Here is a 105,992-nt window from a genome sequence, read left to right on the forward strand (position 1 = left end):
AAGTGTCGAGCTGTCAATTGGCGTCATGGCGACATCTGCTGTGTCAAGTAAATCGTCGTCATCTGACGCCTCAGGTTAAAAAATGTAGGGATTAATTGCAGATCATCTTTCCTGGGACCCTTTGCCCACGATAGCGTCACGAAAGAGCGATCCTGAACGGTTACCTTTGGCGGAAATATCACTGATAGTTGTTGCGGCTATGCTAGCTGTGGATACTAGTCTTCTGTTGCGTCGGGGAATTTACGTCACACTTCCGGGTTTGGGAAGGGACATTTAACGGAGTGCAAAAAAAAAAAAAAAAAAAAACCGCAAATTATCCTTGCAATTATGTGTTGATAATGTCATGGTTGTTTTGACGAACTCGTCCAAAGTTTATATTCGTAAAATTACACCAAAATCCGGAAAGCTCTTCAGTTGCCCTTTAAGTAAAAGTACAAATGTACTTGCTTTAAAATTTACTAAGTAAAAAGTAAATCTAAATCTAAAAAGTATCTCCCGATGAAAAATGTAATGCAGGTAGTCCCCGGGTTACGAATGAGTTCCAATCCTACGCTGGTGACGTAACCTGAACTTCCGCGTAAATCGGAATTAACCTTTTAAGCATACTGTACCTAAATATCCCCTAAACCTCAAAATAACTTTCCAAAAACATGTATTATACATCATTGTACCAGCCTCGACAAGACGTTGGAGCTAGAGTCCAAGCTAGACGACGAACTTCAGCTCTGAAATGACGATGACAGACGTCTGTGTGGTTTGTTGACTTTGTTCAACTGCCCATGACATCAACACTTGCAGAATTTAACTCAAATATAAATGAAAAGAAATCAGTTTCACAGAAGTTTAACGAGCTTAAGATCTCCAAAATTTAGCTTAATGGCAGATTGCAAGCAACTATCAGGTGCATACCGCCTACTACTGTACAAGAGTGTGTTGGTTTTTATTTGTCAATGTCTTGTTCACCTGTCTATTCTAGCTTGTACTTGTATTGCTTCTCCGAGTGCTCCATTAAGGTATAGTTGCATGGGGCTTATCGATTGCGCCAGAGGCATGAAAGGGAAACTATCAATTCATAATGGGGAAATAAAAAGCAAATGTCTTGTTCACCTGCCTATTGTAGCTTGTACTCATGTTGCTGCCTCGAGTTCTCAATTAAGGTGTAGTTGCACGGGGCTTATCGATTGCGCCAGAGACATGAAAACGAAACTATCAATTCACAAATGAGGGGGGAAAAAGCAAACAAATTAATGTTTGACGCATAATTTGAAAAGTTGTGCAGTAAAAAGTACAGATATGTGCTGTAGAATGCAGTGAAGTAAAAATAAAAAGTACCACTTCACATTTGAACTCAGGTAAAGTACAGATACACAAAAAATGTACTTATAAGTACAATAACAAAGTAATTTTTCTTTGCTACTCTCTTTATGATGTCATATTGCTTTTCCTTTGAGCCAACAGACCCTCTGCTCCAGTTTACTAAGCATCAGAGGCATCAGTGGCACCAAGGATCAGATGTCGAGAAACAAAAAAGGAAGAAAATAAACAAGGCGACGAGGCTCATAACCCTCTCACGCACAAGAGCGCCGTTGAGCTGCATGTTTCCTGTAAACCAAGCGAGCGATGGAGCGAAACAGCCCCACAACATGATGCTGCTACCTACATATTTCAAAGTTGGTAGGGTAATAATAATCATATGATAATAATAATAATGGCCAAACAGCTCAACTTTTGTTTCATCAGACCACAGGAGCTGTCACAGAAGTTAAATTTTTTGTCCCCATGTATTTTTGCAAACTGTAATCTTATCTTTTTTTTTTTTTTTTTTTTTTACATTTCTTTAGGAGTAATTTATTCCTTGTGATTGGCCTTTCAGCTCATGTGCAGTACTTGTTTCACTGTGGGCAATGACACTTTCTTGCCATCTTCATATTGACAAGGTCTTTAGCTTGCGTTCTCGGGTTGATTCGCACATTTTGAACTAAAACATGTTAACCTCTAGAACACAGAGTGTGTCTGCTTCCTCAGCAATGTGATGGCTGGAATTTCCCATTATTTTTACACTGGCGTATATTTGTTTGAAGAGATGAAAGTGGCACCTTCAAGCATCTGGAAATTGCAACCAAGGATGAGCCAGATCTTTGTTGCTCCATGATTTTCTCTCTGCTTTCCTGGCCGATAACTTTTGATTTTTCCCCTCATTTGATTGAATGACTGATTTATTCCGAGCAGTAATAAAGAAATACAACAACAAGAGGGGGTAAAAAAATAATAACAGTAATTAGATTCAGATTCAGAATATTTATTGTCATTGTTGCAAAAAGCACAACGAAACTTTGTTTGGAGCATCCGTACAACTAAGTTGTTAAAGTGCAAAACCCATATAATAAATACCCTTAAGTACCAAGTGTAAACATTGACACAGTATTAGACATAAGTACAAAAAGATTCCACAGCAGCATAAAGTCATGTCAGTGCTAAAGTGCAGAGCAAAAATATACCTGATAAGAATAGTTATAAGTCAGTGCAAAACCAGATGAATTAATCAAGTATACTGGTTGTCAACCAATAGGCAAGGGTAAGGGTAAGGGAGGAGGAAGTAGTGGGTAGTGACATACTGCAACAATGCAAACCAGTTCAGAGTTATTGTTGTTGGTGGATGTGGGTTATTGACCGTAAAAGGGGGGGGCAGAGAGGGGAGAGGGGCAGAATTCAGTAGCCTCACAGCCTGTGGATACAGACTGTTGGCCAGTCTCGATGTGTATGGACCTGTACCTTCTCCCTGAGGGCGGCAGGTGGAAAAGGTGGTGAGCCGGATGGTGCTGGTCCCTCAGTATGTTGTGCACATACTTGCACATCATGATTATAACAAAATAATCACTAAATACATATGTAGTTTGAAAAGGGGTGGAAAGAGGCTGAACTTTTTTTTGGTCCCACCCCCAATTAACTCCTTGAAATATCCATGAGAACACAGTCACTTCTTAATATTGTCATCATCATCGCCATCATTACCATCACTACCGCGCCATCATCATCGTCATCACCACTGTCCCCATATGCTGACTGTACATTCGAGAGTCAAAATATATATACTATTAACCCTACTGCTGCTCATGATGACAACCATTGTTTTTGAGGCGTGTATTATTCATTATCCGATGTTAGAGTGGCCAATTTTTTTACACAAGTAAGAGTAGCTTTACTTCAAAATAATATTACAAAAGTAAAAGTAGCCATCCAAAAATGCACTTAAGTACAAGCATAGACTTCATAACTATTGACCTGACACTTTGTCATTCTACCTTACCATAGAGGGCCGAGCTTCATTTAGTAATAGTCAGCCGAAGACAGCACACGCTCATGTCCAAGCCCAATTTAAGCTTGGACTTTTGAAGAACTACGAAAGCTGTACTGCATACAAACAGGAAGGATTGTCTCAGGAGTGATTTGTTCGAGGATTCAAGGTAAATATTATATTTTTCGTACCATACATGCATTTTGAAACGTTGTGAAGAAAATCTATGGGAGAATGGGAACTGCTATGGCATTGGCGTCATTCTTCGACATATACAGTATACGTACGTTGCTCTTTTAACAAAGAATTGAGACGGTTTTACGTCCATGTCTATTAATAATTCAGGGATTTAAGCATTTATTTACAAGAATCTTCACCAGAAAATCTTACGTCAGATGGCCGCTAGCCTCATTCGCTAACAGAGTAGCATTGTACTTAGACATATTTAGGTAAAATGCACGTTTTTTTCTGCTTTTAACCAAGAATCGAGACCGTTTTACATCCATATCTATGAAGAATTCGGGGATTTAAGCATTTATTCACAAGAAGTTTCGCCTGAAAAGCTCTGTCAGGCGGCCGCTAGCCTCATATATAATATAATATAATATAATATAATATAATATAATATAATATAATATAATATAATATAATATAATATAATATAATATAATATAATATAATATATCATATCACACAGCAACAGTGCTCACTAGTGGAGAGAATAGTTCCTAGTTTGAATAGTTGAATAGTAAATACAGTGGTCCCTCGCTACTTCGCGCTTCAAACTTCGCGCTCTCAGTCAATCGAGGATTTTTTTTTGGGATCAAAAAATAAATAAATAAATAAAATAAATAAATAAATACAGTATTTTATTGAGCTGTCCTGATCCGATCACGTCTCTCAATCTCGCTCCTGTCGCTTTTCTTGGTCAGGCAGTGCACTGGAGTTGCTTATTAAAGTTAACAATGATTGACAGATGGTTAAGGTTTGATCTTGCCAGAGATGCTTACTTCAAAGAGATGCATGTGTCAATCATCGTTTAACTTGTTTAACAGTTGCTGTGGCAACTCATTGTGTGTAAGTGAGCAGCTTGAGAAGATTTGAGTGGACTCACTCAATGAAGTATTTAATAAAGACAAGCATATTTCTACTTTATTCTTGTTTAAAAATAATTCAACGGGACAGTAACATTGTTTAAAACATAATTATTACATTTATAGTGATTAAAAAAACATTTATTGAAAAATATATATCAATAAATTGTTTTTTTTTTTTTTAATTATACTTTGGGGGGAAAAAAAGTAAAAGAGCATGTCTCTTTCCAATGCTAAATCTGATTAAATACATTGAACACACACACACACGCAAAAGAAAAATTGTATTTTTGGGGTGGGGGGCGCTACTACACGTAATTAACTTATCGCGGCGGGTTCTGGTCCCCATTAACTACGAAAAACGAGGGATCACTGCAGTTCCTTTACAGTTCCTCTTATGAAATTAAACGGGTCATCTCTCCGGTTTTCCGTGGTCAGTCGGTGCCAATTAAAAACTGGGAAGGGAGGTTAAAATCCGCGCTTTTCATACATTTTGAGAGCAGCGCTCTGTGTCAAATACTTAATTTAGCGCTCTGTGTCAAATACTTAATTTTCTGCGGTGCTTTAAAGACGACACGTAATTGAACAGGCGAGCGTAATCGTTGAACGGCAAGCTTGAGTCTGATTGGTATAATGGAGTGATGTGATTAGTGTTGCGATGTCTCATTAGTAAAACTGGTAGAGCGACTGTTGGCATCGCTGGCAAAACAAAAAAAAGGTAATTCTGATATGTAGAATAAAGAGGAAAAATGGAACAACTAGTGTAGCCAAAAGTAGCGGAGAAAGAGTAGCGTTTCTTCTTCGCAATCTACTCAAGTAAAAGTAAAAAGCATACAAAACTACTCTTAGAAGTACCGTATTTTTCGGACTATAAGTCGCACCTGAGTATAAGTCGCACCAGCCCAAAAATGTGCAATGAAGAGGAAAAATATATAAGTCGCACCGAGTCGCATTTTTGGGGGAAATTCACTTGATAAAATCCAATACATAGGACAGATATGTTATCTTGAAAGGAAATTTAAAATAAAAATACAATAGAGAACAACATGCTGAATAAGCGTACAGTATGATAATGTTAATGATGCATGAACAACGAAATGCGAACATGTTCACGTAACATCGCTATTAAGAGTTATTCAGATAACTACAGCATAAAGAACATGCTAACAAGTTTACCAAACCATCAGTGTCACTCCAAAACACCAAAATAACATGTGAAATGATATGATAATGTATTAATAATTTCACACATAAGTCGCACCATAGTATAACTCGCTCCCCCCAGCCAAACTTGGAAAAAAACTGCGACTTACGGTCCGAAAAATGCGGTACATTTTTCTCAAAAAGTTAGTCAAGTGAATGTAACAGATTAAATGTAACGCGTAACTACCCACCTCTGTCAGGCAGTGAAACAAAAATGGAATATTGAAGAAAAATGTCATCCTGCATAAGCGGATTTTAAAGGGAGGTGGGGGGTAGGGGTTGCAGGCCCCCTCTGGTGGCCAAAAAGTGTCATTGCATGTAATTGACTTTCCTATATATATATATATAAGTTGTAAAGCAGGGGTCCCCAAACTTTTTCCTGTGAGGGCCACATAACTTTTCCCTTCTCTGATGAGGGGCCGGGGTCAGTTTGTAACAGAAAAGATGCAGGAGTGCCTAAATGTAAAAATGTATTGTTTTTCAGAAAGCCACAATCAAATAACCCTTTCTGGATTCTTCACGGAATAACCCTTTCTGGATTCTTCACGGAACAAAAGTGAATAATATAATATAATATAATATAATATAATATAATATAATATAATATAATATAATATAATATAATATAATATAATATAATATAATATAATATAACACTATTAATTAAATAGATAATAACCAAATAACCCTCTCTGGGTTCTTCACAGAAAAAAAGCCAGGAAATGAATAACACTATTGAGAAAAAAAAAAAAAAAAAAAAAAGATTGTTCAGGGGGCCAGACCAAATGTGGAGGCGGGCCGTATCCGGCCCACGGGCCGTAGTTTGAGGACCCCTGTTGTAAAGCAATACTGTAGGACTGAAAGAGAGAGAGAGATAGAGAGCGAGAGAGAGAGAGAGAGGGTTGGGAGGGAGGGGGGGGGGGCAGACTATATATAATTGAGCAGAAAAAAGTTTATTTTGTATAATCAGTTCAATTGTGGCAGTGGTTGAAAAAAGAGTGGTCAGTAAATAAGATGTAGTTTCACAGCTGCTTCATAGTAAATACTGGAACAAAGACCAAACCTAAAAGTAGTTTACTTCATCAAACTAGACATTTTTTTTTTAAAATAGAAACTTGCAAATAATAGAAGGGTGAATTAAAAAAAATAAAAATAAAATAATAAAACTTGCCCCAGTCCTTCTGGTGGTTTGTCACCTTTATTTTGAAAGTCATGACAAAAGGCACTAATTATAAAGAAAATTTAGGCAACCTCAGTGTTTTCCCAATACAGTATATACAGTACTAAATACAGTATAGCGCAAATGTGAATTAGAGGAAAATATCAACCATTGTAAGCAGTTACTCATTCCTTGAGTATTAATTTCACTGAATAATTTAGACTTGTACCGTATTTTCCGCACTATAAGGTGCACCTAAAAGCCTTAGATTTTCTCAAAAGCTGACAGTGCGCCTTATAATCCGGTGCGCCTTATATATGAATCAATATTGAGCCGCAACATTTTTTTTTTGGTTTTTTTTTTGGGACAAATTATTTATACAAATTTGCAAACAAAAACAGGCTTACAAAATTGCACCATTGTGATAAGAAAACCACAAATAACACTCTCCGTCATAATATACAAAATCTTACTTGCTTGCCATGTTTGTATTCGTACACGCGCACGCACACAAAGCCGCCAAATCCATTTTCTCCCAAAGAAGAAGTATGCGGTGCATGCTGGGATATTTAAAACGGCGTTTCCATTTGTGTGTTTGTGTAAAGAACCTGAAATGGCTCCTATGTAGGGACACGCTTACAACGCAGAGTTTAAACTTAACGCAATCAGGCACGCAGTAGAATAGAGCATGGGAATAGAGCAGAGAGTTTTATATTTGATAATTCAACATAAGCAGCAGGTACAGTATAGTCATAGGTGTTTTTGGCCTTTATAAATGCTCTGGTCAAATACCGTGCATACATTGCAAAACAGTGGAAAAATTCTAACCCATCTAACACAAAAAGGGTGACTGTGGAAAAGAAAAAAGTTCCCCTTCACTATGTGATATAAATGTTGCACTACATGTTTTACCTTGCTGTTGTGTTGCTTTTTTGTTGACATTCCCTTCAGCGCAGCACCGTCTAATAGATGCATAAAATAACCCCAGCCTCTACTGTAGCGTTTATTCTATGCGCCTTATAATGCGGTGCGCCTTAAACAGTGGGGCACATAAGTATTTAGTCAACCATCAATTGTGCAAGTTCTCCTACTTGAAAAGATTAGAGAGGCCTGTAATTGTCAACATGGGTAAACCTCAACCATGAGAGACAGAATGTGGGAAAAAAAAACTGAAAATCACATTGTTTGATTTTTTAAAAGAATTTATTTCCAAATTACAGTGGAAAATAAGTATTTGGTCACCTACAAACAAGCAAGATTTCTGGCTGTCAAGGAGGTCTAACTTCTTCTAATGAGGTCTAACGAGGCTCCACTCGTTACCTGTATTAATGGCACCTGTTTTAACTCATTATTGGTAAAAAAGACACCTGTCCACCTCCTCAGTCAGTCACACTCCAAACTCCACTATGGCCAAGACCAAAGAGCTGTCGAAGGACACCAGAGACAAAATTGTAGACCTGCACCAGGCTGGGAAGACTGAATCTGCAATAGGTAAAACGCTTGGTGTAAAGAAATCAACTGTGGGAGCAATTATTAGAAAATGGAAGACATACAAGACCAGTGATAATCTCCCTCGACCTGGGGCTCCATGCAAGATCTCACCCTGTGGCGTCGAAATGATAACAAGAACGGTGAGCAAAAATCCCAGAACCACACGGGGGGACCTAGTAAATGACCTACAGAGAGCTGGGACCACAGTAACAAAGGCTACTATCAGTAACACAATGCGCCGCCAGGGACTCAAATCCTGCACTGCCAGACGTGTCCCCCTGTTGAAGCCAGTACACGTCCAGGCCCGTCTGCGGTTTGCTAGAGAGCATTTGGATGATCCAGAAGAGGACTGGGAAAATGTGTTATGATCAGATGAAACCAAAATTTCAGAACTTTTTGGTAGAAACACAGGTTCTGTCTCTCATGGTTGAGGGTTACCCTTGTTGACAATTACAGGCCTCTCTAATTTTTTCAAGTGGGAGAACTTGCACAATTAGTTAGTGGTTGACTATATACTTATTTGCCCCATTGTATATGGAAAATTTTTTAAAATATGTCATTCATTGAAGGTGCGCCTTATAGTGCGGAAAATACGGTACTTGAGTAAATTTTTCCAATGACCACCTTTACTTTTCTAATATTGTTTTGAAGTAAAGCTACTCTTCCTTGAGTGAAATTTTTGGCTTCTCTATACACCTCTGATTGGTTTGGCTTGTTAAACGTTATGTTGATTGAGGAAATCCTGTCACGAAATTTCGACGACGTTAAATGTTTTTCTCTTCATTGGTCTGTCAGAATGGTGAGCTGAGGATGACTTTCTTTGCTATTTAAACTGGAGCAATGATAGCCAGGTGATAGCCTGCAGGGCAGTAAGTTGAAAGAGAAGGAGGCATGGCTGTAGCCTCAGGGTGAATACATTTGCTGAGGAAACAAGCTTCTGAACATTTACCTTGCATCATTTTGTGGTTGTAAATGCTGTTGCTGAAATAAAAAGAGCATTATCAGTGTTCATTCACTGTCACATTTATTGTGAGATGAAGATAAAATAATAGTGTTGATGCGGAACTGGTTAAAGTATTCACAGAGAGTTACTGTGTGATTATAACTTTGTGGCAGATGTTAATTTTGAGTCAGTGTCTGACTAAACTTTTATTTCCTCCGGTAGGGAGGCGGTGGAAAACTTCAAGTGACATTCTTACAGATGCTTGTTATTAATTTGGCCACCAAACACTCCTCTTTCCAGAAAACCGCACCTCTTTAAAGGAATCTCTTTGATCGAGTGTGCCCCAGCAGAAAGAATCTTGTTTAAGAATTTGAAAAAAAAAAAAAAAAATCATTTTTCTGCTGTTTAATAATGGAGAAAAATGTCAATAAAGGCCAATATTGCCAGTAAGTAGGTGAGATTGCTGCGAGCAGCCATTTTTAAATGCCAGAAGTATTTTAGCCAATCAGATGGCAGTATTTCAGACAGCCCGGCATCACTCGTGATGTCAGATTCACCCAAAACTTCCAAGCTTGCGATGGCATTGTTGTTTATATGCAAGTTGACACTTCTTTTGTTGCGTAAACACTGATTCACCAAACAAAAACGATATATGAAAAAGCGAAAGTTTTCTTACCTACTCTTGTTGCTCTAGGTACTGTGTGTCAGAACGGCAAAGAAGGCTGCAGGCTAAGAGAATTAAGGTATTTGTATTTGTCCCGTACCGTCACGGTCAGAAGGCGAATACGTTTGAGTTAAAGAAAAAGAAATCCATGTTGGAGTTAGTCCTCCTCCATTCCAGGGGGTGATAGAGGTAATGCGCCTAAACCAAAAACCGACATTAAGGGAAAAAGAAGACTCCATTATACCAGTCAGACGTAACATTACAGTCACATGACCACACACAAGCTTGCAGTCGAAGTCCTATGATCATGCCGGCCTGTTCAATCACGTGGTGTCATTAAAGTGCCTGTGACAGCATTTAAATTTTTTTTTTTTTAAATAGCATTATTACGTGAATTAGAATCATATTTTGAGACGACTCGACTACATACAACAATTTGGCAAAGCGCAGATGAAGAAAAATTAGTCTTTTAATATATATATATATATATATATATATATATATATATATATATATATATATATATATATATGTTTTAAATAGCATTATTATGTAAATTACAATCATATTTTGAGATGACTCGACTATATACAACAATTTGGCAAAGCGCAGATGACGAGAAATTAGTCTTTTGATCTGCCGTTTCGACCCGCCTGTCATTTTAGCGCTCTAGCGTCCCCAGCTGGATGATGATGTCGGCAGGGTCACGATTTCATCTGATTTAGAATTCAGCCCATTGAGGGGGAAGATTCAGAAATACGACACAGTGCAGCAAAAAGTCATCATTGTTTCTATCTTTCTACTCCATTTTTTTACAGGATATTCTTTGTATCTAAGTATTTTCACCAAGTGCTAAATAAATGGTATGGTCATGACAAATAACAGTCTTGTGCTAAATGGAATATGAAATATTAAAAAATCATTTATTCAGTACGACAGGGCAAAATTACTGCATAATGGTCAAAACTGCTGACTTCTTTCTCTCCCGAGCAGTATCTTATGCCACCGGAGTTAGTCCCGCTTTTGTCATATCCCTGCTTGGAGACGGTGGAAAGAGCATAAACAAAACAGGAGGCGTGACAGCTAGCCGACATGCTAACCCGAACCGAGCAGCTTATTCTCGCCTTTTGGACTCAGGTCACACACGGCGGCAGGGTTGATTGTCTTCACCTAAGGCCACCCAGGTGGTGAGCAAGTTTCGGCTCGTCGTTCTCCTGCTGTGGGCAGTTGAGTGCTCGTTGCCGGGGACGCGGCTGGAAAATGACCGCCGGACAAACCGGCCAACATTGGACCGAGGTCTGCTTGTAGCCAAGCTGAGGAAAGCGTATTCTCGGCGGGCACGTCTTTATCGGCCGGCGACCATGGTGTGGACAGGGAGTATTTTCACCCACATAATGCAGGCCACTTCCTTATTAAAACGTGTGTCATGATCCCAGTATTTGACATACAGTGTACAAAAAAAGAGATTTCTGCCACATTTCTGCAGTTTTTTAAGTATATCTTTTCATGCGACAATGCTGACAAAATGACACTTTGACACAATGAAAAGTAGTCTGTGTGCAGCTTATACAGTATTTGCTGATTGTCCGTAAATTACTTACAGCACAAAAAAAACTTGATCCTGACATTCGTTCCAAAATTTCAGCACCGAGGAGTGAGTGTGTCATTTTCTTTTTTTAAACAACATTTTTTCCCGTTATCCATAGATTTCATAATGATGTTGATGGGACATGGGGTGCGGCACTGCGGGGCCAATTAATAGGGGGCCTGCATTGTTGGCGTGGCCGTCAAAGTTGACCGATTGTAAACACTGACAAAGAGCTTTTTTCGTTGAAAATTCCTGTGAACATGGACATAAAACAGTCTTGATTTTTGGTTAAAAGCAAAAAAAAAAAGTGCAGTTACCATTTTACTAACCCTTTTACGTAAATATGTCGAAATACGATGCTCGTCTGATGGTCAATCTGGCAGCCGCCTTATGTAAGCAGAGCTTTTCCGGTGAAAATTCTTGTGAATAAATGGTTAAATTCCTGAATTCTTTATAGATATGGACGTAAAACAGTCTCAATTCATGGTTAAAAGCAAAAACATAAAAAACAACAACAAAAAACGTGCAGCTAGCATTCATTCTACGTAAATATGTCGAAGAATGATGTTAGACTGTTAGACAATTTGGCGGCAGCCCTACAACAAAGTTAGTTTTTTACGTTGAAAATTCTTGTGAAAAAAACGAAAAATATAATAATGACCTTGAATCCTCGAACAAATCACTCCTACTCTTTCAACATAAATCCGGCATTGGATCGCTGCATGTGTCGCTGCGACCGACTTCGAACAACTGAAGCGGATTGTGAGATGGCCCCTTACTGGAAGGCATGGCGCAGTGAAGGTTGAATCTGCCCCGTCAATATCATTATGAAGTCTATGCACTATCATAGTTCTAAAAAAAAAAATATTTATCTGCATATTTACATTCTTTGACCAAATATCTTTCACATGAGGGTCTTTTATACTAAAAGGTTACTTTTGTTTTGAACACTTGAGGCAGAGAACAGGTTTGTGGCATTGTCCTCTGTATGTGTCTGTTTTTATATTAACATTAACTATTTTACAAGTGATAAACTGCAACCAAAAGACATAAAAACTTTAGAAGTATAATCAGTAAATAAGTCAGCATTGCTAACATAAATCCATTCAAGTCAAGGAGCTCTTTCACGTCATTGCACAGATGAGGAATCGTTCCAGATAAACCTGAGCCAGCCCTAACTACAAGTTCTATCACAAGGAAGCTTTCAATCTTTTTCTAAAAATAAAACTTCCTGACCAAGAGTTGAAGATGACTCCAAAGGAGGAGAGCCAAACAGCTAAAGGCTCTTCCTCCCATTCTGTCTTTGCAGAAGCTTTTAACCAAAAATAGTGACCTGACCTCTTGGAGTGCAGTGTTATCGTGGGGCAAAGGACCCATGGCTGAAATTTAAAAGGAAGCCAGTAACTGAGAAAATGCAAATAAAAGATGTTTGGAAAGTTAAACGAATCAGTTATTGTAATTTTTGGACTTTTGAGTGTACCTGCACTTTCACAAACTCTACAATGAAAAATAATGGTGACTTATACAATTTATAAGCCGCCAGAGGTATGTAGAATTGCCAAAAATTTGACTCAATTAAAGATAGCATTACTAAAAATATTATTCCTGAGGTAAAAGTATAAGTAGTCATCCAAAAAATGTATCATGTACAAGAAAAAAAGTATTCAATTCAATTATTCAATTTTATTTGTTATAGCCCTATATCACAACAAGGTTGTCTCTAAGGGCTTTGCAGAGGCAATATGATACACAGTCAGAAACAGATGAATTAAATAAAGTTTAAGTCCAAGTCCTGGGCATCCCTCATCCTTAGACCCTCCATGTCGGCAAGGAAAAACTCCAAAAACCCTTCGGAAAAGGTGAGAAACCTTGGGGAGAACCACAGTCAGGAGAGATCAACTCCCAGGACGGACAGGCTATAGATGCACCAGGACTGATGGTGGGTATTAGCAGCAGGAGGTCCAGTTTGTAGAGATGCAATGGAATGAAGAAACAAGAGGAGGTCCATCTAGCCAGATGAGACGGGGGGGCAACGAGGACGTCCATCCAGCCAGGGGTCCGGATAGTCAGGAGGATGCGGCTGAGACTAATCAACTAGATATTAAAAGTAGAAAAGAGAAAGTAAGACAAGTGGTAGGTAGAGTGAGAAAAAGGAGATAGGACTCAGTGGCTGTCCTTCCCCCAGCATTATAGCTTCTAGTGCAGCTTAGACTGAACTGTGAGTCTAGTCCGATTTCAACTAGCCTGACCATAAGCTTTGTTGAATAGGAACGTTTGTAGTCTAATCTTAAATGTACAGACTGTGTCGGCTTCTTTAATACTAGGTGGAAGCTGATTCCATAAGATAGGAGCTTGGTAGCTAAAGGCTCTAGCTCCTACTGTACTTTTAGAAACCCTGGGAACTACCAGTAGACCTGCATTCTGAGAACGGAGTGTTCTGTTGGGGCGGTATTGAACCAGAGCATTGGTGAAATAAGATGGCCCCAAACCATTAATGGTCTTAAATGTAAGAAGGACGATTTTAAATTTAATTCTAAACTTGACTGGAAGCCAGTGAAGGGCCTGAAGCACAGGGGTGATGTGCTCTCTTCTATTAGTTCGTGTTAAAAGTCTTGCTGCTGCATTCTGGACTAGCTGAAGACCTTTTAGAAAACTTTTAGGACAAGCTGCAAGTAGGGAGTTACAGTAATCCAATCTAGATGTAACGAACGCGTGAATTAATTTTTCTGCATCGTTTTTAGACAAAATATTTCTAATTTTGGCTATGTTGCGCAGGTGAAGGAAGGCTGTTCTACAGGTTTGTTTAATATGAGCTTGAAATGATAAGTCTGGGTCAAATAGAACTCCTAGTTTTGTATGAGTATGAGTATATGTATATATGTATGTGTGTATATTAATATATATATATATATATATATATATATATATATATATATATATATATATATATATATATATATATATATATATATACTGTATATATATATATATATATATATATATATATATATATATATATATATATATATATATATATATATACATATATACTGTATATATATATATAGAGTGCCTTGCAAAAGTATTCGGCCCCTTTGAACCTAGCAACCTTTCGCCACATTTCAGGCTTCAAACATAAAGATATAAAATTTTAATTTTTTTGTCAAGAATCAACAACAAGTGGGACACAATCGTGAAGTGGAACAAAATTTATTGGATAATTTAAACTTTTTTAACAAATAAAAAACTGAAAAGTGGGGCGTGCAATATTATTCGGCCCCCTTGCGTTAATACTTTGTAGCGCCACCTTTTGCTCCAATTACAGCTGCAAGTCGCTTGGGGTATGTTTCTATCAGTTTTGCACATCGAGAGACTGACATTCTTGCCCATTTTTCCTTGCAAAACAGCTCGAGCTCAGTGAGGTTGGATGGAGAGTGTTTGTGAACAGCAGTCTTCAGCTCTTTCCACAGATTCTCGATTGGATTCAGGTCTGGACTTTGACTTGGCCATTCTAACTCCTGGATACGTTCATTTTTTAACCATTCCATTGTAGATTTGGCTTTATGTTTTGGATCATTGTCCTGTTGGAAGATGAATCTCCGTCCCAGTCTCAGGTCTTGTGCAGATACCACCAGATTTTCTTCCAGAATGTTCCTGTATTTGGCTGCATCCATCTTCCCGTCAATTTTAACCATCTTCCCTGTCCCTGCTGAAGAAAAGCAGGCCGAAACCATGATGCCGCCACCACCATGTTTGACAGTGGGGATGGTGTGTTCAGGGTGATGAGCTGTGTTGCTTTTACGCCAAACATATCGTTTTGCATTGTGGCCAAAAGTTCAATTTTGGTTTCATCTGACCAGCGCACCTTCTTCCACATGTTTGGTGTGTCTCCCAGGTGGCTTGTGGCAAACTTTAAACGAGACTTTTTATGGATATCTTTGAGAAATGGCTTTCTTCTTGCCATTCTTCCATAAAGGCCAGATTTGTGCAGTGTATGACTGATTGTTGTCCTATGGACAGACTCTCCCACCTCAGCTGTAGATCTCTGCAGTTCATCCAGAGTGATCATGGGCCTCTTGGCTGCATCTCTGATCAGTTTTCTCCTTGTTTGAGAAGAAAGTTTGGAAGGACGGCCGGGTCTTGGTAGATTTGCAGTGGTCTGATGCTCCTTCCATTTCAATATGATGGCTTGCACAGTGCTCCTTGAGATGTTTAAAGCTTGGGAAATCTTTTTGTATCCAAATCCGGCTTTAAACTTCTCCACAACAGTATCTCGGACCTGCCTGGTGTGTTTCTTGGTTTTCATAATGCTCTCTGCACTTTAAACAGAACCCTGAGACTATCACAGAGCAGGTGCATTTATACGGAGACTTGATTACACACAGGTGGATTCTATTTATCATCATCGGTCATTTAGGACATCAGTGGATCATTCAGAGATCCTCACTGAACTTCTGGAGTGAGTTTGCTGCACTGAAAGTAAAGGGGCCGAATAATATTGCACGCCCCACTTTTCAGTTTTTTATTTGTTAAAAATGTTTAAATTATCCAATAAATGTTATTCCACTTCACGATTGTGTCCCACTTGTTGTTGATTCTTGACAAAAAAATTTAATTTCATATCTTTATGTTTGAAGCCTGAAATGTGGCGAAAGGTTGCAAGATTCAAGGGGGCCGAATACTTTTGCAAGGCACTGTATATATATATATATGCATATATATATACACACATATATATACTGTATATACACACACACATATATATATATATATATATATATATATATATATATATATATATATATATATATATATATATATATATATATATATATACATATATATAAGTGCTGTTAAATGATTAAAAAATTTAATCGAGTTAATCATATGTCAACTGTGTGATTAATCATGATTAATCACATTTCCCTCGGGATGAATAAAGTTGCTCTTCAGGAAAAAAAAATCTAGGAATATACTATAATTGTCTTAAAATTTGTTTTAAGATTAAATGTATGATGTGTGAATGAATTAATACTTAACCAAATAGAGTTTTAAAATTTTATTTAACAACTCAGCACGTATAAAATAAAATAAATTGTCTGTATTATACAGCAAAGAGCTTTAACAGATTGAAATGCCTCAAACTAACAATGTAGTGTGGTGACCCTTCATTATATGACATAATTCACCCAAGGAACTTGTGTGTATAGTTGGCCGAGCGCGTTACCGGCTACGTCACAGTCACGTGACAGACACTTAAGAGCCGTGCATGTTACGGCTGAATTCAGAGTTCACAGAGAGTCCCAAGCGGCCAACAGGTGTTGTGCCGAAAAATAGCCGCCCCGTGTGAAATGTTCCCCCTGACGGGAACCCTTATTTATAACGCTTTATTGAGGTGAAAATATCAAATGTTTTCATTGACGCATTACAGTAATAGATCTACAACTGTAAAATCAGTTTTAAATAAATAAATTACACAAAATACCAATGACCCAATGACAATCACACATGTATGACATTTATTAGTTCAAGCAGAGTAAAATAATACATATTCACGGTACAAGAGAATCATTTCCATTTCCATCGATTGGTAAGAAAAAGCTGTTTGTACGAGTGACGTGTGGGTGCTCAATAATAAAATAAACAAATAAATATCAATAAATAAATAAAATAAACGCTCAATAAAGCGTTATAAATAAGCTTTCCCGTCAGGGGGGACATTTCACGCAGGGCGGCTATTTTTCGGCACAACACCGGACACAGCAACTTGTCTGCTCAATGGGCCAACAAGACTCACTCAAGCATCGCATCCACCACAGTAACTAAATTACCGTTTGGCATATTACCCAAAATGAACTGCCAACTTACAGAGCAGACAAGCACAATACAGTAACAATAGCTAGTGTTTCAAAAAATGTGTAAACAACTTGTCTGTTAAATTGAACATTTCACACAAATAAATTCAGCTGTATCATGTGCGCAGCACAAGGCAAATGCTCGAATGGCAGACTCCTGCCTGCTGCCATCATATTTCGAGCGCTATCTGTTCCAATAGTAGTAACTTTGTCTGTTATCCCCCCCCCCTTTAGCAACATCCAGAAACTGACAAACACATGCTTCAGCGAAATGTCTTTCTTCTGTTTTCACAACACATAACGCCAGCTAATGCAGCCGCCAGCCATCATCGATCAAGTGTGCCGTTATTCCGAGATAATTATGGTTGCTTACCGATGTCCAGTGGTCTCCTGTCATTGCAACAAACGTAGCTCTGGCTAGTTGCTCCACCTTCGTTGCCTTCTCATTTTCAAAAAGTTGATGAATTTCTGTGCTTCGATGGAAGGACAGTTCATCACAGCAGTATGTGCACACAACTCTGGTTTTATCCAGATTTCCATTAGGCAGCTTTTTAAAACGAAATTTGCCATGAAGCAATCCTGGGTCATCATCCTCACTCATAGTGGCTGGCTGCATTTTGTCCTGCATTGCCGCGCGGAGAATGTAAACATCAGCGTGTGGGACTACGGGGGGCAGTTGTGGCCAAACTTAGTGTGGGCGGTAAATTGCGTTATTTTTTTTTTTTTAATGGTTTAATATTTCCAGATTAATCATGGTCGTTAACGCGTTATTTTTGACAGGCCTAATATATATATACTGTATATAAACATATATACGCAAAGGTATATTAAATATTTGCATGGAGAGAAAGTACTTTTACTTTTCGCTTTTAAAGTGAATTTTAAAGCAAGTACTGATTAACTTTTTCTTAGATACTTGAAAAAAAGTGATGACTTCATCAACCACTGTTGTTACGTCTGATTGTTATAATGAAGTCGTGATTACTGATTATTGTTGCAAGGTCTCATTGGGAAATCTGATCGAGGCACTGTGCTGGCAAAAATCAATAAAATATATAATGTAGTAATATTAATTTTAATAGTTCAAGTGTCGCCCAAAGTAGTGGAATAAGAGTACATAGCGTTTCTTCATCACAAATCTATTCATGTAAAGGTAAAAACTGGAGTGGTAAATTACTCTTAGAAGTCATTTTTTCTCAAAACGTTACTCAAGTAAATATAGCGGAGTAATAGTAACGTGTTACTACATACCTCTGAAAGCCACACCCAGAGGAAAAAATTGAACCATTTTTCTAATAGGGTGCCATTTGGACATTTTGTGCTCAAGTTATCCCTCAGTCTAGTTTTGCTAGCATAGTAACTAACATGACTTTGGATACTTGTTGAGTAATCTAATAATTTCACAAATATCTTATTTCTTTTTTTTTTTTTTTTTTTTTAAACCTGTCCTGTTCAGCTGTTTGACACAGAGAATGGAAGTCTAAGTGCCCGGATTCTGAACAGTTTTAATGTTTCACATTGAGAGTCTGACATACTCCCATTGTGATCATTCAAAATACCTTTTTATTATGACAAAGCAGCGAACAGGAAGGGATTATGGGGGGACAGAAGAAAAGAAATACAAGAGAAGAAAGAAAAGAAACACATACACAAACAACAACAAGAAATACATTGAACATCTAAACTAGTTACTAATATGCTGGTGCTATCGTCAGCGAGATGTATTTCCTGTTTACACCATGTGGGGGCCTATTGGCCAGTGAAAGAGGAGAATGGGGGTGGGGGTGTCTCTAAGACTATAAGCTAAGTGATTGAAAAGGGTAGAGTGTATCAGTTCTGTGATCTAGAACCCAGTAATCGTGTGAATCTCTTATGAGTGTAAGCCCGTTGGCGACCAACCCTACGCCGCCGCATCGCCAATCCCGGCACCGGAACCCCCAACCCGAGCATGCCCTACCACATCCAGCAGCACGCAAGCCCCACCGGGCGCGCGACAGCCACGCAGACGGGCGGAGAAACCGCGCGGGCGCCAACCCAGGGCCACGGCCCCCACCCAGCCAGCCCGGGGAGGGAGGGCGGGCGTGGGGTTGGGGGGGCCATGCGCAGCCCATCCCTCCTCCCGCCGCCCAGCAAAGGAGCCATCGTCCCCCCCCCCGGGACCCAGGGTGGTCCCCCGGGCCACCCGCGCGCCCATCAACCGGCCTTCAGGGATGGCAGGAGGGGACGCATCACCAACCCCACGCCTACGCCGGCCGAGAATCCCGGGGGCCAAGACCGGCGGCGGGACGGCCCAGGGCAGGACGCCAACAAACTCCACCTGTAAAGCTGACAGAAGAAGAGGTTTATCAAACACCATTAGATGTATGCCAATAGATTAGATGTATGTATTATTTACGCATAGTTCCTTAATTGTTCCAAGTCTGATAAGTAATATATAGGGTGTTCCAAAAAAAGTTGCATAATTTCCCCAGTAGCTGGAAACCAAATTGTCTATGAGTATCCTTGTAAAATAAGCCCATTGACTGACTAAACTGTGAAGGAAGAAAAATTATTTATTACATGCTGTTGGGAGTGTATCTAAATATATGTAATATCTAATTTCTTTGATATAGACCTTTAACAGAGTGGAGACGTTGTGATCAACCACATCAAACATACTTCATTAAACTGCAGTCTGTAGTTTAGTATTTATTTTATTAAAAAATAAAATTGCTTACCACAGTTGATTTTTTCGTTCACTGGTGTGATGTTATTGCAGAAGAGTGATATAATTAAAACATGGGGAATTTTCTTAGAGGGACACTAACACATCATATTACTATGTTTAAGTATTTTCTTAAGGCATCTTTAGTGTATTCTGTCTGTCTGCATCTAAACCGGAAAAAAAACCAGGACCCACAGGGGTCCTTGAGGACCAGCTTGGGAACCACTGATCTAAACAAAACAAGCTGAAAGCGCAGAGTAGTACTTTATACTTTTTTACTCTAGTAGGACGTTTCGCCAGTGGAGCACACTTTGGCAGAACACCGTTTTTTTTTTCCCGTCTCTTGTCTTGTTTCATCCCGTCTTTCCTTTTTATTTTGCGTTTGCTGCTCTTTTTGTGAAATATCAACAGTGCTGGGAGACAAATGGTACGCTATGAAACAAATCACCCAAATACATTGATTACATTTTTGATTAGCACATTAGGTAAGATATTTAACATGAATGTGTTCTTCTCTTGAAATAGAACGATAAATCTCGGGGGTCAGTTCAAACTATGACTTGCAGAGCGTTAAAAAACGATTGCACGTGTGAGGATGTACACTGGACAAACTTTACTGTCTGAATTATGAGCCCTTTAAATAGGAGAAAAAACACACGAATCTGGCCGCACGTTACAATATGTTCAACACACCTATGGACATGCAGATACTCTTTTAAACAAAGTGAGGCCTGAGTGAGAGAGCACGTCGACTCAATGCAATGATTCATATTTTCATTTGCTTATATGACTATAGGTTTATGATTTCAAATTACATACTCTGCTTCAAGGTGATTAACTGAGGTGACTGCACTGTTAACCATGGTTGGGCGTGTTTAATACAAAGTCTACGTTTGAAAGTAGTCACATGAAAGGAAATTCACCGTGCGACCAGGAAAATGCTTGCCTGGGTGGTCCTGCTTGTCTGCCAAGAGAGGGTGGTCTGATGGGGGTCAGATCTGTAAGATTAGGTCAAAAATATTTCCATAGAGATTTGTTGCGCTGCTGCTGTCTCTGTTCTTATTAGGCGGGTTGATACAAATTTTAATTTAGTGCCGATTCTTCACTACACTCCATATTTATGCTGATAGTTAGAAGTGGAGTCATCATCCAAGTTATCAAACCTTTGGAAAATCATTCATTTTCTTTGAAAGACATAAACAAATATACGCTCCTAAAAATTGAGGTGTGCACTTAAAAATGACAATACTTTGCCTCTCGATTTGTCATTCAATTTTTGTCAGTAAAATAAGCTGTAACTTTTAAAACAAACTTTCCAAATTCCATAGCCTTCAAAGTTTTTTTTTCCTCTTGATCCTTACATGCAAAGCCATGTAAATCGGCGAACTATACACTCCTTTTCAAAACGTATTAGATATAGTGTCGCCAATTCATTTATATTTCTGGTTGACTGGAATATTAACATTATTTTATTAGCATTTATCACCACTTTAAGTTGAATGTGATGTGAGAAAAAACCAGAGTACCCGGATAAAACCTGTATAGAACATGCAAACTCCACAGAGTAAGGCCAGAGCCGAGGTGTGAACCCTCGTTCTCAGAACAAGCCCCGTTTTGCTGGCCAACAGCAAAATGGGTTTAAAATTGTGTTTTGCGCTTTTTTGGTTCATTTTAGACAAGGCAAGGGCAGGGCAATTGTACACTGGTATGAAAATGTATCTGAACCTTTTGGAATTTCTCACATTTCTGCATAAAATCACCATTAAATGTGATCTGATCTTTGTCAAAATCACACAGATGAAAAAACTGTCTGCTTTCACTAAAACCACCCAAACATTTATAGGTTTTCATATTTTAATGAGTATACAGTGCTGACCAAAAGTGTTGGCACCCCTGCAATTCTGCCAGATAATGTTCAATTTCTCCCAGAAAATGATTGCAAATACAAATGATTTGGTCTTAATATCTTCATGTATTTGGCTTCCAATGAAAAAACACAAAAGAGAATGGGGGAAAAAATCATTATAATTTTACACAAAACTCCCAAAATGGGCAAAAGTATAGCAATCTTTGAAAAATGTGATGTTTCTCTAGTTTGTGTAATTATCAGTACCTGTTACTTACCTGTGGCACATAACAGGTGGTGGAAACAACTAAATCAAACTTACAGTAAGTTAAAATGGATTAAAGTTGACTCAATCTGTCCTGTGTCATTGTGTGTACCTTATTGAGCATGGAGAAAAGAAAGAAGGCCAAAGAACTGTCTGAGGACTTGATAAGCAAACTTGTGAGATAGCATGGGTAATCTCAAGGCTACAAGTCCATCTCCAAAGACCTGAATGTTCCTGGGTCTACCGTGCGCGGTGTCATCAATAAGTGTAAAGCCCATGGCACTGTGGCTAACCTCCCTAGATGTGGACGGAAAAGAAAAATTGACGAGAGATTTCAACGAAAGATTGTGCGCATGGTGGATAAAGAGCCTCGACTAACATCCAAACAAGTTCAAGCTGTCCCGCAGTCCGAGGGTACAACAGTGTCAACCCGTACTATCCGTCGGCGTCTAAATGAAGGGACTCAATGGTAGGATACCCAGACATAAAGAAGCCAGGCTGGAGTTTACCAGAACTTACCTGGGAAATACAAATATGTTTTGGAAGAATGTTCTCTGGTCATATGAGACAAAAGTAGAGCTTTTTGGCATCAACAAAGAGTTTACAGGAAAAAAAAAAAACGAGGCCTTCAAAGAAAAGAACACGGTCCCCACAATCCAACATAGCGGAGGTTCCCCAATGTTTTGGGGTTGCTTTGCTTCCTCTGGCACTGGACTGCTTCATTGTGTGGAAGGCATTATGAATTCTGAAGACTACCAAGAAATTTTGCAGCATAATGTAGAGCTTGGTATGAGAAAGCTAGGTCTCCCTCAGAGGTCATGGGTCTTCAAATCTCAGAGACCTGGAGCAGTTGGCCAAAGAAGAATGGTCTAAAATTCCAGCAGAGCATTGTAAGAAACTCATTGATGGATACCGGAAGCAGTTGTTCGCAGTTATTTTATCTAAAGGTTGTGCTACCAAGTATTAGGCTGAGGGTGCCAATACTTTTGTCAGGCCCATTTTTGGAGTTTTGTGTAAAATTATAATGATTGAATTTTTTTTCCATTCTCTTTTTTTTTCATTGCAAGCAAAATAAATGAAGATTTTAACACCAAAGCATTTGGAATTGTAATCATTTTCGGGGAGAAATTGAACATTATCTGACAGAATTACAGGGGTGCCAATACTTTTGGCCAGCATTGTAGTATGCAAACAATACTACACTAGAGGTCCCTTTAGCCAATTTGACACCAGGAATACTAGGCCAATGACAGAGCAGCTATGTGTATGTTACGTTCAGTAAACTCTGGGAGCTGCGATTAACAGCCATTCAGTATTTTTGCCTTTCGTATCCTGAAATTTCTTTCATAACAAGAGGCAATATTTTCCCTTTGAGGCTTGTCTTAAGCTGAAAATTCTGTATGTAGAGACGTTCGTAAGTAGAGGTGCCACTGTATGGGGAAAATATAATACAAAGCTGACTTAACATTTATATTCCGTACGATTAATATTTTTCACAGATTCATTTTCCAAATACAGCTCTCTCCGTGAAGTTACAAGTAAGATTATTGAATGCCAGATAGGGGCGATACCAATATTGAGCATCTTACTGGATTTTCAAAGGGCGGAGGTTTTAGGCATCCATTCAGTAAATGACGTTATGCATTGTGTTGAAAATACAACACACCCCGCCAAAATCAGTGGGAACAGACAGTTTGACTAGTGTGTGTGCGTGAGTGTGTGTGTGGGAGGTGCGGGTGTGTGTGTGTTTCTGTGCTTGCCTGTATTCCCCGCAACCTACAACTGCATGGATGGATTTTTTATTCATTTTGTTATGACTAATATGACATTTCCTTGTGCTGCAGGAAATTTGCAAGGTTGTTTTCATCCCAGGATAAATGCAAGACAAGCCTGTCTCCCATGTCGGGGTGCAAGGTCGGGGTACCGGATGATGCAGTGGCGTGAGGGAGGGGGGATGATAATCACGTGCCGGTCTCAGATGGCCTTCTGTATGGGTGGGTGAGGCCTTTTTACTCAACGCACTCTGTACTTTTTTCCCACTGTGAATATTGAGCACACCGGCCACGTTACACATTCATTCAGGGTTTTCATAAGGGATGCAGAGTGGCTGCCTGATCTTGGGTAACTAGGTGCACAAGCCAAAACTGTAGTTCAGAGTCCTCCAAAAATGACAATATGTATGTTTTGTAACTAACTCCCACATTATCGTGGTAAAGTAAATGTACTCATAGGTATCTGGACCATGTATGTTTCTAATTACAAAACCAATGAGCTTTGCCCCACTCTATTGCGCTGCTTGCGCAGTTGCATAGATGTTGAAGTGGGAGAGTCCACAGGCTACAAGCTACTGTACTTACGAGGCTAATGCTATTTTCATGTCCCATGCCATCATCTTCCGCTTGCTCCGAGGTCGGGTCATGGGGGCAGCAGCTTTAGCAGGGAAGCCCAGACTTCCCTCTCCCCAGCCACTTAAACCAGCTCCTCTGGCGGGACCCCAAGGCGTTCGCAGGCCAGCCGAGAAAAATAGTCTCTCCAGCGTGTCCTGGGTCATCCCCGGGGCATCCCGCCGGTGGGACATGCCCAGAACACCTCGCCTGGATGGCATCCAGGAGGCATCCGAACCAGATGCGCGAGCCACCTCAGCCGGCTCCTCTCAAAGCGGAGGAGTAGCGGCTCGACGGCGAGTCCCTCCCGGATGATAGAGCTTCTCACCCTATCTCTAAGGGAGAGTCCGGACACCCTGCATAGAAAACTCATTTCGGCCGCTTGTATCTGGGATCTTGTTCTTTCGGTCATGACCCACAGCTCGTGACTATAGGTGAGGGTAGGAACGTAGATCGACTGGTAAATCAAGGGCTTCGCCTTTCAGCTGAGATCCTTCTTCACCACTAAGGACCGGTGCAGAGTCCGCATTACTGCAGACGCTGCACCGATCCACCTGTCGATCTCCCGCTCCCTCTTACCCTCACTTGTAAACAAGACCCCAAGATACTTGAATTCCTCCACTTGGGGCAGGATCTCATCCCCGACCCGGAGAAGGCACTCCACCCTCTTCGATTGAGGACCATGGTCTCAGGTTTGGAGGTGCTGATCTTCATCCCAACCGCTTCACATTCAGCAAGTACGACAACTTCTACAATGTCTCATCAAGACATGATAAAGATGTACATATGTTTGCTGTGAGTCTGTGACTTATTTACATTTCACACTTCAAGTATATGAGGAATAAAACACAGATTTGGTGTCCAAAGAGTTGTTTTGATGTTTAATTTTCAACAACAGACAGTTGACACACTTGATACATCATCACTGATTGAGAGTGCTTTGGTGCTTTTATGATAACGTGTTTACCATCAGTTCCATAGCCACCGGAATCTGCTATGGCTTCCCACTGGCTGGTTGTAGGATACGGCAAATAAATCGGGCTGGAGGGCTGTCCACAATGCTTTGCAGCCCTTGGACCAAACGCTGGACACAGTGCTCGACGCCAGTTCGAAGCTAGCCGCCACAGCTTACTGACTTCCACCCGAGGCCATGTGCGGCATCAAAAGTCAGACCGACCACCTCCTTCTGCGTTGCCTGTGCCTCAACAGTTGTATGATCAACATTTGTTCAATGTTGATAGCTGAAGATCCACATTCAAGCGTTCCATCTCCGTTGGCATTTTGTATTCTCTTTTTTCTCCATTGGCATTGTGTAACCAGAAGAAAACTAGAAGTCGACAAGCGTCCCCCAAAACCGTACAAACACAGTGCCACACACCTCTAGTGGCTTGGCGGTGCATTATAGAGCAACACGTTCCCCTGCCGCAGAACTATCGAATGCTCATTGTCGAATGCTCGTAGTCGCCGTTACTGCAACGGAGGAGCATAACTCAGGCTTAAAGGTGCAAAGACGGCCGCACCGTGTTCACAGCTGCGGGACTGCCCAGGTCTGCTGTGCTGTTAATACAGTTGCAAAAGTCAAAAGAAAACATGAAACAAAAAAGTTTTATGTGGACACATTACATTTTTAGTAAATAGTTTCCAAACGCTCAATGATAACCACAATCTTATAATTTATTTTCAAACGTTGCAAGTTACTGTAGCTAATACATTTTATGCTAATGCTGTTTTGGCATTAGTTGCTTAAAATTATCATCTTCGACAGTCAAAAGGTTTTGCATTGTGGCTGAGAAGTCACACAACACCTACAAGTTTGTTCACGTTTTTACCAACACTCGCAGCTTCTTACGCTCAGATTTTTTAGTCTAAGGTCTCTGTAACAGAAAACTTGATCTTCCTATCTACCAGGGTAACCAGTGGCAGCAAAGCCCCACCCCTTCTCGTTTGATATTCCATCATCAGCTCCATCAAAGACGAACCGGTTACATTAAGAATTGCATACATGAAAAATATTCCAGAATACAACAATTATAGCAGAATCATACACAGTCAAGTGTACCATTGTATAAAAATGTCGAATGGTCTCCAACAAATCCATGGACAAAATGGTGGCGTCTGATCAGCGATTTTAAGTGTAGTGCAGGGTCTTGGCGTGCTGTCTCCGAAGAGGCTGGGCATCAGTCCTGTTGACTCACATGGCTCAACCATGAGACCATGAAGAAGCTCAGTATCAAAGACAAACAACTTACTTCTACTTTTTACAGACTTGAAAATCATCATCAGTGTCAGACCAAATATTGTCCCAATTCACAGGGTGTATTCATACCTACCCTGTTTGGTCTAGACCAAACCAAAAAAGTTATTGGAGCACACCTTTTGGTTTAGTGTGAATGCAAACCAGAGAACTCTGGTGCGGACCACCTCGCTGGAGAGGTGGCCTCGGTTTGCTTCCAAGCTGACCGAGGTGCGGTTCGCTATTGGTGGTAAAGCGGATGATAGCTGAAATCACAAGCCTTTTTGGACATAAAAGGTTTCCGGAACAAGGAAATGTCATTTGGTTAGCATCACAGTCTGTGGTTAGCAGTACGTCGGCTAATATGATACGGGGTTCAACGTGGCCCAATAAGGAATGGAATGTCTACTGTCCTTGTAAAATGAATGTGGCATCAAAGTTCTCTGACGCTCCAAATTTGCCGCAATCATTATGAACAAGTTTGCAGTACTCTGGAGCTCCGTGATTGTTTACTCCCTTATTTTACCTTGTTACCCCGCCCAGATAGTTTTGTCCAATGATTGAACGATTTTGGCACATGGTTAGTTTTGGTGTTCAAATCTTGGGTTGCTTGCTCAAATTGCAATGTGATAAGGAACCGCATCAAAAAAGTCCAGAACAAATGTATTTTGGTGCAGACCAAAGAAAGCGAACTATGGACTTTGCTGGTGTGAATATGCCCTAATTTCATCTCAGCCCAAGTCTTGTCAAATACAAAGTACATGATATAAAAATATATAGATTTTTTTCTTCTATAGCATATATCAATCTGGAAAAGATCTTATGGCGTATCGCACGCAACACGTCACTTTTGCTCATTAATATTCATGACGTTAGCAATTGTTGCTGAGCGGGTCAAGCTCGAGTTTGTCCCTAATGCTAAATGCATGGAAATAGTGTACGAATGAGATGTTTACAGAGCTAAACCTACCAATTCTGTCCGAAAATGATGTCCCTTGTGCCATATTCACTGGTAAAGATGTGAAAGAAAATACAAATGTTCAGTTAAAAAGATGGCTCCAGTAGGGAGCGCTGAAAAAGAGCTGACCTGATCCAGTGGTTGCTTTTTATCGACACCTTTTTCTTGTGTGCATTGCCCTACGCCACTGAAAATGACATTCTCCTGTTCCAACAATATATCCTTTACCACCATATGCCCTGTCTTTCTTATATATTATATCCTCTGGTTGTTTTACATCTCTAACTATTCTTGGGTGTAATTTACATTGCTATTTTTGTTTAGCGATCGCAAATGCTACTCAGTGACAGTCAACAAACACTTTTAATTTTTTAATCAATAACAAATCTTAATTCTATAGTTTTTTTTTTACACTTCCCCTTTACCAAAGTTTTTTTTTTTTTTTTTTTTACAACAGAAAAGGTAACAACAGCAGCAGTCAGATACCATTTTAATTTTTTTTAAGGTCATTCATTGTCAGACAGAAGCAGCAAGGCAAAACACCACGCTAAAAAATAAGTAAAAATATCAAAATGGCTTACCTCTTCATCCTCTGTAGGACCATGGCCCCCAACAGAATGCTTACTGCATACTTCAGTTATTCGCAGTCGGTCACAGCGACACATGCAGCGATCCAACGCCGGATTTTGTTTTACCGCATACAAACATGAAGGATTGTCTTAGGAGTGAATTGTTCGATGATTCAAAGTAGTTATTATATTTTTCGTTTTTTCATAAGAATTTTCAACGTAAAAAGCTCTTTGTTGTAAGGCTGCCGCCACATTGTCTAACAGAGTAGCATCATTCTTTGACATATTTATGTAAAATAAATGCTAACTGCATGGTTCTTTTTGCTTTTAACCAAGAATCGAGACTGTTTTACGTCCATATCTATATAGAATTCAGGGATTGAAGCATTTATTCTCAAGACTTTTCACCAGAAAAGCTCTGTTTACATACATACATTGACTAACAGACTAGAATCGTACTTCAACATATTTACGTTAAATAAATGCTAACTGCACGTTTTTTTGTTTGTTTTTTTTTGCTTTTTACCAAGAATCGAGACTGTTATACATCCATATCTATGAAAAATTTAGGAATTTAAGCATACATTCACAAGAATTTTCACCGGAAAAACATATCGCGGCATCCACATTGACTGACAGACTGGCATCGTACTTCGACATATTTATGCAAAATAAATGCTAGCTGCACATTTTCTTTGCTTTTAACCAACATCGAGACTGTTTTACATCCATATCTATACAGAATTCAGGGATTAAAGCATTTATTCACATGAATTTCAATCGGAAAAGCTCTATTTACATATGGCGGCCGCCACATTGACTGACAGACTAGCATCGTACTTCGACATATTTACATTTTTTTTGCTTTCAACCAAGAATCAATACTGTTTTATGTCCATATTTATAAAGAATTCAGGGATTTAAGCAATTATTCACAATAATTTTCAACAAAAAAAGCTCTTTGTCTGTGATTCCACTCAGTCAGCTTTGATGGCCACGCCATCAATGCAGGCCCCCGATTAATCGACCCAGCGCCCCGTGTCCCATTAATATCATTATGAGGTCTATGGGCTTACAACATACAGTATCTGTCTTTCAATGTTGGTCATGATTTTTTTTGGGTGGGGGTATGAAATTAATTGAGAACCTCTGAGGCAGAATAACTGAAGACAAGGGCTTTAACAGGGAATCACTGTGTGTGTCAGAACTTTGCCATGCTGTTGTAATTATTGTTTTGCTCTTCTAATACTAAATGTCTCTGAGTCATCGATGAAGCTTTTTAAAACTGTCTTCACACTGATAGTTAGTACTCATCTGCACCAAAGAAGTACTTTTTTCATCAGTCATAAAGTAAATATGATTAAGCTGCTTCAGTAGAAAGTGCTAGAAGCTGCACGGATGCGCCCACGCACGCACAATAGCAATGTGCTGCAAGGCTCACAGTGCTGAATTGAACTCAAGTACTTAAAACGGTTTGCAAATGTACCAAGACCAGCACTCCAAGTAATTTGGTGGAGGTCAACACGCGAGCACACCAGAGAAAAGTTCAAGTATGAACACGTAAAAGTTCCATTTGAAACAGGTACACTTTTTTTTTTTTTTCATTTGTGGTGCATTAAGCGTTTGTTTTTGGATTCTTCATTAAGGCAAACTAAAATGAAAAAAAAAAAAGGCAAACAAAAATGAGTCACTCAAAACCATATGAGACTCCACTCTTATTATTGATTGGTTATGTAGATCCAGTGTTTTGAAGTTCTCTTGAAATGTTCCCTTTTAACCTAGAATTCCACAATAAACATATATTAATGTTTCATTTTCTTTACCCTTGTTTTATTTATTTATTTATTTTTTATTACAATTGTTAAGCTTTGCAATTCAGAATTTCCAAAGGGCCAAAACCCCTAAAGGATTGTGACACCCAACAACCCAACCCATTGCCCCCTATTTGGCTGTTAAAGTCACGAACCTAAAGATTTATGGACCCTCCTTTGACAAACACCTGAGGACAAAGCTGGGTAGAGTAGCCAAACATTTTACTCAGGTAAGCAAGAGCGTAGGTTTGCATAGGGACGGTAGGGATATAACACTACCAACTTTTCAGGATGGTCAAATTGTCCCCACCAACTTTTAAGTAACCTAATTTGCATTTTATAATGAGTTCAGTTATATGGGTAATTTAGATTTCCTTCCCATATGTTGTAAGGATACAATTGACCCTACCATTATTAAGTGAATTATTTCCATTATGTTCAGACTTATATGTATCCCTTTTTCACTTGCTGAATGTGCTAGACCATTTTTCCCCCCTCAAACTCACGTTTGATTCGCTGATGACTTAACCCACCCCCACCCCCACACACACACACACACGCACTGACCTCAAAATACAACATGTCACCAACATGCCGCCTCATCCGCCGCCTTCAAAGAGGAGGACTATCAGAATTTTTTTTTTCAGTCAGCAGCAGCCACTGTGAGTAATGTAAAAAGACGTCAATGTTATGGAGGTGGGGAACACACCATTAATTTTGCTACTGAAATTTTACTACAACCTGCATCAGAGTTTGCATAACATTAAACTGTGTGAATTTGCAAACCTGCAAAACATGAGTTACAATCTGCTTAGAGAGAAGTGTCTGTTTTCTGCTGTTAACGTTAATTAAACTATGAGAAATTTAGTGAAACGAGGTTTAGCCCTTCTACCTAATTTTGATTTTTGTTTTGTTTATGTGGTCTTAAAGCAACACTTGGTATCTTTTCAGTTTTGGTCGATTTTAGCGATGCTGGAGGACAAAAGCGGTAGTTTTTTGAAGACCGTTTCCCATGAACACCAGCGCATGAGTGCATAGTGTCTTCCTATAAGGGGCGTGACAGAAAATAATTGAGAAGCATTACACAATACAGATTTATTTTGCAATGATAAGTTAGCCTATCAATTAATTCGGTTCCTATTCATGATAAATGTAGCCCTGACCCCCGTTTACCCAATCTGTTTGGTCTTATTAATGTCCTGTCCCCAGCAAAAAGTGTAAATGCATGTTATGCTGTTATATCGTCCCTACCAATGTCGAGCCCAAACCTACACCCTTGCAGGTAAGACTAGTGTTACTTTTAGAAGTGGGTAGTTATGTGTTAGATTTACTTGAGTAACGTTTTGAGAAAAAATTACTTCTAAGAGCAGTGTTAGGAATAACGCCGCTATAAATAACGCCGTTATATAACGGCTTTATTTTTTCAGTAACGGGGTAATCTAACAAAATATTTTTTCTGCCGTTACAACGCCGTTACCGTTACTAACGGTCAAAACCGGTGCGTTACTTACTTTGAATAAATTGAAGAAACTACCAACCATAGCGAGTCCACTCTGCTCTGTTTATTTGTCATCCAAGACTTGGGGTGCGTTCAGGTAATGAAAATATTAAATACACATAGCCTACCTTTGCAAGAACGATGGAGTTGCCATTTGATACGGTCATAATGTGCAGGTCCTGCACCATCCGCAGCAAAACTGTTCGTAGCTTTGTAGCGATTTGTAATTTTGGAATCGCTGATGAGTTTAGAAACATAGACCAAACAATAAATACAGCAGAATGTCCATTTCGCGTAATTGTGGAAGCCCGTGGACATCTTTACTCCATTTGTCTTCAGCTTGCTCGTAAGGGTCAACATTGTTCACATCCTTCAGTTTGATCACATATCTGTTCTTCGCCTTAGTAACGAGTTTGTTTCTTTATCGAACTGGCAAGTTAAAGTTTAATGTCCCGCGAGCCAGACTTGCTTCCAATATGGCTGCGTTGTTGTCAAATCTCACGTGTTCCCAAATTCTGTGACGTAAACGCTCGAGCCTAATAGCGCACGTACTTCAGAGCCGGTGTTTTCACACATAAACCAGAACAGCGCGTGCGGCAAACACACACACGCAAAACAGATGCAGAGGGATGTGATGGCAGAGCTTTCAGAGGAAAATTTGTCCTTTACGAGGTGGAGATATGAACACTATTTCAAGTTGGTCAAAATTAAAGGAAAGAACGTGCATGTAAAGTGTGATTTATGTCCTGGGGCAAAGCTTTTGTCGACATCTGTGGTATGCAATTCAAATCTGTTTATTTTTGTTGCACTTCAAGTGTAGGATAAATCTGTTGCTGGTGAGATGCAATAAATATTACAAGATTCTATAACACAACTACCTGTCTTTTCTTCTCTATTCAACTGACTCGAATACTGCTGAGAAAATTTCAAAAATTCTTTGACATACAACAACTTTTTTAAAGTAACGGAAATAGTTACTTTCCCTGGTAACTAGTTACTTTTACTATAGAGTAATTCAGTAATTCAGAGTAACTATAACTAATTACTTTTTTAAAGTAACGTGCCCAACACTGTCTAAGAGTAATTTTACTAAGCCATACTTTTTACTTTTATTCGAGTAGATTTGTGAAGAAGAAACTGCACTCTTAGTCCGCTACTTTACACTACAAATGTAACACTCGTTGTTACGTTTTTCCTCTTTATTCTACATATTTGATTTTTTTAAAAAAAATTCTGCCAGAGATGCCAACAGTGGCACTACCAGTTTCAACAATGAGACTATGCAACAATGATCAAATGACTCCGTTATACCAGTCAGACCCAAGCTTGCTTTTCACGGCTCACCGTGACCTGTATAATTATGTGGCGTCTTTAACGCACCGTAAAAAATGAAGTATTTGACTATTTGATTTTTTTGCCATGTGACATTTTTGCCATGTGACATTTTTTGCCATGTGGCAAAATTGATTTTGACATGGCATTTTTTATTTTTTGGGGGTTTTGGCAAAATGGATTTCGGTTTGTGGCATTTTTTTTGTTTTGGTATGTGGCATTTTGGGGGGGGGGGGTGTATGGCATTTTTGCAGGCCATGCACGTCTATGCCATTGACAGCGATGCACTTCCAATTTACCATTCATCTTAAATGGCAGAAAAACGTGTGAATGTGAAAAATGACCAGTCAAACACGACTATGATAATGTGACAAGTTGTGGTGGTGTGGTGCCGCTCCATGGATGTGTCTGGTTTCTCCTCCAGGGAGGGGCGGGGGCTCTTCTGGGGGCGGTGATGTAGAGGAGGAGCAGCTGGACTTGCTTCAGTCTGCAGCAACTGTGTCGCAACCTTTTCTTCTTTTCTTTGTTTCATGTGAGGCATGAGAAGTTCTGATGGGGAAAATCCGTTGCCTCACATCGGAGTAAACGTGGACAAAAGGCGTGACTCAGAGCAGATCAGATGAGTTGAAACTGTGCGTCAAGTGTTAACTTTTGGATCAGGATTATGGATCAGGGTGGATAGGGCGGTGTTTTTTTTTTTTTTTTTGGTTTTGTTTTTTTAAAATACATATATATACTTATAATAACTATGACCGTCTTGTTTTTTTGTCACTCTATTGTGCTCGGCTGTTCATCCCCCGCTGCGGTTGCCATCTCGCTCTGACTTGTCTCGGAATCCTGAATTGATCGCGTATTGATCAACGGGATGGCACTTTTGCTCCTGCTGGCTTTCTTGACCTGCGTGGACGCCAAAAGCGCGTTCCCGCTCAGAACCTCTTATAACCTATACGCCGGCGGGAATGCGCTCGGGCAAGGTGCTCGAGTTGCCAGCAGACACAGGTAAAACAGCACATGCATTCACGTACGTTGGATTGGAAACTCCTTTCTGTTCTCCTTTGTCATCACTAAAGGTGTTTCTATTTTTAGACGAAAACATTGTAAAGCATTACAAATGAATCAACATAAGAAGTACAGGAGCGGTTTTGAAACTCATTATATGCGCGTACCTAATAGAGAGAGATAAATAATGCTATCCTCTGGGACCACCTGTTGATGCTTCCTTTCACCTGGGCTCAGAAATGGTCTGACCCGCGCTTTTTTTTAGCAGATTCTCAATTTATGATTATTGGTTGGGCTTAAAAGCAGGGCCGTTCTTGACCAATTTGGTACCCTAGGGAACATATTTAAACACGCACACTGAAAAAGCACATTATTTCTTTGCAATCTACCATATAAAAACAAAAACAACAACAAGCAAGTGCAGAAATTAAAAGAAAAATGCTCCAATAACTATCCAAAAACACCAATCAAAAACACACATAAATAAATAAAATAAATTGCAATTATCATTACAATATTATTAACAACCACCCACACAGACCTATATAAACACACACAGAACACTTTAAAATGCAACTTTTTTTTCCACCTTGACCGACTGTATAACCTTACTCGCCTTGTCTTCACTGATGCAAAAGCATGTATTGCACATATGACAGCTGTTAAGGTGCACTTCTTTCTCCACTGGCAATTTGTGTGTGGGAAGATACCGGACTTGGTGGGCTTGGACTTGGTGCTTACGTGGATAAGTAGGCTGTAAAAGATGGCCCGGGATGTACAGGTGGAAGGAAAATGTTTCAGAAGAGCATCTACAAAGAGAAGAAAGTGGAATGTTACATTATATGAGTCAAACAGCTGTTGATTGTGAAACCAGCATGACACAGTCATAATAGCACATAAATTCTTGCAGCCTACTGTACCTGACTAGATCAGGTTTTAGGATCCGGCCACTATCTTTGACGAGCGAAGTTGAAAAATAAAATCATGAAGCACTGCAACTACACAGGACCATCCAATAATAATGAATTAAATGATATATGATAACAAACAAAATGAATTGTATAGTTTTTGGTTTTTTTTACATGAATGGAATTGCCATTTTAATGAATCAATGACATATTTAATAACAAATAACAAAACTTTCTCTAAAATGGGAGGGGGAGTAAATTTAACTGAAACGAATCCACAGCCGGTTGAATACTGAAAACATTTCTAAAAAAAAACAGACCTGGCTAATCATCGTACAATTACAGTATAATTTAGCTTTAGCAGTATGTCATATAAACTCTATGTAAACTGCTTCCTTGCAATTGCGCTAAGTATACGTGTTTATGCAGTTGAAAAAAGTTTTTTTCATCACAACAATCCCTGTATTTCACGTTTATGCTCCTCTTCTTTCTTACGACCGGAGGGCTTTTGTCTTTCATGACGTCGACTCGTCACCGTAACGTCGCCCAATTGCAGAGTCTAAAAATAGCACCTTCAGGTAGCTCTCTGGTCTTCGGGGGGTTAGTGAGACTAGAGTCTGTGGTGAAATTACCGCATCACAGGAAACAGTGAAACGTGCAGAAGGCGCACTAGGAAAATTATTCCATTATTATTTAAAGACTTAATACTATATGTTTTGTTGTTCGTTTATTTTATCGTCTTGTATAATTTTTTTGACTACTGCTATCATCAAATATTATTTGAACATTTTTCTTGATGCCCTTTTAGATGCTGCGACGCCCCTAGGCATTTGCCTAGCTCGCCTTATGGACCGCACCGGTCTGCTTAAAAGTAGATCGACAAATCTAACACCAGCATGAATGCACACAAAACGTTCAAAACGTTTCTCAGTGATGTCATATTTTGGCAATCTACCAAGAAACCTTACAATGTAAAAACACAAGACAGGTCAGGCATGTACAATTTTCCAATCGCCCAAGGTGAATTCAGTTTAAATGTGCCATAATTTTTGGATCATAAGGCTCACCTGACTATAAGCCGCCACACACCAAATTTGAAAAATTCGTTCATAGGTAAGCCACATTGGACTATAAACCACAGCTGTCCTCACTGTATTATGGGATATTTATTAGTGTTGCACCGATACCATTTTTTGGCCCCGATACCGATACCTGGCTGTGCAGTATCGGCCGATACCGATACCATACCGATACCACCCCGTTTATATATATGTATTTACATATATATATATATATATATATATATATATATATATATATATATATATATATATATATATATATATATATATATGTGTGTGTGTGTGTGTATGTATGTATGTATGTATATATATATATATATATATATATATATATATATATATATATATATATATACGTATATATATGTTTATATATTTTTTTTCCTAAAGAGCTACATAATTGGATGTGAAATCATTGCTATCAAGGCTTTGTCAGGCTGTTGCTTACCTTTGCAAAATAAGAAAAATACTAGTACAAAGTATAATACTAGCCCAACAGTAAGAAAAAAAAAATTCATAATAATAAACTCTGAATGAACTGAGTAAACTTTATTAAACCTCTCAAAGGCCAAACCGTGCAACTTTCATGAAATTATTGTCACATTCTGCTGCTGGTTAGATTGTGTTTTGTTGCTGGGCTGTTAGTGGGGGCGTTCCTGACGTTGCACCTGAATCCAATGCGGGCTCATCAACGCAGCATTTAAGCACGGGTGATCTCAGAGAAGGCTGCCGAGATATTTGCTTTGCTGATCGCCATTTGACATCTCGCACTATAGTCTCGCTACATTTGCTTGTTACGCCCCTGCATTGGTTTTTTTCTGATAGTGTGCTGCACTCGTTTGTAACCTCTACCCTGTGCAGGTATTAAAGTGTTTTTATTTTGGCTTTTTGGGTCGCTGCCTATGGTCTTAGTTAACCTTCGAGTTTGTAGTATTGAGCTCCGTCGACCTGCTGTCATGGACTCCTTTTGTTATTTCTACTATTCCGCGATCGCGTGTTATTTTTTGTTTGCAATCATTAAACCCTTGTACGTATCCCCCGCTTGTTGTCCGCTTCGAGGTCCAACCTTGTTTCCACATTAGCGGACGCTAACAATTATAAGTAATAATAATTGACCACAGCATCCCGTCCCGGGGGGGGGGGGTGTCCCTTATTTCTATTTTCTGAAAGGTGGCAACCCTACTTTGGAAACAGTTCCCAAATTACTGCAGCATTTCTTTAAGTAAAAGACAAAGTAAAGTTGACGTAGTGAACTGACCAGAGATTGTTGCACCGGTCCAGCGCCCTTCCTCTGGATAGCAGTCCTGCTCTTGCAGGCTAAAACTCATTGTGTTCATTCACATTTCGTCTTCAAATGTTTTATCAGGTTCGAGGTATTGAAACTGGCCGATTTAACTCCACATCTCGAAGCCATTTATTTTAATCGACGGGATTTGTATTTTGAAATATTTCCCGACCGCCGCCATGTCGGCGCCGCCAAGCGGCCTTGTCATTGGTCAGGAGTGGCTATTGGCCCGTTCTCATTGGTCTGGAGCAGGCCAATAGCGATAGCTGCTTGGTGTTCACGTGTCATCACACAACACAGAGACAGAGTGTAGTGAGCGCCAGGAGGAAAAAAAAAGGCTGCGGTCAAATGTTATAATAATGGACCGGTAAATGGTATCGGCGCCGTCTTTGTTGGTACTCGCTGATACCGATACTACCATTTCGGGCCGGATCGGCGCCCCCTGCCGATACTAGTATCGGTGCATCTTTAATATATTTCTTTTAATAAAATGTCTAAAATTTTCAATCAAAAAAAAAAAAACTGATAGCACGCCATTTTTGACGTCGCCGAGCAGGACGTCACATGGGCGCCACACAGTGTCACAGTGTCTTTAACTATGTAAGGTAGTGAGTGAAATACGACACAAGGTGCCAATGGCCAGTTTTAAATTAATTAGAGATCTAGCCAAGGCAAAGTCTGAGTAAGGTTTATGTCTATTTTGCATAGCTATTTTAAATGGGAATGCCAGTTCTCTTTGCATTGAGCGCTTTTCTTTTTGTGAACAGTATTTTTTTGACAGATAAGAATATTTTTTTGTTGTGCTTTCACTAAATGATACTGTAGTGACTTAACTGTTCCGCCCAAATGCATGATGGGAAGTTGTGCAACCATGACTGTCAGTGGTGGCTGCAAATGGTATATGTTCTGCATTGTATTTAGTCAAGCGTGTTAAGAAAAAGATCGTTTCTTATCATTCTTCCCCACGTCACTCGCTCCCATAGTTGCGTTTGATGTGAAACAGATGTCAAAGCGTATGGCAATAAAAGGCGTGGTCCAATGAACACCTGTGCCCACTCGCATTTCTCTGCCTTTTCGCTCTCAATGTGCTAAAACAGCGTCATTGTAAACTGTTTGAGGCAATGTATGAGCGGTTCAGTCCATGCATGCATTAATTGCGTCAAATACTTTAACATGACTAATTAAAAAAATTAATTACTGCCTGTTAACGCAATAAATTTGACAGCACTGAAGAAAACACAATGGTTACAACTATGAAAGGGAAATACATGCAAGAAGTATTTTTGAGGCAATGAAAAGGTCATTAGAAAAAACTCAATTAAAACAAAAATAGTGAGTACTCGCTCCTTTTAACCGATACGCACATGGGTGCGGATGCTTGTGTAGCAGGTCTCGCCATGTAGGAAGGAATTGCATAACACCGGTAACACTTAATTTAACAGAGGCTTCATAAGCCTTGCATAAGATGGTCATAATTATGACCGGGCACTGTCCTGAGATTTAATTAATACTTATGACAGATGTTATTTAGTGTCATCCGGCAAATGATCTCACTTTTGAATGGATGTAAAAGATCCGAGCTGGACATAAATGGATTTAGTGACAAAATTTGCCGGATGACACTTAATGACGTCTAATGACACCGCTGTCAAATAAAGTGTTACCTATTAAACCAAATAAATACAACAAATAAGCCGCACTAGACTGTAAGTCATAGGATCCAAAATGAGGGGGAAAAGTAGCGGCTTATATTCCAAAAATTATGGAACAAAATACCACAAATTAATGGAAACTTACCTTATAAGTGCAGCAGAATGACCTAAAAAGCAACTGTTATCTGACTCTTAAAGTAAGACAGGCTAAAAGGGAGAGTGTTTAGATGTGAGGTTGAGGGTGGCTCAGTGGAGTGGTTTTCAAATACTATTCTTATAACCTATGGTAGTCAAGCAGACTAAATAGACAATATAAGCCGCAGCTGTCCTCACTGTGTTATAGGATATCTACACCAGAAGATATTAACCAATAACACTTTTTTTGAGTGTGGCATCATAAGACTGTCATAGGACCAAATGAATCACCATGAAGCTTTGAACCAAATGACTGCTAAGCTTCATTGCTTGAAAAAGCTTCATTTGGCCATCACTGCTCCCTTGGGAGAGACAGTCAACCTCTGCTGCCCCCACTGTTGTGGTCTAACATGCCTCCTAGCATGCAGTGTAGCACTGCAGATGTAAATAACAATCAAAATTCATGTTCTGCGCTAATCATTTCTTCAGTTACTGTTCCAGTTGTTTTATTAATTGCTAATTATGTTATTTGGTAACACTTTATTTGACAGTAGCGCCATAAGACTGTCAGAAAACCATCAGAATTATGACATGACACTCTTATGAGCATTAATGAATGCTTACCACAGATGTAGTTTTGTGTCGGCAAATGATCCCACTTTTGAATGGATGTAAAAGATCCGATCTGGACATAAATGGAGTTAGTGACAAAATTTGCCGGATGACGCATAATGACATCAGTCATAAGCATTCATAAATGCCCATGACAATGTCATGTCATAATTATGACGGTCTTATGACAGTCTTATGACGCCATTATCAAATAAAGTGTTACCTATTAACCCAAATAAATACAACAAATAAGCCGCACTGGACTATAAGCCGTAGGATCCAAAATGGGGGGGGCGGAGTAGCAGCTTATAGTCCGAAAATCACAGTACAAAATACAAATTAATGGAAACTTACCTCGTAAGTGCAGCAATGTGACCCATAAAGCAACTTTTATTTGAGCTCTTAAAATAAGACAGGCTAAAAGGGAGAGTGTTTAGATGCGAGGCTTAGGCTGTCCCAATGTTCCAGTGTCCCATACAAAGATCTGTAGCATTTGTGTCTGTCTTACTGTGAGAGAAACTGAAGTAGCAAATCAAGTAAGATTGCTATAACAATGCAAACAATAGGTAGTTATTGGTATAAGATTTTGCATTTCACTCAATGTTCCATTCAATGAAAATAGAGGCGAATTGAATTACACAACACAAAGATTCAATTCATACACTTGCAAAGAAGGGAGAGCGTGATGGTGCAGTCCGATGTTGGCATGCTGTTATAATGTTTGGTGCCTTTCTCAAGGGCATCTGAAAAGTGCCCAGAAGGATACCACTATCTATCTTTCCAACCAAATGCTACTCTCTGGTACACAATCAAGATGAAATTAAGCTTCTCCCCTTTTGGAGCATTTTTCTATTTCCAAAGGCCTTTTGTTTGTTGGTCTACTATTCTGTATTTTCTAAGGGCCGTTCTTTATTCAAATACATTTCATATATAAAAGGAATAAGAGCCATTTGACTGAGTCAGTCAACAAGCGTTATTGTTTATTTTGGACAGGTATTCAGTGACCACATTGGCTTATGGTAATCTTTACTTCACACTTATGGCTGGATCCTCATATAAATGATTCCCCTAATCAAAGGTGTAAGTAGGAAGCCCTAAATGACAATCCAGTATATGGCGGAAAACACTCAGGTGACTTGAAGTTCCGCTCTGAGACCCCCAATTTGGCCCCATTTCAAAATTGTGATATATGCATGTGTGCATGTGCACACTAACCCTACACAAATGGAAAGATTGAAATCTCCATTTTCTGGGGGAAGAAAATTTTTAAACAGGAGGGCATTTAAAAAAAAAAAAAAAAAAAAAACTCAACTCTCAGTGAGAGCACGCGAGTGCATAATTAAAGACACCATGATTTTAACGAGATAGTATTGCGTACTTACCTATTTTCGATCCAAAAACTCCATGTAGCATGTATCACCTCGTGTCAAGACACAGCTGTGAATGGCCACAGCCGGATTTTGGGGGGATTTCATGGGTGAAACATTGGAATATAACAAGGGTCGTGATGCAGAAATTGCAGACATCAAGGAGTGGACATGATTTTCTTTTTCATATATTTACCCTTTTAAATGTTTTTTTTGTTGTTTTTTTTTTCAAATTTAGTTTGTTTGGATCGTTTATTTATCATATGACAAATCGGGGAAAATGCAACGGTAACAAAAAAAAAATACAGTTAAGCGATAGTTATGAGGTAGATATCTGTGACTTATTTAGTTATGAGGTAGATATCTGTGACTTATTTACAGACACCAGTTTTTTTCATTGGAATGTAATTTGTTTAAAAGTTTAAAATATACAAGTGAATGATTTTTTTAAAGTGTTTTTTTTTTTAAACAAACTTTTAGACATTGATTAATTATTGGAAGCTAAAAATGACCGACATTTTGAATAATAAATATGATTACTTACCTTCTTTTCATGCCTGGGTGGAAACAAAAGCGGTTGCCCTAAGCAAGGGTTTCCAGGGTAAAACGGACCAATTAAAAACAGTTCGGGGGCTTAATGCGCCATGAATATGCTATTGCAGCATATAGACATATTGTTCCATGAAACACAACAGTTCTTTTGGCTTAAATACAGCAGTTTATTTTAAAGAGGGCTGCAAGAGCAGAAGCTGCTTTTTCAGTCTTGTCTGTTTTTCGCCTTATATGTTTTTGAATATTGTATATTTTGTAAACATTGTATATTCATAACTTAAAGGGAGTACATCAGTCACTGTCTATAATTCCCCTGAAAGTGATTAAAAGTTCTGCCCCATATAAAGTGCACTTTACTTGATATTACCGCTGAATGATGTTTATTTTTAAGCTAGATTGCGCGCTAGCTAGAGCCTGTGTGGAAAAAAAAAACACACTTAAACAAGTACTGTAGGAGGAGATGTGGGGGATAAACACCACATTTATAGTTTGAGCAAAGATTGCCATACTGCGCTTCCTCAGTGGCTCTATTGCGCCTCCCATGGGAAGCGTGCCTCACACTCTGTTCTACATAAATGCTACACATATTATTTTTTAGTGTTTACATGGATAAATAACAGTACACTAGAGTACAGGGCAATTATTTTGTGCAAACTGAAAGTGTAGCATGAGTTTTTATTCCCCTCCAAAGCAATTTGAAGCCCCCTCTACTAGATGGCGCCCTAAGCAACCGCTCAACTCTGGGTGTTTCTCACAATTTTAGCAGGTGGTGGTGGGGTCTTGCCAAGGAGGCGGTGTTCAAGTTTCCTCGCTCTATTCTAAGGGGCTGATCAGGGCATCTTGGTGGGACTGGGCAACCATCCTTGGTCTTCAAATGGTATCCTTTCGACTGGTTGCTCCACTGAGTGTGTGCGCTGGCTGTAATTGATGCCTGCACAGCATTTTCGTACGCCACATGACGATCATACATGTAAGACTGTGTACATATACAGTGATGTAAAAAAAAATTAGGACACCCCATGAACTATTCAGTTCTTTACTCAGAAATGTTCACATATCAATGCCTGATCTTGCTTTTCTTCATCTCTGGAAAAGAAAGTGATTTAATTGATGGTAAACAACAAAAATTAATATTGCTTTACTCGTTAAACCAAATATATAAACAACAATGCACATTCTAACTGAGGAAAAAGTTAGGAAACCCTACCACCTAATAGCTAGCGTTACCCCCTTTTGCCGAAATAACTTCAGTGAGACACTTTGTATAGCCATCTACCAGTATCTGACTTCGGCCCGAAGGAAGTTTGCCCCACTCCTCAAAGCAGAATACTTTTAACAGTGAGATGTTTGAGGGGTTTCATGCATGTACAGGCCATTTCAAATCACCCCACAGCATCTCAATGGGACTCAGATCTGGGCTTTGACTCGGCCATTCCTGGACTCTCCATTTCTTCCTTTACTGGGAAGAAATGATTTACTGATATGTTTGGGTCATTGTCATGTTGGAGGGCCCAATTTCGCTTCAGCTTTAATTTTTTCAAAGATGATCTCACATGTTCCTCAAGCACCCTCTGATACACAATCATTTTCATGGTGTATTCTATGATGGTGTGCTGGCCAGGTCCTGCTGTAGCAAGGCATCCCCAAATCATGACACTGCCACCTCCATGCTTCACAGTTGGTATGAGGTGCTTTTCCTGGATTGCTGTATTGGGTTTACGCCAAATATGTCCTCTGTTCTGGTGTACGAATAATTTAATGTTAGATTAATCCGTCCAAAGAACATGATTCCAGAAGTCCTGAACTTTGTCTACAATCACTCTGGCAAACTTCAGCCTGGGTTTCATGTTCTTCTTGGAGAGCAAAGATTTCCTCCTTGCACACCTCCCATGAATGTTGAATTTGTGAAGTCTCTCTGATTGTAGAGGCATGCACTTTCACATCAACAGTAGCAAGAGCCTGCTGTCGTTCCCGTGATGACATTTTAGGGTTTTTGGATATTTCTTTTAGCATCCTGAGGTCTGCTCTCGGCATGAACTTTCTTGGATGGCCAGACGTGGGCATGTTGGCAGTTGCTTTAAATGTCCTCTACTTGTACACTATTTTCCGGACAGTGGAATGGCTGATTTTATATTCTTAGGAGATCTTTTGAAATCCCTTACCATACTCATAAGTGTCCACAATCTTCTTTCTGAAGCCCTCAGACAGCTTCTTTGATTTCACCGTGCTGTTTTCTCTCACTTCAACAGTCAGTCACTGTTGAAAGTTTTCAGCAGTGAGGAGTGGGGCAAACTTCCTTCAGACCGATGTCAAAGACTGGCAGATGACTAAAAAAACAACACACTCTTTATGTATGAATCGAATGAAGTCACAGTTAAAGTCAGGTAGCACTCACCAGCTGGCAACTTTTGTAACTTTTTTATAAAAATAAGTTACTAGCATTTTCATTGTTAGATTACATACAGTGGGGCAAACAAGTATTTAGCCAACCACCAATTGTGCAAGTTCTCCTACTTGAAAAGATTAGAGAGGCCGAAATTGTCAACATGGGTAAACCTCAACCACGAGAGACAGAATGTAAAGAAAAAAAACAGAAAATCACATTGTTTGATTTTTAAAGAATTTTTTTCCAAATTAGAGTGGAAAATAAGAATTTGGTCACCTACAAACAAGCAAGATTTCTGGCTGTCAAGGAGTTCTAACTTTTTCTAACGAGGTCTAACGAGGCTCCACTCGTTACCTGTATTAATGGCACCTGTTTTAACTCATTGTCGGAATAAAAGACACCTGTCCACAAACTCAGTCAGTCACACTCCAAACTCCACTATGGCCAAGACCAAAACGCTGTCGAAGGACACCAGAGACAAAATTGTAGACCTGCACCAGGCTGGGAAGACTGGATCTGCAATAGGTAAAACGCTTGGTGTAAAGAAATTAACTGTGGGAGCAATTATTAGAAAAATGGAAGACATACAAGACCACTGATAATCTCCCTCGATCTGGGGCCCCATGCAAGATCTCACCCCATGGCGTCAAAATGATAACAAGAACTGTGAGCAAAAATCTCAGACGCACACGGGAGGATCTAGTGAATGACCTACAGGGAGCTGGGACCACAGTAACAAAGGCTACTATCAGTAACACAATGTGCCGCCAGGGACTCAAATCCTGCACCGCCAGACGTGTCCCCCTGTTGAAGCCAGTACACGTCCAGGCCCATCTGCGGTTTGCTAGAGAGCATTTGGATGATCCAGAAGAGGACTGGGAAAATGTGTTATGGTCAGATGAAACCAAAATTTCAGAACTTTTTGGTAGAAACACAGGTTCTCGTGTTTGGAGGAGAAAGAATACTGAATTGCATCTGAAGAACACCATACCCACTGTGAAGCATGGGGGTGGAAACATCATGCTTTGGGGCTATTTTTCTGCAAAGGGACCAGGACGACTGATCTGTGCAAAGGAAAGAATGAATGGGGCGATGTATCAAGAGATTTTGAGTAAAAATCTCCTTCCATCAGCAAGGACATTGAAGATGAGATGTGGCATGGTCCTTCAGCATGACAGTGATCCCAAACACACAGCCAGGGCAACAAAGTAGTGGCTTCATAAGAAGGATTTCAAGGTCCTGGAGTGGCCTAGCCAGTCTCCAGATCTCAACCCCAAAGAAAATCTGTGGAGGGAGTTGAAAGTCCGTGTTTCCCAATGACAGCCCCAAAACATCAATGCTCTAGAGGAGATCTGCATGGAGGAATGGGCCAAAATACCAGCAACAGTGTGTGAAAAGCTTGCGAAGAGTTACAGAAAACGTTTGGCCTCTGTTATTGCCAACATAGGGTACATAACAAAGTATTGAGATACTTTCGGTATTGACCAAATACTTTTTTCCACCATGATTTTCAAATAAATTCTTTAAAAATCAAACAATGTGATTTTCTGTTTTTTTTTTTACACATTCTGTCTCTCATGGTTGAGGTTTACCCATGTTGACAATTACAGGCCTCTCTAATATTTTCAAGTGGGAGAACCTGCACAATTAGTGGTTGACTAAATACTTATTTGCCCCACTGTACGGTTACTGTAAACAGTTACCAGTGAACATACACTCCCACATTAACTATATTTTAATATTGGCTAAAGTGCAAATAGTTCACAAATCTTAAAAAGCATTTCTTATTTTATTTTTTGAACATCTAAACTTTTATTTTGCTCCATAGAAGCAGCAAGTGTGCAGAGACATGGTCTCCTGAATCCCTTTAAAATATAGCGATTGTCATTATTTACAGATGTACCTCATTTAATTTATGAATACAATGTGGTCATGGTGAGTCAACCAAGTCTTGCCAAACAGAACAAGTCATCTGGTGAAAATTATTCTAGATCTAACATTGCAATATATACCGCAATATATCACAAACTCCCCAAAAGTCGCAATGTGATTTTTTTTTCAAATATCATTCACCCCTAGTGCCCACTCTGTACATTTGCCTTTCCTAGTAGTGAGTTTGTCTTCAATTTCCTGTAATTTTGTTGCTTAGGTTTATTACCTCCGGAGGTGGATAGTACCATGCTACATTTATTCCATTACATTTACTTGAGTTACTTTATGAGAAAAAAGAACTTCAAAGAGTCGTTTTACCACACCATACTTTTTACTTTTACTTGAGTAGATATGTTAAGAAGAAACGCTACTCTTACGCCGCTACTTTGTGCAACACTAGAGTCGTTACTTTTTTTTCTCTCTTGATTTTTACCAGCATGGAATCACCAGTCTTGGATGAGCACTCACTCAAACACTTTATTATGTAGAACAAACTCAGATAAAAAGATTGAAAAAATAATGAATTAGTTCAAAAGTGCAACACCTTGGCATTCAGAAACACCAAAAGAAATGAATTTAAAAAAAAACATTATGGTGGTCAGTAAATGTTACTTTTATAGAGCAAGTGCAGGGAAATAAATAATAGAATCACTCCATTCTGAGGAAAAACATATGGAATCATGAGAAACAAACAAAGAAATAACAATCAAAACACATCTGTAGTATTTAGTTGCACCACCTCTGGCTTTTTTGACAGTTTGCAGTCTCTGAGGCATAGACTTGATGAGTGACAAACAGTATTCTTCATCAATTTGGAGCCAACTCCCTGTGATTGCAGTTGCCAGTTCACCCTTGCAGGTCTGAGCCTTGCTGTGGACCATTTTTGTTCAATTTCCACCACAGGTTTTCAATAGGGTTGAGATCTGGGCTATTTGCAAGCCATGACATTGACTGGATGAGTCTTTCTCCAAGGAATGCTTTAACAGTTTTTGATCTGTGGCATGATGGATTGTCATCTTGGAAAATGATTTCATTATCCCCAAACATATTTTTAATTGAAGGGATAAGAAAGCTGTCTAAAATTTCAATGCAAACTTGTGTATTTTTGAAGATTTACTTGCTCTATAAAAGTAACATTTACTGACCACCACAATCTTTTTAAATGATTTCTTTTAGTGTTTCTGAATGCCAAGGAGTTGCACTCCGAAGGAATTCGCCCCCCACGGCCAAGCGACAGCCGAACGGAAATGGCGCTCCGCTGCTTACCGCTTCCGTGCGCCAACCAGGAGGACGGATATTCCGCGCGTCCACCTCTTGTGTTAACCTTTTGTACTGACTCCATGTTCCAAAAGTTTAAAGAAGGCTCACCGAAAACAGGTTGACAATTTATTCGTCGACAATGGTCAAAAACAAGGTAAAAACAGATGACGGAGGTACAATGCTAGATACAAAACAAGGCTACATAGAAAAGTTTCCGAGCAGCGAATTCATTTGTTATCTTAGTGTCCAGTCTTTTTGAAGGCTACGGTGGAGTGGGCTGGGCCAATGGTGTGGCTGGGTGTTGTCTTGGCATAATCCCTCTGTGGCCGGTTTTGGGCGGTTAGGTTCGTGCGTGGATGGGACGTGGTTGCCACAGCAACCGACGCTGGTCTTGACGACCCAAGCGCCCGCTATCAACTTTGTTATCCTGGCTGGGCGAGACACTACTTGTTTTAGGACAGAGCGCCCTGCTCTTTGTCCTTGGAGTGGCCAAGAGAACTGATTGCGAAAGTTGGTGCGTCAATCTTGCTCGTGACGCACACGTTGGGCTTCTGTGATAAGATGGCGTTGTGTAACTATTCTGCTTCTTTTCATTAAACTATGGTGTGCTATTTATTTTATATTAGGTGTGTTAGAGTAGTACAATCCTACGGTAAATATGAAAAATGATACTATTCCCTGATTAATTACATTTCGTGTGTTAGAGTAATGAAAACAGTTATATGGTGTGTGCGAGAAAGGTAACTATTCCCTTCAACTTTTGAACCAATTCATTTTTTTTCAAGCTTTTTATCTGAGTTTGTTCTACATAATAAAATGTCTGAGTGAGTGCTCGTCTGAGACTGGCCATTCCATTTTTTGAGTCACGGCACAAAAAATGTTCAAAAATTACTTTCTTTACAGTATATTTAATAATAAAATCTTTTTTTTTTTTTTTTTTTTTTTTTTTTTTTTCAACTTTCTCAATGTGAAACTGGATCCTGTTTAGATGAACACAAAGCCGATATCCTGACAGGAATCTTCTTCAACAGCTCTCAGTCTCTCTCTGTGTTTATTTTTGAAAATCTCAGAGTTATCAGACGGGGACTTAAGCAATGTCTTTAATCGCATTAGGGCTGAGCATCTCGCTGACAATTGCTTTGCAAGAAGGTAGTATTAATGTCTCTGCCACCGTGTGGGACTTTTTGGATTTAGCAACAAGTTCAGCAACAAGGTAAATGGCTTTGAGGGCTTTCTCATTTACCTTTGTAGTTTAAAAAAAAAAAAAAGTTGCCTGTTTTTCTGTGTTTTCATGAAGGCAAACAAAAATAGCCCATCAACTTGTATTGAAGCGACGTGTGTTTCGTTTAGAGATGATATTTAAGTTTGCTTGGCACCATGGCGCTGTTGGATAGCTGCTCGTGTCACGTTCAAGAACTACTCGGATTTCTAGCCATCAGCTGCCTTGCTATCCTTGACAATGTGTTGGAATAAAACATAGGGGGGGATTGACATTCGTCACTTATGGATAAAATGGAAAGGAAACATTTATTTACACCGACACTTGACAAGTCTAATCAAATGATGTACAGTAGACTGGGGTCCACATTGTCGCGGACAGCAAGGTGGCTAATGGCTAGAAATTTGAGCAGTTCTTGAATGTGACACGGGTAATAACCCACTCATCTGCACATGACCGCAACCTTCTACCTACTCCTTCCTTCCTACTGCAACTCTGGCCAACGACGAAAAAAAAAAAAAATCGATATTGGATAATTTCTTGTGGTACACCTGATGATCTCTCACGCCACACTAATGTGCTGCGGCACACCGGTTGAAAAACACTGATTAGATGACCTTTTGCTGAGACAATAAAATTATGTTGTCGTTTTAAAAATAAAGACTTTATAAGGAATTACTTCGTACTTGAGTAGTAATTTTTTTTTTCGGGGGGATGACTATTTTTACTTGTACTTAAATAATATTATTTTGAAGTAACACTTCTCTTACTTGAGTGCAATTTTTGGATACTCTACCCATTTCTGATTACCTCAGCCGTTAGCGTCCTTACATGAAGGAATCGGAAGGGAGGTTTCCACGCTTCACAATGGACCTGCGTGCACCCGTTACATATATATACATAAATACAGTCGAACTGACACAATCGTTCCAAATGTCAATATGTAAGTACGGCTCCCAGTGTTGTCTTTTTTTGTGGAGATTAACTTAAAATGGCTCTTTGAGTTATAAAGGTTGCCGACCTCTGGGTGAGTAGGTGTATCCCTTCCACATAGGACATGGGTGTCCAAACCTGTCCTCAAGGGCCGCTGTGGGTCCTACTAATTGAGCACAGACAGTTTAACCAATGAAGTTTGTGCTAAAACAAGTAGCACCAGACTGCAATCAACTGATTACACTTGTGAGACACCAGATTGGTGAAAAGATGTCGTCTTGTTTTGTAGGAATGAAATCCAGCACCCACTGCGGCCCTATGTGGAATAGTTTGGACACCACTGACATAGGATGTCCTTTAGGTAAATAAGGTCGTAAATATCAGCTAGGGGAATATTTCAAACCCCCCTGCGGCACAGTGGAATTCTTCCTGCGTTAAAAGGCATTCACATCTACCATCTCGCGTGTTGATGCAGGTGAACAGCATAGGTTTTGACTTTAAAACAGAAAACATAATTGAATAATTGTTTAGAGCAATTGTTTAGCTTGAAATAGTCCAACAGTAAATGTCAAGTCCTCAATGAAAGCACACTGAATATCAAAAAAAGACCTATGGAAATATCTCTTTTGAAAACAACGATCAACATTTTTTTATATTTTTGACCAAACGAAGAAATCTATCATTCTCACTAATAGAAAACAATAATAGCTGAATCTATGATGAAAATAACTAACACAGCAGTACTATGAATACCCTATTATTGAAATGTATTTGAACCTGAAGCAACCTAAGAAGTGTGTAACAAACTAAAAGCCTTTTGCAATAATCACTGCACCACATCACTTCCTCTCTTGTGATATTGGTTAACTATTGTTTAATTGGTTGTATTTAATTATGTACTGCAGAAGCATTAAGTTCATAGAAAAGTAAAGATTTTGCAAACAATTTATATGCAAATTAAATTCCGATCCGATTATTCATTAAACCATTGGAATGGGCGGGAAAATAGGCGATTCTAAAAATATTTGATAGCAACTCCTCTGCTGTTCACTCTTTTAGTCCCTCATATCGGTGATGACTGGTTTTGTGAATAGAAATGCAAACTTAAAAATAATCTTAATGATGAAGATGTGAACATGTGCAAGTGTGTATTGTTATGTGTAGAGGTGGGTAGAGAAGTCAAAAATTTACTACTCAAGTAAGAGTAGTGTTACTTTAAAAAAATATTACTCAAGTAAGAGTAAAAGTAGTCATCAAGTACAAATTAAAAAGTATTAGGTGAAAAGAGTACTCAAGTGATGAGTAACATTGTCAGTAACTGATTAAGATGTTTGATTTTTTTGTTAAACAAAGATTTTTTTTCTCAGCACAAAGTCATCTGTATGAACGGTTGTTATTATTACACTGTACAATAACTCATTAGATAACCATATTGAATAGTGAGTAGTTCCTTCATCGTTCCTGTTATGAAATTAAAAGGATCATATCTCCGGTTTTCCGAGGTCAATCAGTGCCAAATAAAAAACTGGGAAGCGGTTCAAATCTGCATTTTTTAAGTGATGTTGAGGGCAGCGCTCTATGTCAAATATTAAATTTTTTAGAGTGCTTTATAGACACCATGTGATTGAACAGGCCGACATGATCATAGAACGGCAAGCTTCAGTCTGATTGGTATAATGGAGTTATGGGATTATTGTTGTGACATCTCATTGGTGAAACCTGTAGAGCGACGGTTGGTATCGCTTGAAAAAAAAAAGTAAGTTAAGTAAACTCTAATATGAAGAATAAAGAGGAAAAATGTTACGACTAGTGTAGCCCAAAGTAGCGGAATAAGAGTAGTGTTTCTTCTCCACAAATCTACTCAAGTAAAAGTAAAAACTGGTAAAACTTAGTAAAACTAATCTTAGAAGGGACTGTCCAACTGGGCCCTTGCTAAAAGCTTTAAAGAGCTTCTTTGGAGTGTCCTTTTCGCGCATCTTATCATATGAACTGCTTGCGTATGACCATGTACTGTATCTTGATGTATGAATAAACTGAACTGAACTGAAGTACATTTTCCTCAAAAAGTTACTCAAGTACCGTAATTCTCAGACTATAAGGCGCACCTGGCTATAATCCGCCACCCACCAGATTTGACAAGAAAACCACATTTTTTCATAGACAAGCCGCACTGGACTATAAGCGGCAGCTGTTTTTACTATATTATGGGATATTTACACCAAAAGATATTAACCGGTAACACTTTATTTGACAGCGGTATAAGACTGACATAAGACCAAATGAACCACCATGAAGCTTTGAACCAATTGGCTGCAAAGGTTCAGTGCTTCAAGAAGCTTCATTTGGCCGTCACTGCTCCCTTGGAGGAAACAGTCAAACTGCTGCCACCTGCTGTAAACACTGTTGTCGTTCGACATGCCTCCTAGCATGCATTGCAGCGCTACTAAAATCCATCAGTAGCGCTACAATGCATGCAATCAAAATTCATGTTCCGCGCCAATTATTTCTTCAGTTACTGTTCCAGTTGTTTCATTAATTGCTAGTTATGTTATTTGGTAACACTTTATTTGACAGTGGCCCCATAATACTGTCATGAGACCATTATAATTATAACATGACACTGCCATGAGCATTAATGGATGCTTATGACAGCTGTCATTTTGTGTCATCCGGGAAATTATCTCACTTTTGAATGGATGTTGAGTTGTTGAGTTGAACATAAATGGAGTTAGTGACATAATTTGCCGGATGACACTTCATGACATCTTCATCTTCACTTCTTCTTTTCCTTTCGGCTTGTCATGTCATATTTATTATGGTCTTATGGCAGTCCTATGACGCCGCGGTCAAATAAAGTGTTACCTATTAACCCAGTAAATCAACAAATAAGCTGTATTGTACTACAAGCCGCAGGATTCAAAATCAGGGAAAAAAGTAGCGGTTTATAGTCCAAAAATTACGGTAAATGTAATGGAGTAAATGAAGCGCGTTACTACCTACCTCTGGTTATGTGCTGCTTCAGAAAAAAGGTTTTTTCATCCATGCGTACATTCTGTGACCCGCAGAGACACATCACCTCCATAACCGAAATTCTGCACCCAAATATACACCGTTTTTCTTTATTTTAGGTGGGAGGGAAAAACATTTAAGTTATCCTTCAACATTCTTACATACTTTGTGTTAAGGATAAGCCAATTTCTTGTTTGTTGTGTCATAAGGGAAGCATGGGAACTTTGACAATTAGTGAAAGCTCCTTCTCCAATCTTGTGACCACTGTTTAAATGTCTCAAGACCACAACATACCAATCACATTAAGTCCTTCCTTTTGCCATTGAGTGTCAGAGGATAGAAATAAACTATGATGTCATGCTGCTGCGCCTCGTGCTTACATACTCACAATATTGCTCTTTATGACGAGACAAGCAAACACTCAGTGTATATTTGGTCATTCTTTTAGCCCACTGTACACAAAGGTGTCGTCTGTCCTGGTTTTGCACAGTAACTATTGTGTCACATGCATTGGATAGCTTTAAAACTTGTACTCTGTACAATGAAAATAAAGGATTTCTACTCCATTCTAGAGATGTGACAATCATAGGCGGACTTTTGGGGGAGGGCGGGCACAATATGATGACCCTGAAACGCAGTGTCAGCAATAAAATTAACTGACGAGAATATTTATAGTAATAAGTTGACATTTAACATTTGTTGTTTCCCATCATTCTTGAGGGAAATTCTAAATCAGGCTGCTTAGGCAATACGTTTCGCCACTGAATATGGTACGCCCGCCGGTGTCATGCCAGTGTAGTTACCCCAGTCAAAAATTGTATCCCCTGGGCAGAGCCATATGGAGATAGATTTGTGTCTTTATTATTCAATCAAAAATAAGTTGCTTCAATCAAAATATATATTTTCAACCCAAAAAAAGTGGCTTCAATCAAAAAAATATGCAAAAATGCATTTAAAAATAAAAATAAATTTGAAACTCAAATAACTAAAAAAAAAAAAAAAATTCATTTGAAAACTTCTTTGATTGATTTTTTTTTTTTTTTTTTTTTTTTTTTTTTCCTTTTTGATTGAAGCAACTTTTTTGATTGAAGTAATGTTGATTTATGTTTGGGCCACATTTTGGCTAAGACAATTTTGTCTTTATTATTCATTCATTCATTCATTTTCCATGCCGCTTTTCCTCACGAGGGTCGCGGAGGTGCTGGAGCCTATCCCAGCTAACTCGGGGCATTAGGCAGGGGACACCCTGAACTGGTTGCCAGCCAATTGCAGGGCACAAGGAGACATACAACCATTCACGCGCACACTCATACCTACGGACAATTTAGAGTGTTCAATCAGCCTACCATGCATGTTTTTGGGATGTGGGAGGAAACCGGAGTTCCCGGAGGAAACCCACGCAGGCACGGGGAGAACATGCAAACTCCACACAGGAAGGCCGAAGCCCGGGATTGAACCCTTGATCTTAGAACTGTGAGGCAGACGTGCTAACCACTCAGCCACCGTGCCGCATTTTGTCTTTATTATTCAATCAAAAAATAAGTTGCTTCAAAAAAAAAAAATTTATATATAAGAAAAATCACTTCAAAAAAAAAGGAAAAATTTCAATGATAGAAAAAGTATTTGAATGCGAAAAAATATTGAAGATTGAAAAATTTGCATTTGAACACTTAATTTTTCGTTGAAAATGTTTTTTTTATTTTTTATTGAAGCAATCCTTTTTGTGTTTGGGCCATATTATGGGTAGGACATTTGTGTCCAAATATTTTCAATCCCCAAACAAATAATAATTTCAAAAATAAAATTGCCCTGCCCTAATTTTTTTGTGTGTGTGTGTGAAAATTATAATCAAAGCAAATGACCTTCTAAGGTCAAGGTCACGGGATTTGTTCGAAAATTAATTTTGACCCATTATAAAAATATATTTTTTTGTTCATTTCATTCATTTTTGTTGCAGTTTTTTTGCTTTACAACTTTTATATATATAGGAAAATCAATTACATGCAATGTTATTTTTTGGCCACCAGTGGGGCCTGGCCTCCCCTTAAAATCCGCTTATGGTGACAATATATCGATATGATATATTGTGATATACCCTATCCCATAAGGTAATCGATATGCTCTTGCCAAGATCGATATATCGTTTTAAAAAGGTGTCTCTGGTTAAAAATAAAGGAACAAAGATATCTTCCACTAGAATGGTATCTCTGATAACTCAATGTCTGCCATTGATGACTCTTGACGCCCAATCCATTTAGACTAGGAGGGGCGAATGAGCATTTCATTCGAAACTAGAGGATTCGCAACCAATCATTCTGATTTTCGGGGCATTTATAAGTCACTTTCTGTTCATTTTGCGGCATTTACAGGTCACCTCCTGTTGAATTTGAGCCACTACCTATTCATTCCTGGGTCACTTCTTGTTCCATAACCCAAAATCAACAAGATGTACACTGCTGGCCAAAAGTATTGGCACCCCTGCAATTCTGTCAGATAATGCTCAATTTCTCCCAGAAAATGATTGCAATTACAAATGCTGTGCTAGTAAAATCTTCATTGATTTTGCTTGCAATGAAAAAACATTTAAAAAATACAATAAATAAATAATTAAATCATTATCATTTTACACAAAACTCAAAAAAATGGGCCGGACAAAAGTGGCACCCTTTGAAAAATCATGTGATGCTTCTTTGATTTGTGTAATTAACAGCACCTGTTACTTACCTGTGGCACATAACAGGTGGTGGCAATAACTAAATCACACTTGCAGCCAGTTAAAATGGATTAAAGTTGACTCAACCTCTGTCCTGTGTCCTTGTGTGTACCACATTGAGCATGGAGGAAAGAAAAGACCAAAGAACTGTCTGAGGACATGAGGAGCAAATTTGTGAGGAAGCATGGGCAATCTTAAGGCTACAAGTCCATCTCCAAAGACCTGAATGTTCCTGTGTCTACCGTGCGCAGTGTCATCAATAAGTGTGAAGCCCATGGCACTGTCGCTGACCTCCCTAGATGTGGACGGAAAAGAAAAATTGCTGAGAGATTTTAACAAAAGATTGTGCACATGGTGGATAAAGAACTTCGACTAACAGCCAAACAAGTTCAAGCTGTCCAGCAGTCCGAGGGTAGAACAGTGTCTACCCGTACTATCCGTCGGCGTCTGAATGAAAAGGGACTCTACGGTAGGATACCCTGGAAGACCGTACTTCTGACCCAGAGACATAAAAATGCCCGACTGGAGTTTGCCAAAACATACCTGGGAAAGCCAAAAACGTTTTGGAAGAATTTTCTCTGGTCAGATGAGACAAAAGTAGAGCTCTTTGGGAAAAGGCATCAACATAGAATTTACAAGAAAAAAACAAGGCCTTTAAAGAAAAGAACACCCCTCCCCACACTCAAACATGGTGGAGGTTCCCTGATGTTTTGGGTTTGCTTTGCTACCTCTGGCATTGGACTGTCTGAAGACTATCAACAATTTTTGCTGCATAATGTAGGGCCCAGTGGGAGAAAGCTGGATCTCCCTCAGAGGTCATGGATCTTCCAGCAGGACAATGACCCAAACCACACTTCAAAAAGCACTAGAAAATGGTTTGAGAGAAAGTACTGGAGACTTCTAAAGTGGCCAGATCTGAATCCCATAGAACACCTGTGGAGGGATCTGAAAATGGCAGTTTGGAGAAGGCACCCTTCAAATCTCAGAGACCTGGAGCAGTTGGCCAAAGAAGAATGGTCTAAAATTCCAGCAGAGCATTGTAAAAAACTCATTGATGGATTCCCGAAGCAGTTGTTTGCAGTTATTTTGTCTAAAGGTTGTGCTACCAAGTATTAGGCTGAGGATGCCAATACTTTTGTCCGGCCAAGTTTTGGAGTTTTGTGTAAAATGATAAAGATTTAGTTTTTTTTTTCATTCTCTTTTGTGTTTTTTCATTGCAAGCAAAATAAATGAAGCTATTACTACCAAAGCATTTGTAATTGAAATCATTTTCTTGGAGAAATTGAGCATTATCTAACAGAATTGCAGGGCTGCCAATACTTTTGGCCAGCAGTGTAAGTAGTGACCCATAAATGTCCCAAAATAAGCAAGAACTGACTGAAAATCAACAACCAATGACCCAAAGTTAAACTCATCGGTTGGCATTGACCCCCATAGATGTCCAATCTGTTAGAGATGGGAGATCTGAAAGAGAGGGCAGCGACCTTCCCAGTTCAAATGAATTGGACATCTACTAGTAATTATTCAATTCACAGCAGAAAGATGAAAAAAGCTTGTTTGTGTAGTAAAGTATTGCAGGATTATTTCCTTACCCATGTATCGATAATTGTTATACTGCCATATTGTGAGAGAATCGTTATCGTGAGCCTTGTATCGCAGATTGTATCATATCATGGGGTACCCAGAGGTTCTTACCCCTATTCTATTCTATTCTATTCTATTCTATTCTATTCTATTCTATTCTATTCTATTCTATTCTGAAGACGTAATCATTTGTAATTCAAAACAGCCTCATGTTGGCACAGTGCTTGACACTTGAAATTCTTATGGCGCATAAGTAAAGTGATGTCATAGCTAGAAGGCAGCAGTGGATAATTTTGCCAATTAGAATGTTGGTAATTATCAACAGCAGGATGCCTATGCTGTGAGCAACAGCACAAACCATTATCTCTTCATGAAGGGATTTCTTTTTCTTCATTCAGACCATTTATAGAACTCGGGAAACCTTCAAATAGTTACATACTGTTCACCGTTTTTTGTTCTATCAGGTTCCAATTTATCTGTTCATAGTTGTCATTAATGGTGCACCGGTTCTGATACCAGTATTGGCGGGGCGGCCGATTCGGCATTAAAATGGTGGTATTGGTATCGGCAAGTACCAACAAATAGAGCAGCGTGTACCAACAAATAGGGCGCCGATACCATTTACTGGTATCACTTGAACGCAGCCTTCTTTCTCCTGACACTCACTCCACTCTGTGTTGTGTGATGACACGTGATCACTTTTCATGCCAAGCAGCTATAGCTATTGGCCTGCTCCAGACTAATGACAGCGGGCCAATAACTGCTCTTAACCAATGCCCAGGCAGCTTTTTCATATTGAGGAAAAACAAACCAGGAGAAGAAATGTCAGCGGTAAATTGGCTGATTTTTAAACGAATTATTTGTGTGGCTGCAAATTATTTATTTATTTTTTAAACCTGTCCTGTTCAGCTGTTTGACACGGAAAATGTAAGTCCAAGTGCCCGGATGGTCTGAACAGTTTTAATGTTTCAGATTGAGAGTCTGTCATACTACCGTTGTGATCATTCAACATACCTCGTTTATTATGACAAAGCAGCGAACAGGAAGGGGTTATGGGGGAATAGAAGAAAAGAAACACAAGAGAAGAAAGAAAAGAAACACAAACTACAACAACAAATACATTGAACGTCTAGACTAACTACTAATATTTGGTGCTATCGTCAACTAGATGTATTTCCAGTTGACCCCATGTGGGGAGCCTGTTGACCAGGGAAAGGTGTGGCGGAGTCTATAAGCTAAATGATTGAAAGGGGTAGAGTGTACACAAATCAGCTCTGTGATCTAGAACCCAGTAATCATGTGAATCCCTTGTGAGTGTAAGCCCGTTGGCGACCAACCCTACGCCGCCCCACCGCCAATCCCAGCACCGGGACCCCACACCCGAGCACACCCTATCACATCCAGTCGTACGCGAGCCCCACCAGGCGTGCGACAGCCACGCAGACGAGCGGAGACGCCATGTGGGCGCCAACCCAGGGCCATGGCCCCCACCCAGCCAGCCCGGGGAGGAAGGGCGGGCGGGGAGGGGGTTCCGCGCAGCCCAACCCTCCTCCCGCAGCCCAGCAAAGGAGCCATCGTCCCCCCCCCGGGATCCAGGGTGGTCCCCCGGGCCACCCGCGCACCCATCAACTGGCCTTCAGGGATGGCAAGAGGGGACGCACCACAAACCCCACCCCCGTCCGCCCACCCAGACCACGAGCCACAGCTGCAGGCCCCCAACCGGCATGGCACGCCACTGGACTAACAAGTATTTGAACACTTTGTTTGCAATTACAGAGGTCAGACGTTTCATGTAGTTTTTCACCAGGTTTGTACACACTGCAGGAGGGAACTTGAGCCATTCCTCCACACAGATCTTCTCTAGATCACTCAGGTTTCTGGGCTGTTGCTGAGAAACACAGAGTTCGAGCTCCCTCCAAAGGTTTTCTATTGGGTTTAGGTCTGGAGACTGGCTAAGCCATGCTAGAACCTTGATATGCTTCTTACGGAGCCGCTCCTTGGTTTTCCTGGCTGTGTGCTTTGGGTCATTGTTATGTTGGAAGACCCAGCCATCTTCAATGCTCTGACTGAGGGAAGGAGGTTGTTCCCTAAAATCTCACAATACAGGGCCCTTGTCATCCTATTTTAATACACTGCATTCGTCCTATCCCATGTGCAGAAAAACACCCTCAAAGCATTATGCTACCACCCTCATGCTTCACAGTAGGGATGGTGTTCTTGGGATAGTATCATCATTCTTCTTCCTCCTAACACAGTTAGTGGAATTATGACTATAAAGTTGTATTATACTCTCATCTGACCACAAAACTTGCTCCCATGACTCCTCTGCGTCATCCAAATGGTCATAGGCAAACTTAAGCCTTGACATGTGCTGGTTTAAGCAGGGCAACCTTCCGTGTAGGGGTTTGCCATCTTTTACTATTTTGCAAGTTTGTAGTGTTACAGCTGTACTTAATCCTGGTTTTAAATGTTCTGCATCTGGAGTAACTTTTGTACACAACCAAACAACACACAACTTGACATGGAAATACATGTTAGCGAAGTCGCTAATTAGTATAGTGCTCTGCGCTAATTAGTAACATCTAAAAAACAACAACAATAAAATCTAAACAGTACAAAAAGGTTCGTGTATTCACCTCTGATCGACGGACACAGGACTTAAAATATTAAAATACTAGGGACTTTTTCCAATTAACATAACTTGAACCTACTGCTGGACAACTGAAAGACATGGAGCAAAGGACTATATCTCTCTTCCCCTTTTGCTCTAAAAAATAACTTGCGCGCAGAAGCATGTCCGCCGGGTCCCTGCCTGTCTCATACACAAATTTATTTTCGAGTCTTTTGAAAAGGAGTAAATCCCTGGCTCAGTAACCAACAGCATCAATCATAATGTTGTGCATGCGTCCGTTAAAGGTGTCCGGGCGGCAGACGTGTCTTGAATTTCGTTACTGGCAGCTGTCGTAGAGTTATTAGGGAAAATCATCTTTTTTGAACATTTATGAATCGTCACGTGTCGAATCACGATGCATCTAATAATAGATATTTTTTGCACACCCTTACTTCCGTGCCATGCATGATTTCAAACCATAACATCTTAGTGTATTACCAACAGTAACCTAAGAAACAGTGGTCTCAGCTCTTTTTAGGTCATTGACCAACTCCTCTTGTGTAGTTCTGCCTGATTCTTCACCTTTCTTAGGATCATTGAGACCCCACAAGGTGGTATCTTACATGGGGCTCCAGACCAATTGAGAAATGACCGTCATGTAATGATTACAATAATGCAATAATGATTGCTCGAACAATGGACTTTTGGTCACCAAGCTGTTTGGCAATTGCTCCAAACCCCTTTCCAGCCTTGCAGAAGTGTACAATTTTGCCTCTGGTGTCTTTGGACAGTACTTTGGTCTTGGCCATGTTACAAGTTTGAGTCTTACTGATTTTATATGGCGGACAGGTGTCTTTGTGCAGCTATCCACCTCAAACAAGTGCATCTGATTCAGGATAATACTGTACATGTAGTGGAGATGGACTTTTAATAAGCGGACTAATAGGTCTTTCAGGGTCAGAATTCTAGCTGATAGACAGGTGTTCAAATACTTATTTGCAGCTGTATCACACAAATACATTGTTAAAAAAATCATGCATTGTGAGTTCTGGATTTTTCTTTTTAGATTATCTCTCTCACATAGGCACCTACGATGAAAATTTCAGACTCCTCCATGATTTCTAAGTGGGAGAACTTGCAAAATAGCAGGGTGTTTAAATACTTATTTTCTTCACTGTATGTAGGTTTTTGTTTCACTTAGATAGGTCCCTGGTTACACTAAGCAATGGTCATCAGTCCTAAGTAGGGATGGGAACCTTTGGGTTGAAAGCTAACAATAACGATAATCTCACGATATGGCAATATAACACACTGTTTATCGATGCATGGGACTGGAAATAGAATTTAGTATATTCTAAAAAACAACTGATAAACAGGCTATTGTCATCCTTCTGCTGTGAATTGCAATGAGTTTATCACTCACAGACGTCCAATCTATTTGAACTGGGAGGGTGGCAGTGAATGAACGTTCACATCCCACTTCAAATGAATTGGACGCCTATGTCAGTGGCAGCCAATGCCAGGCAATGAGTTATTTTTGGGGCATTTCACTTCATTTGATTTTTTTTTTTTTTTTTCTTGGTCACTTCATTTTCCTTTTAGGGCATTTACAGGTCAAGTCCTGTTGATTTTGGTTTACTGAAAAGCAGAGGTGGGTAGTAACGCATTACATTTACTCCTTTACATTTACTTGAGTAACTTTTTTAGAAAAATGTGCGTCTGAGAGTAGTTGTACTAAGCCATACTTTTTACTTTTATTTGAGTAGATTTGTGGTTAATGTGGTTATGTAAATGGATATTGTACATTGTAATTATAACAGTTCATATGGATAACTTTTTGCTGAGAAAATAATACCATTGTTTAAAAAGAAAAAAGAATCAAACATTCTAAGCAGTTCCGCACAACATTACTATTACTCGAGAATTCTTTTCACAAAATACTTTTTTACATGTACTTGAGTACATTTTTTGGATGACTTTTACTCTTACCTGAGTAATATTATTTTGAAGTAATGCTACTCTTACTTGAGTAAAATGTTTGGCTACTCTACCCAGCCCTGCTGAAAAGGAAGTGACTCAAGAATGTCCCCACAGGAATAGGAAGTGACTCTAAATGGCTGTGAATGATCTGGTTTCACTGCCATTGACGGCGCTAGACTTCCAATCCAGTCAAAATGAATTGGATGTCTAGTGCTGTCAATGTCAATGTAAAACGCCACTTTGCCTAGATTTAGTCAGCATCCAAAAATAGGGCCCTGTTTGTCTTAATCTTCACTGAACCCCTGGGGTTCGAGCGAACCCAGGTTAAGAATCACTGTTGTAGTGTTATGTGAATGCGAATTCAACCAACCAGTCAACCAGTATTTTTCTTTATCCACTGCAGTGCATTTATCAAGTACAGTTCAATTGTATTCAACGTAATCTACAAAAGACTCCCTATTAATGTTTTAGTACAATATCTTTGCAAATATTTCGGAAAAACTTCTAAGTTTAACACCATTCAACTCACTCATTACTGTAAGTAGAATAGAATAAAATAGAAATAGAATAGAATAGCGTATATTGTCCTTGTACAGTTGTACAATGAAATTGTGGAGCATCTCCCTTTACAGTGCAGGACAATTAAAAATCTTAAAGGTGACTTGCAAGAATAAAAGTATAACATCTAAATGAATATAATATGTGTATGAGGTAGTCCCATGTTTAGGCAGTGCAAATAATTTTAGGGAAGTAGTAGCAGTTGACAGTGAAGGCATGTAATATTGCACATTAATATTGCATGTAAATAAGTATTGCACATATAATATGTGTGAATAGAAGTTCAGTAGCAGCAGTTGACAGTGAAACATTGAATATTGCACATAGTAAGTATTGCACATAGTATATTGCATGTAAATGAATTTTGGACATTTGGTGATATAATGTTACATATGGTTGTCCAGGGTGGAGATGGCTTTAGCAAAGAAAGTGTTCCTCAGTCTGTTTGTTCTTGCTTTTAAACACCTATTGCGTCTCCCAGAAGGGAGCAGTTCAAACAGCTGGAAACCAGGATGTGAGCTGTCCTTGAGGATGTTAAGAGCTCTGCTGAGGCACCGGGCGAAGTAGATGTCCATCAGGGAAGGGAGAGGACAGTCATTGATCTTCTGCGCTGCCTTGACTGTCCTCTGAAGCCTCTCCCTGTCTGCAGCAGTGCAGCTCCCGTACCAGGTGGAAATGCACTATGTTAGCAGGCTCTCAATGGATGAGTGGTAGAAGGCTATCAGCAGCTTCCTATCCAGCTTGTTCTTCCTGAGGACTCGCAGGAAGTGCAGACGCTGATCCAGCTTGTTCTTCCTGAGGACTCGCAGGAAGTGCAGACGCTGCTGAGCTTTCTTTATGATAGCTGTTATGTTTGCTGTCCATGAGAGGCCATCTGAGATCTGGACTTCCAGGAACCTGAAGGTGTGGACCCTCTCCACACACTCGCCGTTGATGTACAGGGGCGGCGGGTCGGTACTGTTCGTCCTAAAGTCCATGATGACCTCTTTGGTTTTGGTGGTGTTCACGGCCAGGTTGTTGTCTGAGCACCAGGCTGAGAGTTTGTTTATTTCCATTCTGTAGGGTCCCTGTGAGGTTAGTCCAACCACTGTGGTGTCATTAGCAAACTTGACGATGGTGTTGCTCCTGTGGATTGGATTGCAGTCGTAGGTGAAGAGGCAGTACACGAGGGGGCTACAGTACATTATCAGCAGTCAGTGCTACACATTTTGGGGTATTACACTATAATACAACAGTAGACTAGTAAACAAGTATTCTTTGAGGTGATGCTTGCTGTAAAATATTTGAGAACCACTGCCCTTATAGACAAACACCAACATGCAAGCGTGCACACACGTGCTCGGGAAATTACCTAATAACACCTGGTAAATCAAAAGGGAAGATTTAAGGATTTTTGTTATCTTGCGTACGGGATGAAATGAGAATTATTTTTTAAACCAGCAGTAGGACGCGAGTTAGCATCTTGGGGCAGTTGTGGTATAAACACCCTCAAGACATTAGTGTTGACAAACGATTTCAGGAGCGCATACACTACATTCCATTCAATTCCCCTCGCACAAATGTCTCTTTGTCACAAGTCACATCTTGCAAAATCATTTACAATTACATAATGTTTAGGGGTTGCCCTGTGCTAACCTGAATTTTTCCCAGGTACATCCACATCCCTAAAACATGGTAGGCCTAAAATGAACAGAAAGTGACATGTAAATGCCCCCAACACCAGTAAGACTGGCTGCGTCTGCTCTGATTTCAGTGCCATTAACGGCGCTAGACGTCCAATCCATTTTGAGATAACATACCTGTCAAGTTGTACGGTTTCGGCGTAATTTGTACACGTGAGCTCTGATTTTCAAATGTGTATGCCGTACGTTCAAAATCTGTACGTTTTTCGTACATTACGTTTTTTTTTTCTCCGTTGGGATTTTGTCACCGTTACGGCAACGAGACAATGTGCGTTACTATACGTTACTACGTTGGTTGAATGATGCGAGAAAAGTCAGAGACACTGAGAGAGAAGAGCGGGAGTGGGAAGGAGGGAAGAGTGTTGTGACGCTGTAGCAAACACGATGTTAGGCTAGGTGGCTCCAATATTTCCTGACTGTAGCCGACAGCCTACAATCTATGCCCACTTCATGCTACACTAGATATCACATGCATATAGAACTACATGCAAAATGACGGACTCGGCGGCGTTAGTAAACAGCCGCCATTTTAAAGCAGTAGACTTCTCAGAAAGGCTCTGTTGTAGTGAACCTTCCTAGCGAACCTAAGTAACTTTTTATGTAAAATACTCCTAAATTGGCAAAATCTTGACTTGAATCTATCTTTAAATGATGACACAGTTTTAACATTTTCACATGTTGAAATTAGACAGAAGGGAACTAAGGCAAAAACAGTTTTAACAACTTTAACAGTTGATTCACAACATTAAATGACTTCCAAAAATAGCAAAGGTTACTATGTTTTTTTGTTGTTGTTGTTGTTTTTGAAAAAATGAAAAAAAAAAAAAAAAAAAAAACATGAAAGGTAACACCAGCTACTTTGCCAAGTAACCAATTACTCTTACATTCAGGTAACTGAGTTACTATCTCAATTGCTTTTTGGGGGGAAAAGTAATTTGTAACTGTAATAAATTACATTTTTTAAAGTAAGATTAACAACACTGGTCATAAAGATGAAGTCTGCAGAAAGAAAAGTGACAAAAGCGGAGATTTTATTCTGCCAATTTATTGCCAAACACAATTTGCTTGCAACTATTGCTGATCACTTCTCAGAATTAGCAAAAAAAAAATGCTCCCTGACTCAAAGATTGCAGTTAATTTTATCAATTGACCTTTTTAATTGATAATTGGACACACTAACGAACTACCTTCAAGTCAAACTGAATTGCGAGCTGAAGTGCAGCCATCAAAACACATGATAGAAATTGCCAAAAGTGCTACATACAATTATAACAAAAGTCATTGTTAAATTTTAGTAATCATGATGTGGCTGAAGCTATTGTTTGCACTAGGTTATACAGTATGTGACAATATTACCAATAAATTCATATTATTTTAAAAACTGAGTTTTATTTTTGTTTCATATTGCACGCTATATAAAACGTAAGATTAGTCACCATTTTGTAAGGGCATACATCACTATTTGTAAGATTGCCAACGGCCTCAGGTTGAAAGGTATGGTAGTGTTACTTCAAAATGATATCACTTAAGTATAAGTAGTCATCCAAAACCTTACTCAAGTACAAGTAAAAAAGTATTTAGTGAAAAGAACACTGATTGTCACTCAAGTAATGTAACTGCTTACAATGTCAGATTTTTTTTTTAAACAACGGTATTTTTCTTTCTCAGCACAACTTGATGTATATGAACTGTTATTATTATACTGTACGACAGGCCCGGATCTAGGTTGACCCACCAGAGTGGGCACTAAGAAAACTTGAGGGGGCACCCACAATGCAGGCTTTTTTTTTTACCCTCTGCATTTCTCTGGGTTTGGGACCGGCGCAAATAGGACACTGGCTTGTGTCCCGTTGAGGCTGCATTAATTATTTATTTATTTTTTCTTCATCTATCTACTTATTTTCGCAGTCGGCATGATGTTATGATGACGTCATCTCGCATGGCAACGTGTCGCCATTTTGAGATGGGGGCACGCACAGGTAAACAGCCGTAGACAAACGCTGTCTGAAATTCATAATTTTCAGCTGTGTTTTGCGTCTTTTTTCATAAAAACGTCTTAAACATGACTTATTATTATCACGAGTCACTGCCGACAGACGCGAGGAAGCAATACTACTTAAAATTAGCGTGTATTGGCCTGCAAATCTGCCCATACAAAGTCGCAGCTGATTGCTGGATAAACTATCCAAAGGAATTGTCTGCAGTGGAGTTCGGAAACATCTACAACTACCTCATAAAGAATTGCGGGATTGCCTGTAAAGACAGCAATGAGAGACGATGTAGCCGCGTGTCAGTGGAAATTAAACACGCCAAGTTTTGGCTAAAAGACAACTTATTCTGCGTCAATTCTTCCTACGAATGCAACGTTGAGCTGCAACCACCTCAACACAAAATATGCACAATATATGAAATCGCATATGTACTGCACTATCTGTAGCAAACTGCATATTAAAATATGAATAAACAATTAGCAGAGCGCCCGAGACGCCGTTTTGCCGACCCTCTAACTCGTGGGTAATTAGCATATCACAAGTTTCATGCTAAGTGAATCTGTCTCACTTTTTTAGCACTGAAGTACACACAGTTCACATATTTACGTTTTTAAACACATTTAAACAATAAATACCGGCGATGCAACTTCAAATTCAAGGCAAAGTGGTCACAGAGACGGCGCGAACTGACTGCGGCCGTCGTCTTCTGATTCTCTACTGGAAAACGTCCCTTCCGTGTTGCAGTTTCATTCAAATAAAGTGCGCATGAGATGCAGTAAATTAAGGCGTCCACTAGATGATGCTAATAAGACGTAAAAGAAACTCAGGTATTCAATCACAAAACCCATCAATCTTTTATGCATAACAGAACACCGTCATTTTGATTGGGTGGGCACGACTCACATCTGGGTGGGCCGTGCCCACCCTGGCCCCCCCATACATCCGGCCCCGCTGTACGATAACATGACCATAGTAGGCCAAAAAAACAAAATCACAAAGATCATTGAATTCCGAATATGATACAAGTCTTCCTTTACTATTATATACTGTATGAGCTGCCATATAGAGACATTGTTTGCTGGAAATATACATATGGCGGAAAACACTCAGGTGACTTGAAGTTCCGCTCCTTGACTCCGTTATGCATGTCTGATACATCATTGGAAAGCTTAAAATCTCAATTTTCTGGGGGAAGAAAATTTTTGACCAGGAGGGCATTTAAAAAAAAAAAAAATTTAAACAGCAAAACCCTAACTGGAGGCAAGAGCACCCGAGAACAGAATTAAAGACGCCACGATTTTAACGAGATATTATCGCATAGTTACCTTGTTTCGATCCAAAAACTCCATTTAGCATGTATCACACAGTGTCAAGACACAGCAGTGAATGGCCACAGCCAGATTTTTTGGGGATTTTATGGGTGAAAGATAGTGATATAACAAGGGTCGCGATGCAGAAATCGCAGACAACAAGGAGTGGTTGAGATTTTCTTTTTGATATAGTTACCCTTTTAAACGTTATTTTTCAATTTTTCTTTGTTTGGATCGATTATTTATCATCTAGCATACCGGGGAAAATGCGCCAATAACAACAAAAAAAATACAATGAAGCGATAGTTAAGAGGTAGATATCCATGACTTTTACAGACGCCAAATTTTTCATTGTGACGTAATTTGTTTAAAAGTTTAAAATATGCGAGTGAATAATTTTTTTAAGTCGTTTTCTTTTTTTAAAGTAAATTTTAGACATCAATTAATAATTCTAAACTAAAAATTACATACATTTTAAATAATAAATATAATTACTAGAGATGTCCCGAATCCCGATCGATCGGGTCCGATCACGTCATTTTCAAAGTATCGGAATCGGCAAAAAAATATCGGCCATGCCTTTTTTTAATATATATATATATATATTTTAAGTAAATCGTTTTCTAATTGTACTTAACGTTACAGACATAATATGTTACACTCATTCAGAGTCTTTAGTTTAGGCTTAACGTAGGGTTATCAAAAATATCCCGATAACGGCGGCAATTAGTTTATTAATAAATGTGTCTCATTAAAATAATTCACGCTATTAAGAAGCGGCATGGAAAATGAATGAATGAATGAATAATCATTGTCGCGCTCAATCTGTTATGACGCCGCCTTACCTATATAGAGAGATAAAAGGCAACGCAAAATGCGCACAGTGAATTTTGGTAGCCTTTGAAGTCGTTCTTCAATTGGCTAAAACCTTGCAATTCCTCTCCCTATGATTAGAAATATCTTGGGAAGCAATGTGGGGAAGCAAGGTGGCAATAGATCGTTGTCTTAACAACTTAACTTATTTCCCAAAGCAAAGAAGATATATCCATTGGTAGCACGATGCACAGTCATGGTTTTACTTCCCATCATGCATTGGGGCATGCTGCAATATCATTTACTGAAAGCTCAACAAATACACTAGATGGCAATATTTAGTTACAATACACAAAGTCACAAGTCTTTCTATCCGTGGATCCCTATCACAGAAAGAATGTTAAAAATGTAAATGCCATCTTGAGGATTTATTGTCATAATAAACAAATACAGTACGTATGTACTGTATGTTGAATGTATATATTCGTCCGAGTTTTATTCATTTTTTTCTTAATGCATTGCCAAAATATATATGATCGGGAAAAATTATCGGGAATGATTGGAATTGAATCGGGAGCAAAAAAAAAGCAATCGGATCGGGAAATATCGGGATCGACAGATACTCAAACTAAAACGATCGGGATCGGATCGGGAGCAAAAAAACATGATCGGAACAACCCTAATAATTACTTACCTTCTTTTTATGGCTAGGTTGAAACAAAAGTAGTTGTGCGACGTCTGTAAACAGGGGTTTTCTGGGTAAAACGGACAAATTAAAAATAGTTCGGGGGCTTAATGCGCCATGAATCTGCTATGGCAGCATATAGACAAATTGTTTTATCAAACAACAGTTGTTTTGGCTTAAAATACTGCAGTTTCTTTTAAAGACGAGTGCAAGAGCAGAAACTGCTTTTTCAGTGTTGTCTGTGTTTTCCGCCATATACACTGGCCAAAAGTATTGGCACTCCTGCAATTCTGTCAGATAATGCTCATTTCTCCCAGAAGATGATCGCAATTACAAATGTTTTGAAAAATCATGTGATGCTGCTCTAATTTGTGAAATTAACAGCACCTGTTACTTACCTGTGGCACATAACAGGGGGTGGCAATAACTCAATCACACTCGCAGCCAGTTAAAATGGATTAAAGTTGACTCAACCTCTGTCCTGTGTCCTTGTGTGTACCACCTTGAACATGGAGAAAGGAAAGACGACCAAAGAACTGTCTGAGGACTTGAGAAGCCAGTTTGTGAGCAATCTCAAGGCTACAAGTTCATCTCCAAAAGACCTGAATGTTCCTGTGTCTACCTTGGCATTGTCATAAATAAGTGTAAAGCCCATGGCACTGTGGCTAACCTCCCTAGATGTTGGATAAAGAACCTCCACAAACATCCAAACAAGTTCAAGCTGTCCTGCAGTCCGAGGGTACAACAGTGTCAACCCGTACTATCCGTCAGCGTCTGAATGTAAAGGGACTCTGGAGGTCCAAGGAGGACGCCACTTCTGACCCGGAGATAAAAAAGCCAGGCTGGAGTTTGCCAAAACTTACCTGAAAAAAACAAAAACGTTTTGGAAGAATGTTTTCGGTTCAGATAAGACAAAAGTAAAGATTTTTAGGAAAAGGCATCAACATCAAGTTTACAGGGAATAAATGAGGCCTTCAAAGAAAAGAACACGGTCTCCACAGTCAAACATGGCGGAGGTTCCTTGATGTTTTGGGGTTGCTTACTTGCCTCTGGCACTGGACTGCTTGACATGTATGGCATTATGAAGTCTGAAGACTACCAACAAATTATGCAGCATAATGTAGGGCTCAGTGTGAGAAACTTGGTCTCCCTCAGAGGTCATGGGTCTTCCAGCAGGACAATGACCCAAAACACACTTCAAAAAGCTCTAGAAAATAGTTTCAGAGAAAACACTGCAGACTTCTAAAGTTGCTGAGTCCAGACCTGGATTCCATAGAATACCTGTGGAAAGATCAATAAATGGCAGTTTGGAGAAGGCACCCTTCAAATCCCAGAGACCTGGAGCATATGGCCAAAGAAGAATGGTCTAAAATTCCAGCAGAGCATTGTAAAAAACTCATTGATGGATACCGGAAGCGTTTTTTTTTTTTTTTTGTCTTAAGGTTGTGCTACCAAGTATTCGGCTGAGAGTGCCAATACTTTTGTCTGGCCCATTTTTGGAGTTTTGTGTAAAATGATAATGATTTAAGTTTTTCCCCATTGTTTTTTGTGTTTTTTCATTCCACGCAAAATAAATGAAGATATTACTACCAAAGCATTTGTAATTGCAATCATTTTCTGGGATAAATTTAGCACTATCTGACATAATTGAAGCAGTGCCAATACTTTTGACCACCAGTGTATTCGGGATGTAACGGTACATCAAAATGTTAGTTTTAGTTCGGTTTTTGAAGTGTTTGTTTAATTTTCGGTACAAAAAAAAGGCAGGGAAAAAATACATAAAATAATAAAACTTGATTAAATAGATAAAAGTGACCCTTTTGGGTGATATTTTAAATAAATTACAGTCTGAGTTCGTGTAATTAAAACAATTGTCACAATTACAATATCTTGAAATTATAAATAAACACGCGAAACCGTAGGCTTTGAATCCATAGCAGCATCAACCAGAACATGACAAATGGAATTATCCAAGTTTGAAGATTTTTGCTAGAGTAATTAACATATTTACATTTTCTGCACAAAGCACAAGTATGGTTCAATTGTTTATTGTACATGTAGATTCAACATTAATTGTCAGATTGTGCCGTATTAAGTGGGTTAACATATCCATGCAGCAATGTCGACATAATTATGAATTGTTATTGCCTGTGTGCATTGGTAAGTTTAATAAAGAAGCCAAAAAGTGTTTAACATCGCATTAGCGTCTTTAGCTGGCAGCGGCTCAGGCGCCCGTCGCCAGGCACTCAAGGTGGGCCGGTGTTCTGACGAATGGGTATCCCTTGTCGAAGTAGTATCCCCGCTGTTGATAGCAGTTTAGTGTTGAACAAATCTACTATACGTTCTGTTGGCATTTCCGAAGTGGCACGCAAGTAAACCAAACTGAACACGCAAAACCAAAACAGTTCAATAGATCCACATGAAACGTTACACACTTAATATCTATAGGTATGCTTGCTAGGTTCACACATAAACATTTGTTGCCAACGTGCACCTTCTGTACACGTGCACACACGCACCATGGTGATGTCAGACTCCGAGCAATAAATCATTGAGCTCTTACACAGTGTGCTTGTAATGACATCTTAAGACACACTGCGCCAAAAGGAGGAGTGTGATTTCACACACAAAGTGAAGGCTCCATCAGCACTTCAAATATATGAATAATGCTTTAAGATTTTTAGACCACCCCACCCGTCCCACCATAACATAATTGGAAAAACACGGACAGTAGTGATCGGTTTTATAATTAATAAAACACTCCAGACTGCTGCTCCGATAGTTGCCAAGCCCTCAAACCAGCAGAAGCTTCTCTATCAAATGACATACCGTCCATCCCAAGAGCTTTGTGAAAGTAAACACATGTAAGAGCAGACACATTGCAACATCCAACCAAACTTTTTAAAGCACAGTCAATAGTGGTGCAATGATTAATTGATAAACTTGAGTAATTAAATTGGGAAAAATAGCGCCGAATCAAATTTTTCTGCTTCGAGGATTTGTTTATTTAGAGCAGGGGTCAGCAACCCATAATGTTGAAAGAGCTATATTGGACCAAAAAAACAAAAATGTCTGGAGCTGCAAAAAATTAAAAGCCTTCAATAAGCCTTGTAATGGAGGCAACACATGCTGTATGTATCTGTATTTGCTATATTAGCCTACTATCAAAATGACTAAGTCAGCTAAAAATACATAATGAGTCTTCATGATTTAATGTTTATGTTCCCTGCTGTGCATCCAACGCACTACCTGACTACTCTGTTGTATGATGCCACCTCAAGTTTAACTTCACTACAATATTAATGAATTGTTTCATTGCTTGCATAGAAATGCAATAAAGAAATCCAATTTTTGATGTCGTTTTTATTTTGAGGTTTCGAAAAACAACAAAATGGAACGTGCATAACATGCCCATTATCTGAGCACATCTTTGATATTCTTTATTATCTCAGTTTTGTGTTCTGATATGTTGATGAATGTGTCCTCATGTGCTCACCATCTGTGAATGGTTTTCCACGCTTTATTATCTCCCAGGTTGCAACAAAACATGCAGCAGTAGTGGAGTTTGGTGAATCCACTTCTTAAATCTATTTTTTGCGCTCCTGTAAGGCTAGGTTCATGTGCAGGTCTTAATGCAAAAATCCAATTTTTTGTCATATCTTTTTTTTGACGTGCCTGTTTAGACTGCCTTTCTCCATTGAGCACGTTCAAGTATAACGCATGCACAATAATTCGCAGTCCGAGATGCGCTAAGGAAACTGACCAAGCAAATGACCACACATACTGGCTCAACGTCATTCAAAGGTGACCATATTTTGATTTCCAAAAAGAGGACAGAAATAACAGACATAAACTAGGCCTGCAAGCAGGACTGAACAGGCCCTCGCAGTTTGGCGCAACTTGGACGTCACGCAAACTCGGACGGCCCACAGCTCAGGGTGGTGGTAGATCACCCCCCTCTAATCATCTAATGAGAACCTAGCATGCTTGAAACTCGCCTCTTTTTTGTGGATGAGAATGAAATTCACACCTAGGAGAAAAAAAATCCTATTGTAGCGTACTTCAAAAAAGGAGCCACGACAGAGCTGTGCAGCGACTCCCTTATTCAAAACCAAAATGAATCTTCTAATTGGGCCAATTCAACCAAGTGTACAAAGGTCCATGGCTCTGTAAGCTGCCTAAGTCCCTGAAAAAATATAACTCCCTTTTAATGGCAATCAAATGGTCGTCACGGCAACAGACATGTGGAAATAGGGCTTAAAAAATGTAGTATTATAAAAGGTCTTGAAATTCCAGTGACCAACCTGAAACTGAAGAAGTGGACATATATAAGTAAAATAAGTGACTTTCTGTTGCCACTAGTTGGCGCTGTAGGGTTGATGCATATGACCCCTACAGGACCCTTCATGGTACGACTCTCACCAAGCACGTGAAGTTTGGCGCAGATATGTTGCATATCTGCCAAGTTATGACTGTTCAGAATTTATGGCGAGACAAAATGGCGATGGTCATTTTCACTTTCCTGTTGGACCCTTCTGCTTCAACCAAACCTCGATATTTTTCATCAGGCACCTGAACACATATCTTAAGGCTCCCCTGATGCAGGTTTGAGGTCAATAGATTTTTTTCCCCATGGATTAGGAGCCTGTCTCATAAAAAAGGGCATTTCCAGTTCCCACCAGGGGGCGCCAGGTTTAACGGGTAATATTTCAATACAGTCGTGGTCAGGCTTGGATACCTCACATAAATGCCAAATATGAAATAGATTTAACGTTGTATGAGGGAGTTATTAGTCATTTTCTGAATTTGGTGTTTTGCCCCAAAAAAATGGCCGACTTTGCACCCCGTCCAGGTCAGGCCCGTAAATGAAAACTCATCATTTGGAAAACTTAAGATCTCGTATGTCTCCTGAACAGTCTCACCAATTTTGGAAACGATCCAACTAACTCACTGGGCGACAAGGTCTCAAAAGTGCACACTGTAAATCGATACAAATTTATTATTCGAGCCAAAATACGCAATTACCTTTTGGGTTTGGGATATGGGTGCAAGAGACTTTTTGGAGTAGTTTTTCCACAAGGTATCGACTCCCCGAATTTCATCGCTCTATGGTGAAAAAACCTAATAGGAGAGGCCTTTTTTTTTTTTTTTAATTCAAGGTGGCGCCACTGAGCTATTTTGTGACATTTTTTCGTAACATTACAAGATTTTCGTAATTTACGCAAAGCCGCATGTATGTGGCCATTTTCATTTGCCCTGAAAAAAGAATAATAAAAATCCTTTGCCTTACAATAGGGCTTTCGCACGCTTTGTGCTCGGGCCCTGATAATCCCCATTTAGTCTTATATTCAAAGTTTATATGGATCGATAGCATGCACGCACTGTCCGTGCATGACACACACACACACATATGGACAGTTTGCCTCGACTCTCGACCATGTAAGCAATCTTGAAATATTGCTCATATGGAGCAGAAAGAAAACCGAGCATTCTCAGGCTTACTGTATCCTCAACCCATTTTATTCTTTTTATGACTGTTGTCAAACCCGACCCTTCCCCAAATGCCGTGTTCAAGGCAAGCTAGGCGCTAACGCACACCTGCATCACAACCGTAGTGCCCAGTCTCCCTAGCTGTTTGCTGACATAATTGCTGAGTGAATTCCAATTTGGGAGACTTGACAGTTCAGACCGCCGCGACATTCTGGAAAAATGTGGCCCACATCGGATTTAAACCACATATGAAAGTGACTCAGATTGGATTTGAAATGGTCCACTTCCATGCGACTTGTCCCGTTCAGACCTTCAAGTTAATGCCTCACTCGAGTTGGAAAAACACGAAAAAATCGGATTTGTGCATTAAGACCTGCGGTTTGAACCTAGCCTAAGTTCTTCAGAAGTAATGGAATCACACTTTTTCTCTCACTCCCAACTGACTACTCAGCTGCCGGTTTGTTTAGAATTGCCATCTGACTGGCATCCCGCCCTGCTGATAGAAACGTGTGTCGTAGGCTATGACGCAAATCTTCATTGACAAAAATGTTGAAATTTAATATTTATTCTACACATTTTTACAGCATTGGAAAACGTTAGGAACGTTTGTGACATTTTTGTCCTCCTACAGAAACAATATCAAAACAAAAAATATATTTTCCTCAACCATCTTTGTCCATTTTCAAACATTTTTGAAAATTCTCCAGGGAGCCACTAGGGCAGCGCTAAAGAGCTGCTTTTAAAACACGGGTTGCTGAACCCCCGATTCAGAGTGATGTTGCAATGATTTGTTTGGAAAGTGTTGCATTTAGTTTTCATGATTTTGGTGGATACACTGCCCTCTGGTGGCAACAGGGAATATGCCATAACTCGTCTAACATGGCTGAATCCAGCTGCTCCCTGTTAGGACAAACATAAGGAATGTTTTTGTTTGAGCGAATGTGTTTGTTTATGCATTCGTCCTTTATTTTAGAGGCATATTTAGACATTTTTTATGGGAATATGTGTTTGAACAACTTGTTAAGAGCTTTGTTAAAAAAAAATATATATAGCATTTAAGCTACCGGACTTTTGCAATGCAAGTTAGCCAATTATGCTTTTGTTGTACTTAGATCCTCATTTATTTATTTTTATACCGTTTGAGGGGAAGATCGGGTATCTTGATTTAGTTTTAAATGCATTTATTGCTCTAGTGAATTGAAAGCAAACCCCTAGTTTGAAGAAACACTCAGGAATTATATTTTGTATTCGGATTTAATACTCTTTTGGAAGTGCAATTTTAGCAAGCCAAAATAAATGTTATTGCAGACATAAACACTTGTTTCTTTGTTATACATCTCCTAAAATTTATTCTGCAACATGTTAAATGTTCGTAATCTGATTACTCGATTATTCGAACTAACTAATCAATAGATTCATTGATTACCTAAGTAATCGATAGCTGCAGCCAGTCAATATGAAGATGTTGATTCACCAATTCTCACATTTGTCATAATACTGGGTGCCCCACCAAATTCATTAGCATTTTGCTCACTCACTCAGCCTTACCACACCCTAATCCTAATCTGTTTTCTCTCTTCATGTCCTATCAGTGATTAGGTTTAACCCCTCTGGCTCCCCCTTGGATTTAATGCATCACACACCAAGGTTCTGGGATGGATGGGACCTGTTGGAGGTGGTGACATCACAATTACTTCTTCACGGCAGGCCCAGCTATTCCCGCCCCTTTTTTAACGCACCACACACATCATACTCCACGGGGGAGCTCCAGCAAAGCGCGGTGGGACGGGCGGCTGGGTAGAAATTCCATGCAGCGGTTCCACTGCCCCAAGACGAGCTCTCCTATTTTAATGCATACGTTGCACTACCCTCCCCACACAATCCCATCATGGTGCTGGGTAATGGCTGCCACCTGGGGACCTGGCAGCCATAGTAATAGGGTGGTAGGTGAATCCCACACTTTTTCTCTATTGCGTGGCTCCCGGGGCATGGCCTCCCCTCTGCCTGGGCTGCCGGCCACGGGAGTGGAGGGAGGTTGAGGCTCTGATGTCGCGTCGCCCCGCGGCAGCTCCTCGGCAGCTCCTCGGCGTTCTCCTACTTCCGCCTTCCCCTCTCTTCTCTGCCTGGGTATCCGCCCTATGCTCCATCGCAGGTCGCTGGCTGGACGCCGTTGTGTCGGCTGGGTGTCGCCTGCTCTGCCCTGGGCTTGATGGGCCGTTGGGGGTGCCATGGCGTGGTGTGCTTTGCCGGTTAGGGGGGTGCGGCTGTGGCTCGTGGGCGGGGTGGCGGAGGGGGTGGACATGGGGTTGGTGGTGTGTCCCCTCTTCACATCCCTGAAGGCCTGTTGATGGGGGCGCTGGTGGCCCGGGGGACCACCCTGGATCCCGGGGGAGGTGGGGCGGTGATGAGGGATGAGCTGAGCTGCCACCCCCCCGCACCCCGCCCGCTTTCCCTTGCCAGGCTGAATGGGTGGGGGCCGTGACCCTGTGGTGGTGCCAGCCCGGCGTCTCTGCTCATCTGTGTGGCTGTCGCATGTTTGGTGGGGCTCGTGCACGACTGGATATGAGTGGGCGCGCTCAGGTTGGGGGCCCTGATGCCGAGATTGGTGATGGGGCACCATAGGGTCAGTTGCCGACGGGCTTAAACTCACAAGGTATTCACATGATTACTGGTGTCCAGCTCACAGAACTGAATTGTGTACACTCCACCCCTCCAAATCACATATCTTTTAGACTCCCCCTCCGTTCTTTCCCTGGTTAATAGGCTTCCCACATGGTGTCAACCGGAAATACTGGACTGTCTCAGAAAATTAGAATACACAATATTCTAATTTTCTGAGACAGTCCTGTACATTAATCCACCATTTAAAGCAGGGGTGTCCAAACTTTTTGCAAAGGGGACCAGATTTGGCGTGGTAAAAATGTGGGGGGCCGACCTTGGCTGACGTCCTTTACATAGAACAATATACAGGACTGTCTCAGAAAATTAGAATATTGTGTATTCTAATTTCCTGAGACAGTCCAGTACATCTAGCTCAGGGGTCCCCATCTGCCGGGCCGCGGACTGGTACCGGTCCGTGGCACATTTGCTACCGGGCCGCACAGAAATAATAATTTAATAACGACCGTATTCTGGTCGAATTAACCCTGTGCCCCTGCTTAACACACCAATATCCCTGTCTACTCTAGATATAATACTACGGGATAGATTAGAATGTCGTCATAGAAATCTATTGATTGGACTGCTAGCAGTACATCTTGTTTGTGTATATAATATATCGATGTGCGCGTGTCCTAGGCCGATGGCGCAGCACATTTGTTCCCGGAAATAATTAGCCCCCACACGAGTGAAGATGACTGGAAAACAGACGTCTTTGGAGATATTTTTTACGGCAAAAAAAGCACCTGACGAGCCTACAACCTCGAAGACCCACGAACCGCGAAGTAGTGGATTCGTGACCCGTTTGTGAATAAACGGAGTGATTCGAGCATGTCTGTGCAATAGGAGGATCAACTTGTAGAGATCGCAAATGACGGCGACCTTATTCAACGTACATTTGAGACTCTAGCGAGGTTCTGGATCAAAGTCATTCTGGAATATCCTGACATCGGCGATACGAGAGCATTGAAAACCTTGCTACAATTTCCAACATCGTACCTTTGTGAAGCGGGCTTCTTAATTAATGCTTAACGACAAGGCGAAGTCGTTAATGGTGAGAGCGGTGTGCAGTTGTTGTGTGCAGCTAACATGGCAGGATGTATTTGTGGAGAACTTTTCTACAAGTCCTTCCATTATCAAACTTTCAAGAACGTTTGTAGTGTTTACTTTGGAATTGCTGCATTTGCGCATTTTGCGGCTATATCTAACGTTAACGCGCATGCGCAGAACCGCATCATTGCAATCAAAAAAAAGACTCAAATAACACCGGCACGTGGTGCAAAAAAGGTTGGGGACCCCTGAGCTAGCTGACAATAGCACCAACATTTTCATAGCTAGTGTAGGTTTTCAATGTATTTCTTGTTGTTGTTTGTGTTCCATTTCTTTCTTTTCTTGTGTTCCTTTTCTTTTTGTCTGTTCCCCCATAACGCTTTCCTGTTCGCTGCTTTTATTTTTCATAACAAACGAGGTATGTCGAATGATCACAGTGGGAGTATGTCATATTCTCAATGTGAAACATTAAAACTGTTCACTTCAGACCAACCGGACACTTACACTTCCATTCTCTGCGTCAAACAGCTGAACGGGAAAGGTTTAAAAAAAACGAAAGAAAAAAAAGGTTTAACCCTCACACTGCATTTACTCCATTTACTTTACCTGAGTAACTTTTTGAGAAAAATGTACCATACCCTTAAGAGTAGTTCTGCCACATCATAGTTTTAACTGTTACTTGAGTAGATTTGTGAAGAAGAAACGCTTCTTTAGGCTGCACTTGTCCCTACATTTTTCCTCTCTATTCTACATATCAGATTTTACTAATTGCGACACGTGAGTGTTTTGTAAATACGGCCCACAGTGTCATGCTTTTTCTGCTCTTGAAGCAACGTGTGACACATTCATCACTCAACCATGATCACATCACTGGATGGTTTACCAAAACCATGTGCTGAAAATTTCTTGGTCATGAACCCACAATTGGATTCTGTCATTACATTTCTGCTGTGTGAAACTCAAACTGTCATTACGTACATTTAATACCGTAATACAAATCATCCCTTTAACAGAAAGAATGTTAATAATGTTAATGCCATCTTGTGGATTCATTGTTATAACAAAAAAATACCGTATTTATGTACAGTATGTTGATACCCGTCTTGTGTCTTATCTTTCCATTCCAACAATAATTTGCAGAAAAATGTGGCAATATTTAGAGATGGTTTGAATTGCAATTAATTACGATTAATTTTTAAGCTGTGATTAACTCGATTAAAAATTGTAATCGGTTGATAGCCCTAATTGTTATTTCTTTGTTTGTTTCTCATGATTGCATACATTTTTCCTCAGAATGGAGTGATTTTATATATATGTCCCTGCAATTGCTCTATAAAAGTAACATTTACTGACCACCCCATTGTTTTTATTCATTTCTTTTAGTGTTTCATAATGCCAAGGAGTTGCACTTTTGATCTAATTCACTATTTTTTCAAGCTTTTTACCTGAGTTTGTTCTACATGATAAAATGTCTGAGTGAATGTTCGTCCGAGACTGGTGATTCCATACTTTTTGCTAGGGGTGTATGATTTTTTTGTGTGTGTTTCTTTTGTTTTGTATTTCTTTGGCTTAATGTGGTTATGTAATGGGTAATTGTACACTATTATTATTACAACAGTTCATATAGGTAACTTTGTGCTCAGAAAAAAAAAATACTATTGTTTAGAAAAAAAAATCCAACAAAAATATAAGCAGTTACTCACAACTTTACTCATTACTTGAGTATTCTTTTCACCAAATACTTTTTTACTTGTATTTGAGTACATTTTTTGGATGGCTACTTTTACTTGAGTAATATTATTTTGAAGTAACGGTACTCTTTTTTTGAGTAAAATTTTTGGCTACTCTACTTCAACCAGGGCACACTCACATCTTAGGCAAGGAACAGTTCAAAATATTGGAAAATGACTTTAGTACCTCTTTCATTTGAATGAATCTTTTCTTACATGCTCCACATATTTATTTTAGGACACATGCTAATGTCATCACGTGCCTTTCGAGGGACGTCATACCGTAAACACTTGGAATGTTTGGCACTGTTTTCTGTGAAACTGCCTTACAGTGACAATAGAGCACTTCATTGAGAGCTGAATTGTGTGTGTTCCTCAGGAATTGGTGTGCATACGTGGTGACAAAGACGGTCAGTTGTGTGGTCGAAGATGGAGTGGAGACATACGTGAAACCAGATTACCATCCTTGCGCCTGGGGCAGTGGTCAGTGCAGCCGCGTGGTCGTGTGAGTGCTTCACACACACAAACACACTCACCAGCCAGACGCACACTAATGCACCCCTGACATAAATATTTTCTATTCATTCCTTTTACTTTGATTGGGTGTTTAAAAATCCTGTGTAAATACAACGGTGTGTCACTTCAACATTTTGGTAAGTTTGTGACGAGACAAGCTCGGTGAAAATCGGACACAGATCGCTCAATTACTTCAACATCTGTTCTTCAACGCCTGTTTTCCGTTTCAATTCTCTGGTATTTGTGAGTTGTCTCTGCAACTTTACAAACTGATGCAATCGAGGGTCAGGCTCTATTTTGGCTGAGAGTTTTGTCAAACATAGTTGTGGTGGACTGCAGCATCTCTACTCGAGACAAAGTAAAAATAAGTAACCAAAGAGAACCACATATTGAGGTCATAATCATGTCTTTCACTGAAGGAAAAAGGACAAAACAAAAACAAAACAATCAACGGTGGTACCTCCAAAGTCAAACATGCTACAAATCTTAATGTGATAATTGCCAACAAATGTTCCTCATCGTAAAATAAAACAGTGGTGTTAAAATAATAAAAAACTTTCTAAAAAATTACAGCTGCAATCGTAAATACATTATAGAAATTTGCATGAGACTCATCATTTTGTTGTCACACATGAATCTGATAAAACATGATTACATTGACAACAGAGGCCCGTCAGACAAATACACCACAAAGTAGCCACCAAGGACCACATGAGTAGTTTGAGAGCTTTTTCTAAAAATACTGTAGCTAACCATCATAAATAGGCAGAGGTGGGTAGTAACGCATTACATTTACATGTAATCTGTTACATTTACATGAGTAATCTTTTGAATTATTGTTCTAAGTGTAGTTTTACCAAACCGTACTTTTTACTTTAGTTGAGCATATTTGTGAAGACTACTCTGACTCGGTCGGTACACTAGAGTCGTTTTTACTCTTTAATCTACATTTCGACTTTATTTTTTTCCTGGGTTACCCATAGTGGCTGACACATACAGTAGCATGAAAAAGTATCTGAACCTTTTGGAATTTCTCACATTTCTGCATGAAATCACCATCAAATGTGATCTGCTCTTTGTAAAAATCACACAGATGAAAAAACAGTGTCTGCTAAATTCTGGAAAAATGTGCCCCAGATCGGATTTAAACCACCTATGAAAGTGACCCAGATCGCATTTGAAATAGTCCACTTCTATGCGACTTGTCACGTTCAGACCGTCAAGTTAATGCCTTACTCGAGTTGGAAAAACACGGAAAAATCGATTTGTGCATTAAGACCTGCGGTATGAACCTAGCCAATTAACTTGAGAAGAGCTGCATTATACAAATAAGATGAAACAATAGTCACATGACCGCACACAAGCTTGCAGTCAGAAGTCCTATGATCATGGAGTTTTTAAGGTAGCGTAAAAATAAAGTATTTGACATTGAGCGCTGCCGTCAACGTTATTCAAAAGTGCGGATTTCAACCTCTCTCACAGTTTTTATATGGCACACATTTTTGTGTATTCTTTTTTTCATGGAAGAGGTTATAGTACAGTCTAATAATAACAGTTCATATAGATGATGTGCTGGGAAAACAATTGTTTAAAAAAAAAAAATCTGACATATAATAAGCGGCATGGAAAATGAATGAATGAATGAATAAGCCGTGATGACTACTATTATTTTGAAGTTCTATTCTTACTTGAGTCGAATTTTTGGCTTCTCTACCCACCTCTGCAGATCACATACAGTGGTATGAAAAAGTATCTGAACCTTTTGGAATTTCTCGCATTTCTGCATAAAATCACCATCAAATGTGATCTGATCTTTGTCAAAATCACACAGATGAAAAAACGGTGTCTGCTTTAACTAAAACAACCCAAACTTTTATAGGTTTTCATATTTTAATGAGGATAGTATGCCAACAATGACAGAAGGGTGAAAAATAAGTAAGTGAACCATTACATTTAATATTTTGTGCCGCCATCTTGGCAGCAATTACGTCAACCAAACGCTTCAGGTAGTTGCAGATTAGTCTGGCACATCAATCAGGACAAATCTTGGCCCATTCTTCTCTTCAGAACTGCTGTATTTCAGTCAGATTCCTGTGAAGTCTGGCATGAATCGCTGTCTTTAGGTCATGCCACAGCATCTCAATGGGGTTCAAGTCTGAACTTTGACTTGGTCACTCCAGAACGTGTATTTTGTTCTCCTGAAAACATTCTGCAGTTGATTTACTTCTGTGTTTTGGATCATTGTCTTGTTGCAGCATCAATCCTCTTTTTAGTTTTAACTGTCTGACAGGCGGGCTCAGGTTTTCCTGCAAAACATCCTGATAAACTTTTGAATTCATTCTTCCATTAATGATTGCAAGTAGTCCAAGCCCTAAGGTAACAAAACAGCCCCAAATCATGATGCTCCCTCCACCATGCTTCATGGTGGGGATGAGGTGTTGATTTTGGTGAGCTGTTCTATTTTACCTCCACACATGACATTGTGTGTTACTCAAAAAACAATTCAACTTTGGTTTACAAAATAAAATAAATATAAAATATTTTGCCAAAACTTCTATGGAATGTCCAAATGCCTTTTTGCGAACATTAAATGAGCAACAGTTTTTTGGTTTTTTTTAGACAGCAGTGGCTTCCTCCGTGGAGTCCTCCCATGAACACCATTCTTGGCCATAGTTTTACATATAGTTGATGTGTGCAGAGATAATGGACTGTGCCAGTGATTTCTGTAAGTCTTCTCTGTAAGACTCTAGGGTTCTTTTTTTTACCTCTCTGAGTATTTTGCACTGAACTTTTGGCGTCATCTTTGGTGGATGGCCTCTCGTTGGGAGAGAAGCAACAGTGCAAAACTCTCTCCATGTGTAGACAACTTCTCTGATTGTCGATTGATGACCATCCAGACTTTTAGAGATTGTTTTGTGTCCTTTCGCAGCTTTATACAAATCAACAATCCTTGATCGCAGGTCTTCAGACAGCTCTTTTGACCGAGCCATAATGCACATCGGACAATGATTCTTATAAAAACAGTTCTTACCAGGTGTGTGTTTTATAGTGGGCAGCTTTAAACCACTCATCAGTGATTGGGCACACACCTGACTTAAATTGTTTGGTAAAAATTGGTTTCAATTGCTCTTTAAGTCTCCTTAGGCAGAGAGTTCACTTTCTTATTTTAGTTGGTTTAGATGGTAGTTGGTGATTATAGATGACATTGTTTTGAGAAAAAAATAGCATTGTTTAAAAAGAAAAAAAAAATCAAACATTGTAAGCAGTTGCTCACAAGCTCATTACTGAAATATTCTTTTCACCGGAAGAATTTTTACTTGTATTTGAGTCATTTTTTGGGGATGACTATATTTTACTAGAGTAGAATTTTTGGCTACTCTACCCACCTGTGAATCGGGAAGTTTTGTAAATGTGATCATTTAAACATGCAGAGCCCCAAAGTCATATGCAGTGTAGCTGAATTCAGCATAACTTCTGCTTAGCCCATCTTGTACGCCATTTAACTTTATTTTATTCCCACTTTTTTATTTTTCTTATTGATGTCTTTCCAGCTATCGTACCTACATGAGACCCAGGTACAAAGTAGCCTATAAAATGGTGACACAGATGGAGTGGAAGTGTTGCCAGGGTTATAGTGGTGATGACTGTAGCAATGGTCCAACTGGTGGAACAGGGATAACCAACAGGCCTCTGCCCCAGCCAGGAACTGGACACAGTGGGACAAGTACTAGACAAGGAGGCATCAACACTGACTTTGGACAGAATGGAGGATACAATGGTAAGTTTATTCTTTATTACCACAACAATGTAATTGCTTGATATGAACCAGATTTTAATCGGACACATGAAATCAAGGCAACTGGAAAAATACCATCCATGTCGAAGCAAATCGGAAAACTTACTCAATTTAGTTGTCTTTAGTGCCTTGAATTCCATCCTGTTGTCATATGACGACAAATACTTAACTTGCTGCTTCTTTTTTTCTCCAGGAAGGGTGGATAATGAAAAGATGAGGCAGCTGGAGGAAAAGATTCACACCCTGACCAAGACTATTGAGGACTTGCAATCTAGCATGACATCCATGAACGAGCACTTTCAGGGAGGGTCCAACAAACCCGGTCTTCATGGCAACAGTGGTACATCCTTCGGGGGAAGAAACCCTGCGGATGCAGCTCAACCAGAGATTAAAGAGACAATCCATAGCATCCAAACCAAATTGGATCAACTTGATAATCGCACACAGGTGACACAGACCGTCTTCAGAGGAAAGTGCTTAATGAGCAGAGAAACAAAAATATTAGGCCGATCGTTAAATGTGCTTTAATGTTGAGGTGTATACGGGTAGAGATGCCCACAGAGATTTTAATGACAACCTGTGGTGGATGAAGTACTCACTTTTTTTTAAATTTAAGTAAAAGTACAGACACCGGGGGAAAAATATTACTGAACCCCTTCAGAGCTGAGCATGCTGCTGAGGGACATGACGCCTACGCATTTCTAAATCATTAAAATACTGAATTTAGTTGCTATTGCCACTTCTGGGTGATGATTGGATGAAACTTTACCCATCAAAATCAAATCATGAGGTTTAGCACACCCTCTTCTTTCTTGGTTAAAAGCAAAACAAACCATGGAGGTAGTATTTATGTTACGTAAATATGGCGAATGTGCAGCTCGTCTTTAAGTTCACTGTAGCGCCGCCTTACCACATCTCCACAGCAAAGAGCGTTTTACGTTGAAATTCTTGTGAATAAATGCTTAAATCCCTGAATTCTTTATAGATATAGACATAAAACATTCTCAATTCTTGGTTAAAAACAAATAAACAGGCAGGTAGCATTTATTTTACGCACATATGTCGAATGTGTTGCTAGTCTTTCAGCCACTGTGGCGCCACCTTATCACCACAAAGAGCTTTTTACATTGAAATTCTTGTGAATAAATGATTAAATCCCTGAATTCTATGTACCGTATTGGCGCGAATATAAGAAGCTGTTTTTCGCATTGAAATAAGACTGGAAAAAGTGGGGGTCGTCTTACATTCGCGGTCTAGACATTATATCCACTCACGACGCTAGATGGCACCAGATATCATTGAAGCGAATGCTGAACTTCAGGAGTAATGTTCTGTCATGACAGATCTCAGCTACTCTCAAGTTTAACCAGTTTGCATTATTTTATTGCAATGTTTTTCCTTATTCAGACTACAAGTATGTGTATTTGCATGTACTTGTACTAGAAGTACGTGTGTACTTGTACTACAAATACACCGACCAGCATAGGAAAGTTTTCTAGTGTATGACTGAAATGCAACATTGGTATGATAAAGCAGTTTGATTCTCCATTGCGAAGCACTTATCTGGCAGCTCATAGATGAAAGAAAAGGGATGTTGAGCCTTCAATATTTTGATCCTGTTTGCAGTACCATTTTTGGCCAACAATCTCACATATTGCTCCTTTAACGGTGGGAGTGCGTATCTTACTAACGTTTTTGCTTCTTCTAATAGGCTCATGATAAAACGCTTGTAAGTATCAACAATCATCTGGTAAACGGAAAAGGGAATGATCTGGATGGAGGTCTACCAGAAGGAGGAAGTCTGGGTGGAAAAATTCTAAACTCACTGAAGGAGGAGATTCTTAAGGAGCTCGAGAGAAGGGTCTCACTATCATGCTCATCATGTCAGGTATTAGTGTTCTGTTATTTCATCATCACACAGTTATATCCCAGCATGACAAATTCATTGTATGTTTTTAGGCTGGTGTGGAGGACCTACAGAGACAACAGCGGGAAGACCGGGAAAGAATTCGGGCCTTGGAGAAGCAGATTAATTCAATGGATGTTCGTTATCGCCAGGGAGTTGATGGATTGCGCCGGGAAATAACCAGTTCAAAAGGATGCTGTGACACCATCAATGACCTCCGAAACCGTGTAACAGATGCCGAGCGCAAGATCAGCTCGGCGGCAGAGAACTTTGATGTCCTGCAGAACCGACTGAACGACAAGCTGAAGGGAGGAAGCGGCAGCAGTAGTAAGGAGGGAGGATTCAGAGGAGGGGAGATTGGCGCTGAAGGCAGCAGGAGGGGCAGTAGCGGGAATGTAGTGCTAACTGAGGAGAAACTAAACAATCGATTGAAGGATTTGGAACGTCGGGTCAATGGGACTATGGAGCAAACTGAACAAAGCTGTGCATATTTGGAAAATGATTTGAAGGACTATTTTCACAGAGAACTAAGTGACCTTCGGACTGTGTTCCTGGACCGCTTTGATGATCAGGCCTTCAGGATCGCAGACGTGGAGCTGGATGTGGGGCTTGTGAAGCAAAGCGTGAATGAGCACGACAAGACACTATCAAAGCTAGAAAACAGAACCTCCCTCCTGAACAGGAAGTTGGAGGAGTGTGGCTGTAGAAGTATGGGAGGAGGAGGGGAAGCAGGAAGAGGAGGGGGTAATGCTTTCAATCCTGGAGGCCATGGTGACACCACTGGTGGAGCCAGGGGTGGGACTAGAGGTAGCAACGGCGGCAATAGAGGTAGCACTGGTGGAAGCAATGGTGGCATTGGTGGAGATGAAGGAGTCAGCGACACTGTGGGAGGAGGAGGCTTACCAGGAATAGGAGAAAGCTTTAATTCAACAAGGAAATCATTGGAATGGAGAGTAATAGACAATGAGAATCAAATTAGACATTTCAATACAAAACTAAAAGACTTGTCCGTGTATGGAGACTCTCTTAATGAGAAGGTAAATAAAGTGTTTTTTTTTGTTGTTGGTTTTTTTTGTAATTTAACATTGCCATTTTGGGATAACTAACATCAACAACTGTGATGGTTATACATATGCTGTGTAGGCAATTTCTAGTTTGTTTAGTTTATAAACTTACTTCAATTCAACTTATGTAAAATTATATAATCAAACCAACAGAGGTAGGCAGAGTAGTCAAACATTTTAATCAAGTAAGAGTAGCGTTACTTCAAAATAGTATTGCTCAAGTATTTGATGAAAACAATACTCAAGTAATGAGTAACTGTATAAAATGTCAGAATTGTTTTTAACTATGGTTTATTTTTCTTAGTATAACAAACTATATGAATTGTTAGTATTATACTACACAGTAAGCTATTATATGCCCATATTAGGCCAAAAAAATCGTTGAATTCCGACTGGAAATGTCTACAGAAATGAAACATCACTTGTCCAAAAGGCATGAGTGCCCTCTAGTGGAGAAAACATTTCCTACCACAAAATTACAATACAATTTCTCCAGTTTTCAGTGGTCAGTAGCTGCCAAATAAAAACTGGTAGAGTTGAAATACAGTACGTGCTTTCGGGTAATGTTGGCATGAAACACTTTATTTTAAATATATATAAATATAAGTAAGTGAACCCTCTGCCTAAGGACACTTAAAGACCTATTGAAACCAATTTTTACCAAACAATTTAAGTTAGGTGTGTACCCAATCACTGATGAGTGGTTTAAAGCTGCCCTGCTCACTATTAAAACAACACAAAATAATAAATGTGATGGTTCACTTATTTATTTCCCCCCCCCCCCCCCTTTAGTCATTGTTTGCATACTATCCTCATTGAAGTATGGAAACCTTTAAATGTTTGGGTGGTTTTGGTTAAAGCAGGCACTGTTTTTTCATCTGTGTGATTTTGACAAAATCAGATCACATTTGATGGTGATTTTATGCAGAAATGTGACAATTACAAAAAGGTTCAGATACATTTTAATACCACTGTATGTTATCTGCAGAGGGGGGTAGAGTAGCCAAAAACTTGACTCAAGTAAGAATGCAGTTACTTCAAAATAATAGTAGTCATCACGGCATGCTTAAATCCCTGAAGAGTCCCTTTATAGATATGGATGTAAAACAGTCTCGATTCTTGGTTAAAAGCAAAAAACAACAGGCAGTTAGCATTTACAGTATTTTACGTAAATATGTTGAATGTGCTGCTAGTCTTTCAGCCACTGTGGCGCCGCATTATCACAACAAAAAGCTTTTACGTTGAAATCTTTGGGAATAAATGCTTAAATCACTGAACTCTTTATATATATGGACGTAAAACAGTCTTGATTCTTGGTTAAAAGCAAAAAAATGGGGAGTTAGCATTTATTTTATGTAAATATGTCGAATGTGTTGCTAGTCTATAAGCCACTGTTGCGCCGCCATATCACAACAAAGAGCTTTTCATGTTTGAATTTTTGTAAAAAAAAATAAAAAAAAAAAAAAAAGCTTAAATCCCTGAATTCTTTATAGATATGGATGTAAAACAGTCTCAATTGTTGGTTAAAAGCACAAAAAAAAAAAAAAAAAAAAAACAGTCAGTGAGCATTTATTTTAGGTAAATATTGGGAATTATGACGCCAATGCTGTAGTGGTTAATTTCACCTTTCAAACTGCATGCATGGTACGAAAAATACAATAATTACCTTGAATCCTTGAACAAATCACTCTTGGGACAATCCTTCCTGTTTGTATACGGTACCACTTTCGTACTTTTTTAACCTAAATCCGTCGTTGGATTGCTGCATGTGTTGAATAACTGCGACCGACTGAAGCGGAGTGTAGGACAGCCCCCTACTTGAAGGCATGGCGCAGTGTCTGGCGAATGTGACCCATCAATATGATTATGAATTTTTTGACTTTGAAGAATGATCTCAGATCTTATAAATCTCTGCTGCAAAAAACTGGCAAGGAAAATGTTGATATGATTGCCAGCATGGATTTCACCATGTTTATTTTCACTACTTAGGTTGTGGATCTGAGCCATGACATCCGTAAGATCAAGGATTTGACCGGTGATCACGGTGAACACTTTAACCGCATTGTGACAGAGGTGGAGTTGCTCGGGCAGGATTGCGAAATCTGCGGGAGAGTGGAAAATGAGTTGCGGAAGCTGCGGAATCATTCCAAGGATGCACTGGGCCGCTTGCAGAACCAAATGAACCGACTTCAGCTGAATGTGGACTCTGGGGGTGCCTGCAACCAGATGTGTTCTCACCTGCAAGATGAAGTTCGTCTTCTGCAAGAGGATGTCACACGATGCACAAATAAATGTAAGATATCAAAATGTGTTGGCAAAAAAATGGTTCCTTGGATTCTGATTTTGTGATAAAAGTTAAAAAACAGCTTTGAAAATAGAAATATGCTCAAAACTAGAGATGATGAGATGCTGCCGATGCTTAAAAAGCATATGACAGGAGAAAAAAAGTCTTAAATAGCATTATTATGTGAATTAGAATCATATTTTGAGACGATTCGACTATATACAACAATTTAGCAAAGCGCAGATGACAAGAAATTAGTCTTTTAATCTGCCGGTTAGCCACGCCTACCATTATAGGGCTCTAGCATCCCCAACAGGTGGATGACGTCAGCGGGAGACTGGGCTCATCGGTTTTACTATTCAGCCCATTGAGGGGGAATTATTCAGAACGAGGAAAACGCGACGAAGAGAGCCGCAAAATGTCATTGTTTCAGTCACTCTACTCCAATATTTTTACAGGATATTCTTTTTATCCAAGTATTTTTCCCCAATAGCTAAATAAATGGCTTGAGAAGGACCAGTCAGCCCGTCGAGGGGCAACTATTCACAATGAGGAAAATGCGACGAAGAGAGCTGCAAAATGTCATTGTTTCTGTCTCTTTACTTCAATATTTTTACAGGATATTCTTTTTATCCAAGTATTTTCCCCAACTGCTAAATAAATGGCATGGTCATGACAAATAACAGTCTTGTGCTAAATGGGATATGAAATGATAAATATGCACTTATTCAGGACGACATGGCAAAATTACTCCATAATGGTCAAAATTGTCGACTTCACCTTAACTGTCGCACCTCCCGAACAATATTTTATGACACCTAAATCAGACATATGTCATTTCCCTTCCCCGGCTTCGGAGAATGTAAACAAACCAAGAGGCGTGACAGCTGGCCGACATGCTAACCCGAACCGAGTGATGTTTCAAAGTCTTCGAAGCGGAAAATCACACATAACTAGCCCGGATTATTTGACATGACGACTGGGTTGTCGATTGTCTTCACGGAACGGCAAACTGCCCGGCGGAGAGCAATTTACAGATCGGCTGCAGTTGTTGTGCAGCTAAAATGCAGCTAATGTGCATGTGGAGAGCTTTTTACATGCCTATCAATGATCAAACGTAAGTAGTCCTTTATTTAAAGAAAGTTTGTAGTGTTTACTTTGTAATCGTTGTATTCGTATTTGACATAATACAAAACAAGATGTTAACTCACTTCCTCTTAAGTCCAATGGTCCCACAGTAGTCGGGCTTGTTTTGGCCAAAATCTACGTTGAATGGGAACCTATTGAAACTCCAAAAAGGCGCACATGCTTCTCCCTCATAAAGCAAGATTTTTCTGCAGCCGTTTGGCTGGCGTGATGCGAAAAATAAATGTATTAATCCGCAAAATCAACTGAATCCTTAGTCCTCATACACAACAGTACGGCTGTTTAGTGAAGAGGACGCCTTCACCCGTACACGTCACAGCGCTCTCCTCTTCACTGCAAGACCGAAGGCGGAAGTCACTCATTTTCATGGCGCGGGACTCAAAAAACTAAATAAATATAGCGATCGCTTCCACACACATCCAAGCGGTTCATATCATTCTGGAGCATTAAATACCGTGTGTATTATGAAATAAACATGCTTTTTCGTGTCACATGCACTTTAAATGCTGAAATGGAAGCTAATGGAGGTCTGATTAATATTCCATTTTCATAATCTTTCCCAAAATAAACAAATAACTGCAATTTCAGACTAAATAAGATAATTGATGGTAGCTTTGCATGCAATGCAAAAGCTACGTTCGAAAATATCAATTTTTTATTCAATAGGGTTTTTTTCGGCTTGCAGCCCAGCCAAAACCGTTCAACCCACCGACACCTTTCATACACCAAAACAACTTGAATTCTCATGCAACGTGGGGTCTCTTTCATTTGACACCCTAAAAATGACCATTGGCCCAAAAACACACAAAAAAAGTTATATTTCAAAATGCTACTTGTCCTACAATATTTGTCAAAACCACATCATTTATACATCAAAAAATTCAAGACGCCAAGGGGCAGAAAGTTTCTTTACAGTTTTTGCTCAAAACAAACAGTTCAGCCAAAATTTGCCCATACACAGTTATTTCTAAAGGCCATCATTTCCCATTGGTTTCCAATGGCCCTATTCGCCATTTATTTACAGTGGTGCAAATAAGTATTTAGTCAACCACCAATTGTGCAAGTTCACCGACTTAAAAAGATTAGAGAGGCCTTTAATTGTCAACATGGATAAACCTCAACCATGAGAGACAGAATGTGGAAAAAAAAACAGAAAATCCAATTGTTTGATTTTTAAAGAATTTATTTCCAAATTAGGGTTGAAAATAAGCATTTGGTCACCTACAAAAAACGATTTCTGGCTGTCAAAGAAGTCTAACTTCTTCTAACGAGGTGTAACGAGGCTCCAATCGTTACCTGTATTAATGACACCTGTTTTAACTCATTAGCGGTATAAAAGACACCTGTCCACAAGCTCAGTCAGTCACACTCCAAACTCCACTATGGCCAAGACCAAAGAGCTGTCGAAGGACACCAGAGACAAAATTGTAGACCTGCACCAGGCTGGGAAGACTGAATCTGCAATACGTAAAACGCTTGGTGTAAAGAAATCAACTGTTGGAGCAATTAGTAGAAAATGGAAGACATACAAGACCACTGATAAGCTCCCTCGATCTGGGGCTCCATGCAAGATTTCACCCCATGGCGTCAAAATGATAACAATAACAGTAAGCAAGAATCCCAGAAACACACCAGGGACCTAGTGAATGACCTACAGGGAGCTGGGACCACAGTAACAAAGGCTACCATCAGTAACACAATGCGCCGCCAGGGACTCAAATCCTGCACTGCCAGACGTGCCCCCCTGCCGAAGCCAGTACACGTCCAGGCCCGTCTGCGGTTCGCTAGAGAGCATTTGGATGATCCAGAAGAGGACTGGGAGAATGTGTCATGGTCAGATGAAACCAAAATAGAACTTTTTGGTATAAACACAGGTTCTCGTGTTTGGAGGAGAAAGAATACTGAATTGCATCCGAAGAACACCATATCCACTGTGAAGCACGGGGGTGGAAACATCATGCTTTGGGGCTGTTCTTCTGCAAAGGGACCAGGACGACTGATCTGTGTAAAGGAAAGAATGAACGGGGCCATGTATAGAGAGATTTTGAGTGAAAAACTCCATCAGCAAGGGGATTGGGGGCTGGGTCTTTCAGCATGACAATGATCCCAAACACACAGCCAGGGCAACAAAGGAGTGGCTTCGTGAGAAGCATTTCAAGGTCCTGGAGTGGCCTAGCCAGTCTCCAGATCTCAAAACCACAGAAAATCTGTGGAGGGAGTTGAAAGTCCGTGTTGCCCAACGACAGCCCCAAAACATCACTGCTCCAGAGGAGATCTGCATTGATGAATGGGCCAAAATACCAGCAACACTGTGTGAAAAGCTTGTTAAGAGTTACAAGAAAACGTTTGGCCTCTGTTATTGCCAACAAAGGGTACATAACAAAGTATTGAGATGAACTTTTGGTATTGACCAAATACTTATTTTCCACCATGATTTGCAAATAAATTATTTAAAAATCAAACAATGTGATTTTCTGTTTTTCCCCCCCACATTCTGTCTCTCATGGTTGAGGTTTACCCATGTTGACAATTACAGGCCTCTCTAATATTTTCAAGTGGGAGAACTTGTACAATTAGTGGTTGGCTAAATACTTATTGGCCCCACTGTACATAGCACAAAATCTTCTATTCACTCCTATTGATTTCCAACCCAAATGACCCTATATTAACAGGAAGTGACCCTGAAATGCCAATAAATCAAAAGAGTGTGAGCCAATATATACTAGTACAAGTAGTGACTCTGAAATGCCACAAAATAGGAAAGAAGTGACCCTGGAATGCCTCAAAATCATCAGGAAGTGACCCAATATGTACAGGAAGTGAACCCCAAATTCCCCCCAAATAAACAGGAAGTGACCCCCCAATCCCCCACACAGTAACAGGAAGTGACCCAATATGAACAGGAAGTGAAGTTTTTTTTAAACAGCAAAACCCTAACTGGAGGTTAGAGCACGCGAGAGCATAATTAAAGACACCATGATTTTAACGAGATATTATCGCATATTTACCTCTTTTCGATCCAAAAACTCCATGTAGCATGTATCACTGAGTGTCAAGACACATCTGTGAATGGCCACAGCTGGAATTTTGGGGGATTTTATTGGTGAAACATGGTAATATAAGAAGGGTCGCGGTGCAGAAATCGCAGACATCAAGGGGTAATTGAGATTTTCATTTTCATATATTTACCCTTTTAAACGTTTTTTTTTTTTTTTTTGGATCGATTATTTCTCATCTAAAATATTGGGAAAAATGTGACAGTAACGAAAAAAATACAATTAAGCAATAGTTATGAGGTAGATATCCGTGACTTTTTTTACAAACGCCAAAACTGACGTAATTTGTTTAAAAGTTATAAATATGCGAGTGAATAATTTTTTAAAGTTGAGGGTTATTTTTTACTAAATATTAGACATCAATTAATGATTCTAAGCTAAAAAATGACAGACATTTCGTATAATAAATACGATTACTTTCCTTCTTTTTATGGCTAGGTTGAAACAGAAGCGGTAGCGCGACGTCTGCAAACGGGGTTTTCGAGGGTAAAATGGACAAATTAAAAAGAGTTTGGGGACTTAATGCGCCATGAATCTGCTATGGCAGCCCATAGACATATTGTTCTATCAAACACAACAGTTGTTTTGGCTTAAAATACTGCAATTTATGTTTAAGAGGGGTGCAAGAGCAGAAACTGCTTTTCAGCCTTGTCTGTGTTTTCCGCCAAATACATCATATAACTAAGTTGAATATTCAAGTAAAAAAAGATTCTTCGCAAATTAAGAATCAGTCAACCCTAAGGTGAGTGGCATTGTTAAATGATCACTGATCCAATCACAAACCCCACCTCCTTCTCCTTCTGGTGTTGCATGCAGACAGTAACCGCTGTCTGTAGGGAGCGTTATTGCAACGCTAGTGATGCCAATTATAATAGTACACAAGCACTCACTTGAACATCACCCCCTAGCAATTTGCACCCCAGGGCAACCAGCCAAACCAACCGGGCCAAGAACCACCACTGCTTCTGTCGCTTCAACACAGAAAATGACTACGCGGGGGTTTCCAGGGTAAAATGGACAAATTAAAAAGAGTTTGGGGACTTAATGCGTCATGAATCTGCGCCAAGCTAAGTTGAAACATTGGTTCTGGGGACTAAATGGCGGACGAAGCACTGACATCATAAAGTTGAAATGTCCAAGGTCAAGGACTTTTGATTCCCCGTATTAGTCCCATCATCATTGTTTCAATAATTAGGTTTAATGTAACAAAATTATTCATAATACTTTACTTAATGGAACTTTTGCGACACCGAATTTAAAATAAGGAAGGTAGACATTTTTCATTCTAAGTATTGAACATTTTCACTGTTTAGGTGGTGGTTCTGGCAGCGCTGGTGCAAATGCCGGTACCAGGGGAGATGGGCCACATTTGGATGCTGAGCGGCCTTTAGATGGTCATAGCGTGATTGGAGGCTCTATTAACAACCAGATGAAGACACTCCAGGGTGAATTGTCTGAGGTCATACTGACCTTCAGCTCTATAAATGACACCCTGAAGGGTCTTGAGCACACTGTTCAGAAACATGGCAGCGTCATCACCGACTTGGGTGAGCTTAATTTAACAGAACTGACTCATCACACGTACTTTCCCAAAATATGCTGTAACCATCCAAACCTCTAACAATTAACAGGAAACACAAAGGATAAGATTATCTCTGAATTGGACAAGATACAACAGGAGGTGACAGAACACATTGAGGAAAGTCGGGACCGGCTGGATGGGATGGACGGAGATGTCAGACGCTTTGAGAGCACGATGCTGGTAGAAATGGGAGACTGTAAGAGATCGGGTGATGGGCTGGAGAAAAGGCTATCAAAACTTGAAGGAGTATGTGGAAGGTTGGATGGAGTCTATGACTCAATCCACAAGATAAAGGAAGGTATTACGTCATTCTATTCTTCTGCAATTGTTGTTGCAACACTAATTCTTGGAAGCTTCAACATTACATAGACTCTCTGAAATATAATTTTGGAGTTCATGATCCTGCTTTGTAACCCTTTCCTTACCCCATTTTCAGGACTGAACCAACATGTATCGAGCTTATGGACTTGTTTTTCGGGTCTGAACAACTCAATCATCCATCATGGAGGAATCCTAGACTTTGTACAGGACAACCAGGATGATATTCAGAGCCGGATAAAGAACCTCAATGCAAGCTTGAACCACATCTTAAAAGATAAGCAGAGGTTCACAGACCACGCCCTACCTGGTAAGAGCCTATGTTTTTATAAAATAAGTAGAGTACTCCAATTCTGATTAAGTTGGGCTGTTGTGTAAAATATGAACCAAACCAGGATGCAATCATTTTCAAATCATTTTCAATTCATATTTAATCGAATACACTACAAACTACAGTACCTCTACCGCCCCCTGAAGTGGAGGAAGACTAACTCTGGCATGGATATTTTTTTTTACTCAAAGGTATTCGCCGTCTGACAGCGTGCAATGAACCGTGATATCATGGCGCGGAATGGGTTACACTCATACAGTTACACTCTTAGAGGTCACACACATGCTCAAAGTGCTGGTGCCTCTCAGTTAAACCAGAAATGTTGGAGGAGGATCTGTTAAGTTCTGGGGCTGCTTTTCTGCATATGACACAGGGTGTCTTCATTATATGCTGGCTAAATGAAATAACAAGACTCTCAACGTGCAGTGGTATGAAAAGTATCTGAACCTTGTGGAATTTCTTATAAAGTATTTCCGTATAAAATCAACATCAAATGTGATCTAATCTTGGTCAAAATCACACAGATGAAAAAACTGTGTCTGCTTGAACTAAAACCACCCAATCATTGATAGGTTTATGAGGATAGTATGCAGAAGGTGGAAAAAAGTGAACACTCACATTTAATATTTTGTGTTCCCCCCTTTGGCAGGAATAACTTCAACCAGACGCTTCCTGTAGCTGCATATCAGTCTGGCACATCGATCAGGACTAACCTTGGCCCATTCTTCTCTACAAAACTGCTGTAGTTCAGTCAGATTCCTGGAATGTCTGGCATGAACCGCTTTCTTTAGGTCATGCCATAGCATCTCAATGGGATTCAAGTCTGGCCTTTGGCTTGGCCACTCCAGAATGTGTATTTTGTTCTTCCGAAAATATTCAGAAGTTAATTTACTTATGTGTTTTGGATCATTGTCTTGTTGGAGCATCCATCATCTTTTTTAGCTTCAACTGTCTGACAGACGGCCTCAGGTTTTCCCACCAAACATCCTGATAAACTCAATTCTTCCTTTAATGATTAAAAATTGTCCAGACCCCGAGGGAGCAAAACAGCCCCAAATCATGATACTCCCTCCACCATGCTTCACAGTGGTTATGAGGTGTTGATGTTGGTGAGCTGTTCCATTTTTCCTCCACACATGACGTTGTGTGTTACTCCCAAACAATTCAACTTTGGTTTCATTAGTCCACAAAATATTTTCGCCAAAACTTCTGTGGAGTGTCCAAGTGCCTTTTTGCCAACATTAAACGAGCAACATTGCATTTTTAGACAGCAGTGGCTTCCTCCGTGGAGTCCTCCCATGAACACCATTCTTTGCCATGGTTCTACATATAGTTGATGTGTGCACATAGATATTGGACTGTGCCAGTGATTTCTGTAAGTCTTTAGCAGATACTCGAGGGTTCTTTTTTACCTCTCTGAGTATTCTGTGCTGAACTCTTGGCGTCATCTTTGGTCGACAGCCACTACTTGGGAGAGAAGCAACAGTGCCAAACCCTCTTCATTTGTTTTCAAATTCTCTGAGTGTCGATTGATGAACATCCAGACTTTTATACATGGTTTTGTACCCTTTCCCAGCTTTATACAAATCAGCAATCCTTGATCGCAGGTCTTTTGACCAAGCCATAATGCACATCAGACAATGCTTCTCATCAAGTCAATTCTTACCAGGTGCGTGTTTTATAGTGTGCAGGGCAGCTTTAAACCACTCATCAGTGATCGGGCACACACTTGACTTAAATTGTTTGGTAAAAATTGGTTTCAACTGCTCTTTAAGTCTCCTTAAGCTAGTGGTCTCCAAACTATTCCACATAGGGCCGCAGTGAGTGCAGGATTTCATTTCAACAAAACAAGACCACACCTTTTCACCAATCTGGTGTTTTATAAGTGTAATCAGTTGATTGCAATCAGGTGCTGCTTGTTTTAGTTGCAATCAGATTGGTTAAAAGGTCTGTGCTTGATCGGTATGAACAAAAACCAGGACCCACAGCGGCCCTCGAAGACCGGTTTGGAGACCCCTGCCTTAAGCAGAGGGTTCACTTACCCCTTCTGTCATTGTTTGCATGCTATCCTCATTAAAATATGAAAACCTATAAATGTTTGGGTGGTTTTAGTTACAACAGACACTTTTTTCATGTTTTTGTGATTTTGACAAAGATCCGATCACATTTGATGGTTCTTTTATGCAGAAATATGAGAAATTCCACAGGGTTCAGATACTTTTTCATACCACTGTATTATAGAAAATAAGTGCTGTATAGTGTTTAAGCTTCGTCTCAGTCATGGGTCTTGCGTCCTGAGATCTTGTCTTTGTACTTTGGGCATCTAAAAACCCAAGGCATCAAGCAAACCACAGAAGGTTCTGAGGAAATAGTTTATTGAAGCAGGAGTGCTACCAACTTAACCACTGCATGCCACCCTTAGGTTAACCAGTGATAAGAATTTATTGTGTAAAATAAAATGGGTAATCCAAGGTCAGCTGAATGATATAGATGTTACTACAGTGATACTCGCTACTTCGCAGCTCAACTATCACATCCTCAGTGCATCGCGGACTTAAGCATGTGCACGTCCAGTGAGCATTTCAAAACAAAAGCAAATCACGTCTGCAGTTAGAATTGCTATTTCTAAGCGTTTTATGGCTATTCAACACAATGCTCTAGCACAGCTACAGCATTAGTCATCTGTGAGCGGAATTCATGTTTATGCCATTAGTGGTCAGGTTGGGGACACGGCAAAGCAAATAATTCCCAAAATGATCTAGCTTCATTTTTTTCCCTCAAAGTGTCACTTTTGTGTGTTCAACTACTGTTCTGGCTGCTCTGTCAAACAACAGTTCGCCTCACCTGCCTGTTTGGCAATAAAAGTCTGCTTCATTTTAAAATGGGCTGTTCTCAATTAACTCAAAGAGTGTTTACAGTGGTTTTGCTGTTGACTTCAGCTCATTCCAATTTTATTGCATGCTTAAAAGAGCAGTCTAGTTTAGTTTAGATTCTCTGATCCTGCATTTCTCTCTGATAAAAATTTCAGGAAAGAGAACCAAAACTGTAATTTACACATACTTTCTTAATTTTGGCTGCTGAAATCTAAACAGTGCACTCTTTTTAAACAAGTAAAAATACTTTCCAGCTCACTTTTCTATCATATTTGTGGCACCTGCTTGAAATACAGAATTGTTAACGTGACCATTGAAATGTGCAAATTTAGTTCAGTTTTTTGAAATTCTCATGATAAATGCAGTAATTTAAAACTATGACAAATGGATTACAGTTTCTTTTTGCTCAAGTTAGTACATTTATGCTCCGATATGGATGTTTTTTCCACCATCTTGACACATTTCTTCTTAAATTTGAATTCATGCTTCATTTTAAGGATGTCCGCGATCCAATCACATGATTGGAAATTGAGGCTGATCACGTCATTTTTAGACAGTCGGAAATAGTGGAAAAAGATTGTGCACTTAACTATAATTTCTTATACAACAAGAATGTGTACTTCGGTGTACTTGTACTACAAGTACCTGTTTTTGCATATACTTAAACCATAAGCACAAAAACTTGCATGTACTTGTACTACAAGTACTACAAGTAGGTGTACTTGCATGTACTGCAAGTAGGTGTACTTGCATATACTCTAAGTGGATGTTCATGCATGTACTGCAAGTAGGCGCGTTTGCATATACTTGTACGACAAATATTCTGACCAGCACAGCAAAGCTACCCACACAATTTCATCAGAAATTGCATTTACTAGTGTCTGATAGAAATCATTGGTCATTGGTATGTTAATGCAGTTTGATTCTCCATTGCGAAGCACTAATCTGGTGCACGTCAATATTTTGATCCTGGCTGCAGTACCATTCTTACATAATGCTCCTTTAAAAGAAATACGAATATTTTTTCATTTTGGCACTCCTGTGATTCTATAGTAGGAATCCTGGGTAAGTAACCAGGGTTTCAACCTAAAAGAGTAGGTATGGACTGCAACCCTCATTAACTCTGCTAAAGATGACAACATATTATTGTATGATAATATTCCAGGCCATCCTGGGCCTCCAGGTGAGAGAGGCTTGAATGGGCTGCCTGGTCCGCAAGGGCCACCTGGACCTTCGGGGAGACCTGGAGAAAGTGGAGCACGTGGGCTACCAGGTATAACAAAGATATCTTTAAAATATATATATATAATTTTTTTTCCAAACCTGTCCTGTTCAGCTGTTTGATACAGAGAATATAAATCTGAGTGTAGGGTGATCTGAACAGTTTTAATTTTTAACATTGGAGTATGACATAGCCCCATTGTGATCAGTCGACATACAGTACCTCGTTGATTAAGACAAATCAGCGAACAGGAAGAGGTTATGGGGAAACTGAAGAAAAGAAGGAGAGAGAGACAGAAGAAAAACAACAACAAGAAATACATTGAACGCCTACACTTACTATGAATATGTTGGTGCTATCGTCAACTAGATGTATTTCCGGTTGACACCATGTGGGAAGCCTGATAACCAGGGAAGGGGGGGGGGGGCGTTGGGGGGGGTCTAGAGGATAAGTGATTGGGAGGGGTGGAGTGTGCACAAATCAGCCCTGTGATCTAGAACCCCAGTAATCGTGTGAGTCCCTTGTGAGTGTGAGCTTGCTGGCAACCTACTATATGCCGCCCCATCGCCAATCCTGGCACTGAGGTCCTCCACCCGAGCGTACCCAATCACATCCAGCCATGCGCCAATCTCATCACACATGCGATAACCACGCAGACGAGTGGGCGCCATCCCAGCGCAGCCCATCCCTCCTCCCGCCATCCCCCGGCCATCGTCACCCCCCAGGGATCCAGGGTGGTCCCCTGGGCCACCCACGCCCCTATCAACCAGCCTTCAGGGATGGGAAGAGGGGACGCACCACCAACCCCTAAAATAGGAGAGCTCCGCTTGGGCCAGTGGGCCCGCTGCATAGAAATTCTACCCAGCCGCCCGTCCCACTGCCCCTTGCTGGAACTCCCCCGTAGAGATGTGTGCGGTGCGATAAAAGAGCTGCGGGAATGGCGGGGCCTGCTGTGAGGAGGTAACCCTGATGTCACCCCCCCAAGCAGGTCCGATCCATCCCAAAACCTTGGTGTGTGATGCATTAAAATCAAGAGAGAGCCTGCCGGAACTGCATGGCCCTGTCCCAACTCTCCCCGGAGCCATGAATGAGTATGTAGGTGCCAGGGTGAAAGATATTTTCAGTCCAAAGTGAAAAGTGCGTGAATTAAGAGGCAGGCTCCCGCAGGCGTGGCCCCATCCGTTAGAACCACCGGCTGAAGGGCGGGGGAAGCACCAGGGCCCCGATCAACCCCCTCCCCAGACCACCCCCAGCGCCCCTGCATCCGCCCACCCATCCCCCCGCCGCCCGAGAACCCACCCCGCACCCCGGACAGGTGCCACACTGAGCGCCGGAGACCAGTGTATATCCACCCCACCGGCAGGGCACAACAAGCCCCACTCCAGGCCCCATGTGCCCCAGGAGGCCCCGTTGACGACCCCGCCGACAGAAGGGCAGCAGTAGCCGCAGTGGTCCCGGAGAGGCGGACAGGGTGGGAGACAGACCAAGGGGACGGAGGCACGACCCCCACCACACCACCGGGCCGAGAGGGGTGGGCGATATGACATCAGGGAGCACCTCCCTGCTAAGCCCCGGGGCAGCACCCACGCGGCACCCCGACTAGACCCACGCACGACCAGATGCATATCTTTAAATTTCTAATCATGAGAAATCTGGTGAATTAATTCATTAAAATCTTATGGCACGGCGCTTCATTTTCTTCCAAAACAAATTGTTACAAATTATATCCGTACTTTGTTGCATTTGTTTACAGCCTAAACATTTTCATTTGGATTTCAGTTACAGTTTCTTAGCTTATGGTTGCTTGGTTAAAAATATGGAATTCTTCACCTTGACCATTTCAGCAGCCATTTTATACTGTCATGATCCATCTATACAAAAATAAATGACCTGGTGACTATCCAAACTAGGTTAAATTCTTTTCTGTGCGTTATTAATCATCATAATATCATAAGCCACTTCAAGAAAGTCATTCTTTGTGTTCTATAGAACTTTTTATTCTTGATCCTTGTTTTTAACTGATTATTGATGTGCGTTTTTATTTTGTCTGTTTTTTTTTTAGGTCCCAAGGGAGAAGCAGGTGTGTATATTTGATCGGAATTATATGAATGAATGAGTATGTTGTGAAGTGTTTTGTGTTTGGCTGTTTTGACTGGTCAAAATCTACAAAATTAGACAGCTTGCATTTGCATATGGTCAATTAAATATAACATGGCTGATCCTTAATATCGATTTACAATTGTACCGATCGGCGATCTTGAAATCGCCCATCCTTACCAACAATTATATTACAGTCAACAGAACTTAAATAGCTCTTAAAGAAAAAAAAATCTTCTGCTAGTTGGAGACATACATACACTAATTTGTACAAAATGCATCTTTTCAGGATTGCCAGGTGCTGATGCTCATTTACCCAAACTGTCCTTCTCTGCTGCACTTACTGCCCCCATGGAAAGAGCAGGAACCATAATCTTTGACAAGATCTTTGTTAATGAAGGTGACTTCTATGACCCCAGAACTGGTAAGTAAAATCTCCAGAGAGAGTTTAATGTCCTTGGACATTTAACTATTTATTTATTCTTTCCTCAAGATAGTGTATGTCTCTGAGGAATATTTTGCAGTAACCAAATGCAAATCTCTTCCTCTTAGGTATTTTCACTGCCCCAGTTGATGGACACTACTTTTTCAGCGCCATCCTAACAGGTCACAAGAATGAGAAGATAGAGGCAGTTCTTTCTAAATCCAACTATGGCATGGCCCGCGTAGATTCAGGCGGCTATCAGCCTGAGGGTCTGGAGAACAATCCTGTGGCCGAAGTAAAAACCTCTCCAGGCTCTCTAGCTGTTTTCAATATCATTTTGCCCCTGCAGACTCGGGACACAGTCTGCATTGACTTGGTAATGGGAAAACTGGCCCACTCTGTGGAACCACTTACCATCTTTAATGGGATGCTGCTCTATGAAGATATGTGATGGCTTCCTGCTGATTTCTGAAAAACCTAAGACACTAAATGAGAAAGACAGAGTACCTGAATCTCCGAATGACTCGAGACAAGCCTACATGTGGCAGCAACAAAACAGTGAGATCACATTGGTATTCAGAAGTGGCAAAGAACATTTCTTTAAAGAGACCTTAGAGGGGAAGTTCAGGATTTTTTACATCAAGCTTAATCTTTGAGTTAGTGAGGGTTTAATTGGTCGGTGGAGTTGATTTCAACAAATTCCGTGTCGTTTGTTAGTTATTTGTTAGTTTCAGTGCTCCAGAGTGGCCAAGCTAGCCGAGTCAAATGGGCCATCCTAGCATGCCAATAAGAAACAACATATGCACACATTTAAATCATCAATGTCCTATGCAATCAATAGTATTGGCTATGTTTTCATGATAAAGTTATTCAAACTTACCAGTGCATGTCAATAATTGCAATATTAATGGCAACATTTGTAAACCAGAAGCTCTGCAAAGGAGCAGGGCGGAATGATATCACATCGGGTTTTTTTCACTGCTGATTTTTCATGTCGTAGCCGGCAGCATGTACCCAGTTTATATTGTTTCTTGTTTTTCAGAGGCAATTTGTGTCAACTTTCCTTTGCCCATTTCTTCTGTTTCCACAGCTTCCAAATCAATGGTTCTTAACGATACCAAACCGCATAAGTTTCACATGTGGATTCACCAAACCCCTCCGAATTAGATACTAAAGCAATTTTTTTCAAATTCAAAATCCCTATATCTAAGCTAGGAGGCCAATTATTTAGCAAATTCCAGTTCAAATTTCTTCTCATTTTGACAGCATGTTTTATAAACACGTCAAAATTTGACACCATACTGCCCATTGGTCTGTTGTGTTCTATCATACTGAGTGAGAGTCAACCTTCCACTGAGTAAACAAGTTCCTCCTCTCATCAGATCGAGGAATAGCAGTTAAAAGAAATTTATTAAGCCTGTAAATTGGAAGCAAAACAGTCCAAAACCTGTTCTAAAAAGCCACTTTGCCTAGATTTGATTAGCGTACGAAAATAGGGCTCTGCATTTCTTTACCTTCGGCGAACCACTTAGACTTACTCACCAAACCCCTGGGGTTCGAATGAACCCAGGTTAAGAACCACTGCTCTAAATGCACATTTTGCCATGTTGCCGGCCGTCAGTTAACTCAGCAGACTGATGCTGCATTCGAGGAAGGTGGGAAGTCAGAGTTTCAAACCTCCGATCTGGAAAAATATCATTGGAACGCCTCCACTATTTGATCGCTTACGAGAAGGCAGGTTTGCAGGCGGTCAAAATGTCTTTAGATGGCCAAAAGAAAATACAAAAACAACTTGTCCGGATCAGCCATCTTTGCTGTTTACATTCTCTTGGAATGCTGTGAGGTCGTAACTGGTACCCTACGAGTGTCCGACTTCCCACCTTTCTTGAATGCAGCGTGAGCACGAGTGGCCGAAGCCCTCCTCTCTATTGTGGTCATATTAAGCATCTAAAAGAAAAACAGTCCTGCAGAATGAAATCAATTACAGCAGTTTGGTGTGACAATGTTTTGGCCCACTGTGTGTTTTGGAACAATGATCTGTGTTTTGAATTTATTTGACTATGTTGGATTTATGTTGGTTTTATTGGCATGCTAGGAAGCTGCCATTGACTCGCGCTAGCTTAGCCAGTCCAGAGCCCTGAAACTAACATATAACTTGCAAACTGCACGGAATTTGTTGAAATCAACTTCACCAACTAATTAAACCCCCGCCAACTTGAAGATCAAGCCTAACGTCAAAAATTCTGAACTACCGCTTTAAAAGTGCTATGAAATGCTGAGCATTTCAAACAATGGAAATAAATGCCCTCGTGTAATTTTTAAATTTAGAAAACGAATATGGCACGCAAATGTGGCTGTTTTTTTTAATAACCATTTCATAGTTATCCCAGCCAAAACAATTCATCAGGGAATGTCTGGGTTATTTTTTTTTCCCCCTTAGCAATTCTGGTTGTGATGTCACAACCAGAACTGATGACCATGTGTAGCTTTCTATCGCTGCGCTAGCGAATACATGTTGATAGAATGACAGAATTGTCACACAGCAACAAGAGAATAGAAAGCCATGCATAACCTCAGTGAAGGCGGCCCCCCATCAGACACAAATTTATAGAAAAATGATGTCAATAGTTTGTGCTTGTTTTTTATGTAAAAAGTTTTGTTTGTACTGCTATTGTTTTTAATATATATATATATACTGGACTGTCTCAGGAAATTAGAATACACAATATTCTAATTTTTTGAGACAGTCCTGTGTATATATACAGGACTGTCTCAGGAAATTAGAATATTGTGTATTCTAATTTCCTGAGACAGTCCAGTATATATATATATATATATATATATATATATATATATATATATATATATATATATATATATATATATATATATATATATATATATATATATATATATATATATATATATATATATATATATATATATATATATATATATACACAATGCTTTAGATGTCCATCTGATGTCAACCAGCCTCCCATTTGGATTAAAAATGGGTAAAAATGGTGTCAATCATTTATGCTTCATTCGTGCTGTAAAAAGTTTTGTTTGTTCTGCTATCCTTTTTGAGGTATTGAGATATCAATTTTGCTTGATGATGTCACGCAGCGCCCCATTTATTGCAAAATGGACCTGAAATGGTGCCATTTGTTTGTGCTATGTTTGCGCTAGTTGTTGGGCCACCCCTCTGTTATTGAGAGGGTCGGTACGCTTCGTCAGCTGCGTGAGTTGGATACGGAAAAGCTGCGACTCTATCACTAGAAATGAATATCTCAATATCCATAAAATGATGCCAGCACAAAAAAATTTTTCACAGCACAAACATAGCATAAACAAATGGCACCATTTGGGGTCCATTTTGCAATGAATCGGGGGCTGTGTGACGTCATCACTAGAAATTAATAACTCAATATCTCAAAAATGCACAAATAAAGCATAAATGATCAGCACCAATTTTAATCAAAATAGGGGGCTGGTTGACCTCAGATTGACTTCTAAAAGAATTGTAAATATCTTAACGATAATACAAACAAAACATTTTACAGCAGAAACAAGCACAAATCTAGCACAAATGATTGACATCATTTTTATATAAATTTGCCTATGATGGGGGGTAGGCATGTGCCGGTATGAAATTCTGACAGTATGATAATCTTAAGCAAAAAATATCACGGTTTCACGGTATTGCAGTTACAGCTCCAAAATGAGCTACCTGGGATACCTGGGTTAAAAAAAAAAAAAAGAAAAAACGTTTTTTTTCCATTAAACAGGATATTTTTTTCAAAACATCAGCAAATTGGAACATAATTACAATGTTAACTTAAAATAATTTTTAAAAAATAACTGAAATATTCTAAATACAATTAAAATAAACACACTGTCATAGACTTCATAAATTATTGACATGACACGGGAAACGGGGCCAATTCGTAGGAGGCCTATTTTTAAAAAACTTCCAATTCAAATATTTTCAAAACCAAAGCTGCTACCGACCTAAAACCAAAACAGGCTTCTACCCTAGCCATATATGAGTCTCCATGAGCAGCGGCATCAAAAAATTCGAAGTCGTTCCCTTATAAAATCCCGATTAATTATTTAAAATGGCTATAAAAGTCTCAGATTTTACACTAGATGCACAAAAATCACCAAATGCAGAGATAATCACCAATATTTTCAGGAACAATAGCAATATTAAACATACCATCTAAGTTTTTGACCAAAATAGCAGCTTAATGTTTTTTATTTACAGCAAGTTTTCAACAGCTAATAAATCACTCA

The 105,992-nt window shown here is 39.8% G+C and overlaps 1 protein-coding gene across 1 annotated transcript; it reads left to right on the forward strand.

The window, feature by feature from the left end:
• The first annotated feature begins 33,401 nt into the window (after positions 1 to 33,401).
• On the forward strand, positions 33,402 to 104,428 carry LOC130924385 (EMILIN-1-A-like). The gene is made up of 14 exons (XM_057850931.1): positions 33,402 to 33,891; positions 79,458 to 79,583; positions 83,146 to 83,372; positions 83,584 to 83,837; positions 85,102 to 85,278; positions 85,350 to 86,333; positions 88,350 to 88,653; positions 94,160 to 94,393; positions 94,478 to 94,726; positions 94,865 to 95,056; positions 99,116 to 99,223; positions 101,235 to 101,252; positions 101,559 to 101,693; positions 101,822 to 104,428. Exons 1-14 carry the CDS (start codon positions 33,758 to 33,760, stop codon positions 102,142 to 102,144), a joined length of 3,465 nt encoding a protein of 1,154 aa, XP_057706914.1. The 5' UTR covers positions 33,402 to 33,757; the 3' UTR covers positions 102,145 to 104,428.
• The last annotated feature ends 1,564 nt before the right edge of the window (positions 104,429 to 105,992 follow it).

Source organism: Corythoichthys intestinalis, chromosome 1, assembly GCF_030265065.1.
Source record: "Corythoichthys intestinalis isolate RoL2023-P3 chromosome 1, ASM3026506v1, whole genome shotgun sequence".
Taxonomy (NCBI): Eukaryota; Metazoa; Chordata; class Actinopteri; order Syngnathiformes; family Syngnathidae; genus Corythoichthys; species Corythoichthys intestinalis.

Coding starts and splice junctions, on each gene's coding strand:
- LOC130924385 (XM_057850931.1), top strand. CDS start 33,758: ATGGCACTTTTGCTCCTGCTGGCTTTCTTGACCTGCGTGGACGCCAAA. Junction 33,892..79,457: donor CGAGTTGCCAGCAGACACAG/GTAAAACAGCAC, acceptor TGTGTTCCTCAG/GAATTGGTGTGCATACGTGG. Junction 79,584..83,145: donor CAGTGCAGCCGCGTGGTCGT/GTGAGTGCTTCA, acceptor ATGTCTTTCCAG/CTATCGTACCTACATGAGAC.